Source organism: Pholcus phalangioides, unplaced genomic scaffold, assembly GCF_987345545.1.
Source record: "Pholcus phalangioides strain wild (caught in Gottingen) unplaced genomic scaffold, Ppha-v1.0 ptg000020l_1, whole genome shotgun sequence".
Lineage (NCBI taxonomy): Eukaryota > Metazoa > Arthropoda > Arachnida > Araneae > Pholcidae > Pholcus > Pholcus phalangioides.
The window spans coordinates 3,727,129-3,871,307 of record NW_028301613.1 but is presented as its reverse complement, the minus strand read 5'-3'; the positions used below and the strand labels follow the sequence as shown (position 1 = coordinate 3,871,307).

General features: G+C 40.6%; 3 protein-coding genes and 1 pseudogene across 5 annotated transcripts; 2 read left to right on the top strand and 2 right to left on the bottom strand.

The window, feature by feature from the left end:
- The first annotated feature begins 78,919 nt into the window (after positions 1–78,919).
- On the top strand, positions 78,920–92,113 carry LOC149070772 (uncharacterized). 3 transcript variants are annotated; one of them, XM_089248641.1, is made up of 8 exons: positions 78,920–79,147; positions 88,212–88,371; positions 88,476–88,644; positions 89,587–89,769; positions 89,877–90,118; positions 90,222–90,434; positions 91,356–91,548; positions 91,633–92,113. In XM_089248641.1, the coding sequence occupies exons 1-8, from the start codon at positions 79,109–79,111 to the stop codon at positions 91,838–91,840; spliced, it is 1,407 nt and encodes a 468-aa protein (XP_089104767.1). In that variant the 5' UTR covers positions 78,920–79,108; the 3' UTR covers positions 91,841–92,113. The 3 variants fall into 3 exon arrangements, with proteins under 3 accessions (XP_089104767.1, XP_089104768.1, XP_089104769.1); XM_089248642.1 differs by lacking the exon at positions 78,920–79,147 and adding an exon at positions 85,753–86,052 and having other exon boundaries at positions 91,633–92,080; XM_089248643.1 differs by lacking the exon at positions 78,920–79,147 and adding an exon at positions 85,753–86,066 and having other exon boundaries at positions 91,633–92,062.
- A 3,212-nt stretch (positions 92,114–95,325) lies between these two features.
- LOC149070771 (small nucleolar RNA U3) lies at positions 95,326–95,497 on the bottom strand (annotated as a pseudogene).
- An 8,401-nt stretch (positions 95,498–103,898) lies between these two features.
- Positions 103,899–113,464, bottom strand: LOC149070770 (uncharacterized). Its single transcript, XM_089248520.1, has 2 exons — positions 113,383–113,464; positions 103,899–105,191 (listed from the first exon to the last, which is right to left on the bottom strand). The coding sequence occupies exon 2, from the start codon at positions 105,181–105,183 to the stop codon at positions 103,990–103,992; it is 1,194 nt and encodes a 397-aa protein (XP_089104646.1). The 5' UTR covers positions 105,184–105,191; positions 113,383–113,464; the 3' UTR covers positions 103,899–103,989.
- Positions 113,465–134,224: 20,760 nt separating this feature from the next.
- Positions 134,225–136,299, top strand: LOC149070769 (uncharacterized). The gene has a single exon (XM_089248519.1). The coding sequence runs from the start codon at positions 134,320–134,322 to the stop codon at positions 135,877–135,879; it is 1,560 nt and encodes a 519-aa protein (XP_089104645.1). The 5' UTR covers positions 134,225–134,319; the 3' UTR covers positions 135,880–136,299.
- Positions 136,300–144,179: the final 7,880 nt, after the last annotated feature.

The following is a 144,179-nucleotide window of genomic DNA, read 5'->3' as shown; positions in this document are numbered from 1 at the left end:
AACGGGTGATCAAAACTATGAGTATCATTATAAGGTGATGGTGTGTATAGCCGTCCATCCTAAAAGTATCCAGTAATCGTCAATTATTAATCGAGTGATCGTAGATAATCCCGGTGTAAAAATTTTCGAATCGCAGTGAATCAGCTAATCAGTCATCCACGTTGTCATATCGTCCAGCTTCCACGTATCAGTTCGATTGTCGTCATCGCGTCGCCAGTAGTCATAGGTTACTACTATGACTACTGGTGAAGATGGAAGATTAAATAATTTTCCATCTTCACTTCAAAATATGGAAGACTGGTGGCAGCACCAGCAAGAACAGGAAACAATCACAATCCACAATTCTAACAGCATAAACACGTTAGGGCAACGCATATACACACAACGCGTTCCTGAAAGTACCGATTAGTTAGAAATTCCGTAGAGGAATGTGTATGAGGTGCATGTTATTCAATAACACTCCCCCGACTCACCCCTGGAGGTATCCGAGATAAAACCTGTGGATCTTGGTTGCAAAGCGAGAGTGCTACTTGCACCGTTAGGTAAAAATAAAACAGGCCTGACACAACTTTTGCCAAGAGACAAAAGGGCATTAAGATCAGTAGCACAACTCGTGCCTAAGTGGTCTACCTATTCACTCGCCTATGCAGACTCACTCCCTTGCAGGGAAGACACCTTTAATAAAATGTCATCTTAGATTCACAAGTTCCATCTCTCGGTGACAATCAGCGCATTTGCATTGCAACAATTTACATGTGTACAAGCACGAACAGTCTGCGACTTCACAGTTCACAATGCCGCACGAAAGTCCGTGACTTACGCCACTGACCAATTCCATGACGCGAAAAATTCGTGATTACATTTCATGATGCGCAAAGGCATCCCCGTATTTTGAACGCTTCCCACGTACACCAAAGTGCATTTAATCCACCAGACGAGAAACGCACGAGCCATACAATTTTTAATCAACGTGCAAAGGCACGTTCCTCCTTGTCCACCAAACTCGAATGGGCCAATTTATGCTTTTGGTCGAGCTAAAAGTCATAATCAATATTGCCCTGATTGCACTGCAAAAGGAGCTGTCGTTAGCACATTCGGCGAACTTGAGGCTCTCTCGGCCAAAACTCTTGCAGCACCAATATCGAAAGCACTGGAGAGGCTTATTCATTGAGGTGAATGTTGCGGTCATGTAGTAGTAGTCACAGGCCCTTATATATGGGCATGGCCAGTTGGCACTGCCGTGACGGCCGATCGTTCATAGAAGATCGCCGTCGATTGTTGTAAGCTTTGGTTCAACTTTGCGAAAGTTGCACTCTCCCACATGATTGTTGCACTTCCTAAGAGCACATATGCGCGGTTGATGTCTCCTCACGGTTTGTGTACTCCCCCAGTCTTATCATGCAGCTGATGCACGTTCCTCTAAAGCAGTGATTCCCAACGTGGGCGATGGAATGTTCCGGGGGGGGGGGACTGTAGAAGCTACGGGTATAACATAGGATCTTATGGGTTAGATTGCGTTGGGGGCGATGGGAGAAAAAAATTTCTGAAGAAGGGGGTGATGGGACAAAAAAGGTTGGGAAACTGCTCTAAAGTAACCCTGACAAGACATGGCAGTCGGCGGAAGTTAGTTCATCGGACTTCCTATCTTCCATCCTAAGCCTGAAAAGATAGTGAGGTAGAGAGCAAAGCAACAAGGGGGAGAAGAAATCGCAGTAGCGAAATCACACACACGGATTCCAATGCGCCTGCATATAGTGGCGCGCACCGCAGCAGGGCGGGAACTCTGCGACAAACGATAAGAGCAACGCATTCAAGATATTTTGATTTCGCTGCTCTGCCAGCTTGTGTGTAGTTTCAAGATGGCCGTCGAAGGTCTTGTTGTCGCTGTTAAAAAGCGGTAGGTAGTGAGGTCATAAATATCACCAGAATTCGTTGACGTTAAGTTCTCGACGTACTTCAAAATGGTGTGGACGATCAAATGGAAACAGCAAGTACCGAATCATTTCTATACATTTTCCGTCAAACTTTTTTCGTGAGCACGTGCTTAACCAAACCGAAAATGATTTATATTTTGAGTTTTAAGCTAATTTGTCACACATCGTGTGTGGAAAAATGTATTTCTTGTCAGAATTTTAAAAAAAATCATGTGTTAGTGTGGAAAAATTAGTAATTTTTATTTCTTTATTAATTTTCTCTCCGTGTACCGTCAATATTTCCATACTTCAAGCGTATCGAATGTTTGTTTTGATGGAGTTTTGTGTGTTAATAATTACGGTTCTTGTTGTGTAGAAAAAAAATTAAACCAACAAATATTCATACAAATAAATCTATTCGAACGGTGAGGGAGGGGGGGGGGATTTTCAATTTCTACCTTCCCGCCAATGCTAATAATACAAATTTAAACGGTGGGGGGGAGGGGCTTATAAACTTATTTTTCTCAATTTTTTACTCATAAATTTGGTAGAACATATAATTGATTTCTCGGGAAGTGCCGCGGGAACCAAATTATATATGAGTGGAATATTTCCGTAGTTATACTTTTTTATCGTTGTTTGTCGTTGGTTGGTATAGAGCAGTGATTCCCAACGTGGGCGATGGAAAGTTCCGGGGGGGGGGGGTAGAAACCACGGGTATAACATAGGATCCTATGGGTTAGATTGCTTTGGGGGGCGATGGGAGAAAAAGAATTTCTGAAGAAGGAGCCGATGGGACAAAAAAGGTTGGGGAACTATGGTATGGAGTTACGTATAAGTCAAAGAACCAGTATAGTATACCATGTATGAACAGGAGCATAGTCTATACTCCTGTTCATACATCTCTGCAGACTTCCAATCCCCCCCCCCACACCGGTCGACTTCCATTTTAATATCATCCGCTTTCAAGGACATAAAATATTATTGCATCCGTCGAATGAAAGTTGCCGCAATGCAGGGGTAACATTTTGGCGTCTAAAAGTGAACTTATTTTTTAAATATAGAGGGGGTTGAAGAACTTCAACTTCGATGGGCCTGGATTTCGAAGCACGAGTAGCCTAACATCGATTCGAGATTCGATGGTTTCTCGACATATTACTTTCCTCCTATCGCATAAATTCAACCAGTGTCTAGTCATCGTAAACCGTAAGTAGTCCCCAGTGAGTTTTAGAGGAAGGTACGTACCATAAACTTAAGTTTTAGGACAATCACGTACCTTCAGCAGAGATTCTATCGCTGCGTTTTCGAACTCTCTTGCCTCGCAGCGGGAAATGATTCATTTCGGTCACGTAAAGCCATTCCTCCGCGGTCATTAAGTTGTAATAGAGATTGTTCGTGTCCCTTATGAATAACTCATAATGAGTGGGAACGGAGCAAGCGGCCAATGCCCAATCAGAATCTTGGATACTGTTTGGATATTGACAAGAATTTCCGGAAAACCGCAGAAATGTTTTGGGCGAATAATTTCGCTTCAGAAAAGCCAAAGTGTGATTTCAAGCGCGGTGACGAATTTGTACGATCTCTATTTGGCAAATAGGCGATAAATCTGGTAACCTTACCCTAACCCAGGCATCTTCAACCTGTTTCTCGCCAGCACCGATAGTGCTCGATACTCCGTGTTCGTGTTCGATTTCATGCTCGCGAGCAGTCGATCAACGTCTCGAATGAACACGTTGTACAAATTGCATTCAAAGATGAAAACCATCCTGATTTCATGCGTTTGTACGTAAACTTGTACGTAACAAAAGGGTGCTCTTCTTTTGATGAAGGATACAGGCAGTGCTCTCGACTAGAAAAAGGTTGAAGACCTCTGTCTCAAACTAACCGTCCGTTAGAAAAAAGGCAGGAAAAGGGGAAACAGAAAATTAAAGAAAAGGAAGAAAAATGCAAAAAGATTAATAAATAAATAGAAAAGGAAAACAAGAGAGAAAGTAGATTTCCTTTTTTCACCCTCCCCCTACGTGTCCTCTTTCGCTTCAACATGTATATACATTATAATTATGTGGAAGTGGGGGAATGACTACCAGGAGTATACAGCAGCGTATTCAAAGGGAGACTCGGCGGGGTATATCCCAGGGCGGCAAATTTTAGCAATGAATGGCCATGAAAATTATTGCATAATGGGAAAAGTGCGGCAAAATTTGTGTAACCGTGAGTCCGCTTCTGCTCAGAGAGCGAGAGACTACGTTAGTGAGTGATCTGGAGAGTTTACAAGCAAGTGAGTGACCTACAGAGCGCGCAAACATGTCAATGACCAAAAAGTGTGACGCAAAGCGTTTGCAAGCATGCGAATGACTGAAAGAGTGGCCTAGAACGTGCGCAAGCATGTGAATGACCAAAACAGTGTGTAAGCACGTGGGTAACTGAAACTCGGTGTGCAAGCATGCGAGTTACTAAAACCGTGCAAGAATGTGAATGACAAAAAGGGTGATTTTAGAGAGTGATCATGGGAGTGACCAAAAGAGTATGGAAGCATGTGAGTGGCCAAAAGAGTACGTAAGCACGTGAGTGACCAAAAAGTGTATAAAATAACCTCTTGGAGTATGAAATAAGAAACGGGGAGGAAAAAAAAACAACTTCGGTTCATAGGGTTACAATAAGAATTCGCGATGAAGAAGGAGAGGAAAGAAAACACCGAGAACTGGATTGAATTTATACCACTGGCGTTTGGACGAAATTTTTCGTCCGTGATCGTAAAGGGGTTATACAACGGGGGCCCAACCTCCGCCAAATGCTGTTGGCGCCAAGGGACTCCATCCGCTCGCATTCGCAGCTCGAAGTTGGAAAACTGCATAAGACCAACTTCAGCAGACTACCACTGAGCCGCCAACGGGATTCGAACTTGGATTCTTATCGTGAGGATCATCGCTGGAAAAAATTCACCGCCACGCAACTCACCGACATGACGATTCACCACTAGAAAAATTCACCGGAAATTCACTAGAAAAATTTCACCGACAAAGCGTCGTGAATAGTGAGTGAGCTACGAGCAAATGAGTAATGGATCAAGTGAAACATGGAGTTAGTGAGTGATCAGATGAGCAAATGAACGAATGAGTGAGTAACTCATACACTCACTCACTCACTCGGTAACTCACCCAACCACTTCGCCATGCATACTGTTACTCACCCACTTATACGGTCACTCATCCTCTCACTTGGTCACTGATTTGTTCAACCGCTTACTTACCTACTCACTTGATCACCCATACGGTCTCTCACTCAGTTGGTAACACTCACGGACTCACTCAATCACTTACTCGGTCACTCACCTAATCACTCGGTCATTCATTCAGATACGATCACTCACTCGGTCATTCATACGGTCGCTCAACCACTCATAAAGTTATTCGGTTACTCATACGGTCACTAACTCACTATCTAGTTCGCTAGCTTATTCACCAACTCATTCGGTCTCTCACTCACTGGTATATTCGTTCAATTCATTTACTCGATCACTCACTAACTAAGTGACGAATTACTGTTGGTGAATAGTTTGGCGGTGAATTTTCCGTAAAATCCCCCCTGAAGTGTGCCATATACCTACTGTTTTACCGCTGATCTGGACATGGCCCTCACAAGGGTGGGCCTGACAGGACTTTCAGCCCGGAGGCTCGAGACAATTCTTACCATTTTTTGCTTTTTCACACTATGAATTCACTCTAGAGGGGGGGGGGGTCCCTCTAGTGGCCCTGCTGTATGATGTGGGAACATGCCTGTGGAAGACCCAACTAGCACCCACTTCCGAAATCTATGTTGAAAGCATCAACAATGAAGGAACCTCACGGTGCCGTATTCACAGGGTGGCAGGTTATATTCCAAGCCGGCAAATTTAACGGACGAAGGGTGCCAAAATTTGTATAACCCTCAATAAATCCGCCTCCGCGACTAGGTCGGACCTAGCGGATAAAAAGCGTGACCCATAAAGCAAGAAACCATGTCAGTGAGCAACCAAAAGAGTGTGCCCCAGAGTGTGTGCAGGTATGTGAGTGACCCAAACAGTCTCTAACCCTGGAGCTTGGGAGAATTCTCATCATTTTTGTTTTTGGCTTTTCAAGCTATAAATTAACTATAGAAGGACCCGTGAAAAATCTTACCGGGGTCCGTCCCGCATAAGATCCTAACCTAGGGGCCTTGCTCTAGGATGTGGGGGCTATGTTAGAGGCACGGGTGTACTTGCAGGAGTGGAGGGGAGAAGCCAAGCGAGTGGTGAAATCGAGGAACGAGTCAAGAAAAGGGAGGGAACGTGCGAGGGGAAAAAATGGTTTGCGCATGTTTTCTGCTTCAAAAATTCAAGTCATGCGTTTGGTGTGTATGTTAGTATGCACTCTGTATAGACTAGAATGGCACAGAACGGCGACAAAATTCATACAGCCTACAGGCGGCGAAACCACAAATGCTCCTCTGGCCTTTGACTTGGACGAGTTGAAACATCCAAAATGCGACATTAATCAAAAGTCCTGTGGGTGCACTCGGTAACCGGTAGACGGATTAATATCAATCAACTCGGGCGTGACCACACAAACAAATCTATCACAGAATTCCAATTAGTGACTGCGCCCCTAGCATCAATCGCATTGCGCCGCACCGCACTCGATATTGCCGAAACCTTCAATCGAAACGAGTTTCGGTCGCAGTTCGTCGTGTTTGATCATCTTCAAAAGACATCAAACAAACATCGACGTGTTTCCAAAAGCGGATTAAATCAAACTTCAAATGAATTTCTACTCACCGTAAAATTCAACGCTTCACTTCATTTCCATAAATTCCTGTGCAAATGGAGATGATATACTGGGTTGATCACTGTATATCGACCGCCCAGTAATTACACACACGTGATTCCTTGCGAAAAACTAACATGGAAAGTATCTTTCATTTTTAGGATCGGACGAATATTTAGGGCGGTATGACGTTCTTAAGTTCCGTGACGTGTTTTGTAAGGGTCGGGTTACGTGCCAAACGGCCAATGAAAGTGAATTTGTCCCGCTGCAAGTGAGCTGCAGCTAAGACCCGGTTTTCCTAGGAGCAGGTTTCCTGTGCAGCGCGCAGCGTGATTCGCCCAGTGCGGCACGCCGTCCACTCACCAATAAGAAAAGCAGCATGACTGTTTTCCTACAGAGCGCAATACGCCTCACGACAGCGCTTTACGTCGGGCGTGATTGGCCGACTGCTTCTGGAGGAGTCAAATGCGTCGTGCGCCGCGCGTTTTTCCGATGTTCTCTCCACTTCTTGTGCGTTTTCTTTCCTCCTCCCCTTCAAACCGAAGCATGCAGACGACAGAGTAGCTGATGCCAAGGCCAAATACTGTAATATAGCCACCCTGATCTGATGCGCCACGCTAGGAAAACACAAGCGCGTAGTGTAATTATGTAACGCGTCTATGCCGGCGCGAAATGATCTAATTCGCGGTTCACGCTGCGCAACAAACCTATTCCTAGGAAAAGCAGGCTTAATCGAAAATAACTGAAACATTCAGTCACAGTATATTGTATTTGCTATATTTATCATTTCTCCATTGCGTTTCAACGTATTTGAATTGAACTGCTATATATGTATGCGATGCGCAATTACAAAGGAACTTGGAGCCAATGCAGCGTTTTCACTGTTAGATTCGTGTTCAGCACGTCGGGGAAACGAATTGGCGGAGAAAAATTTTCAAGGTTTGTTGTCTAGAGTTATCAAAACACCTCCTTTAATTGGAAAACACTGGTGGCAGCAAATAGAAATACTTTCGGTAAAGTTTTGAATTTACACGCCCATGCAATTTTCATTTGGAAAATAGTTTCTAACATTCGATTATTCACCCAAAAACGCTTAATTTCAGCTGCATTATTAATGACAGCCGCATCGCTTCGAGTACCTACGTACAGGTGAAACGTGATGCTCTTTCGTTACTCGGGCAGTCCCGGAGGACGAGCGGGCGGTCAATTAATTAGCTGAAGCTCGATGGAGTGGAAAAATGGGCGCTACAGATGCAATTGATGTGTTTACCTGTTTTAGTTTGAGGTCGGTATCATGTCTGTTAGCTCTTGAAATGAAGTCTTTGATGTTCACGAGCACGATCTCTCTACTTCTTTGATGTTTCGCCAATCTGATTTCTTCTGAAGAACCACGAACAGAAGAATTGCATTCCTGAGACAATAAAGTATGCCCGGAGGAGAAAAACATGAGTCGAATGCATTCCCGAGACATAATAACATATGCCTCGAAATTTGAGAAATATTTATACAGTGAGTGTAAAAAAGTGGCCATACTAAGCTTCAATGATTTTTGCTGAGGCCGTGTTGTTGTGAAGTCACACAATTTCCCCGCATGCAACAAACCTGCATGCCGTCGCCAAGAGGCTGGTTTGGCGAAGAAGAAAACCTGTTCCCGAAGGATGAGGACGAGTTTCGGTCTTCTGCTGCTTGCCTTGGTGTAGAGCAGTGATGGTAACTCGTGGGAAATTTCCTATATTCGTGGGAAAAATTGGCCAAAATTTGTCCAAGTGGGAAATTTTGAGAGTTTATCAAACAAAAGAATTTTTTGAAAAAAATAAAGAAATTAATGCAGTGCAATACTTTTCTATTGTAAAGTACTTGATTATACGTATTCTCCCCGCTAGATGGCGGCACATTTTTCGGAATGCGTGGGAAAAATTTGGTCAAAAGGGAAATTTTACTGGAAGTGGTAACCATCACTGGTGTGGAGTGGTCCTCATGTGAGACTCGCTCTGAATGTATAGCAGAGAGCGCGATGCACTAATATCTAAAATTAATACTCCTCCGTGATATACCTTACTCCTGCGCAATAATGTAATACAGATAACAAAAAGGAATCCCAAGACCGACGACTGGATGTTGTCGGATTATACGAGGAGACATCAATCATCCCCACCAACATGGACCGACCACACGTCATCCACACAAGGTTTACTGCGGTCCTCCATGCCGTCTACATGCCTCCCTTCAACTGGATCAACTGACCATCATCTAATCTGCATGCTGACGGGCGCTATATCGGTCTGAGCAGTGTCAGTTTTCCTGAACTACACAGACCTCGTTGCGCCCGTTCTGGTGGACGTATTTTTTGGAACTTCTCTATATGGACCATGACAAAAAAGAAAAAAAAAATCAATAATTATGTGCCATTTTCCCACCTGGTGGTCAAAAATTGAATTATTTTTTTATCGCATAAATTTCTCTCCCCCATGGTCTCATCAAGATATCCTGAAAATTTGGCTGTTTGGAATTGGATTGTTGCAAGAAGACAGGACAACAGATGGACTACAAGTATTCTGAATTGGAACCCTCGTGGTGTTAAACGTCATAGAAGGCGTCCCCAAGGCAAGATGGATTGACGAGATCCGAAAAGTGGCTGGAGTCAACTGGATGGCAAAAGCATCAGGCAGAATAAAATAGAAAAAAATCACTAGAGTAGACCTTCATCCAGCAGTGGATTGCAAATGGTTGATAATGATGATGATGGTATTGGATCCATAAAATGACTACGAATTGCAACTTAACTATTAATATTCACATAATAGTAGTAATAGTTAGTAATTGATCGTATTTTCTGCGTTATTCCACCGTTCAGGAATCGGTGTCACTGTAGAATTTCTTGACCCATGCTCAAAGCCTGATTTGCAATACAACAGTTGTATAAATCAGGCAATTACTAGGTAGTAAACTAGTTCCATTAGAATTTATTTGAAGAAAAACTATTCGGAAGAAACATGTTGCCAGAGTTTCAGCAACAGAATCCATATCAAGTGGCATACGTGATGAATTCCAGTGAACATGGAATTCATTGAATTCCACTGAACAGTGTTAAAATAGGCATTGAATTGAAAAGAGAAGGCAGGCTTTCCCACAGCCGGAGTTTATAGTAAAGTTCATGCCTTTCGGGGTAGGGGAGGCTGTTATGCCGTGTTCCAAGGATTCATTGAAGCAGAATTCTAAAAATTATAGGTATTAAATTGCTTAAAAAATACTTACAAATTCAGAAATGTAGAAAATAGAAATTGAATAGTACTGGAATTTTATCAACAATCAATCGATTGTTGTACAAGACTCGCAAATTGAATACAAGACTCGCAAAAATGTGAAATATCACGAACTTTTGTTTCTCTTCCGAAGTCTTTTCAGCATCAATATCCACGTATGATATGAAAGGGAGTCGAATCCTGAGAGTGTCCAGGAGACATGTATAAAAGCTGAATACATACCTGAATAAATACCTCGCGAGCACACTACACGCAAAACAAAAAACCTCCGAAGAGGAACAAGAAATGATTTATCACGCTATACTCGCTAAGGTGAAGCCGAAGACAAATCGGAAAAGTCTCGGGAGCAAAAAGCTGCTGGACAAGAAAAGCGATATTTCAATCCCATACGTAAGAAATACTCGAAACGTCTCCATAATCGATCACAACTTGTGGAATCAATCCAATTTATTCGAATATATATTCGTATCCGTATAAGCCTTTTCCCGTTATAAAATGGTACCGAAGCTGCAAAAGAAGCTGTAAAAAAGAACCGACGGAACCCGTTTTGTTTTATCAAGGGTTTCTTTCCCTCCTTCATTCGTCACAATAATGATGGTTAAGAAAAGAATCAAAGTGAAATGAGGAAAGATTGGGAGGAAAAATTGATTTTCGTCCGCCATTTTTCATCTCTCTCTCAACCGAGGGCTTCTTTTCTCTACTTTATACGAGAAACATTTTCTTCCACTTATTCTTCCGAAATTTATCTTTGGAAAGTGTTACGTGAATTTTTATGGTAAACGTCTTTTTTCTAACGATTTAACTCAAACTAGTTGCAATACCCGGCGCTGCCCGGGGTTTCCTCAATTTTTGGGAGGATTTTGGGATCATTGTGAATGCATATGCACGTCGGAAACGCGTTGGTAACCAAAGTAAACATTCCGAAAGTGATTGTTGAGGCCCGGGAACCATTGTTGCCCGACAGTTTTTCGCCCATTTCGGGCATTTGCTCAGCTCTAACAAACTTTTAAAGTAGCCTATGCATCGTTCAAGTTGAGCCTCATTTGGTATACAGTCGAGTCCCGTTTTAACGAATACCGTTTTAGCGAAAATCTCGTTTCAACGAACACTTTTCTTATCCCCCAAATAAGTTTACGTAGGAACAATGCTAGGTGACCTGGAATTCCTTTATAACGAAATTTCGTTACAACAAAGTGATTCTTCCGGTCTCTTGGCGTTCGTTATAACGGGATTCGACTGTATATGCAAACTTTGGTGACGATATATCTGAAATTGTAGATTTATGTAAAGTCATTGCACAGTCTACAACGACGTAAAAACGATTCCCGGACGCGCTCGAAGATACCGGGTATGCTTTTGATGTTGGTACATCCGCTGCGCTAAGCGCCCATTGCCATGTGATCGACCGTAAATCCGACGCATATCAGCGTATTCCTCGTTCGTGTAGTCAACCATCACGATACTCATTAAAACGGACAACTAACTGGTAGACGTGCTTGCTACCGCAATAGCGTTAATTTACGTCGTGATCTTACCCTAGCCCACGCGTTTGGTAACGCTGCTTACGCCAGATATGGTAAGCGAACCCCCAAACGCATAAAGTGATCAACTGACATCCGCCTTTCGTCTCCTCTGGAATCGGAGACTGCATGCGTTTTTGCGATTTTCACCCTCTCAATGGGGTTTGCGACACCATGTTCCATCGTAATTTTTGTTCCTCTTGATGCCCACTAACAACCATCAGAGTTTATCTGTCCATTAACAGAACACCCTGTATACTAGCCTGTATCATACCCGGTGCTGCCCGGTTTTCTTCAATTACTGGGAGCATTAGAAAAGTGACAAACTTTTATAAAGGCATATAAACTATTATACATAATGCTGGCAGCATTAAAGAAATGCCAAACCATTGTAAAGGCATATGCGTGTCTGAAACGCATTGCTTGGTAACCAAGGTAACCCAAGCAAATATTCCGAAAGTGATTGTTGAGACCCCAAAACCATTGTTGCTCGGCAGTTTTTTCGCCCATTTCGGGTATTTGCCCAGCTCTGACGAACTTTTAAAGTAGGCCATCGTTCAAGTCGGGTCCCGTTTGGTATATATCCAAAATTTGGCGACGATAGATCCACACTGAAGAGCCAAAAAAACTTTCACCTGCCTAATATCGTGTAGGGCCCCCGCGAGCCCGCAGAAGTGCCACAACACGACGTGGCATGGACTCGACTAATGTCTGAAGTAGTGCTGGAGGTAATTGACACCATGAATCCTGCAGGACTGTCCATAAATCCGATCCGTTGGAGTAAGAGGGGGTGGAGAACTCTTCTGAACAGGACATGAATGGGTGCAGGTGATCAGACAGGATGCTTACGTACCTGTTACCCGTCAGAGTCGTATCTATACGTATCAGGGGTCCCATATCACGCCAACTGCACACGCCCCCATACCATCACAGAGCCTTCACCAGCTTGAACAGTCCCCTGTTGACATGTAGGGTCCATGGATTCATGAGGTTGTCTCCATACCCGTACACGTCCATCAGCTCGAAGCAATTGGAACCGAGACTCGTCAGACCAGGCAACGTGTTTCCAGTCCTCAACAGTCCAATGTCGGTGTTGTCGGGCCCAGGCGAGGCTTAAAGCTTTGTGTCGTGCAGTCATCAAGGGTACACGAGTGGGCCTTCGGCTCCGAAAGCCCATATCGATGATGTTTCGTTGAATGGTTCGCTGACACTTGTTGATGGCCCAACATTGAAATCTGCAGCAAATTCTTTTAAACGGAACCCACGAGTGCCAAAACTGCATGGAAAAAGTATTATTTTCCAGCGATAAAGTGCTTTCACCTGCGTTTCCTCAATAATTAGAATTTCCCATCCGTTACTAAGCCTGCAGGTTGAGTCGTAACTGTCCTACCAATGGTTGTTCATTGCTATCATATTCCGCGATAATTGGATATAACATTTCAAAATCAGCAATGCACTCAAGGGAACCATTCTGTATTTTTTTAGAACAGCCATTGAAGTAATTCTTAGGCTCTCTCCCCCCCCCCCTTTATGCAGAGTCGTCGTGACGAGTTAATGAGCGCGAGAGGTAATTAGTAGCGTTGCTTGAATAGAGAAGGCCAGGTTGCGATTAATCGTGAGATGACTGGGTTTTTGTCCGTACCGCCCTAATTAGCACAGTTTTCCAGAAGATTTAAAGTTTCATTCGTACAAAAGCCCAGAGAAAGTGAGAAGCCAATTAAGATCTGTGTTGAAAGAGACATTTTTTTCCCCCTTTCACGAAGGGAAAACGAAAGGTATTATCCCAGGTTGAAATGTCGGTCAAAAGATTGGATTTATTTGGAAGCATTGAGACGTAGATGTATTCCATCTTCTTGATCGGTGCTAACTTGTTTCGATGTCTGATGATAGCCCAGGATGCAGAGCCGTGTACCAATTGAGCGTCACTGAGCGACCGGGAGTGGGGGGGGGGTAACTCGGGGGTAGCCGAGAGGAAGTTCATTTCCCAACTTCAAGGCGCGAATGCGAGCCGATGTTCCCCTTAGAAAGTCTCGCAACAGGGAGCAACAGGCCTACAACAATGTTCAATCACTTCACTCACCGTTTGAAGTATCGATGGCAGCACAAAAACATTCACACACCACACAACACTAGATACGTAATCAGACTGTTAGCTACCCACACACACAATACACGCTTCCGGCACAACTCAACGTGTAGTTTATTGCCCATGGCGATAGACCGGAGTTGTTCTTGGTTCGAAAGAAAGGAAGGAAAAGGAACAAAGGAAGGAAAGGATGAAAGGAAAAAGCAGGATGGGTGAGAGTGAAAAATGAGGAAGGAAAGGAAGAAAGAAAGAAAGAAAGCCGAGGGGGATGTGTACCTCGTACACATTCCTCTTCACAATTTCTAACGAATCGGCACATGCCGGAATGTGGGTTCTGAGTGTATGCTTGGCCCTAACGTATTTTATGTTGTCGAGTTGCGCTTGTTTCGTGTTCATGCTGCCATCTGGCTTCCATTCTCTGAAGTAAGGATGGAAATGTTTGAATTTTCATGTGAAGTTTCTGCCCTGCAGAGTCGTGGACTATATGTGCTCTGATCATTTCTGGACAGCTGTAAGGAGATATCCGTCACCACTGGAGATGAAATTGGGGGGGGGGGTCTCCCGTAGGGGGGCGGTTCTCAACCGGTACTCCGCGGCCACCCGAGGACAATAAAATAAATCCATGAATTTGATAAACAAAAAAAAAAAAAAAAAAAAGAGGCCTCAAAGTGTACCGCCATATAAATAATATACTGAAAAGGGCCCCGGAGTTAAACAGGGCTCCGCCATAGAAATTATACTCCGAAAAGGGCTCCTCAGAAAAGGTTGAGAACCCTGTAGGGTTTCCCTGGCTAGAGAGCCATTCATTATCATGAGGTCTTCTCGTCGTGCCCTGGTAGGCCAGTGCGTTGAGGACCACCAAGAGCATGATGGATTGCATTTGAATGAAACTATATGTACCGTTTACACTGAGTAATATGTGCAATACCATAGCTCACTTATCCGTAAAGTAACGGTCATTCATATCACCGATGACTCCCCATTCAAAACGAGTCGTTAAAATGCGTATGTGGGGGGTGCGCAGGCGTATTCTCTCCCGCGTGAATGACAAATGCCACCCCCGTGACTTTAACTCCTCTTATGCTGCATAGAAAAAATGACAGTAAACAGTATAGCCGGGATTTTCCGGATAGAAGTTTCTGAGGAAAACAAACTTCCGTGAGTTATGTGCCGTGCATAATGCATGAGATGACGAGCGAAACTATATTTACACACAACAAAAGCCTCCTCACTTACGTCCCGCGGAAGGCTTATATCGCCCATTGTGTGTGTACTTACTCGATTAAGAATAAAAAATGGCGTTTCTTCCCGACTTTTTTCCTTGGAAAATGACATTCAAGGTGGGTTTCTTGATAAACTCAAAAGCATTACATTCGAGTAAAGGATGACTCGTTTATTCAAGGGTTCCCGGTAGACATGTTATCAATAACCAAAGCAATTTGGCGGATCAAACGAAAAAAGAAGAATTGTCGCCAAATACGAGTAAAAGTCAAATAAACTGAAGGAAAACCTCTTGTAGTCCAGACAATTTGTGCGTGAAACTCCAGAAAAATTGCAACAGAAGGTTTTGTAATCAGCAATAAGCAACATATCCAAAATCGAACGATGGGAACATTCCTAAAAACGCATTTCAAAATGGCGGAGTGGTTCAGAGTAAGGCGATTAAAGGAAACTTGATGTACGCTTTGTATGGAAATACACTGGTAGGCAAAAATTACGGACGGGGCGGTCTTTCTAATGTAACGTCGTGTTCCAAATCGACACAAATAATACCATAAGATCCCCAAAGAACATGGGAAAAGTAAAGAAAATTTTCCAAAAAAAGGAAGCCTCGTGTGTTTTCACACCAAGTCGATGGAAACTCTTGCTATTGGTTGAAAGCAATCGCCTGATATCTATCAAGGTTTTTCCATTGGCTCAGAGGCACATGCATAAAAACGTGACTTTACCTATTGTCTGTCTCAGGTGGCGGGAGAGAAAATTGTTATTGTGTTGCGCAACTTGTACGTATCTCAGTACAAAAATGCGTCGTAGAATTCCTGGCGAGGGAAAAAGAAACTCAACGTGTTGCTTTCATGATGTACCCATGTGTGTAAGCGTGTGGTTTGTGATTTTTTGGGGAAGAGTGTGTGAGTGCGATTATGACACTCTCAGTAATTGAAGAATATCCGGGCAGCGCCGGGACTTGTAGCTAGTATATTATAATCTGTTCTCAAGAAAATGCTAATTGTCTCCATCTTCAAGGTGTATTTCACACACATAAATGCATATAGAAATGTCCTCTACACTTGTTAATACTAGATTCATTGAAAGACTGGTTATTTGTGGAGATGAAGATTACAAGGAAGAAAATTCATCATTGCCCCCACGGGGACTCGGTCTATCGCTTGTCGTACGAGTGCTCTACCATCTAAGCTATGGAAGCAGATAGAATATTTCAACCTTGGAGCTTATATATATGTTGAAAGGCACCGTACATGGACGGCGTCAACAATCAACTAATAGCTCGTGAATGACATAGGCCAACCAGATGGCCACATGTATATACAAATGTCCTCTCCACTTGTCAATACAAGATATTGTATCTTCATATATCTTGTATCTTCCACAAATAACCAGTCCTTCGATGAATCTTGTAAGTGTATATGAATTTCAAAAAATGACCGTCATGCATACGGAAGAAACTGTACGTGATGGAGATTTTTGCATTCATATTTCAATTCAGCCACCGCAAAATTATTCAAGGAAAAACTTATTTCACTCTTGTTATTTAAAACAAAAATTAAAAATTGTTGATGATTGCAAATCCCATTGTGCATTCAACGAAAGCATTCCACTTCAGTCGGTGCTTTTAGAGTGTAAACCGCGTCTGAGAATTAAAGAGATTCTTATTAAAATGAAATGGCACTCGTGCGAATCGATTAAAGCCTAATCGGATTCGAGTATCGCGACAAGCTTCTACCAGTTCAATATAAGACACATTACGCGTATAAGGTTTTCCCTCTATCTACACTCCCTCTTTTATAAAGCGGTCGCGGGCTTCGAGACTTCATATAATCGATTGTCGTCTTTTATTCGATCGTTAATGCACTTTCGGTGTTCACTAAGATCAATTCATTACGTTCTGGGAACTCGAGGAAAGCGATGCCTTTGCGTGTATCGATTTGATTGGGTGCGATTTCGGCACCGACCGTGTGTTCCTTCAATCTCCATCAGCGGTGATGATTGTACCTCGCTAATTGGATGGCATTAGAGTTGCTTTTATATAAGGCGTGGTAATAGCTGGATCGCAATTTATTCCAACGCCGTCTTTGATTTCAGTGCGAGTTTGGGTCTTTCGGGAGGGGGGGGGGGAGTCGGCAGCTACACGAATTTTGCCACCCATTTCGCATTTTAGTCTAATATTCTCACATTCCTTGAATTCGACACCCTTTACTTTAACACGCCGGGCTTCGCCTCCTCCTCACTCCTGCAAGTACACGTGCCCCCAATCACTGTCTTTTGGTCATTCACATGCTTGCACACTGTTTTAGCCGTTCAAATGCATGCACAATGTTTTGGTCATTCACGTTCATAGACACCGGAACCTGGGTGCTGATGCGAATGGAGCGAAGGCAAACAACTTCATATTCGAATCAAGTGATTGCAGACATCTTCAGATTCGAATCAAGTGATTGCAGACATCTTCAGATTCGAAGGGAGCGGAGGCAGTTGGTTATTTTCAGCTATGAATGAATCCGAGGCAGATATTTTCAGCTCAGAGTCGAGCGAAGGCAGACATTTTCAGAATCGAATGAAGTAAAGGCAGGCACCTTCAAGTGTGAATGGACCAGAGACAGATATTTTCAGCAGTGAATGGAGCGAAGGCAGCTATCTCTAGCTGAGAATGGAGTGAAGCAGCCATCTTCAGCAGTGAATGGAGCGACGGCAGCCATCTCCAGCTGTGAATGCAGTGAAGGTAGCTTTCTTCAGCCGTGAATAAAGCCAAGCCTGGGAAGATATTTTCAGCTGAGAATTGACAAAAGCAAATATCTTGAGATTCGAGTAAGGAAAGGCAGATATCTTCAGATTCGAATGAAGCGAGGGCACACATCTTCAGCTGCGAATGGAGTGAAATCAAATACATTCAGATTCAGATGCGAATGAAGCCGAGGCAGATGCCTTGAGCCCCTCGAATGGAGTGAAGGCAAACATCTTCAGATTCGAATGAAGTGAGGGCAGGTATCTTTAGCTGTGAATGAAGTCGAGGCAGATATTTTCAGCTGAGAATGAAGTCGAGGCAGCATGAAGCCTTCGCTTCATTAGACATTTTCAGCTTTAAATGAAGTGAAAGCAGGCATCTTCTGTTGCAAATGAAGCCAAGACAGATATCTCGAATGGCGGCCAGCTGGATCCAGGGCGATGTGTTAGAATAGCATCTTATTGTGTAGTAGGTCAGACAAATTTTCCATATTATTCGTCTCTCAGGAAGGACGATCGCCCCCATCGCGCCCCCTTTTATTGCCTTTATTCCTTCGCATCTCAATTTTTTTAGACTGCTCTCTGTAACCTCTAAACAACGTGTCACGACGGCTTCCTTTCCACTTGATTCTCACTCGAGCCAACCCCCGGAATATTTCAGGATCACAAGAAGTCACATGTCTCTAGGTTGAGAAGCACTGACGTAGGCAATAATCCTACTGCAGATTGCTGTACGAAAATGAATAACCTTGTTAAAATAAATTTCAGTTTCACGATAGATGGCACTAACTAATGAAAAAAAAACTTGAGTCGATGATGTTGCCATATCAGTTTATCTAATTACTTCCAGTGAATAGATATTTTATAATTCAATTTTTGAATTGTCCAAGCAGAACGTGGTCAAGGATTGAAGAACGAGGAAATACGCATGTGAGACATGCAAAAAAAGTGTGTGCTGCAAGAAATATTCTCGTTCGAGGCTTTGATCGATTGACATTTTGATGGATGAGGCCACTTTGTTGTTCTCGAGGAGACTCTTCCTTGAGGCGATTGAAGCGTGTTGAATATTTCCATTTCTTTTCCACGCATCAACCACGACATTAATGCATTGGGGTCATGCAAGGATCAGTCTTAGGTTCAAGAAAATAGTTTACAATATCGATGTGTTACGAGCCAAAGCCGGCCAGTTCGAGAACCGGCAAATTTCGTTGTAAATTGGTCCGGCCAATGTCCGAAAAGAGAAGGCATGATTCGGGGGGGGCGTAAACTTGATAAGTTGACTTATTTTTCCGTGGTAATTATGTCTGTTGGTGGACATAGAGTGTGGACGGGAAAAACAGGACACAGAAGAGAAGCGAATCACACGTTTAGTCCGACGAACCAATTGTATATATATATATATAGCGATATCATGTATTTTTTTATTTTTTTGGCGAAAGTTTGGTGATTTTTTTGGTGAATGCAAGAGGTGTGTTCCGTGATTTTTCCCGATAAAAAGTGCTTAGCTTACCTATCCCGAACAATGCGTCATGTATAGATTTTTTTTTTGGTGACAATTGGCGATATCCGTATGGTTCTCGATGAAATGTTTTAACCTTACCTATCACCAACAACGTTCCACGTGGCGAATTTGGCGACTATTGGCAGTGTATTGGTGGTGTATATTGCTGTATGGTTTTCGATTAAATGTAGTTTCTATTAAACAATGTGTCCCGTGGACACGAAAATAAGGACTTTTCTGGTGGCTCGTCGTCCATGAGCTATTGGCTGATCGGTTCACCGTCCATTGCACGGTTCCGTTCGGCACATAATTACGCTCTAGCGAAGGAAAGACTCTATTTCCTCTGTAACCTAGTGGTCAGAGCACTCGTCCGGCAATCGAGGGACCCGGGTTCGACTCCCAGTAGAAGCAGAGATGAGTTTTTCCTTCCTTAAAAAAATTAACATCTCAAATTATAAATATCTTCACAACATCCAGTCTTCCGTATATCTTGGACTTTAGTTTAACCTGGATACGCAAAAAAAAAAAAAAAATCACTGTGCTAATAAATACTAAAATCTAAAATAAAATTCATGCCTACCCCCCACAACGTTCCCCGTGGCGACTTTTGGTGACAATTGGCGGTGTTCTGTATGTTTTTTCGATGAAATGAACTCAACCCAACAACGTGCCACGTGGACGCGGAAATAAGGACTGTAGCTATCTGTGCTACACTAAATAAATACTAAAATGTAAAGTAAAACTCGTGAAATTGTTGGCGACGCCATGTTTTTGAACCGATGCCACGAATTTCCTAATTAAAAAGAAGGAAAAAAAACCGATTTCCTTAATCACTGATTTTGAATTATAAACTACGCGCTCATCATGAATAATTAATAGGTATTGTATATAAAACAAAATACACATCATGAATAGTTGATGTAATTTAAATATTTCATATGAATATTTATGAAAGCGTAATATTTATTGTCCCGTTTCGCGAAACGTCCGCGTTAAATGACTTTGAACAGCCTCTTGTCAATTCAAATTTATACTGAAATTATTCTACCGAAGAATTTCCCCTCAAATATTATAAAATTGATGAAAAGTTTTAATGAACGCGCCGTTTAATAACATTTGGAGTGGTTTTGGTCTCTTGAAATGACTTCCCCCCCCCCTCACTTGTCACTTTAATCTGCGAACGTTTCAGGCGGAAAGGCGTCAATATGCAAATCACAAAGAGCTAAAAATGTATGCAGTAGTAAATTTTAGAAAGTTCTCCAATATTTTGTTGGACACTTGATTAGGTATCCGACGGGAATGAGGGGATTCAGTAGTAGAGTGTGATCTCCGATAGAGTGTTGGGGGTCTCCTGCGATTATTTCCGCATAGGACCCAGGGTCTGGTAAGGGCGACAAGCCTACCGCACGGAGCTTGTGACATCTCTGAAGAAGGCCACCTCACCTATAGTGGATATACTAAAAAAGGGTAGAGATCGCGCATGCGTCTTCCTGCTATATTTTGCTACATTCACTTCGAGACAGTGCGCACCAGTACAAATCTATTGCCCGACCTGCCGGGGGGCATGTGAAAATCCCGTAAAAATTTATATATGCAGTTGATCCCGCTCATAACGTTCCCACTTATAACGTTTTCCCGCTTAGTACGACGTATTTTCGTGGTCTCAACTCTCGTAGTTCTCATTAAGATTTCCTGCTTAAAGCGTTTTCCCGCTTATAACGTTTTTCCATGCCGGTTTTTTTTGCAAAACGTTATAAGCGGGATACACTGTATATATATACTTCCCACATTATTTAAATTCTTCAGAATGTAATTTATCAAGACACGGCACCACATTTGTTTTGAATGTGTGGGGAGAAATGTTATGAAAAGGGAAATTTTGTTTGGCCGCACAACAAAAGTTTTATGAAAGTTCCTTTATAAAACTTCACCAATGCAACCAATGAGCTTATCGGTTGAATTCGCTCGAATGTAACCGATACGCTCATTGGCTGCACATTTGCCAAGCCTAATGTATTACCAGTTTTTAGGCAGTGCACATAGTGAGGCGACAAAGAGGTACGGGAGTGAATAATTGAGAGTAGCGACGAAAAAATAATTGCATTCTTTTTTTCTACACCGCACATACTTGAGATCCCAAACACAGGAGAGAAATAGGTCACTCAACGAGGTGCAAGAGTTGGACAAACATGTTTGTTTCATCACAAATTTTCATTCTCCCCCTCACATGAAAGAAACATCTTATCGGGGAACAAACGCTTTCTCACTTAGCGCCTGTTCCTTTCCTCTGCCTCGGGTTTAATTGGTGTTGCCACAAGAATAGGGCTTCGCTCCGATGCACCCAGTTACTTCGGCGTGCTCCCAGCCTTGTTGATGGTCCTTTTGGGCATCCTTTCCAGTCTTTTTGACTTTGTGAAGGACCCTCTTGACACCGACTGGAACCCAATCGCCAGCAGTCTTAAGCCGGGTTTTCCTAAGAATAGGTGTTTTGCGCCGCGTGAACCGAACTGTATAATTTCGCGTCGGCAGCAACGTATTTATGTTTGAAGAGAAGGGGAAAGAAAACAAGACAAAAATGCAGAGAAAATCAGTAAAACCCATTTGACTCCTCCAGAAGCAGTCAGCAATTCACGCCTGACGTAAAACGCTGTCGTGAGGCGTACTGCGCTCTGTAGGAAAACAGTCATAATAATTTTCTTATTGGTGGGTGGGCGACGTGTCGCGCTGGGCGATTCACGTTGCACGCGGCACAGAAAACCTGCTCCTAGAAAAACCCGGCTTTACCTGCCATGTAGCAGAGTTTTGGCACTGGACGCCAAACACGAGGAACCAACTCTACTTCCGTCACCTCCGAAATCTATCCATCCGATGTTAGATCCTTCGTCGGCCATCTTGAGCCAACCACTTCGGTGATGACGTCCGGAAAGCAGGGGGGGGGGAAGAATACCGGGATAAACTAAACGTCATGTAAACGGGTTGTAGCGAAAATCTCTGTTACCAGTAACACTTCTCGGGATATTTCATTCCCTATCTAAACGGGTCTACGCTCTTTCACTGCTTCTTTTGAAGCCTTATCTGTTGAAATACGACCGCGAAATGCTTCAATGACAAGAAAATGGTCTCCTTATTTTTCAAGCGATTGCTTCCACGCGTGATATAACACATCTTTTAAAAGAGGTGTGTGTGTATGGAATCCGATCGATACACGCGCGTGTGTGTAGCCTCTTGTCTTTGCGACCGAACCGTAAGAACACCAAAGAAAAGAAAAAACACCCCATTGGAAGTGGTTCTCTTCCCGAGACTTAATGAACCGCGTTTATTGGTTATTTGGTAGGAGTGTAATATTTCTCATGGTTATTGCGGGGGGGGGGGTTGTTGCGCTGAGCGTTCGAGGCACGAACGGTGAAAAGTCCTTGTTGCTGGTGTTGCGATAATTATTGTCATTACAAGGTCCATTCATTCTTAAAGAAGGATAATTCTCTCTTCTTTCGGCACATCCGATACATCAGACAGAGCGAAGGGAAAACTGCGCACATTTTTTATTTTACTGTGTACGGATTTATGGCGTAAACGTTTTTCTTAGGGGTTTGTCTGATGAGGCGTCGTTGGAAAAATCGTTCTGCGCTGCTTCTCTTTAAGACCCCGTTTACGTTGTGCAGTATTGCGGTAGCATTGGGAGTTGTGGCACGACTTTCTTCTTTCCCTCGTAGGGAAAAGAGGATTATAAAGAAAGAGGAGAGGAAAATATTTACACCCTCTTCTATGGGGATTTTTGAGGTTCACAAACCTTTCCCATAATCCTTTGCGATTTTTCCCCTCTTGCGGAGTAAAGGAAACCTCATTTCTTATCATCCATGTAAACGGAGCGTTTGCGGCTTGTTCCTACGTATACAGGGTGTCCTGTAGGTGCTGATAGGGGCTTCGTCTAATCAACCATACGTCTTAGAGGTATAATTCGAATTTAAAAATGATCAACAGGCGTTCGGAAATTACCCTGCACCAGTTTTGAGAATGCAAATACAGTGTGTCACAAAATGAAAAATCTAAATTTTTATACGTCGTCCTTGTTCTTTAACTTCCGTTTATGAAGTTGGCGCCCCTATCTCCCAAGGCCAACAGAAAAAATTCCATTTTTCCGAGTGCAACGCTACTACTACTACTACTAAATCAGATATGCACCTCGTCCGTATTCCTCTGCGGAACTTCTAACGAATTGGGACATGTGTCTGTGTAGTGAACCTGAAGCGAAGATTGTTTCTGTGTAATGCTTGTTATATATGTGCAGTGCTGCCATCTGCCACCAATTTTTCTAACTATGCATGAAGTGCAGCGATTGAATAGTATACCGCTGTAGGCCTATTTCTCTCGGCGGCGAGACTTTTTAACGGGGAGGTCGACTCGCATCTTTGCCCTCATTTATGCTGTCCTTTTCCCAACCTTTTCTCCGATTTTTTTTTTTTTGAATTCAAATATCTCAGTGAATATTGCACTTAGAAACATGAATTTAGTTTTTTTTTGGGAATCAGGAGAAACAGGGCAACAACTTTCTAATAGTTTTTTGGGGGCACAGGGTGTCCGTATAAAAAGTTAATATTTTTTCATTTCAACCCCTTTACGATCAAACGCCAGTAGAATAAATTCAAACAAGTTCGCACTGAGTTTTCTTTCCTCCCTCTTCACCATCGCGAAGGTTTACAGTAACCCTATCAACGGAAGTCGAGTTTTTTCTTTCCCTTCCCTTCTTTCTATATACACTCCTTTTAATGATTTTTTTCTACACGTATAATGTATCTTCGCAGTATATACAGTAAAACCCCTCTTAACGGACCCCTCCCACCCAATGAGATGGCCTTTGAAGCCATCTGAATGAGAGCATGCGAAACCTTTGTTCTAATAAGAATCATGCAAAACCCTTGTAAGATGAATGATATAAAAGCCCTGATCCAATGAGATGAACGCTACAAAACCCGTTCCACAAACTTAAAAGGGTTAAAAGACTTAAAATTTCTTAAATAATTCTTCTCATCAGCCTGCCAGGCCTTTCGTAAGCCGTTGAAATAGCCCTAAGGGCAAGCCCGCAATTCTTCTCGTCACTTTATACCTACATGGAAACTCACAAACTAAATTACAAGCATATGTCTATACTTTTATGGTGCGACTGGGGCCCCGTCTGTATGTAACCCAACTACAGCCCTTAGCGATGGGCACTGGGGGAAAACGTTAGATGCTGGTCTGGTCTGGTGTAGCTCTTAAGATTTTCTGATGAATAATTTCGGCTGCAAATACTACAAATCAGGTTAACAGAAACACATTCCTCCCGTTCCCCCCCCCCCCAACCATTAACGAAGTTTCAATCAATCGGGGGGGGAAGTATTGTTCCTTAATCGATGCTCTTGTTACCGTATCGTAAAAACAATCGGCATGGATCGATTAAGCCACGTAACAGTGGCCCGCACGGTGATTATTAGCTCGTGTTCTTACCGATACCTCCACGAGATCACCTGGCGCTAATGTTTCTTTCCGCAACGAGCGAAATAGCATTCCTCCAGAGAGAAAGAGAGACATCATCGTAATGGCAGAACTCCTGGATAAATCCCGGCCAATGACTTTGCTCCCACTTGTGAGCTCGTAAATCCGGGAATTGTTCCGGAAAATCATTATCATTGTTATCTCTTTTACGGCATTTTCCCGCCGGAAAAGGAAATACAACCACAATTCATTTGAGATCTTTTATTAATTGCGTAGAGGGTAATTTCACCTTCTCGACTATCAACGCAGTTGTTCTCAACCTGGGGCCATATTCACCCCCCCCCCTCTCCTTTTGGCCCTCAAGCGTTGTGGCCATACAAGTGAAAATTAGATTCAATAGCCCCACCCCCCCCCCCCCACAGAGAATTACTACTTTTTTTATCGCACACTAACTCCGGTTATACGGCAATTTACAACTAGTGGAGTTGAGTTTCAAATGAAAGCGCCATCTATCGGTGGTCACCACAGGATCGGTAGGTAAAGAACTTTTTTCCTGAAGCTCTTTCCCCGGATTCGAACCCGTGGACCTTGACGGTAACATTCATGGTGGAAGACGAGCATCTTATCACTGGACCACTCGGGTGCCGTTACAAACAACTGTGAATAAAGATAGCTTTTGAGTGCAATACGGTGGGGGTAAATTACTTCCAGAATATAGCAAAGCTGTCCGTAGAACCAGAGGCATCTTTGAGTCCATGTGGGCAGGGCCCAAGACCTCGTAGAGGACTTGCCTACCCGATGAGATCTGGTACTATGATTTTCGAATGTAAGTATGTAAATATGCAAGCTGTTACTTCCAGGTAAGTATGGGGACCCCCAAAATAACAAGTGATATCAATAACCTGTGCAAGCATGTGAGGGACTAAGAGAGTGACCTAGAGAGCGAGGTACTATGTCAGTGAGTGACCAAAAGAGTGACCTAGAACGTGTGTGGGCAATAAGAGTGACCTAGATACCAGGAGAGCGTCGGAAGTGCTTTGAACCTGTGGGTGTTCGCCATCATTCAGCTTTATATGTAGGAAATTTCGATTTATGAATAAATTCCGCTGGGCGCTGTCACAATTTACCGAGGGTGCCCGGGCACTTCCCCGGCTCTCTGACGCCACCGCTAGAGACATAGGTGTGTTTACAGAGGCCGGGGGTCAAGAAGGTTATGGTGCTGGGTTGAATATTTGAGCCCATAAAATTAGACTTGATTGGTAGAAGAGCAGCAAACATTTGTACAGCCCAGAGGTGGCAAAAACCATAAATACGTGACAGTCACGCGATAACGTCAGTGGGGAAAAGAAATATGGTTTCCCACTCTCTCTACCCTTATACCTCTTTTAAGACCCCCCATATAATTCGGCCATGGGCCCCATAACGGTGAGCTGATAGGCCTCCATCCCGGAACGGTTTTTTCTTTTTTTTTCGAACACCGTAAATTTATTGAAGGGCAGGCTCGTGAAAAATCGGACACGGGCCCACCGAAGATCCCTGCCTGGGAACCCTGTTCTTTCCCCTATTGGAACTGAATAACTACCGATAGATGGCGCTTCAATGTGCTATCGTCGTAAGTTCCTCCTTGTCCAAGGCGATAGTATGAGGCCAGAAGTACAAGTTATAAGGGGCGTGCGAATATAGTGCACGCTGATTGGCGATTCTTACGGATTAGTTAAAAAAAATCTGAAATTTAAGTTCCCAGCCAGTCTGAAACTTAATTATTACAGGCCCTCCTTCAGGCTACTATTATTAAAAATAATAGTAGCCTGAGGGAGGGCTGCCACAGGATTGGGCTATTAATTCGCTCTTGAGCGGGTTTGTCATGCCTGGCTCAGGACTGCAGAGATCGATCTTATTTACATAAATTCCGTTCTAGTTAAATTGGATAAGTAGAGAATCTCACTCTTGAATGATGATGATGGGGGGCGGATGAGCCTGGGGCCCACGAGAAGAAGATATGTCCCAAAGGGGGGGCTACAGGCTGATAAAGGTTGAGGAAACATTGAACGTGTGTGTGTGTGTATGTAGTAACATGTTGAAAGTTCTGATTCCGATGAATGTTACGGAAACGTCAAACAGAATTAGGAGGGAACGTAGACATCAATGACACACACGCGTGTGAAATGGACGTGCCTTTTCTGCACCTAATAGAAATCAAGACTCCGATCTGAACTCACGTTGCGTCAATACGGGACGGACGATCCAAGTTGAGCAAACAGACGTTCATTACGACGTGAAAGATTCGCTCTCTCTCTCTCTAATCAGGATATTTTATCATCTCTGATTCCAGACATGCGGTGTTTACACTTCAGTGCTCGAACCTGAGGGATTCACCACCCACAAGTACCGAAAACTCAATAAGAAATGAAAATGGCGTGCACATACGGGGTATTATGGAATTTGAACTACGGAAACTCTCGGAGCATTGTTGAGGGCATTGGGTCCTGTTAAGATAAAAGGTACGCACAGAGGATTCGAGGCAAGGGTGCTCAACCTTTGGGAGAGTGCGCGCCACTTTATTGGTTTGAAAACGTTTCGCGGGCCACTCAAGTGATCTGTAGAGGTGCCACGGGTCAGTTAAGTGATCTGAGATTGTGCCGCGGACAACTAAAATTTAAATGTTCCGTGGGTCAATTACGTGATCTGTTAATCGTCGCAGGATGCTTAAGTAAATTCTATAAATTCGTGTTGCGAACCACTTAATTGATCTGGAACAGCGCCCCAGGTCACTTGAGTGATCTTCAATTATGCCTCGGGTTACCTGTAAATGCGTTGCGGGCCACTTAAGTAATCTCGGAATGTGCCGCAGATCAGCTGAAGTGAGAATGCGCAGCGAGACACTCAAGTGATCGGAGAATGTGTCACTTGGTTAATTTCTCCAAAATTAGGTTTGAGGTCACGGGTCACATCAGATAACTCTGAGGGCCACATTTCACCAGTGGGTCATGGGGTTCACGATTGCACGATCCGTGATTTGAACTGTGACATTGATTGCCTCGAATGTTAGATATAACTGGAAAATTATCGGATTCAGTTCCGTTGGACTAGGCTAGGAAAACTGTACGCACACAAGTATAATTCCTCATCAAAGAGGAGGGTGAACCTATCATAACCTAAGTGATAAGATAGTGAGGATTCAATATACTGTGGTCCCTCGTCTGGGATTCTCGTGAAAGCAGACGAGAACCAGACGATGTCCTCGAAAATCTGCTCGGAATCAACTTCCCTCGCCTCGTATCGATCGAGACCAAGTCCTTCAGAAAATTAATCGGAACTTGCTCCTTCTTCTGATTGATGGATTGGCAAAGATTTTGGCAAAAATGATCGATCGTCAGCGCGTGGAGATACAATCGGGACGAGATTGATGCGATTCCCAGCCATCGGACATTGGCCGTAACCTGCGGAAGAAATAACTTGCAACGGTACTTACTCATCCAGTAACTTTCCTGTTCGAAAAGAACCACAATTCTGACAATGATGGAATATTCAGAAGCAAAGCGTACCGATTGGCGATGAAGGAACCAGCCAAGCCATGGCAGGGAAATCACGGTTTACTGCCGAGATTTGCATTAAGACCCCTTCTGGCCCATTCTTGAGGTCAAAATGACCCATTTAGGCCCATTCTCGGCCCTCCTTCCAAGAGGACAGACACTGTGCGGGTGCACCTGTTGCACCTGACTAGTTACGGCGCTGATAACAGGAGTTATGTAGCATTGATTTTATTCGAACAGGAGCTCAGTGGCATCAATTTTATTGATTTTATTGGATAAAAGTCCCGTTTAATTCATCATATATGGTCAGAGGTTTTATAGCGAGGTCCTGATAAATATGAGTGAATTTTTTTCCTCGTGTTATCATATTGGTTCGTCCCGTACATAACGAAAGTGATAACAATTTCCGAATGATAACATTATCCGTGATTCTTATAAGCGGCGTCGACTGTCGTATTAATTACAGTACTATTCAGTTAATTCCATTGCATAATTTTTGCAGTTTTTTTTTTCCCTTTCTGCAGCAATGGCTGCCATGAGCGAACAAAACCTGCACCGGGATTCATCGAGCCACTGAAATTTCCCAGGAGCCTTTGAAGAGCCTCCAATGATATCCTGAGCGATAAACTAAGGAACATGGGAAAGAAATCCCTGACTCTGCACAGGATTAGAACTAGGGCCATCTGAAAGTGGAGAGGGGGCCCGTTAAGAAGGGGGTTTCACTGAGTAACAGGTAGTAAACAGTAAAATTCGCCGAAAAACGGGACATTTTCATTTTCAAAAGTCGGGACGGTCAAAGATACGGGACTGTCCCGTAAAATATTTTTCTTCATCATTTAAGAGAATTGATCTCGTTTAACTCAAGTTACGAACGTTTATCGACACAATTTACAAGCTTTGATTCTCAATCGAATTCCTGAAAATTAATTACATTCAATCAAATCTATTCCGACTCGAACCTTCGGCGGAATTTGTTTCAAAAGAAATGGCTTTTTAGGATCGTGTATTTGCTATTTATTCCCGAAAATGGGATTCTTTTGTGTAAAGAAAGTGAAGTGGGAGAGGATCAACCCTGATCCTGAAATAGTTGGAAAGATTCCTGTTCTCGAGAAATTGGACTCGTTTATTTAAGGATTTCTCCCGTCTCGGAAACAAACAAAAGGAAAAAGGTGAGAATTTTCAACGGTGGGAAGAAATCGTTCCCAATTTGGAGTCATCCAATCGATTTTTCCCTGATCCTGGTTAACTAATCCTAAACTTTTTACGTATAACTGGAAGTAGAATCCAACTTTTTACATATGAATAAAGTCTGGTTTGCAGTAGGTGACCCGTGCCCACCTCTGGGGCTGAAGAGAATACGTTGCTTCTTTCCGTCAGAGCCTGGGTGTCTCCGCGTTTACTCCAGGAAATGCCGGGTTTTCACCTGGAAATATTGATGAGTAAGCAAAGAATGACTAGCATAGCAGTCGTGGATCCCGGACGATGTGTTAGCAAGGGCGGATAGTGCATGTTGAGATGCTTCACGCGAATAATTGCATCCAATGGTGTACGTATCGATATATTTTGTGACGTATTTCTCGGATCCCCTTCGGGTCTTGGAAAAAATTGTTCATTTGCAATAACTCATTTTTTTTCCTACGGGGGTCGTAACTTATCACGCGAGTCGAATGTTCGCCTTTGTTCTCCGGAATTACTACAGATGGCGCTCGCCGCTTGATGCACTTCCGAGTGGCGTATCTAGATATCATTACTGTATATTCATGCTGTTGAATGAAGCGGACAAATGAGTCCGCTCTCGGTTTCAGACACCTTAACCAATCGCTGTTTCCTATCCTACTCCTTTTTTTTAACGTCACTTGGAGCTGCGAAACCAGCGGAGGATGATTCTGCTCCTGTTTCTGGGCGCCTTACGTCGACCGAAATTATCATCAGGACAATTTTGATTCAGCAAGAAAGAGATGTCATGATTATGGAATTTCTCGTCTCTCAGCTCGTTGAGTTTCTGAGGAATTAGACAACGCAGAAAACAGGAACATTTCCCAGAATGGAGAGAGAGATCTGTTATGATTATACAAAGAGAAAGTTATTGTTATCGGGAGATTCAATAACACACGCCAACATTGATTAGCATGCTGGTGTTGATGAAACTATTATCGTGTATGGATATCGACCTTTGGAAAGATTGCTTTCGGATCATCCACACTTCTCTAACTGCAATATTCACTGCAGCTGTTGGTGACACATTTACAGAGCACTTAAGTGACCCGCGAGATGTATATTTACATATATTTATGTGACCTGCAGCGCAGTTTCAGTGCATTTAAGCGGCAGTTCGGTGCAGTTCCAAATCACTTATAATACCTAAAATTACAGATCACTTATGTTGCACGCGGCTCATTTCCAGTTCATTTGAGCGATCCGCTGCACATTTGAAGATTACGTGAGTGACCTCTGGTGCTGTTCCAGATAACACGAATAGCCCGCGGCTCGTTTTCGAACCAATGAAGTGGTCCGAACTCTCCCAAAAGGTTGAGCACCCTTGGAGTGCGGACCACTTCATTCCTTTGGAAATGACCCGCGGGTCACACAAGTTAATTAACTATGATCTTAATCAGCATCAGGATCGTTGTAACTGACAAATATTTCTTAAAAGTTTTTTTTAAGTTCAAGAAAATTGGGAAATTTGCAATTATACTAATTTTCACAAATTCGAATGATTAAATAGTTATAATTAGTTATTATTATTTTTGCATTATTTTAAGGGAATTGGATCCGGCAAGACACGTGTTAAATATTTCCCCCCCCCAGGGTTTTTTTGTTTACTATTTTTAGTTCAAAACATGGAAGATAGATGGCACCACCAGCGAAAACACGAAACACGCACAATTCTGACAACATAAATCCGTTAGGGCCACACATAAACTCAGAACACACATTCTGGCATGTACCAATTCGTTAGAAATTCCATAGACGGACGAATCGATGAACAAACATATCGGATGAACGTGATCCGGTCATTCAAAATTCAAACCCTCCTCCCCCCGTCATCAAAAGTCAGCAAATCCGAAACCCCCCCGGATACTGACGTAATACTTGAATGGCCCCTTACAGGGAATATGAGATCGTGAGTGGATTTCCAAGTCTTGGTCCAATTTTTGCAAGAAAATCCAAGAATTTCCATCTTTACTTCAGAAAATGAACGACAGATGGCAGCATGAACACTAAACAATCGCAACATAAATACATTACGTGCCACGCATTTCGGCATGTGCCGATTCGTTAGAAATTCCGTAGGGTAATGTGTACGAGGTGCATGTGTAACCTGGGGAAGAAGGAGTAGAAGCCGTATGCAAATCTGCGTCACAATGAATAAAAGGCACCCACTCAATATTACTAAAGTGCGCCATTATCCCGTACGCTACAACTGTTAGAACGGTAACACGCTGGAATAACTTCACAGGGCTGGCATCCGCGAAGACAATAAGTTCCTTTTTGTGACAGTTGGCAACGTTTTGGTGACACAAGTATTTAGCGATGGTTCGTCAAAACTTTCGGCGAACAATTTGCGCTATTGGCGAGAATCAGAAATTTTGTGCCCGTATTTCCGGCAAAACTATAATAGAAAATGGCATGCGTATTTCTTATCACTTATAACTTCCACCGTTAAAGGCGTCCACATCGCGTTTCACCAGAAAGAGTCATCTTCACTACAGGGAATAGCCTTAGATGCTGAAAACCCTGTATAATAAAGTCACGTCAAGTCAAGACAAAAAAGGGCCGGAGCTGTCACACTGCAACTTGTTGCAGTTGCAGTGTCTCAACGTTAAAGTTTATTTATATATATTTATATTATATATATATATATATACATGTATGTATGTATATATATATATATATATATATATAATACACTTTTTTAAAATATAATGAATCACAGATGGCGCTGTGTAAGAAAATATCGGCATAATTATGTCTACTGTAGCTCGTTTCGATAGTTTTACATATATATTTATTAATTAATTATATATATTAATATTATATATAATTTATATAGATATATGTTATACGGTAAAAGGCCGAAAAACGCTTGTAAACAAATACATTTCACCAAGCAATTTGGTAAATGCTGAAATTCAGCAACTTTCATAAATTCGAAAGATTCACATCGATCCTGATGCTAATTACGATCCTAATTAGTTAACTAATTAGTCATTCAAATTCGTGAAAATTAGTAAAATTGCGATTTTTCTAATTTTCAGAAATTTGAGAGATTGTCATTCATCAATCACAACGATCTCGATGCTGATTGAAATCATAATTAATTAATTAACTAATTAATTAGTCCTTCAAATTCGTCAAAATTGGTAAAATTGCGAATTTTCTGATATTTGAACAGAAAATCCGTAACGATTTAACTCTAAAAACAATTTTGTTTTTCTTGCAAACATCATAGCAAACATCATGCTGTACATCAGATGTTTCCATGTAATGCTTCATGCACATAATTTTCACATAATAAATCACCATTGGACACGCATAATTCTATTACCGCACATTGCCATCTTCTTATCTTTGCGCCCAACAAAAACCATTAAATAGCGTCGATGCTTGTAATATTAACACCCCCTCCTTAGCATTTGGCAAACAGTGTACCACTAGTTACCACAGTTTCCCCAATTCCTCGTCACATCAAAATTACCATAGAGTGCGTCGTGTTGAAACTTTCCATTGAAAACACTCGTGACGATCACGACCTCGATCCAAAAACGACACCCGGGACAGTGAAATTTTCTTACCTTCGTGAGGAATTTTTAATTGGAATTTTAATTTCCTCTCGAGCTTTAGTTGGAATTAAACTTTGCGTAAGCTGTTGAAAAATGTGCTAATTAGTGTGGAGAGTGGAAAACAAAATGGTCGCCTAAAGATTAATTGGCACCCAAACGAAGCGATTCGCCGATACTGATTCAAGCAAAAGCTACTAATTGCTGGAGGCCTCTCATTAACTCCGCGTCACTTGTCATTAAGACTCTTTGCGGAAGACGAGTAAAGACTTCATCTACAAAAAACAGCGGTCCACGATGAATAATGAGTCACGTGAAATATATCGGGAAAATTTCAGAAATTACTCATTACAGGATCATCGGGCATTTCTCATGCGAAAATTCCGGAATATTTCGCAGTTGAAATTTCCCGAATTCGAAGGTCGTAACAAATGAAGAAACCGAAACTAACTCAGAAAAGCCTAAGTTGCCTTGTGATGAGATAAAGTTTATAATAAAAAGAAACCTGCCCAAATAACAAACACACACTACCCCCGGCCCGCGGGCCAAATGCTGCCCGCCAAGGGCTCCCAGTCGGTCCACGAAAGGTGCTCTGGTAGGAAATTATCAATACCCACACACGCTACGACGTTACGATATATACCTAGGCTGGCGAGCAGAAACGGATTTAAGTCGATCGAGGCCCCGGGAGGAAAAGAAAATATTGGGCCCCTTAAATTAGACAAAAGTATGAAGTTTGGGTGTTTAAGGGCCCTCTAGAAGTCGGGCACCGAGAGCGACCGCCGTTAAATCCGTCTCTGTTGACGAGATGTTATTCATAATATATATACGGGATATCGCCAATAATCACCAAGACGTTCTTAAATGCACGTAAGGTGACCAATCACGGCCAATAAAATTGCCAAATACAAGTACAGTTGCCGATTACAGCCAAAAAATATATAGAAAAGATTGCTGCGGAAGGGTCACTGAAGTGATGCCCACAGAGTTATTATGCGGAATGCTGTGAATATCATGTTGAGCGGACATAATTGTGTCGAACTCGGAGGGACGTACGATTCGAGTTGCGAATTATTCAAGGAAATTGTCAGTCGTTACTTCGGAAATGTCATTACGCAACTCGAGGTTGTCTTCTTCGGGTGTCAACGTGTCAAAGGAAGTGACACGCGCTCAGAGTGTTTGTAGCGTAATTTGTCTCATTAGTGCGTATGGTTCGCGCGTGCATATTAAACACTTCTGTCCTTCGTTAGAGTTCGGACTCAATTGATGACCGGAAGGAAGATGATGACCATATCAGGCGTCATCGATAATTATTGTAATTATTTTGATGCTATTATTAGATCTATATTTGCTTTAGATTATACATACTCAACCCACGCGGGCTAAACGTGGCACCCGGCGTCATCTGTTGCATCCCACGACCCGAAAACTAATTTTGTAATAACGAACTAAGCGGCACATTTAATGACCACGTAAGTGACTCGCGTCACATTTACGGATCGTTTAGGCTTCCCGCGGCACGTTTCTTCATCACTTGTGCGGTCCGTAGCACAGTTTTAGATCACTCAAGCTGGTCCGCGGTACATTCCTAAATAACTATAGTGACCTGCTGGTGCAGATCTTCGTTAGCAAGTGGCCCGTGGCACGTTTACAGAATACTTATACGGCCCGCGAAACAGATAGCCATGTTTTCAAACCAACGAACCGGCTCGCACTCTCTAAAAGGTGGAGCATGCTTGCTTTAGATCGAGGGTGCCCAACCTTTAGGAGAGTGCGAACCACTTCATCGGTTTAAAAACGTGCCGCATGCCGCTTAAGTGCTCTAGATTGTGCCGCGGGTCACTCAAGCGATCTACAGACATGCGACGGGTCAATTTTGATAGATCTGGAAATAAGCAGCGATTCACTTAATCCATGCGCAACTTTCTGGTCGCAATTGACTTTCCTAGTCACAATTTGCGGTGATACGAACGCAAATTATACGAACTTATCACCCATTTTTTTTTTCCATGACATGCATGTGTACAGTGCTCTTCCCCGCAGTCAATGATGAATGAAAGTATGTTTCAGGGAGAAAAAACATTTCAAAATGGAGTCGAAACTTTTGTCATCGAATGGCCGACGAATGTTCGAGAAATGAAATCCGTGGAAAATGAGCAAAAGCAGATCCAAAACAAAAAGTTATTTATTTACGTAACAGCAAAAAAGGTGCAAATGTCGGCATTTTTGTAGGTGAAGGACCTTCTCAGGGATTTCGCTTCGAAGCCATAAGCCGTGAGTGCATTCAAAGAAACAAAAAGGGAAACAACAACAACAACGCATTCCGTCGTATTTTTAAGCAAAATCAGCAGAAAATATTTCAATATCGAAAATATTTTCCGACGGGTAAAAAGCAATGGTGTCGGTGCAACAATACGATGTTAGACTTAACATGCCGAGAGCACAGCATTAAAGACTCTCCCCCCCCCCACGTGTTTTAATTGCCGTTTTGCCCTTTTTATTGGCGGAAGATGGCAGTTTCTGGAAGTTTCTGGAAAATCTACTGATCGCCAAAAAAAAGAGAGGGAATGAAAGAGGGGCCATTCAAGTATTACCGTCAGCAGATTTTTAGGCATTTTTGACACCCTCCCCCATTTTGCCAGTAAAACTCTTACGCCCCACTACCTTGGCAGCAAAATATCTTCAGCTCTGCCCTCCCCCCATCTTCTAACGCATATTGGTATCAGAGACGTACGTGGGGGGGGGGGGGCACGAGTACATAGAGACTGTGACCACACCGTCTAACGCTGCTGTAGTGAAGTTGACTATGCATGAATGGGGACTATTTTTCACATGATTATATATAGACTGAACTCAGTATTTTTCTAGCTTGTGTTTCACGTTCATTAATTAAGTTAAGCATTAATTAAAGGAGTCGTAGCCTTTGCTAGTTGGTGTACCGAGAATTGAGCTCTCGTCTTCTTCATCATGGTGTCTATAATGGAAGAGATGTTTATTAGTTAACGGCAAGATGGATGCTTGAAAACAACCACTTGAGTAATTGGAAGTAATTCCTTTCTATTTGGCTATCGATGCGAAACAATGGAATTATCGCGGATGTGTCTGTGATGTTGGCATGGGCCCCGTACACCCTAGCGCGGGGCCCCTAGGCTGGAGCCTCTGACGGGACCCCAGATCAAACTTTTCACGGGGCCTGTTATAGTTAATTTACAGCGTGAAAAAAAACAAAAAATGATGACGAGAATATACAATCCTCCAACAGGTAGCCGCATCTGAGGGGCGTCCGTTAAGAAGGGGATTTACTGAACTTGGGAGAAAAATTTATTATTGGTTTAAAACCGGTGTGCAGCATGGAAACGAACAACATATAGGACGATACAAGTATAAATTTACGAACGAGGTTCTACTGTATATAGTACCTCCCCAATAGGGGCCCCACGTTTGGTTATAGTAGTCTTGGCGTTGTTGTTCGTCGGATCGAACCCCGCCCTTCTGTCTCCCCCTCCCGCCAATCACTTTCACGCAATTCACCATCCTTACGGTAAATCTCAAACCTTCATGAGCCCAAACAAGAGAAACTACACACCAGACATTATTATAGTTCCATGTTTAACATGAAATAATGAGTAACTCTCGAGATTCTTTTCCTTGAAATCCGACAACGCGCGAGACAAACTGAATCGAAATCGGTGAGGCTTGAATATTTATCACCCGGAAAAATCGCGCAACATCGGCCGAATGTTTATGGTACCGCAAAGAGATATGTAAATTATTCCTAACACGTGTTAACGCGCGGGTCTCGACGAAATTTCTCCATGGCGGGGGGACGATTCCTATCAGATGATTTGCTGACGCAAAGAATGAGCTCGATGCACCCTTGAGCGAGGGTGAGGAGGGGATTCGGTGGACTAATTTATGTTCTTAAGGAATAACATTTGTTACGTTTCGGATTCGAGCTCCAATGAGGATGGATGATTTATCGACGACGCTCCAAAGAAAATTCGCAGAAACGGGCCCCCGTTCACTGCCGAATACGTGAAATTCTGCAGATTTAAATTATTGAAAGAGGTTTTGGGAAAAGACATAAAACATTTAGATCCTTAAGGATGGCAATTATTTTCACCGCGAAAATCTAATGGGAGGTTAATACACCGTCCGCAACCATTCCCGGCTGCTGAAAACTTCCGTTTATCCCCATTTTAATGCGTCTCTCACTTTTTAACATGGTGTAAGCTTTTCTTATGTACAAATACGATTTAAAATGTTATTTATCCATTTACGTATTTCAAATTTTTATCTAATATATTTGATTGTGTGTACGCTATCCTATGTTAGTACGAAATTTTACATTTCTCCAATACTTGATTATTTACAAATTTTCAAAAAATGGATTAAAAACAGTTTGTGAGCATTACAATTGCATGGAAATCAAAGTGATTGATAAAAAACGATTCAAAATTAAGAAAACTGTGAAGTTCATGAAATAATGAAAAAGATTGATTGGATCTTATTCAAAACTAAATTTTCAATTCTAAAAACTTTATAATAAATTAATCTCAAATCTTTTCCGTGATTTGATGAATTGAACAGTTTCTTTACGATTCAGAGCGGACAAATATGAGTCCGCTCTCGTTTCTAGGCACATTAACCAATCGCTGTTCCCTATCCTACTCTTTTGTTTAACGTCACTTGGTGCTGCGAAACCAGCGGAGGATGATTCTGCTCCTGTTTCTGGGCGCCTTACGTCGACCGAAATTACCATCAGAGCAATTTTGATTCAGCAAGAAAGAGATGTTCATGATTATGTAATTTCTCGTCTCTCAGCTCGTTGAGTTTCTAAGGAATTAGAAAATGCAGAAAGAACAGAAACTTTCCTAGAATGGAGAGAGAGCTGTTACGATTATATACAAAGACAAAGTTATCGTTATATCGGGAGATACATTTACACACGCCGGCATGCTGATGTTGAAGAAACTATTATCATGTACTAGATATCACTATATTAGCCAGCACTCCGTAAAACTATAGATGTAAAATTCTCGGTAATAATGCTTATATATATAGGAGAATATTGTTACGAAAAAATTGCGTAAAAATAGTCATTATTTATCACTGGCCATAATACCCGTTAATATGCCCGGCTTTCCTTCAATTACTGGAAGGTTTGAAAAAATTGACAAACCATTATAAAGAAATTAACTGTTATACATAATTCTGACAGCATTAGAGATGTGACAAACCATTGTAAAGGCATAATGCATGTCTGAAACGCATTGTTTGAGGAACCGCGGTAACCAAAGTAAACATTCCGTCACAAAGTGACTGTTCAGACCCAGGAACCATTTTTGCCCTACGGTTTTTCGCTCATTTCGAGCATTTGCCTAGATCTGACGAACTTTTAAAGTAGCCCACAGTTCAATCCTGGTCTTGTTTGGTATATGTGAAAAATTTGGCGAGGATCGGTCTAAAATTGTAGATTTGTATAAGGAACAAACAGACATACATACTTTCACATTTATATATAAGATGTATTACGTCATTTTTCGCATGTGAATAATTATTAATTTACATTTCTCTGTAAATCTCACCAAATTGGCGACTAAGTCTGGTGACAGCGATAACTTGGCGATGTCATAGCGCCAAGAGAAGTAAGTGTAAACGTGTAAGTTCTTCATCAACGGGAGGTTGATGAGATTTAGACCGTCACTTACAGGGCGCCCTGTGTATACAAATTCCAAAGCCCACACAACAGGTAAACATGAACATGCCCATCGAGGTGGTTGAGAGAAAAATATAAATAAATGAACAAAACCTACAGCAAAAATGTACGAAATTGTTAAATGGATGGTTTATTGGAACGAAGTCTTTCGACAGCAGAGGGGAGAAAAAAATCACGTGATTTATGGCGTCATTAACTAACCAACCGCTGACGTCAGTGGGTGTCTTCCAGATATTTCTCCTGGGAAAATCCCCTTTTTTTTTCGAAAGAGGAGTCAAACAACATGGAGAAAATGACAAGACCACTTGTAATCTTTAGCACTTTTTTCTCCATAAGAAAGATTCTTTCCGATCATTTTTCTCTTGCAGATCGATGTTGCGAATAAGCCAACGACACGCGAGTGTATCCCGATGAAACAAGCGAGGAACTAATCATTTCAAATCACTCGTCTCTTACATATAGAAATCACGCCGAGCCAAAACCGCCAAGGGGCCATTCAAGTATTACGTAAGCAGATTTTCAGCCATTTTTGACACCCTCCCGCCAGCAAAAGTCAGCAAAACACTGACCCCCTCCCCCCCCCCGTCAGCAGCTTAGAATATTTCATATCTTCAAAAAGGGGTGGTTGATGACGTGAGCAACCGTCAAACCCTCCCTCCCCCCTTGTCAGCAAATCCGAACACCCCCCCCCCGATGCTGACGTAATATTTGAATGACCCCCTAAGCTACAAATATGAAATTCGCTCAGTAGTTGAATTAATTTCATGACGTAAAAATTCACTAAAAATATGTATTTTTCAGAATTCAACCCCCAAGGGGATCATGATCAGCCGCTGTGGTGGTCGAGTGGTTATAGTGACGGACTCGCGATGCGAGGATCCGGGTTTGAACCCCACAGTGGTGGTCGGCTGAAGTTGGTTTTCCGTGGTTCCCAACTTCAAGGCGCAAATGCGAGCCGATCTCCCCGTTAAAAAGTCTCGCCACAGAGAGCAACAGTCCTACAACGATAAATCATTCAATCATAACACTTCACTCATAGTTAGAAAAACTGGTGGCAGATGGCAGCACTACACATAACAAGCATTACAGAGAAACAAAAAAAAATTCACGTCAGGTTTCACTACACGTACACGCACATTTCCGCATGTACCGATTCGTTGGGGGTTGTGAGCGGGGGTTGTAGCAGTAGTAGTAGGTAGGGCCTCCAAAAAATGGCTCGGGGATCCATGATGCTCTTAAGTCAGCTACCTCGTTGGGCAATTTGCCTGTTGTGGCGTTATATTTGTATTGTATGATAGTTCTAAGATGTTATATGGGGGAGGGGGGAGAGATCATCGCTGAATAATTTTCAGATTACCAAATACAGGCGAGCGTATCCGCGGGTAACAGCTAGTATTATCGTATTATCCGAAAATTTCATGAATTATCTTCACCCCCCCCCCCTCCTCATAGATCCGCGCCTGGAAGGATTACCGTATGTTTGAATTCACCGCTATGCTTGATATTTCGCGTCTCTTCTCCTAACCCTCTGGTGTCTTGAGTGAAATCCCATAAGGTTCCATTGCTCTTCATATTTATTCCGGAGTGTCCCGAAGACAACATCTCAAACAAAGAACTCGACTTGTAAGAGATGTGTTTGACATCTTTTATTGGGAAACGACGTCTCAATATGACTTTCCGAGCCAATTTCCCTTCCGACCCGACGTTTGTCATTTTTCCCTTCAACGAAGCCATTTTCGAAAATGTCTTTTAGAGCAACAAAAAAAAAAAAATGACGCCATATTGTTCTTCTTCTTCTTGCCGATGCCGTTTCTTGCAATTCAATGTCGAGCATCATTCATTGTATTTCGTGAAATTTATGTTCCACGGGACATCGTTAGCGTTTCCTTTTCCCCGTAGCAGTGGAAACTTATGGAAAGCCTAACTTCGTTTTTTACAATAAGTCCCAAATATATTTATTCTGGGAAATAATTCTTCGCTTTCGATCGATTCCTGTTTAATAATAGCGAGCGAAATGCATCCACTCCTCGACTTACGTATAGGCTCCGTTCCAATCATAGTCTTGTGTATACGAGGGTTCTTAACTAGAAATCTTGCCGATTTGGCGAGAATTCGCCGATATCTGCAAATTCACTTTCCTTTCGAACCGAGCTCAACTCAGGTCTATCACCGTCTATGTGGGCAATTTACTACCTAGTGAATTGTGCCTGAAGTTTAACTATGCGTGTATCTAACAGTCTGAGTGCGTATGTAGTGTTGTGTTTGATTTTTCAGTGCTGCCGTCTATATTTCAAATGTGAAGTGAGTGATTTGTTCTGATTGAATTACATTTGTACTGTTTGTAGGTCTGTTACTCTCTGTGGCGAGACTTTTTAAAGGGGAGATTGGCTCGCATTCGCCCCTTGAAGTTGGGGTGTCCAAATTTTTGGTCAAATTCACTAAAATGTAGGTACAAAGGTTGCAACAAAGCTTTGGGATGATCAGGAAAGAGGAAAGAAAACAGAGCGAACTTGTTTGTATTCATTCCACTGGCGTTTGGACACGATATTACGTCTTCTGATCGTAAAGTGGTAAATTGCCATATTGCAAATACTTCTTATGCCATAGAGGTGGGAGGGAGGAGGGTTACTGAAGAGCACGGTTTAAGGAAGAGGGTTCACAGCCTCCAGCCCCGCGGGTCCGATGCGGGACACCGAGAGGTTCTTTCTATACCGCCGGCGAAAGGTGTTCCGGTAGAAAAGTATCAATATGCAAAACATGATAAAAGCTTAGGCTGACCATATTTCCCTTATGAAAATACGAGAAATCGGGTTAAATACGGAATATCGCCAATTGACGAAAAAAAAATCTACAAAATGCAAGTAAATTTGCCAATAATAGCCAAAAAAAAAAATTTCTAAGCCAAGTAAGCTTACCAGTTAAAGCCAAAAATTTGTCTCATAAAAACGAGTAAAGTTGCTAATTACTGCCAAAGAAAATCTCTCTAGGGCAAGCTATAAGTTGCCAATTACAGCGAAAAACTCTGTCTATAAGGCAATTGAAATTGCGAATTAAAACCGAAAACCCGTCTTATGAGGAGAGCAAGGTTCCCAATTACAGCCAAAAACTGTCCTTCTAAGCCAAATAAAGTTGCTATTTACAGAGAAAAAAAATTCAAAGCTAAGTAAAACTGCCAATTACAGACGGGGATATTGTCAAAAAAATTCATTGCTTAATAAGTCGCGGGATACTCTGAATTCTTGATTTGAAAAATTAAATTAACCCTTGCTTTAAACAGAAAAAAAAACGGGACATTTTCTAGAAAAATTTGGGACGGCTAAAATACCATGGGAATGTCCCGTAAAATACGGGTCATATGGCCACCCAATACAGCATATACAAGTTTCTGCCCCGCGGACTGAAAAAGTTGTGCACCCCTGGCCGAAGTTTTCTCACTTCGTTCCATTGACTCTTAAGACAGACATAGAGAGAGAGAGAGAGAGGGAGACCAGTTCAGTGAGCGACAAAAAGAGTGACCCAGAATGTGAATGGCCAAAAGAGTGACCAAGAGAGCGAGAAACCAGGTCATTCAGTGACCAAAAGAGTGGTGAATAGAGTGTGGAAGCATGTGCGGACACTTACCTACAAAGCGAGGGACCGAATCAGTGAGTGACCAAAACTAATAAAGTGACTATCAAGAGACCGAGGCGTATCTATAGCGCCAAATATTCCCATTCGTAACTCGGATAGCCCATAAGTAGGTCAGCGTCGGTAATATTAAAGGAGAAAATCCGAAATTTAGAAGTGAAAATTGTTCCCCATGCAATAAAAATTTCTACCGAAAGAAAGTGGAGTCTTGGAACCTCTTCTTTTATGGATCATTTGCACTTCTTTCGGATGGGCTTATATCGGATTAAACAGCGAGAGAGTGGATCATATCCGGCCACTCAAAGGATTATGGGATTCTTTTCTCCTGGCAAAAATGAATCCCCGTGATTTGGGATTCTTCTTTCTTTTTTCGTACGGAATCAATGCTGTGTAAAGCATCAAGGGGTTCTATTTTTTGTACACGGATCCATGTTTTTTGTGATGCTAAAAAATCCCGTTAAAAGATTTCTCCGGAATAACTACTTATGGGTTTCGATGGAAAATGGTTGAACCACGACGTTATTGATTGATTCCCGAATATATTTGATTAAAACTCAGTCAAAGTTTCGATTATGGAAAATTCACCGACAGAAACAAAGCCTCTGAAAAAATTCACCGACAGAAACATAGCCTCTGAAAAAATTCACCGACAGGAACATAGCCTCTGAAAAAAATTCACCGTCAGAAACATAGCCTCTGAAAAAAATTCACCGTCAGAAACATAGCCTCTGAGAAAATTCACCGACAGAAACATAGCCTCTGAAAAAATTCACCGACAGAAACATAGCCTCTGAAAAAATTCACCGACAGAAACATAGCCTCTGAAAAAATTCACCGACAGAAACATAGCCTCTGAAAATATTTACAGAAAGCAAAATCACCGCTGGGAAAATTCACCGACAGGATCATCGTCGCTGGGCAAATTCACTGGCACAAATATCACTGTAGGAAAAATTCACCGACAAACAATTCACGTGCAACAAAATCACCCCTGGGAAGGCTCACCGACAGAAAATTTTTCCTGACAAACGATTCACAGGTAAGAAAAATTGCCATACAGAAAAATTACGGCTGGTCAAATTCACCGAAAGAAACATCACCGCTGGGAAAATTCATCAGCAAACAATTCACCTGCAGAAAAATCACCGCTGCGAAAATTAACCGACGGAAAAATCATTGATATGAAAATTCACCTGCAGGAAAAATCACGGCAGGAAGAATTCATGATACTAGCGTGATACTAGAGAGTGAGCGACCAAATGATTATGCTAGTGAGAGAATGTGTGTGAGCAGCGAATGAGTGACCGGATAAGTTAGTGAATGAGCTAGAAAATAAACTGCTGAGTGGTCGTATGGGTAACCGAAAGAGTGGGTCAGTTGCCAAGTGAGTGAGCCTGATCCGATGCTTGTAGTGACGACATAAAACGTAATGAAAACTTAACGATTTAATATACGAAAGAAACATAACGAGAAGGATGACACGTGTATACAAATCGGTGGTATAATTCCAACTGGCATTTTTCTTTTTTTTTACAATCACCAGGAGCGTGAGGAGGGCGCGCCATCTATACAGATAAGAACGCACTACAAGCCTATGACTCACTTATTCTCTCACCTGCTCACTCACTCATTTTCTCACCTACACACTAATTAGCTCATTTGCTCATCTCCCACTCATCCGATCATTTTCTCACATGCTTGCTCATTCACTTGCTCACTCATTCGTTCATTTGCTCACTCACTTGCTCATCTGTTTACTCGCTCGCTCACTCTCACTCATTTTTTCACTCGATAATTTCCTCAATAACTTTCTCACTCACTTGCTCATTCATCTACTCACGTTCTCACTTACTTACTTTTGACCTGCTGACTCACTTTTTCATTTCCCCATTCCCTCGCTCACTTGCTCATCTGTTTATTCACTGACTCTCTGACTCACTTTATATTGGACTCTGTCGCTCACTTACGCACTCAGTTCCTCACTGACTCACTCACCTGCTCATCCACTCACTCATTATGTTACTTTGTTGATGAAATGTTCGTTGGTGAATTTGTTGTCTTTGGCGAATTGCGTGGCGGTAGATCGCTGTCGGTGAATTTTCTGGCGACGAGTTTTTCACACTTTCCACACGCGCGAAGACTAGTTCTCGCGAGCACCACGGTGCTTCCTGAATCACATAGAGTGCTGGTGTCTGATTTCGTGTTCGCGAGCACTTGATCAACGTCTCAAATAATCACCTTGTACAAACTGCACTGAAGGATTGAAATTGTCTCGATTTCACCCTTTGGTACGTCGAACTTGCCGTGAGGGTGCTCTTCTTTTGATGATGGGGAACAGGCTGTGTTCGTGACTAGAGAAAGGTTGAAGACCTCTGGACTAGACCTTGAAGAGAAAAAGACTACGCAGTTTGCTACCAAACATATATTTGTTTTAATTGTCGAAAGTTTAGATATAGAAATGGTAGCCCACCTTCAACAAGGTTATCATAACATTCAGGGCAAAAGGACTCTGCTGATTGGTTCAGGTGGGATGACTCTTTCTTTCTCGTTAAAGGCCAGTCATGCGAAGTTTCTCATCAGAACTTTTCATTGAATCACTTTTGAAATGGATCAAACTGCGGCACAAATTCGCGTCCCGATGAAATCCGATTCATTCCGATGCGATTAGAATCGCAAATGGAATCTCAATCGCCAATCGATAGCCACTACGACTACTAATTAACACCCTCTCAAATCTTCTGATCAATTAATTAGGTGTTTGAAATCGCAGCTGTGATGTCCGTGGGTTCGGGTTTCCGTCCAACAGCTCTTCTTTCAATGACACTGATTCCGTTCGATTAATGAAATTCGGTTTGCGAGTGAACAAAGAGCTGCGCGTACACAAATAATTAATGAACCAGCTGCATGATCATTGGATGACCAGGTCCAAAGTTTCCCAATGAATTAATCAGCTAAAGCTTTTAATCTGAATCCAATACCCTGATGGAATAGTCACGGGAGAACTCTGGGTCGTAGGAATGGCGTTACTCGTTGCAGGGTAAATTAATTAACCTCCCAGTAGTTATCGATGGGATGTCATTGTGAACAGTCCTTTGGCGTCTTCGAGAATAATTCGATGCATTAGAGAGAATTCAACGTTATGAAATGCAAAACTTGGCAAGTACTAGCTGTACGTCGAAGCAATCTACCCCATTTTTTGGGCAATCCGCTATTACTGAATGTTCTACAGTTCATCAACGTGGTAAGTGTGGTTAAAAGATTTGCCGTCAACATCAATAGCAGATTCCTAGCGGTCACCAGAGATTCGCGTGACGTTTTACAACCCTATATTCACACTATGCAGAAGGTTGTTTCCATCAACATAATGGGCTGGTCCAAGCAACAAGGTGCCCAGACGCATCTTCAGCCGACATGTTCCCCGGACGCACATCAACAAACCTTACATTGATACAAGTAGGGAAAGAAGTTTAACTTGCCGTGATTGGTCTCAATGAGTGACGAAAGCGGCATTACGTGACTTTCGCCGGAGTTCCTGGTGAGGTTCAAGATTAAAGCCGAATTTTCGTCTAGGTGTGGAGTATCGCTCGGATCGCCATCAACATCAATAGCAGATTCCTTGTAGACGCCAATGGATGGGACGTTTTACAGCCTGTCACACGAACCTGTCTTTGGGGCTGGTCCTAGCAGCAAATATCAGCAAGCAAAGTGTCCAGAATCATATTTAGCCATAATATTCCCCGGACGCACATCAACCAGACTTACCTTAATACGAGTAAGGAAAGAAATTTAGCTCGACGTGTTTGGTCTCAGTTAGTGACAAAAGAAGGATTTCGTCAGAAGCGGAGTTCTTGATGAAGTTCACGATTAAGGCAGAATTTTTTATCTACGTGGCAGCGTGGCTTTCATTGCGATATGTATAAGCATTGGTTCTCAATCCAGGGTCATATGGGTCCTGTTGCAGCCGTGGTATTCTAGGGGCATGGACGAAAATCAAGTAAAATGGGAGCTGTATGACAAGGGATCAAAGGGCCTACAGACCTCTCTGAAAAATTCATTCAAGGTAAATATGTTTGGAGAAAATGCAACCGCTTTCTCCAAGGAGTTCTTTGTATGAATCTATTAGGCAGAAAGGAAATTTCGGAAGAGGGTGGGTGCCCGGGGTTAGACAAGGGCTCCCTACGAGAAAAAGAAACATCGGATCAAATGGGTTGCTCGGGGAAAAATTACCTCTTCATGAATAAAGCACAAAAAGTCTGAAATATTTGAAAGATCGGCTACCACCGAAATGTTCTCCCAATTTATAACCCGAATTATGTCGGAAGGTGCGTGCGAAACACGAGCTTTTTGATTAATTACGTGCAGTTAATTATTTCACTTAAACAAATGGATGGACGTAATAATTGTTATTTAGTCTCGTGTAGTTAAAACACATACCATTTATTCTCGAGGGTAAAAATGTGGGCGCGACACGTTCCATTGCCGCGGACACGCCCCACCCCCCCCCCCCTCGCGTTATGGAAATGAAGTGTCTGATGATAATGGAAATTCATCAACATGACGTTAATTACACTTCGACGAAACTGATCCCGGTCTTATTTATGACAAGTCAGCGTCAAATGAACTCGGTATTCGTTTGAAGTCATTCCATTGGAAATAATATATTGTTGGCCGTAAACGCGTTGTCGGTCTTTCCTAACGCTAATTAATTAATTAACTAATTAGTCATTCAAATTCGTGAAAATTAGTAAAATTTCATAAATTTGAAAGTTGTAGATTTCCCCCTTTCTAAATATGGCAGATGTGATTCCACTAGCGTTTGGACGCAATATTACGTCCTTGATCGTAAAGTGGTTAAGTCCCGTATTCCAGTTATAAAAATCATTTTGAGACTTCGATGATACATAGCTATTGAAAAAAAAAAATTGCACATTTATTGTGACTGCAACATTTTATCTCACATTACCGTGTTCCTGACATGTTTGCAAAATACGCATGCGCAGTAAATTACAACAAAATTTAAAAACGATGAATTTGTACAAAATAAGAACATATGAAACTCCTTAGAGCAGTCTACCCTAGAGAATTGGCCTCAATATACGATGACTTAGATCCTTCGAACTAAGGCGACTTTCCTCTCCCCGACTTACGAATCCGCTGAATGGACAGAAAGAAATCGTCAAATCCCCGCCCTGAAAAAGTACCAATGTATTAACTCTAGTTTACTTATTCCTAGGCTGACCATATTTCCTGTTAAGAAATACGAGAAATTGGGAATCCAAATATACGTGGAAATACGGGTCATTGCCAATTATCGCCAAAAGAGACGCCAAAAGTAAACAAAGTTGCCAAATATTGGAGAAATTACGTTAAAAGTCGGGGTGGGAAATATAGCATTACTGCAAATTGCAGTGGATTTAAATGAATTCTACGAAATAAAATGTTCATCTAGACAAATTTGAGAGATTTATGTTGTTGTTTATGATTGTAATTATCATAATATAGTTTATGAGTGGGAAAATAATTTCATTCTTTGACTTCAATAAAGAATAAAAATTCAAGTAAGCTTCGTGTGAAAAACTGGAAAAACCGGGACGTATGGTCACCCTACTTATTCCTCCACGATGAAAAAAGAAACTATTCTTCGAAGATATTAAATAACTCTACAATCCATAACAGAACGTACATAAGTCATTTTGAACATTGATTCGAAACGCGACGATGATGACATGAAAAGTCTCCTTTCCACGTATTCATGTAGGGAAAGAAAGAGAAACACATGAAACATGAATGAAAAGAAGACGTTTTCATACTTTAGAAATGCTTTATGTGAATAGAATTCTTAGAAATATTCAAAAACTAAAGCAATGCTTTCAGAAAAAGAAACTTCCAAGTAGGACAAAAGCCATGTCGTGATTCATGTTGAGATGCTCCACATGAAAAATTGCATCCACTTGTATACGTATCGATATATTTTATAGTGATGTATTTCTCGGAATCCAAAAGTTCCGTTCTTAGAAAAATTGTTTATTTGCAATAACTCATTTTCTACGGGGGTCGTAATTTATCACGCGAGACGAATGTTTGCCTTTGTTCTCCGGAATTTCTACAGATGGCGCTCACCGCTTAATGCACTTCCGGATGGCTTATGAAGTATGATGATATTGCGCTGTTGAATGAAGCCATAGCGTTGCTATCTTCAACCCGTTGCTCGCGAACACCATGGTGCTGCCTGAGGTACCCAGAGGGCTCGATGCTCGTGTCCAATTTCGTGCTCGCGAGCACTTGATCAACGTTCCAATTCATCACATTAGAGGAATTGCATTTTTTAAGGAGTGAAATAATTGTCATTTATTGCGTTCGTTTGTTAAACTTGCCTTAAGGGTGCTCTTCTTTTTGATGATGGGTACAGTCAGTGCTCGCGACTTTAAAAAAGATTGAAGACCTCTGCCATAGCGTTTGCGCAGATTTAGTTGAATGCATACTTTTCGCGTTAGTATTCACGTGCAAGTCAATTTCTAGAAGAAGCCGATGCCCGTGTCTGACACGGGTAAGTCATGAAAGTGGTTAAAATATGTACACGAAAAGGTCATTAATCGATGCAGAATCAATAATCGATAAATGAATTTAAAAGAAACGAATCGTGAATGGGCTTTTGTTCGTATGGAATATTTACTGGACGCTCATTTGTTGAACTCTGACTGGGAGTGATCGAGCCTACGCTATGGAGTGATTGGCCAATTCTAAATAGCCACTTTGTTTTGAGAGCGCCATCTATCTTATAAAAGAGGAAATAATGTCCTGCACGTTCTTCTTTAAGAACCGGTTCCCTGATTTAAACAAAAATATATTTTTTCAGGTTTTTGTGTTTACTATTTTTAGTTCAAAACATGGAAGACAGATGGCACCACCAGCGAAAACACGAACACGCACAACTCTGACAACAAAAATCCGTTTAGGGCCACACATTCTTTTTTTTCTTTTTTTCAAACCGAGCACAACTCAGGTCTATCACCATTTATTGGCGATTTACTACCTAGCGAGTTCTGCCGGAGGTGTAACTGTGTGTGTGTGCCTAACAGTCTGAGTGCATTGTAGTGTTACGTTTGATTTTTCAGTGTTGCCATCTATGTTTCAGAAGTGAAGTGAGTGATGTGTTATGATTGAATTTTTATGGCAGAACCTTGTAGGCATCTCTTATTCACTTATCTATCAAATTTACTGATTCATTTTATTTTCCTCGAGCCGCCACGGAGCACCGGTTGAGAACCGCTGCCATAGATGAACGAATCGATGAATAAACATATCGAATGAACGTGTGATTCGATGCTCCGGCCATTCAAAATTCATTGAAATTTAATAACGAAGCATCGCATTCGAATGCTATCCGGGAAGTTGGTAAGTTCGATACGATGAAAGTGAATAATTAATCGATTTTTCCTATTGGACGATCACGAGTGTGTCCACGGGACAATACTCACCGGGCAAATGTTTTATCTGCTTGTAGCGGTAGTAATTATCCCAGGAATTTCTATCCCGGAAAACTTTTCCCAGCTACTTATTATACACCCGAGACTTTCCACAGTTGGGCAATCGATCGTCCCGCAAACAGTGACGACTTCCCGTTATCGTATCGAAATAATCCTCCCGAAATTCGATAATGGACGGACGAAAAGTCCGTTTTTCCCCGTTCCGGTTATTATCAGATCAGCAACTTTTAGGAGAGAGACTCGAAATAACAGATATTTCACTTTCGGTGAAAACGGGTTCGAAATTAAATCCTGGAATCAGTTGCAAACATTATGGTGTTCGATTACTAAAAGTCGCAGTCGTGCCCGCTCCTCCAGCGACCAAGTTTCCAGCTCCTGGGTGCTTGTGGGACGGGCAATTGCCCTCCCAAGAGCATCCCAGGCATATTGTACAGGGGGATTAGGTCTGGAGATTTGACTGGCCGCTCCTTCCGGCGAATAGCTTCACTTTCCAGAAATTCGTCGACCATATGAATGATCGAGGAGGAGACGCGAGTGTCGTCCATTAAAATGAAATCAGCGCCAACTGCGCTCCTGAAAAGGCGAGCATTTTGCTCAGAGATGTCATCCCCATCATCATCATTCTATGGAGTCCCATGTGGAAAGAGCTTAGGCAATTTTTAACCATTGATCTGACATCAAGTAGTATAACATGAATTGTGGATCATGTAATGCGAAGAAGTAGCGTGCTGTGAGTTTACATAGGAACAATGCTAGGTAACCTGGAATTCCTTTGACAAAGTGATTCCTCCGGTCTCCTGATGTTCGTTATAACGGGATTCGACTGTATTATAGTATAACTGCAACCGATAAATAAAGACCATATCTAAGTAAATGAGGAAGCTGCTCTTGTCTGCGATACTCTTTTCAAGAAAATGAGCAGAGGTCTCCTAGGGAGATCATTTTTGTCGCACCGCGGTCATTTTCTGCACACGAGGGCTAATTAGACCGGGACCTACAATTTATTGCCGATTCCGAACGGTTTGCACTCATCGAGAGGTTGGTGTCCCTGCGGTAGCAATTTTTTCTGTGGTCATGTCGCCGTTTCTGTTGTACCACTGCGTCAGGAAAGTTTTCTGACAAGGACGAACCGGGTATCGAACTCGCGACACCTCTAAACGTCCTTTGGTACTTTAGGCGAGTATCTTATGGACCGGGCTACCGCGCCCCTCCTAGGGAGATGTCATCCCTATAGCTGACAGCAGTCGCAGATCCTCTGGTTGAGACAAGGAGTTCCGTGAGCCCTTCCAGCATGATTCCTGTCCAAACAATCATACCTCCGCCGCTATTTGTAGTCTCTGATGTTGGAGGACGGGTAGAGGGTCCCGGTTCAGCCGAATCACTGATTCTTGGCGTACGTACATCGAACCTTTCAACCGCACAATTTCAAACATCATAGAGAGAGACTACGATAGAAAGCGGAGGTTTGATGAGTTGGACATTCCCTCATGTTGGATGGATGCAAAGACCTCTATGTCTTCAGCGGAGGATCTGTGGCTGCTGTGAGGTATCGGTATGTGCATCTTGGAGTTTTATGTTCGCCTTTCCAGTGGTGCAGTTGGCACCGATTTCATTTCAGTGGATAGCAGCACTGCGCGTCTACATAGGGCGGACCACACTACAGTGGTTTGAAAACGTGTCGCGGTGCACTATATGTAAATGTGCCGAGAATCACTTAAGTAATCTGGAAATGTCTCGCGCGCCGCTCAAGTGGTCGTTAAATATGCCACGGGTCCCTCAAATTATCTAGGAATGTGCCGTGCGCCCCTTAGGGAATGTGGAAATGTGCCATGTGTCGGCTTGAGTGATCTTAAACTGTTCCACGCGTCACTTGATTGATCTGTATATGTGGCGCGAGCCACTCAGGCCCGTCATTTAGGCGGGGCAGGGAGCCGTTGCCCCCTACGGCTTTTGAAAATACAAATACAAATGGTATATATATATATATACATACATTGCGTACATGCTCCCCCCCCCCCGGAAAAAGTTGAAATGACGGCCCTGGACCCACTTGAGTGCTCTGCAAATTTGAAACCAAATAGGATTTGTGTCACGATTCACTTAAGTGATCTGGAGATGTGCCACGGGTGATCAGTGAGCGTGATACGAGTGACTTAAGTGATCTGGAGATGTGCCACGGGTGATCAGTGAGCGTGATACGAGTGACTTAAGTGATCTGGAGATGTGCCACGGGTGATCAGTGAGCGTGATACGAGTGACTTAAGTGATCTGTAAATGTACCTGCTTAGTTCATTTTTACAGAACTATGTTTGAGGTCGAGCCGATCACATCAAATGACTCCGAGGGCCACATTTTGCCTGTTGGTCATTAGTTGAGCGTAGTTTCTGTAGAACATAATTGACGCACTTCTGGGAGAGCAATTCCCCCATCCCAGGCGGTGATTGCACAGGGGGGGGATGAGTATGCTGGTGTATGGTGACGGGCGCTTTGTGGGATGTAAGAGGGGAACAGGCTGGAGGATGACGGCGCTCAGTCCGCTGTGGCTGCCGCTTTCGAATCCCGTCCTGGGGATATGGGTCGGGGTGGGCATAGTGCCGGGACGCTCTTGTGGCGACTGGAATTCGGGTGATGCCAAAGTCTCCACTTGAACCCACCCCTTCTGGGGTAACAAGCAGTATTATGCACATCACCCAAGCGATAGGCATGGGTTGTTGCCGGCAGTAATAATAGTAGTAGTAGTGGCAGTATAAGAACCATCCAGGAACTGCAAACAGCGTTTCTGGCTTAGGATGCGAACATAGTGCACGCTGACTTCCGATTCTGCAAATCCGCACCGTTACGGATCGGTTAAAAACTTGAATTTCAGGTTTTCAACGAATCCGTAACTTCGCGGACTTTCAGAATCGGAAATCAGCGTGCACTATGTTCGGACCCTCGCACGCCACTCGTGCCTGTACCCGTGAAACTCGTCAAGCACGCGAGTAGTGACGCTGAGAAACAAGACAAGAACAAGGCACGGATTTCTTTTCCGCAACTTGGTTATTCCAGGCGACACCCTGCATCCACTTATGGAAATCCAATCTTTGAAGAAACATTGAAAGTTCTCCCTATTACAATGTGTTAGCATGAATTTACGATGCGTAAAGCTGTCAAAGTGAGTCCGATTTTATTTGTTTTTGAGTTGGACTAGCTTGGCATACATTTCAGGGCGTTAAAGTCGATATAGATCTTCAAATCGTACATATGTATGGCGTTCCATTGAAAATACCCTCTGCCATATATACAACCCATCTATTACGATTCTCACTGGAATGGATGGTCTTTTATCTCCTGTTCAATGATAAATGTCCCCCCCCCCCATCAATTTCCACGTTTTATTTCTGTTCGGCGGACATATTTGATCGATTGGTTTCTTTCGCCAAGTTTCTGGAAACTTCTACTTCAACACATTTCGTAAGCACGACGTTTATATAAATTTCCTATTTATTTGTAACCTATCCCGAACCAAACCTAGCTGTTTGCCAGATTCTTGGGTCACTTTCGGTACGCGTAGAAAAGCCTCCGTGTTAAAGACAAATGTTTCCTGTACGAAAATGTTCGGAAACAAACTGATGCGTTGAGGATGGGCAAACAGCAACCCTTGAGACGCGTGTCTTGTGTGCGTGATGTGTTGAGTAAGAGCTGCCCATCCCACTTTCTATTACGGACACTGACAAATCGGCTGTGTGGGGCTGATATGTAGGCTCTGAGTGTACCTGAACAGCGTCCGGTTCCCGCTGATAAATGTCTGCGTCTACACGAATACAGTCAGGATCTAGCTGATAAAGCTTTGCGTATAACATGCCTTTCTGTTTAAATGAATAGCGTCCAACTCCAGCTCATGAGGCTTTGCGTTTACATGAATAGCGTCTGGTTCCGGTTTTGTGTCTACCACAACATATTCTACTTCCTGTCGATAAGGCTCTGCATCTACCTTTTAGTGACATCCGGTTTAATGTTATAAGGTTCCGGGTGTACGTGAATGGCGTTAGATTCATTTTTTGCTGATAAGGCTCTGCATCCACCCAAGTAAAGAATTGTTCTCGTTAAAAAAACTCTGCGTTTACATCAATAGCGTCTGGTTCTGTTTGAGAAGGCTCTGCGTCTACCGGGATGGCGTTCAGTTCTAACTGATAAATAATCTTATTTACCTGAATAGCGTGCGGTGCCAGCTGTTGAGGCTCTTTCTGGTCGATAAGACTGTATCTACGGATAGTGTCTGGTTGTAGTCGGTAAGGCTTTGCGTCTACCTAGATGGCGCCCGGTTTGCGCTGATAAGGCTCTACTACTGCTAAACCACATATAATCTCGTCTATACTCCTCTGCGGGCTTCTAACGAATTGGTACATGTTGGGATGTGCGTGTACCAAACCTTCCGTGAAGTTTGCTTCTGGTTATGCTTGTTATGTGTAGTGCTGCCATCAATTTCTCTAACTATGCTTGAAGTGTGATGATGAAATAATTGTATACCTTTGTATTCCTGTTGCTCTCTGTGACGAACCTTTTTAACGGGAAGATAGGCTCGCATTTGCACCTCGAAGCTGCTGATGAGGCTCTGCGTTTACCTAGATGGTGTTCGATTTAAGCTGGTAAAGATATGCGTCTACCTTAACATCTGGTTTTATCCGAAAATTTCTGACTAGAATCTGGTTCTGGTCAATGAGGCGGTGCGGTACCTTGATGGCATCCAGTTCGAGCTGATGAGGTTCTGTGTCCACCTGAATAGGGTATAGTTTTGGCCGGTGAGGCTCCTGTATTCTGCCTGAATACCATCTGGTTCTACTTGATGAAGCTCTTCATCTACCTGAATGGAGTCTGGTTCTGCCGATACAACTTTTCTTCTCTACCCAGATGACGTCATGTTCTAGCCGATAAGACATCACGTCTACCAGAATGGATATGCAGAATTCATCACAAGTAAACAGCAGTCTTGAATAGAACCCAATGGGAATACCATTATGAGATCCTATGAAACATCGCGTTCCTAGTGACACTAAAAGTCATTCTTATCACCAATGGTCACTTATTGGAATACAAGCTAAGCGGGACAACGCTGCTATTGATTAGTTTTTGTTTCGGACAGGATTTTGCAAAACTTACTTCTGCAAAGCATGTCAAACATAGGGATTGAGAAACATCGAGAATAATCGGTCCCTGAAGAACCAATTTCACCCGGGTTATTACCTCCCAACGGATGTGTAAACTTCAGCTAACGGACGAGAGCTTTCAATCCAGTAAAATGGAAGTATATTAATCATGTCTCCGAATTGAAATCATCAATTACACCGCAACTACAACAATCAATTAATACATCAGATGATTAACAACCGATGCTCAAAATCGAAACAACGCCCATTGTAATGATGAATTAATTACAGAGTGGGTTATCGGGGGGATGAAATAGTAATTGTTAATTAATCTATCTTTGAGATGATTGGGATTCGTTTATAATTTGTTGCCTGTTTTGTCCAATGCGCTCTTTGTTCAATAACACTTCGTATATTTGATTTTATTCAGTTTTCACCTATACCTGTGATAAATTACGATAACATCGACACTCTTGTATCACTGCAAAAACTCAATTAGGTGGGATGGTCGAGAAATATAATGAATAGAAGGTGCGGATGTGAATCTCACAACCGGGGCCTAGTTATTTCTGCTCAGTCGTTTGATAACCCTGGCTAATAAGCAATGGTAGCAAAAGATAGTCTACGGGGGGACAGTCTAAAACGAAGGTGCCAACCAGCGCAACAGGTCACTTAAATGAGAGACCCGCCAGACGGCAAGCCTGAAACTGATCTATCAGTCAAGACGCCTAGATTTACGAGTGCGGGGTTCCTAGTCCTAGACGGAGAAGAAGACCATGATGAAGAACTATGTGTTTGTATACTTTGTATATAATCGTTTTCGCTACCCCGCAAGGGGTTTTGTGTTTCAGAACCCTGGGTATTCAGAGGGACGTACTTCCGGCACAACTTAATCGGTAGTAAACTGCCTATGGCGATGGACCGGAGTCGTGCTCGGTATGAATGAATGATAATAACCGGGACAAATATTAGACAGAACACAACGAATTGCGAAAACGTTTTATTCACTTGCGACTTTTTTATCATTTGGCGGTGAAAGCTTGGCGAGAAAGACACGGCCATCGATCGTTACATCGGAAACACACACGGTTCCTTACAGATTACACGCGTTCATATCGATCCGAATAGATATCGGTCCTACTGAAAAGCGTTCTTTGATGTACCCAGAAGCAGTTGGAAGCGATTATTCATCCTCTCCTGAAATATTTCCCAAGCATTCTACTTCAAAGGGAACAAAACATTTTGTATGTACAGTGTATGAATTCATAATGACGGCGAGAAGGTTGTATCGAGTTGTTGTTGTTGTTTTTCTCCTTTTTATACGTTGCAACTAAAATCAGCATCAAAAGGAAACATCGGAAACATGAAACAGAAGTCGACATGTTGTAAGGATTCCTTTTGTAAAATAGGAAATATTCGAATTCTTCAAGCGTCGAGGAAACTTCCAGGCAAAAGAGATGGAGCATTTCTTTTATACAATCAATTACATGAGAATACATATCGCAATTCCTTTTCAATGTGAGCCCATTCCAAAGGTTTCCAACGTAAATTCGTTCCAAGTTTTAAAATCTGCATTTTTTTTTTTTCAAATCCCCGTTGTTTCTGCTTCCTGGTGAATTTTGGAGCTACTGAGCTGCATATTTTTGCATCTGCAACTCGCTTACAGCAATGGCCTCCTTTTTATTCCAAGCAAACAGGATAGGTCCGGGGTCCATGGTCCAGGTTCATGGGCCCGGGTCATTGGATGGGGCATCCAGGTACGGAATGCAAGTTAGACGGACAACAATTACTGAATTTTATAGTGCTCGAACTGAGTAAAATGCCAAACGATCTGAGGGCAGTGTGGTCTAGATTAGTGATGGAAAAACTACCCATACGAGTGAATGTAACCAGTAACCAATAGGCTTACTGATTGTTTTGTTTTGTTTTTTTTTAGTTTTTCAAAAGATCTTTTATCAAACTTTTACAGCGTAATTCCAGCCTTAGGTCGCTTGAGTGATATCTGTAGATGTGCTGTGGTTTACTTAAATGATTTACAAATGTGTCGCATGATCATTTCTGAAAAATTAATTTTAAGTTCATGGGCCACATCAGATGACTCCGAGGACCACATTTGGCCGGCGGGTCATAGGTTGGGCATGTATGGCCAGCAGCAACGATTTGCAAGGTGTTGTCGCATTCAAAGACGAAACTCGATACTGGGTTATCACCGAAAATCACCCCTGAAGGTAAAAAAGTACGTAAAATCGAGCTGATCCTGAAGTTATTGGATGGGGCATCGTGGACTGGACCGCCATCACCATCGTGCCAAGTCGACAAAATTAGTCATCGATTGTAAACTCCAACCTCGATGGGAAGTCTAAAATGCCAGATCGCTCCACGTCAGATATTTTCAATACGGAAACTGGAAATGAGATAATCATGGGTCCGGGAACACTACCCAGGAGCACGCCCGCCACTAACGGCGTCCCATTAAACATTGCCTTGCCTCTCCTCACAATCATAATTTGATTTCTTCAAGTGATTTAACTCTCGCTAATGTGCTATAATAGTGTCGGAATAAGAGTCACAAATACACTTATAATTGCGATTGAAGCTTTTACTCTCCTGCGATGAATCCCGTATGTTAATTTTTCCGGTTAATGATAGTAATGCGATTACAGCATTCAATTAGATTTGCTCCTGAATAATCTCCGGAGGAAAGTGACAATGCGGACTAGGTTGTGGTTATCGGTATTAAGATGTCATTTAGTTTTCTGACCGACGTATCTTCGCGAAACGACTTCCATCGCATTCTGCTATAATTTTCAATAGCCATGTTGCAGATAACAAAATATTTGATCAGTTAAGGTCAAAGAAACTGCACTGCGCTGATCTAATAGATGTGCCCCCAATGTAGTTTCCACAGAGATTATACGTCAAAATTATGCTCCAGCACTAAAACATTTCCAGAACAAATTACCATGTACAATTCATTAACAGCCTTACTACATGTATTGCTAATTGAAGGGCCCACCGCAGTCATGATGGTTGATAGCCAGTGCAAGACGCGTGCACACATACCTAGGAATACGCAAGCTTGCTGAATATTCCATGGGAGGCACATTTCTATGAATACGTAAAGCATGCCTTTCGCATATGTGTAAGGGCACGCAATTCCCCGTGCTCTTTAACGCATTTCTTGGAGTAAAACATGCATGTCTGTCGTATGTAGGGGTAGGCCTATTCAAATGTTGTACCATTCCAGGGTAAACGCATTCGTAGTAATACAGAATGCATGCCACTTCTACAGATTTAGTGGGGGTACGGTGTCCTGCTGCGCATTTCAGGAAAGATGCATTTTTAGGAGCACGCAACGTTCCTAAAGATGCGTTACATAAGCCTCCAACGCTGTTCCGCTCACACTCTTTGCACATTCGTTGGGGTTTGCAATCCGCTTACGCGTTTCTATGCAGCACCTTCCTCTCGTGCATATGTAAATTTACGCTAGGCTGCTAGGCATTTCAAGAAAGATGGATTTATAGGAATACATAACGCATGCCTCTAGCGCATACGTTCGAAGTACGCAAGTCTTCCACGCAATTCAGGTAGGACGGCATTTCTTGGAGTACGCAATGCATACTTTTCGCACATATATATGTAGGGGCACGAAAACCTTTTCAGCAGGAGTACACAAACTCCAGCCCACGGGCCAAATGCACAAATGCATGAACCACGAATGCTATTCCCGATGAACACCGAATTCGTAAAAATGACACGTTGTATGAAGATATCAAGATTCAGAAGGAATTCGATGCGAATCATTCATAGAAGAATGGCTCGCTCATTGACTCGAGTCATTAAAATGCGTTGCGATATCCATGTGTTAAAAAATATGAGCATCCGGGGTCTTCTCCCTTTATCTCTCGGTGAAATGGATCTTTCAAAAATCAAAGAGTTATGTGTGTGGGCTGTGCATAATGCATGAGACTGGGGCTCAGGATTTTTACACACAAAAGCCCCGTACGTCAAGCAGCAAGACCGGTATAGCCATTGTACTTGATCCATTAATGGTATAAAAATGGCGTCTCCTATCCAGAAAAATGACTTTCACAGAAAGATTTCAACTCGGATCCGTTTATTGATGTCGTTTGAGTCGTTTCCATGAGCTTTAACTCACTCGCACGAATCGAATCATCATTTACAACCCAGGATATATCGCAATGATTCAATGAATAATCTCCCCCTTGATACTGTGTTTCATATCCGAGGGGAAAACTTTTATCCACCAGTGTATATGAATGTTCCAGACAATCGACATGCTGATCCTATGGTTCTTTATTACATCGGTTCTACCAGAGATACACTTTTGACGTTAGACGTACGAGGTGGTTTCACTGATTATTGACGAAAACGGCCAAAGAATTCACCAAAGAAGTTTCTGGTCAGTTCCTTAGTTGATGATTGGCGTTGGGTTTCAATTCCCATTTGAGCTGTCTGGTCTCGATACCGCTCGTATATCCAAGTTTCCCTCAGACAGGGTATAGAATCCTTATAAAATAAAGGGCCGCCACAAAAATTGACTCTGTCGCCAATTTTGTTCATTTCGGTGCCCTCCCCCTTTCGTAATTTTGGACGAACAAATAGTAAAATTGGCACCTTTCTCGATCCAGTGCCTGGGGCATCATACCCTACTGCCCTCGCCTCGATGAGGCCCTGATAAAATGCAAAACTTTAGTGCTTTTTGTTGGCTTTTTAGTTGCTTCTGAAGTATTTCTAGATGAGAAATGACCTCGGAGTCATCGTCTTCGACGTTACGAGGGACATAGAAAAAGAGGAAGTTCGCACCATTCTCTAGGACATTGTGAGTCATCTAGGCTCAAAGTGGTGTCAAAATTCACTACAAGAAGACAGAAAGGCAGGAATTCGGTTCTGGAGGTAGACCCGAGCAGCATTCGCGACCCTTACGACAAGATAAGCGGTACATATTGGCTGGCACTCAGGCCCGTCATTTAGGGGGGGGGGCGCAGGGGGCCGTTGCCCCCCCCCCTAAATTAGGTTTTTCATTGAACTCGACAAAAAGAAAACATTTCTTCGTGCTTTGGCGCCGCGGTACTCTACTGGTGATTACAATTGAATTTTCTAACGCCGACAGCGACTGAGGGAGGAAATTCATCAGTGAATAAGCGAAACGTTCATCATTTGGAAGTCGCGCAACATCATAAAAGTCTGAAAGAACAAACAATCCTGTCATTTACAGTGATGTAAATGACAATCCTGGAGTTTTCCAAATCTGTTTCAGGTCATTAGTTCGGCTCTCCCAGCTCAGGAATCCTGAATTGAAATTTAATGCAGAAATATTCGCGAATTTTAGAAGCATCCCGCGTTGGCATCGAGCCAATAACCAATAAAACCATCTAAAGAACTCGATTTGAATACCGAAATGTCATGCGAACTCCAGAGAAAAAAATGTCTCACATTTACGAGAAAATTCAGAATTTCTCCGACGCGTGGTTTCGATCAAATACCGAGCTCTTGCATATTGTTTTAAAATGTAATTAAAAGTCTGTTTTCATTAATTCAATGTATCGTCATGAATAATTAATGTATAATCTAATTGATAACTTTTGCATGCATGAAACTAGTTTGAAGAGCAGCTCCCTTTGCTTAATTTAAGTTAGAATATTCTCTTCGGGAAGTTCGCTGTCTGGAACGTCTCCAAAAGAATCTTTTCCAACAAACTTAGTCGTAATGGATGTCATCAATACTTTGTCACTAGTCTCTTGAAATAATTTCTCCTCCATAACTTGGACCCGTCACATTCACTTACAAGAAATTAACGCGTTGTGACGAATCATGGTGTCGTCCTGCGTGGAACGTCAACTTTCCCCATCAGATGCAATTGGACGTTTCCACGAAGAGGAAGCAATAACCATAAGCATAAATTCTCCAATCTTCTCTGCATACCGGAAAAGCGTGAAATCAAAGCAAGAAGAAAATTAAACCTCCCCCCCCCCACACCGACAAGAAAAAGGGGCCCCTTCAGGAATAAGGGTGCAATACATCCTGTCCCTTCAACCCTTTTACGATCAGGAGCGAAATATCTCGTCCAAACGCTATTAGAAAAAATTCATTCCATTCGTTACGTTAAATCACCACCGCGAAGATGTTCATAGCGGCCTTATTATGTACACTGAAGCGTTTTTCCTTCCCCCGTTCTGAGTATACTCTGTTTAGAGATTTCTCCCTCCCTCTCCCCACATATGACGTCTCTTTCTCAGAGCAAATCTTTCTACTATATATATATATAATTAAGAGAGAAAGAGAACACGTAGGGTAGGGAGAGGGTGAGGGCGAAAGGGAAATCTACGTTTACTGCACTGTTATGTCCTCGCCTTTAGTTATTTTTTCTTTGTTTCTTTTTTTTTCCCTTTCTTTACTACCTTCTTTTCTTTTTCAACATGCGAACAAGATTACCAGATTTATCGCCGATACTTCTAATGAGGCTTTTTGGATCACGTGATATTTCCCCCTTTCTTGAGGGACATACAATGTAACCAATATGGCGACTTAAAAAATAGTAGTACCCGTAGAAACAGTCTACCACTTTATAGATGAAAGAGATTTTGCTACGAGTAATGCAAAGGTTGGTAAATAGGTGAGATCAAAAGAAAACGTACAGGCCAGAACACGCTCTACCAACGGTCTATAACAGAGTTCCCCCAACCTTTTTTGTCCCATCGCGCCCTTCTACGGGAATTTGTTCTCCCATCGCCCCCAACGCAATCTAACCCATAGGAACCTATGTTATACCCGTAGCTTCTACCGCCGCCCCCTTTTTGCTTTTTTTTACTTAAAAAGATCAAAGGAAAGACTTTTTTGTTTAAGGAATCGAATCATCAAGAAAATGAATTTGCAATATCAGCAAACTCATGACCGAATTAATTAGCCGAGACAGGCGTTAATTAGCTTCTCGATGCTGCCTATTCTTTCCTTCCCCCCTTCGGCTTTCAGAACGAATTCTGCTCATTCTTTTCGTTGCGAATAAGCGGATAATTAAAACTGTTTTTTACCAGGCGTTAACGATATTTGATTGTTGCTATTAATCATCGATGAATTAATTAATTCGCTATAACAGCCAATGTGAAAGAAATCCTAAGGAACCAAGAGGCGTTTCTGAAAAAAAGGATGAGGTAAATCTTTAACGACGGTTTCATACGATTACAATTAATCAATTTATTTTACACTTCGCATCTAATGAATAAAGAAATGTGTTTATTGATTCTATGTAAAGTCATTTGAGTGCTCAAAAATGACACGAATACTGACATGGCTCACGAATGACATGGTTGATGTGAAATCTATACAGGAATGGATTGGGTTTCGGATCTATTGGCTCGAGGACCAATTTGGTCAAACTGCGCCAAATCTGTACAGGAACAATAAATATGTGATGCTAGTATAGTCAGTGATAAGCTTATTTCCAACGTGACATCGGTACATATCACATGCGGACGTGTGCAAAATTTTGAAAGTTTAGGGCAGCTGCGTGCGGATTTCGTATATTTACCGGTGCACATGCTCTAGTTTGACATCGGAGAAAGGAAAAAGATGTCCGGAACCGTATTCATTAGATGCATTTTTGAACCGTGACGTCAATTTAGGGAAATTTATTTCAAATGCAGTTCCGATGTTCCTCGGAGTTCGTGAATATCCGCCGGGGTAACGATAATAATGTTCTTCGGGGTTCTCGTTCGTACATTGATCGGATGCCTTTGAGAGCATTTCTCGATGTGCCGCATCTTCTTCCCCCATTCCGCCGAAACGTTATGAAGTGCATTTTAAAAGCTTTCTAAATTATATCAAAGCATCTTTCTCTACAGTTTTAAGTAACGTTTTATTCTCTCTATTCCGATTTTCTTTTATGATACCTGAGATGCGATACCGAAGGGGAAATGAATCGGATCGGAGTAGATTTCGTCGTACGCATACGTACTTCGTCTCATGTTATTATCGAACGGGTTTCCAGGCTCCACTCGTACGAGGAAAACTATGGACCGGTGAAAAGATTATAACTGCATATTGAACGACCGGTCTAGTTGGAAATAAAAACTGTACAATATACATTGTTATCATTCAAGGATGAATGGATTCCCGATTTATTCTGCATCGAACCGCTTTTAAAACATACCGATTGTAGCAGAATTAACTGCTAACGAAGGGAAACTAATTCCATGAAGTATTCGAAACTGTATGAACCCTTACTCCGGCTTAATCGATGATCGGATTTCTAATTTTCAGCGCGTGCAAAGACTTCCCATAAGAAAAAAATGTTTCGTGAAAAAGTCACTTTACAAAATCTTTCCGCATATCACTACCGATATAAGAGACTTTACAAGACGCGAAATATATCGTCAATGCCGGTGAGACAGTTAAAGAAAAACTTCTTATGACTCAACTGCTCATAGTTCTCCGTAACCATTCGCATCTGATGTTCTATTGTTGAAGATAGATGGTTTATTATCAAGTCATGATCCATCTTGTCTATTCCTTTGAGATATCTCAAAAGTTTCGATCACATCCCTCCTACACTTGCGATCTTCCACTTAAGACATGTTCAAATAATGTAGCCTTCTACCACAGTTCTTACACCTTTATAAGTGGTCCTTCCCTGCACACATAAAAATGATCCATATGTCCTGGAAATATGTTTTCTGGACTGCATGATCTAACTACGGGGCAGACTAAGCTGCAGAAACGCTGATGAAACTTAGTACCCTTTTAGCTTTTTGACCACCTTAATTAAAATTTAAGGTGCTCATTGATGCAGCCGGCTGTCTTTATGCGAGAAGAGCAACTCTTTTGCGTGTAGAGAGACATCTGTTATCGTTAACAAACACCTTCATTGTTTGCAACTTGATCATAAATGAAAGAGCGAATAAACTTACGCGAGACACGCAAACACTTCCTTGAGCAGTTTGATGTCCGTCAAGTCCGAGAAGACTCCGCCGGATAAAATAGGGTACGACCCTATCCTAAGGTTACGAATTCAGTCGATTCTGACAAAATGTATCTTATGCATGCTGATCAAAGAATTCAGTTCCACGCTATCGAATGTTTTTTGGAGTCTAAACACATAATGCCAACATTTAAGAGTTTTGCCTCGCATTTTTTGAACATATGAGAATTTTTGAGGTTTAATGATAGATGTCATCAAGACAAAGGCAGTGCAATCCCGGGGTTGTGAGTACTTCCGTAGGTTTCAGTATTTTTCAGTCTTGTGAGCAAAGCATCATAACGATTTTTACTGCATATATCAGGAAGTACAAGAGGCAGGTAAAACATTGATGGCTGTTGTTAAGACGAGTCCAATGATGGAATTGTGATGCGTATGTTTTGGCACTGGACCAAACAGTTCGTTCTACAGTACGCGTAAAGAGGTGTAAAATACGTATTCACGTTTAAATTGCGACATGGCCTCCAACTTCTGTTCTTTTTAATTTATATCACTGTTGAGATATTAAAGTTACATGGAGAAATAGACTTGAATAAAAGAGCCTGGCATTTTACAGCTATAGCTTATCAACTTCAGACTCGCAGCCATGAAAGAACAGACACTTTCAATTCCGTGTGACCGATTTTCGATTTAGAACAAACGTCACAGGAATGTTCATATGACACTAAGATTGGATCTAACGACACCTTCAGTTATGGGACCAGTTTCGATTCGCGTCGGCGAGATATCCCCGATTCGTGGCAGGCAATTTAAAGAATGTCAAACTCTTCACTGGTGTGACGTATCTAAGATGACATTTCGCCACCTTCACATGTAATATTTACGGGATTTACTTTTTGCTCCTTTGTGTATTTTACATAAAGAATGTTCAACTAAGTGTATTTCAAAGCATTGACTTGGAGGACACGCTTTTCTGCAGCAGAAAATAGAAGACTGGACCTATGGTGAAAGCTTCAACTACAAGTTCCGGTCAGCCTAACAATACAAGTCTTTAGTATTACAAAATGGGGAGGGGAGAAAGGGGGGTAATAGGCCACGGATTCTCCCGAATCCTTATTACGAAGCTATTTCCATACGCAGTTGTAATATAGCACCTTTATTTCCGATTTTGGTCGAACAATAGAACAGAGTTCGTGAGGTCCGAACTTAATATTCCGCTTGGAATTCATATTAATTTACATTCGAAAGACGGTGCCGAAAATCAAACAGCAATCGGGTCTGTTTGTCATCAACTCTATTGCCCCTTGATCATGTCGATTATAGTCGTTCCTACTGCTCAGGAAGGGAGGGAGGGGGGGGGGGTTCCAATATCCCAGGATTATTGTTCTATCTCTATCGACTGCAGTTTAAAATGATCGACTGAAATACCAGAAATTATTTCGACCGATCCGAGGGTCTATCGTTGCAGTCAATGTCTCGTGTCGGAAGTCTCATTACATTTATAGGTGACACAAAATGAACTTTCGGTACAAACTCATCGAAACAGATATCGATCGATTTCTTCAGCTGCTCCGTTGAAATTGTGAACTGCTAGTCAATGTCATGGGTAGCTGAAAAATAGTTCGCCATTTACTTTCGAAACGTGCATTTGCATTTCATGTTAGACCATGCATTCTTTGATGACTATTATTTGCATCGGTGTGTACTATCACGTCTTTGTTGATGGGAAAGTTTCTCCCATCTTTTCTGAATCACCCTGTATGTATATATATATATATATATATATATATATATATGAGAAATTCCTTAATGGCTACCACGAAAAGAGAAAGAAGCAACAATGTTTCTTGCATTCTTCGTTGTGTTTGGTTGCAAATTTTCAGATGCTTCACGGCTCTCGTCTCAATTCATTTTAGAAAGAAAAAATTCTACTGTATAAAAAGACATGAATTAAGAGGTTTAAAATTAATTAAAAAGATTTAAAGATTTTGTGAAATAAATCAAGTTAATTTGAAGTTGCAAATGCAAATTTTCAATCGAAACGATCACCTTCAACTGAAACAAGGGCTTTGCAATAAATCCATCTCGTATTCGTTCGAGATTTCGCACGAGTTATTCAGATGAAATAACAGTAGGGGGGAGATTTCACATAAGATAACTCAAACATACAAGCGAATTCAGGATATTCCTGGATTAAGTCTTCCAATACTTTTGTTTGGAGGAAATACTATCTCCTAATCCGGACGGAACTTTTGCCTGGAAGACCGAGAACAACGGAAAAAGAGTTTCGTCCAGAACATGGCCGGCGCGCTCACTGATTCGATAAACCGAGTTTTACGGAACTTAGGTCAGTCGTAATTACGCGACAGCTTCTGTGGAAAATCTCCGATATTGAATATTCGTTGTCTCAAACATAAGCAGGAATGCATAGTTTATTCACGGAAAATCCTCTTTACTTATTCCTGATCTGCACTCGACATTTTCGACGGAAGTTTGCGGGCGAACAGTTTACAATCTCCGACAAATTCAAACATTACGGACATAGGCCAGACTAGCGTAACAATGCACAGTTTTACTGCGTATATCATAAAACTACGACGCGTGTCGCTGTGATGCATTCGGTTTAGTTTTCAGGGCCGTAGCCAGCTAATAAAAATTCGTAAGGCAGCAGCAGCAACACAGCCTCTGCTCTTAGGGAGCGTCTAAGACAGATGCTGCCTCTCTGGTAATACGTAGGGTGACCACACGTCCGTCCCGTATTTCCGGGACAGTCCCGGTCTTTTTTTTTTTCTGGCCGTCCCAACTTTTTTGCAAAATTGTCCCGGTTTTTCCCGTTTTTTACATGACGCCTACTTGGATTTTTATTCTTTATTGATGTCACAAACATTGAAATTATTAAGTTATATTATGATAATTACAACTATAAATAAGAACATTAATTTCCAACATTTGTCTTGTTGAATGTTTTATTTCGTGGAATTCATTTTAATATACTCCAAATATGTCAAGTCACGATAATAATTGCCACAACAACAACTTTTAACGGTTCCATTCGTGTTTCGTACACGCCATGAAACACACATTATATCCAAAAAAGAAACATTTGGCAACGCCGAGTGCCAATAAAACACGGTTCATTTACTTGCTTCATGTAGAGGAAGGAAAATGGCGCGCGTGTGAGAAGCAAACTTTCCGATCATCGTTCGTTAATTCCGAAAAGAGCTTCGTATCCTATTTACGAACCTCGATCCAAAACGATTTGGTGCCGGGAAACAACCCCATATACAAATCTACTGGACATTCCGTTTCAAGGTATCCCAAATAATTTTTCAGGTGGTTCTGCCCAAGCCGGGGCCGGAAGTAGAGGGGGAACAAACGGTGGCAACTATCCCGGGAAGCAAAAGTTGGGTAGCAAAAGTTTGGGGAAGTGCCGTCTCAACGCATGGGCCCACTGGCACGGCCTGAAGTGCCTAATTATATCTCATTAAAAATTTTCAGAATATGTATATGTATTGAGGAAAATATTCTGAGGAAAAATGGACTACTTGCTGACGTCACGAGAAGGGAGGCTTCTATCTCTAGGAGGTGCTCGGCCTTTCTCTCAGAAAACGATTTCAGCTGGGCCACGGGCTTCTTAATGTTGAGAACCACTGCTATAGAGGACTTTTCAATAGGGTGGATGTTGATTCAGGTGTCCACAAACTGGCGAAAGGTTTTTTCTGTCACACCGAATAAGAATATTTCATATTTTCATAAAGGGTGGTGGTTGATGACATAAGCATATTCCAACCCCCCCCCCTTCCGGTCATCAATAGTCAACAACACCGTCTCTTCCCCATCGATGCTTACGTAATACTTGAATGACCCCTAATGAGTTTTCTTTTACGATAAATAACAGCACGTGGTACATATTTGATAGTCGTTCTCGAGTGTTAACGTAAACCCGAGTCGGAAAAAATCATTTCAGAGGGCCGCAAAGCCGTTATGGAGGCCGGGCCGCGAACTTCTAAAGTCCGTCCCTGTTCATGAAAAACGAAATGTTTTTAATGAAATCATAAAAAAAGGAGAGAAATTCATTATTTCCGATATTATATATATCATTGGTGAGAGAAATCTTCAGAAAATCCATCATGTGCAGAATTGGGATTGGGAAAAAGGCATTCATTTGTCAACGGAGAAATCCCATAATTCCTCGAGAGACAGGACATGATCCTCTTTCTATCTCTATTTATTGGTTCCCGATCTAAGCCAATTACGAGAAAGTGGAAATAAGTATCCGGTACGAGACTATTTCAAATTTGTTTCGTTTCTCCGAAAATTTTTGTTCAGTTGGGGTTAATATTTCATTATAAAGGTACTTATTGGTTATATAGGACTGCATTTCGTTGGCGACTTTTTTCCCTCGCCATCGACTCCATTGTTGGCGAGTTTTCGTAAATTTTTTGTTTGGTAGCTCAATCTCTAAACGTGGTTTTTTTTTGATTATTGGGCCGCTTTTTTTCTTTTTTCTTTTGAATCTTCTACTTTTCGCCAACTCCGATATTGGCGAGTTTTGAGAAATTTTCAAACTTTTTTTTTTACAGTATATTCGGTCGGTGACGTTATCTTGTCCAATATGATTGATTTCCATCAGAGACATCTATTGTCCATTTTATCGTTATTTTGAAATTGAGGAAATCTCTCTCACCCATTTTGCTTTGCGGCCTTTGCTTGGAGCATGGCAGGTTTTCTTTGGCCAAAAACCTGGCTTTCTGTTACATTTATTGACATTTCTGAAAGCTTTCATACACTTTACCCTCTTAGAAGGTTTTGGTTTAGCGAAGCGTCGACGTCACTGATGCCGTCCATTTCACCTGTAGCCATGGAATATAGCTGACCGACGTATGCGAAATCTTTGAAATAAACAGTGTTTATACTCAGCCTATTGTGTCGATGAAGAAATGTTGTTGCAAATATTCATCACGGCTTGGTATTGCGACATTCGGTTCAGGTCACACAACATTTTGAGACCCACACCAGCGTGTACATGTTGTTACTTTCTTTGCAATTACGTTCGTTCTGTCTCTCCTCCATACGCCTCATCGACCTGATCGGTACATTTGTGTGCGTCAATCGATTCTATTCAATGAATAGGTAATAAAGATTTCAGAATGACAATGGTGCTCTTTGTTTCGGAAAAAGAATTAAGAGAAATATTTCTGTTTTTTGATGAAAATTGCAGAGTGGAGAAATCGTTTCGGCACCTGTCGAAAATCATCGTCACAGACACGATTGTCATTGGTCTATATATTGCGTTACTGAACATTGATTCTTCAGTAATTCACCGACCGTTTTTCGCTCTTCCATCAATTATAGTTCCCTTTTCTTTAAAGTCCTTACTTTCTAAGAAAGACTTACTTATTTCTCTTAAGAAGCAACATTTTGGCGTATTCCACGGCAGAAATGGCATCAGGACACTTCAAGCTCGGAGTTTCATTGCAAGTTTTGCCGCGCTTTATTTCCACATCGCAAGCAAAAAATGTAAATTTTTGTTTATTATTTTGTTTATTGTTATTTTTCTTTTTTTGTGTCTTATATTTTATCTATTTATTTTTGCTCACTAACTTGTTCATTAACCACTTCTGTGCTCACTTACGCACTTATTTCTTTTATCGCCACTCCTATTCCCCCTTGCTCAATAGCCATTCCTAATCTCTCGTGGGTTCCGTTTCCAAGAGGCGGAGCAAAAAAGTGTTTCTGTACCGGGCGAAAGACTTGGTCTAAAAGATAAAGCCGTCGGACACTCCTATGCCAAAATCATCTGCTGAATACGCCAATATTACCTCGATTAGGGCTCCAAGCGACTCCTGTTATTTCGTTTCGTTGCTTTCGTTTTAGCGAGCTTCGATATTGATTTCCCCTCTATGAAATGCGCTTAAAACAATAGAATTGGCGACCAAAATGAATTCGCGGTAAGAAAGCAATCATACTGTTCACCCGGAAGCAATTTCTTCACCCTTAAAAGTGGAGAAAGAACCTCTTTCTCTACACAAATCTACAATTTTAGATCTATCGTCGCCAAACTTTGCATATATACCAAACGGGACCCGACTTGAACGATAGGTTACTTTAAGAGTTCGTCAGAGAGAACGAAAAGGGCAAAAATTCTGGGGAGGACCGCTACTGCCGTTACCTCAGCTGATCATTATCTCGTGGAGATACCCCGATAGTGGTAGGAAAACACACGCTCACACGCAACTTTGTTTCAAAGGGTTACAATAAACCTTCACGGTGAGGAAAACTGAGGTTGAACAAACAGTCAGTTAGATTGAAATTATTCCACTGGCGCTGTATTACGTCCCTCATAGTAAAGGGGTTGACAGGCGCCTGTTCAGTGCTTTAAAGTTTTACTTTTCCGGATCTTTCCGACGACCTTTAACTACCTTGAATTAGACATAGGGGGAAGAAAAATGACCGATTTCAGACACCATCTAGCACTGCCAGTTGATTTGGCACGGCAGTTGGGAATGGAAAACATGTTCAAGTGATCAGTGTTTGCTTTACAAAATCTTGAAGCTCGTTATTGCCGAAATAAGAGGGTTTTAAAAGGAGGCGAGATATCTCGTCAATGAAAGGGTTAAAAAAGCTGAAACGGCCGATGTCCCGTTCTCGAAATTAGAAACTACCTCCTCATAGTGAACGAATTCCTTTAAATCCTTCATGAAAATGACAATATTGCGCTCTTTTTCTGTAGGCTAACATCCAAACACGTTTTTCACAAAAAATGCAACCCACCGTGTCGCCTCATATTCTGCTGTCCATATTTATATTTCATTTCTTCAGTACATTTTTCCCATTTTAAAAAAAACGTCCTTATTACTCTTTAAAGGACAATACATATTTTTCTTTTAAAAAAAGTATTCAAATTTCATAAAAAATTTCTTGCCTAATCGATCCCCATATTCATACAAGAATCGGGTGTGTCTTGCGATACGTTTCCTTTCCTCAATTTCTTATTTTACATTTCAAAAAGGAACACGATTCCTTGCTATTAAGATATTTCCAAGCAGAAATGTGCATATTTTTATTTTCAACTCGTTAAGAAGCATTCACTTCATGTGCATGTCTTTGAAAGAGCTCTAATTTATAAAAAAATGAAAGAAAGAAAAAATTTGAAAGGGAATATTTATTCGAATCGGAATAAAATTTTCTTTCGAAATTTACATAATAAATTATTTAAAAAAAACAACGAATATTGACTGCAATGAGCCATTTTGAAAGGAACAATAAATTGGAAGCTATGAATGGAAATAAAGAAGGTTTCGCATTTTTTTTTTTTATCGGAGGGAAAAAAAGTGAAATTTCGGGGGAAAAAAACCGATTTTCGTCTGAGAATTGAGAGAAGAAAATACTTCGTTGATGAAATTTTCATTCGAATCAATGAAAACTCGAAATTTAATTAATTAAAACGGCTCTCGGCTGTTCTCGACGTAATATCGAAGGGGTTTTTTTTTTTCAAAAAATTCGTCTCATTCGTTCCGTCGCTTCTTTGGACGGATTAACACGTTCGAGAGCGTTAATTGACTTGACCCTTCACCCTCCTCCTTCAACCCAATATTGAACACATCAATGAATAAATTTATTTAAAATTTGTTTTCATTTTGACCAATATTTAACTCGCTTTGTTACTTTCAACCAATTTCGTTTGCATTTCTTTTCAGAGGATCTATTATTGTATCGTTTTCATTCTGAAATCCTTTGCATGCTCAAATTTTATGCCGCTTTATTTCGACTGCACTCGTTGTAATTTGGGTGTCTATTGTCACTTTTCCTCTGCGTTTTCAGGGATCCCAACCTTTTCCCACATTTTCTGGTGTGTTTTTTTAACACATTCACGCACCTCCAACGCAAGATTCGTAAGAAAGACTCCGATGTATTTCTAGACGAGCAAGCCTGCTATTCCTGCACATATCTAGTGGCTTACACAAGCCTTTTATGCATATCTAGATGATGCACGCCCCTCACCCATATCTAAGATGACGCACGCCACTCATAATACACGTACAGAAAGGCACTGCATACGCCATTCATGCATACCGTTGTTGACGAATTCCAGTCACGCATATACAGGACCAGGTAAGGCATATACAAGATCACGCATGCCCCTAACGCATATCTTGAAAGACGCACGCCACTCATGCTTATCGTTGATATCGCACGCCACTCACGCGTATCCAGGATAACGCACTCCTTTCACGCATATCCAAGATGGCGTCGCCATTCAAATGCTTTTTGAAGGGGGTAACTCAAAATTTCTTAGGAAGAAAATTTTTGTGCCCCACCCCCCAAGTCTTTTGTGTCCCCTCCAGAAAAGTATCGATCCTAGGTATGCCCCTGCTCCTAACGCATATCTGGGATGTCGCATGCCACATCTAGGATGACTAACGCATACCGTGGATGGTGCTCGCCACTCACGCATGTACATGATAGCGCATGCCCCTCACACATGTACATGATAGCGCATGCCACTCACGCATATCTGGGACAACTCACGCCATTCGTGCTTATCTAGGATGACACGTGAAACTCACGTATATCCAGGATAACTCACGCATTGTTGGAGCTAAGAGAAAACCCTCATTTATCTAGGTGACGCCCGCTACCCACGCATTTCTAAAGATCCTTAAGCCTCCCGCGTGTATTTGGTTGCGCATTTCAAAGGTTGCGAATGCAATCCAGGCGTACATCCAAACAGATGTAAGCCTGCATACCTAATGGTTGGCGTACGCCCTCTACGCATTTCTTGGGAGCGAACGCAAGCCTCCTCGAAGCATAGAAAAGTTGTATCCGCTGATTTTTTTGGAACACACGTTTCCACAGATAAGGTAATCCATCATACACAAATCCTTATTTATTTTTCACGCCAAGATGCACTAATAAGCTTCGTTTTCACATCTCTCAAAAACGGATCATTTTTCGCGCTTCCTAATATTCCTAAGGGTTTTATCACACGGATCTCGCTGAATATGCTATTTTCTGCTTCAACGTCAGAGATTCTTGCATTTTTTTTAATTCGGGAAAAACTGGACGGGGAATAAAAGGAAAAATTATTCTCCTCCATAAAAATCCCTGAAGTTAATGTGAATGCGGTGAAAGAGGAAGCGTAAAAAATGGCAGCGGGGGCCTCGCAGCGTTTTCTTATCTTAACTTCTCTGTATTTTATCTTTCGTATTGTAGAAGAACGACGGGTGTGTGATGGATGAGAGAAGCAATTTCAGCGACATTTTATCGACGCAAATTACAACAAAAAAAAATTGTCCCTTTTCGAGCCTTCTAGCAGCTTTATTATTAATTGATGGGGGAGCTTACATCCATTATGTGCACACGCGCACGTCTTCTTCTGTTTTTTAGCAACGTGTTGACGTCGATTAGTCTCGAAATTTTCTCTCCAAATGCCGTTATCCAACGGGAAAACTGGTACAGTCGAATCCCGTTATAACGAACTCCAAGAGACCGGAGAAATCACTAAGTTATAACGAAATTTTGTTATAAAGTAAGTCTAGGTTTATAAGTCTTGTTCCTTTGTTAACTTATCTGGGGGTTGGAAAAGTGTTCGTTTAAACGAGATTTTCGCTATAACGGTATTCGTTAAAACGGGATTCGACTGCATTTACAAATTGGAGGTCCCATGACCACTGATATTTTGTGCCTACATGGAGTCACCCCATGTTCTTGATGGAACTCTCATAAAGCTTAACGTGAAGTATGTGAGAAATACCTTTTAGTCCCGTTTACATGTGTAAAATTGGGGGTCGGTATGGTGATTATTAACTGCATGGCAACGTTTTTTCCTCATGGGGGGAAAAGCAGGGACGAAGATCCGTCATAAGAAACCCATTTTGTTTGCAGAATAATGGTGGGTGACTCCGACTTCCTCTCCCATAATCCTTTGTGGCGAAAACGTCTATAAGCTCCTTCGTCTCAGCCATCTTGAACCAACCACTTCCGTTCAACCCACGTAACCAGTGACGACTTCCGGAAAGAAGAAGGGGAGGGGGGGGGAATACCGGCGTAAATGGCTTGTAGCGAAAATCCCAGTTACGGGTAACTTCCCTGGATATTTTACTGCACATGTAAACGGGGCTTTTGAGTACAGTAAGAAAGCTGAAAATCAACTATTATAACTCGAATACGAAAATAAGAACAAACCAAATAGCTGTTTCGAGGCTAATGTAGCCCCTTATTCTGTGGTGCATGACTTATCAACCACGTGTCGCGAGTACTCTGCGCAGTAGCCCATATGTTATAATCGTTGTTAACTCGTTGTTATAATCGTAACCGAGTTATAATCGTTGGTTTTCATCTTTCCCAACACGCGAGTTCTTCAGACATTGTTGTCATTTATTGGTCGTATATCGATAGTCAGGCACATGATCGTCATATCTAGATGCGTTGCACATACATCCATTTCGAGTTATTCACTTCTCTCTCTCTCCGGTGGTTCTATATTTATATCTAGCCGTATTTCTATCCGGGAATTCAAAAAACGAGATGTTTCGTGCCTCGACCTTCTTCCAAGTATTGTATCTTCTTTATGACTTGAATATTCCAGAATCGACGGCTGAAATTACGGAGATAAAATTTCCATCCCATAAACTAAGGAAACCATCGTATGTCATGAAATAGAGTAAGTAGCTATCCACGAAGAAAAGCCAATTTCGCTCACGTTATATTGAAATGGCATCCATAAATTTCCCCCGTGTTCTTTCATTCCTCCCGTGCATTTCCATTTGGAATATTATTTTTGAATATTACCATCTTTTTTTAACCTCAGATGTCAATTCCATGATGCAAACATTCGTATAACGACTGCGGCATAGTTTACGCACATGCTATTCAACAAATTGAGATGGGAGATACACTTGGTCATGTCTCACAGGTTCTTTAACATCATCTTTCGCGGGCAGGATGGAATGCCCCCTTGGCGGGCTACATTTGACCTAACCCGTGGTCTAGGACGATGATTCACTTGGAAAAAATGCGTGTATGCAAATAATCTAATCGTATGTTGTAAGTTCCACGGTATTATGTAACGTAATATAATATATAAATAACTAGCAAAAATACCCGGTGCTGCACCGGATTATCTCCATGAGCCGGGGAAATTCAAAAAGTGTGACAAACCATTGTAATGGAATATACTTGCTTGAAACGCATTATTTGAGAACCGCGGTAACCAAAGTAAACATTCCGAAATGTTGAGGCCCAGAAACCATTCTTGCCCGACGGTTTCTCGCTCGTTTCGGGCATTTGCCCAGCTCTGACGAACTTTTAAAGTAGCCTATGGTTCAGTCCCGGTCCTGCTTGGTACATGTACAAAATTTGGCGACGATGGGTCTAAAATTGTAGATTTGTATAAGGAACAAACAAATATACTTTCAGATTTTTGTAAGACTAGATTGAAAAAATGGCAAACCATTATAAAGGAATAGACTTTTGTACATTTACTGGCAGCATTAGAGATGTGAAAAACCATTGTAAAGGCATATGCATGTTTCGGACATGTTGTTTGAGAGAACCACAGTATATATATAACCAAAGTAGACATAATAAAAGGATTGTTGAGGCCCAGAAACCATTTTTTTGCGACAGTTTTTTTGCCCATTTAGGGCACTTACCCAGCTCTGACGAACTTTTAAAGTAGCCTGCGGTTCAATCCCGGCCATGTTTGGTATATATGCCAAATTTGACGACGATCGGTCTAAAATTGTAGATTTGTATAAAGAACAGACAGACATACTTTCGCATTTATATGAGATGTAATGGTCGGCTGTGTACACACTTCGTGATGCATATATAGCATGTCATAAAAATCCGAGCCATATTGATAACCTTTGGTACGTACGCCGAAAGCTTGTGGATGGCACGTGCTTTCGAACCGCTGCTTGTGAATAATGCAAATTGTATGTATTCCATATAGTCTGTGTATACCCGTGACACTTACTTCGGTGAACGTGATTGAAAACTCGCCAAAAAATATTTATCCCGTGTTGGGAAAGGAAATAGAATCGAAGAAAAAGCCACAAGAAACTATTCCTTCTTTCTTTTATGACGAGACGATGACACTTGTTGAGGATCGGGGAACGCACCAGGACAGTCGTTGCCACGAGAAAGAATTCGCTCGAGAGATTCTTTCTTGGCGTTTCGGAATTCCCTTCCAGTCTTATCAACGGTCTCCACGCGACGTTTTATATTCGCTTTGAAAAATTCCCGCAAGTAGTTGCACCGTAATTAAATAGCTCCGATTCCGACACGTGCTTTGTGTCCTCTGAAATATTTCGCTGAATTCTATAGTATATATATATATATATATACGCGGGACGACACAAAAGCATTCCCGTAGCTGCGTGTCCAGTTAATAATTTCCTATTCACACCATAAAAATTCAGAACTCTCATTCATTTTATATACTTTATTCCGTACAATCCATATCTAAAATCATGGGGGCCCAAGTGCCACATGTCCTAAGAAAACGATAACAAAAAATCAGTTGAAGTGGAAAAGTGAAAATCGAGTGAATATTTTGCTCTTACAGAAAAGAAAATTACAGGATATAAAACTCTTAGAACACAAAATTAGGAAGTCTACCCCCACCTCCTCGTGGTTTGGGCCGGGTGGCCTTTGGGCTAGCTAACGGGGAGGGGACGGGGTGGCTCGCTAGTTGGAACGTCATTTTTCGCCCACGGAAATTTGAAGATGACAGAAGTTAGCGGGAAGGATGTTAGGAGTATATAGCCTTAGAAGACCAGTTGGTAAAAGCAATTGCGAAAGCTAAAAAGTTGGAGGAGAAGGTCATCCTTACGAGACACCCGTCAAAGGTGAAAAAGGCGATGTGGTTGCAAAACTGAAAGAAGTCTTAGAGGAATTCAAGACGCCAAGCACTGAGATGACTTGGATAAACAAGTGAGAGAATCTGTAAAGGTGAGGTCACATGTGACAAAACAAGTGGAAGAATTTAGAGAGAGGTGAAGTAGAGCCGAAAAGAGCCGGATAGAGAAGAGAAACTTCAAAGAGATTTTGATGAGAGTGGACGCAGAATGAGTCACCAAAGGAGTGGTGGAGAATATGGAGCGGGAGCATCAACAAGAAATAGAGAAGTTGAAAACAGTTTCTAATAAGGAAATTGAAACGTTGAAGAAACAACTGGCCTCGTCTCTGACACAGGCAGTAAACTTTTGGACAAGGAGATTTAAGAGAATGATAAGTTGCGAATATTGATAAAAGAGAAAGATAAGGAGCTCAAAAAAGCAAGACCTCACGTCTGACCGTCGTAGAGCAAAATTTAGATCTCTACTTAGAAGAGATCTGCACTAAGGGAGACAACGGAGACACCGGAAAATTGTTTTGAGAGGTCTGTCAGAGAAGATATGAGTCAGTTGGAAGATGAAGGAGTAGGTGAGAATGAATTGGACTTAATTGGACTCATCTTCAAGGAGTAGCTCAGAGAATGGGAACGGAATTAAGTCTCTTGGATTTAGGTGAAAGAGAACTTGAATCTGTAAGAAAGATCGGAGATGCCAGAAGGGGAAAGTTTTGGCATTCTCACAGGTGGATTTAAGGATCTACTTAAAGTAGTTAAAAGAGAAAGACCCAGAGAAAGCAAGCCCAAACCGCTTGATGAAATCATTATTGGGTCAAATCTGTGGTTACCAACTACGAGGCGCAAATGCCAGCCGATCTCGATGTTTATCCAATTTCCTCTTCCACTTGAAACACGTTCTCAAATGCAGCTAGACGTGTTCGACCAACTTTGCACAACCTTCTTTCAACCTGAGGGAACGCAGACGTTTAACGTAAAAAATTCCACATTTAATTTATCTCTATTTAGCGCACGAATCGCGACAGACTTGGAAACCTTCTGGACATATGGTCCTGCTCCGTAGTGTATCCAATTCACTCCCGAGATAAAAGCTTGACCGTGCACACAGTTAGCAACCCCTAAAGTATTCCCACAACCTAAAGCCCTCCCAGTCTAATTGTAACTAATAAAGCGATAATTCTGATGTGATCGTACCCAAAACATTCGATTATATTCTCGACATCCACTTTCATTCACAATGGGGATTTTATTCTCCTTAGAGATCTCAACTTCCACAACATGTATCTCCTTTTCTTGCCAGTCCGCAAATTATTTCTCCTATTTATGCATTTTCTTGCCAGTCCCCAAATTATTTCTCCTATATTTATGTATTTTCTTGCCAGTCCGCAAATTATTTCTCCTATATTTATGTATTTTCTTGCCAGTCCGCAAATTATTTCTCCTATATTTATATATTTTCTTGCCATTCCCGCAAATTATTTCTCCTATATATGCCTTTTCTTGCCAGTCCGTAAATTATTTCTCGTATTTATGTATTTTCTTGCCAGCCCGCAAATTATTTCTCCTATATATGCCTTTTCTTGCCAGTCCGTAAATTATTTCTCGTATTTATGTATTTTCTTGCCAGTACGCAAATTATTTCTCTATATTTATGTATTTTCTTGCCAGTCCGCAAATTATTTCTCCTATTTATGTATTTTCTTGCCAGTCCGCAAATTATTTCTCCTATTTATGTATTTTCTTGCCAGTCCGCAAATTATTTCTCCTATTTATGTATTTTCTTGCCAGTCCGCAAATTATTTCTCCTATATTTATGTATTTCCTTGCCAGTCCGCAAATTATTTCTCCTATATTTATGTATTTTCTTGCCAGTCTGAAAATTATTTCTTTTATTGATTTCTTTTTTGGTAGCAGTGTCTGCAAACTATTACCCCCATTTTCACCGTCGGGAAGTGAAATTGTCCATTTACTTCCGCCTGTCCGCAACTGTGAAAAGGTTGAAGAAGAACATAGCTCAAAGTTTTTTTTTTTTATTAAGAAATTAAAAATAATATTCATCTAGGCCAGCTTCTACCACTTACTTCATGTGGGAGGGCCCCCCATAATCGATCCGAACAATCATGCACACATTATAGATAAGTGGAAGACAATGTTAATGCGTGGACTTGATGGACCGATCGTCCTTGATCACACTGATCCAGAAATCACCCATGTATTAATGTCGGCACATTAACGACAATGTTATCTGATCCGGAATAGTAAAAAAAAAAAAACGGCGCCGTTTCGATAACAAGTGATAACATTCAAAGTAAATAATAATAACTCTCACCGGCGCAATTTCTTTTACACCTTAATTTCGTATTTACTCCTTTTCATTGTGATGCAATTCATCACTGTCTTTAATCTCGCACAAAACAAACCAAAAAAAACCGCATGTGTTATCATCGTTTTGATGAGCGCGACAAATTTGTCTTGCTCGATGTGTCGAGGAGGTTGACCGCCGACATATTGCACCGCCCTGAGTATTGTCGTGTAACTAAATCGTGTCATGGAGAGGATGATATTGAAAGGAGGACAGATTCCTACGGTAAAATTTATACTCCTCGTATCGCTGTATTTTTTGTCACCAGTGTATATCGATGAATAACCTAGTACCAGCTCGCTTTCGTCTGAAAGAATTTCGGTAATGTTGGGTATTCTCGTCGTTAGAATTTCGGTATTTTTTTTTGAAGATTTTGTGTTATCGTTATTGTTTCGGTAATCTCGGGATTTCGGCTTGTCGGAATTTCTGTATTTTGAGGATTTTTTGCTCATCGGTATTTCGGTATTTTGAGGACTTTTTTGCCCATCGGGATTTCGGTGTTTTTAGGATTTCTACTCGTTACAACTTGGATGGCGTGGAAATTTTGCTGGTGTCGGCAATGCGCCGATATAGCTGAGATGTTGGTTCCTCGATAGTTTGATATTTTCAGGAGTTTGCGCATCGGAATTTTTGTGTTCTCAGAATTTTGTTCATCGGGATTTCGGTTGTTTTCAGTATTTTGCTCATCAGGATTTCGGTACTTATAGAAAATTTCCACTCATCATACTACTTTCGTGGTGTGGAAATTTTGCAGACGTCGAGATTTTTTCGATGTTGGTTCATTGATATTTCGGTATTTTGAGAGGATTTTGCTCATCGGTATTTCCAGGAATTTGGTCTTTCTAGGAATTTGCTCATCAGTATTTTCAGGATTTTTCTCATCGGGATTTCGTTTATTTTCAGGATTTTGCTCAGGATTTCGTTTATTTTCAGGATTTTGCTCATCAGGATTTCGTTTATTCTCAGTATTTTTCTCATCACGATTTAGCGGTTTTGAGGATTTCTACTCGTCACAATTTTGATGGTGTGCAAATTTCGCTGGTGTCGTGATTTTTTTGTTATTGTTGCGATTTTGTTTTATCAATATTGTGGTATTTTCAGGATTTTTCTCATCGGGATTTCGGAATTTTCAGGCTTTTACTCATCAGCATTTCGGTACTTTGTTGGAACTTTGGGTCTTCGGGATTTTGGGAATTTCCAGAATAGTGACTAGTGAAGGAAAATTGGGATAGTGGGTTGTTCGAATTTTTGTAGTGTCGGGATTTATCTGAACGGTCTTCCGGTTTAGAATTTTTTTCGTGCAGATTTCGGAAGTCGTCAGAGTATCTTGGTTTGCCGAGATATCAGTGCTGTCTGGATTTTAGCTTGTCGAGATTTATTATCCCTTATTAGGGATTTTCAGTATAGTGCTTGCAAGGATTTGTACTGAAATTTCGCGAAGATCTCCGTGGAAAGACAAATTTTCCGGCACATAGGTCACCTTTATGTGTGCGGGAATAACGGTAAGAGTTTTGTAAATCGCTTTATGGCGACAGCACTGTGGTTGTACGCAGGGCCGTCTTAAGAGCATCATGGGCCCCCGGGCCAAATGATTTTTCTGAGGATCTACCATGCAAATTTTATAAAATCTCAACTAGATCCCTTTTCTCTTGAGGCCCCCGGGCCGTGCCCGGGTGGGCCCATGCCTTAAGACGGCACTAGTTGTACGCTGTTCGCATACGCTGGAACATACACCAGTGGTTCCCAAACTTTTAAAGTCGTAGAAGCACTTCATCGCCAAGAGCACTAACGTTAACGCCAGAAGCTACGCTCAGCCAGTGTGCAAATAAGATTTAGTTTCAATCTATGTCATATGATCATGCGTCCCGATTTCAACAAAAATGTCCCGTTTTGGCAAATGAAAGTAATTTTTTTCATTTACTCAAGTTGCCTGTCTCCTGAACTGATAAATTTTTTTGCACCAATTTTTATTTGATCGTAGTTATTATACCAAAAGGTAGAATGACAGATGACTCTTTTTCCTAGAGATGCTTCATATCTGACAGTTTCTGCAACTTTTTGCTCGAAGACGTGGACAAGTTGGCAGAGGTTCTGGGTTAATCTGAAAACCAAGGGTAGGGTCATTCACCTAGTGTTGCCCAGGGTTGATCGGAAAACACTGAAATGGTCCAGAGAAGGAAAAAAAATCTGTTTTTCTCTGGTTTAATTTCTGTTTTGCGGAGACGTCTTAACGCATTTGCTCAACTCGGGAAAACGTAACTCCGGAAAATTTTCGCCCACTGGTCGAATAAATGCATGTGTAGTTCAAAAACAAAATCTCCGATAGGTTTTATTATATTAAATTTTGCATCGTTGATTGAAAAAGAAGAGATCGCCCAGGTTTTATTCTCCGATCTCTTCTCGGGACATGAAAAAAAAGTGTCGGAAGTTGCCGGTCGTCCCGTATATACGGGACTTACGACACTAACTATCTGCGAGATATGAAGCTTATCGGTTTCATTTCAAACGGTATCATTTTGAAATGAATGATACCGTTACGTGTGCAATCATTGTGATTACAATTGCTAGAAGCTTTTATTTATATTGCAAAATAATTATCGTCACAAGCTTTCACATTGGACTCTTCACCAATACCTGGTACGACGCCTCGATTTCAAATGATTGAAGAACTTTATCCATGCAGAATTCATCTATTTATTCTCCCGACATTTCATTTTGTTTCGGTCACAGTGACACATTTTTCAACTTCAAAATTTCTTTAGCTATGTAACGTAGACTTACATTGTCATTAAAAGTCATGTTGTTGCGTAGCTAAAGAAATTTTGAAGCTGAAAAATGCCAAAAATACACATATATTTGCGCCTCAGGCGCCTGAACATATTCAGGTGGCTTCGATAAGATTATTTTCGATCTGAAAATAAAAAGTTTCTGCTCATTATTGAAGTGAGAATCAATTTTCCACGGCAGGATGGTTTCGGTTTTCACTCGTTTGCAAATTCAAAAGTAGATGGCGGCACATGCGGTTTACATTCGTTTCTATTTCCAATAAGATATAGTATGTGCTTTGGCTGACCATATTGAATCAAGAAAAATACGAGACATTGCTAATAATTATCGACAAATTCGATGCCAAAAGTGAATGCTCTTAGGAAAACCCGGTTTTAAAAACAAGGAACCTTTGAAGACGCTGATGACAAATTAATTAACAATCAGCGATGGTAACGCCGCCAATCAAAATTTCCCTCGAAAACTTCCCTTTCGACAAAATTTCCCCACACGTTCCGAAAATTGTGCTTCCATCTATCGGTAGAAATATGTAATCGAGTATTTTACACTAGAAAAGTATTGTTTTGCATTTATATATATTCTAATTCTTTTGCTTGATGAACTCCCAAAATTTCCTACAAAAAAAAAAAGGAATTTTCCATGTGAACACATTTTGGCCAATTTTTCCCACGAATATAGGAAATTTCCCCGAGTTACCATCACTGTTAGCAATCGACGGTGATTGATTTGTGCTGCCATCTAGTATAAAAATTGAAAGAAGTTCCATAGTACTTAGTATAGTTTGTTGGGAAGTGAACCCAAACAAGGAAAAATCAGCCCATATTTTACGGGGCAGATTTTTCTTTTATTCTCTCTATTTTCCGATTCTACCACCGCTTTGTTTGCAATATTCATTTCGGCAAGTTTGCTAAGAAATCTCACTCTGAAAATCGGACATTGGTTTTTTTTGACGTCGGGAGATGCCCAAAAAATGAAATGTCCCGTTTTTTTATTTATTTATTGGTCACGTTAGTTTCGAAAAAGCGGGATTTTACATTCCTTTTAGTTCCGTACGAGCGAGCAAAGCCGACAAACTGAACTGGAAGTTCAAAATAAGAGCTCAGTTATTTTCTCGGGGTATTAGGAGACGCTCAAAACAAAGAACTTTTGAAAAAGCAGACGACGAAGGGGAAAAAAACGGAGAAGGGGATATCTGTGGATCGAATAGTGCCGCCATCTAGTTTTGAAATTAAAAACTACTCTAATGGTGGTGATAACAAAAAATTATTTACCGAAATTGAAATAAAAATGCCGATAATTTATCAAATTAATAATTCGCGATAATTACAAAACTGAATATTATTTTATGAAATGAAAAAAAAAACTACTTAGAGATTATTTGATAATTCTCATTCGCGATTATATCAGTCAGTAATTGATACAGTGGTTAGCAGGTGAGTAACCTAGTGAGTGAGCGACCAGGGGATTAAGTGGGAAATAGAATGAGTAAATGGAGAGTGGGCGACCTTGTCAGTTAGTGAGTGATCTAGGAAATAAGTGAGTGACTGACTTACCGAGAGAGTGATCGAGTGACCGAGTAATATAATGAGCGACTTGGTGAATGCGTGATAGAGAGAGTGACCCAGTGAGTGGTAGAATGAGCTACCAAGTGATTGGCTGAGTGACCTAATGAGTGAGCTAGCTTCAGTAACGGGCAGGTTCCACTCATTCATTCACTCACTCATACTTCATCATTCGTTGATTCACTTGTTCACTCAATCATTTATTCCCTCATTCATTCAGTCACTCACTCAATCGCTCATTCCTTCACTCACTTATTCACTCACGTCAATTGAGGTCGAATTGTTTGTCGGTGAATTTTCGCAGCGATTGAATTGCATGGCGGTGAATTTTCCGGACACGCGTTGCAGGCCTCTGTGGCGAGACTTTGCAATGGGGAGATCGGCTACCATTCACGCGTCGAAGTCGGGAGCCACAGAAAACCAACTTCAGCCGACCCCCACTGCGAAGCCGATGAGTACGCGATGTACTACAGCAGTGCTTCTCAACCGCCGTATCGCGGCCCAGTACGCGACACTAACACTAGTCGAAGGTTTTAACAACTGGCTGTTGCGAAGATATATTTTGGAAAGAGAGAAAAAATTCAACTGCCCCTGCGGGGAATCGAACACACGTCCTTTCACTTTCCGGGTGAACACCCTAGACTACAGAGGCACCGAATCTCTCAATCTTTCCTCGGAGCTCGTGTACACTGAAAGGAACCGTACATGGACACTCACTTCCAAAATATATCTTCGCAACAGCCAGTTAAAACCTTCGTATGGTAGTGGAGAGTGACGTCATCCTTGTATAAGTCGCCATCTGGTGGCAGCGTCAGCAGTTGTGAGCTTGGCCTGAGTCTGGTTCGGCCGTCCATGTACGGTCCCTTTCAGTGTACACGAGCTACAAGGAAAGATTGAGAGATTCGGTGCCTCTGTAGTCTAGTGGTCTAGGGCAGTAGTCGGCAAGCTCATTAGTCAACAGAGCCAAATATCAATAGTACAACGATTGAAATTTCTTTTCAGGGCCAAATTTTTCATACTTAAACTAGTAGGTACATTGTTATTAACTTCATTAAGGTACTCCTAATCTGGTGTTTGCTAAAAACGTCCTCGATCTGATTCAGGTACGTTCGCTGAGGTCGACCCCTTCAGACTCTCCAATCCACACTCGTCTTGTATAGTTGTTTCGTCCATCTCCTTTCGTTCATCCTCTCTACATATCCAAACCATCATACCTTTTTCAATCCTCGACACCACACACACACATCCTCTTTCACTCCACAAAACGCTCCCTAAAATTAACTTAATAAACTTTACTTAAAGTGTATTAAGTTATTATTTTACTTGTTGTCTCACGGATATCACGGATATATCACTCTATATATAAGCTCCCTTCTCTGGGAAATGTGCTGAAGACGGGTTCACTGTAAGCTCGTCCGACGAGATGTTAGCCGCGTCCTCCGGCCCAAGGTGAACCGTACTTGTGGGGCAGAGGCCCCAGGAACATCGTCTTCGGATATTCGCCCCCGGTGGATTGCTTCAGCAGCGATGACCGATGTTGGATGCAGATGAAGAGTGGTGCCCACGTGGTGGCAAAAAGTCAGTAGAGACTTTAAAAATGAATAAAAACCGAGGGGGGGGGGACCGGAATAAAAACGGTTTGCATAGTTAGCATACAATCCTACGTCCTCGGAAATTTTTTTAACACAGGGAAAAAACCTCAAAAAACAGCCGATAGGAGGTGATGACGTTTACAAGTCAAAGAAAAGATACGCAAACAACGGACAGAATGCCTCCAAATCGTTTTTATGGCATCAGTATGTGGTCCACATGACCACTATCGGTGACTTGTGTACGTCAGAGCCACCTGTCGGCTGTTTAGAGTCGATAGGTGGCGATAGGATTCGTTTATGACAGCAGTATGTGTTCCACACGATCACCACCACAGGGGGTAACACATAATGTATATAACGTGTGATAATGTTTAATCCGCTGGTAGCGGTCATGTGGAACACACATTCTGCTGGAGGCATTCTGCTCGTTATTTGCGTATATTTTCTTTGACTTGTGTACGTCAGAGCCACCTATCGGCTGTTTTTTAGTTCCCCCCTGTCTTAAGAAAAATTCCCGTGCCCTAGTTTTCCCCGTGCACGTTTTTTATTTCGGTTATTTTCCCGGTTTTTAATCATTTTTAAAGTTTCCACGGACTTTTTGCCCACCCTGTAGTCACAAAATAAACTTGTAAAACGAGCACGTTGAACAATAATTAATGATAATTCTAAATTTTATTGAAGAAATAATTTCAAGACTTAATACAAAAATTCATAGAATTATCGTTTTTTCAAACAAAAAGCAAAGACTTATCAATCCGTTGTTATCTCAGGGCCCCGTGGCCTTTCATAATCGGTTCTCCAAAGTCCCAAATGTCGTGATACACACAAATAGATCGGCCCTATCTCGCCTTTAGAACAATAAATACTCGGTATATTTGTTTATTATTCCATTTTTATTCGGTTACACGTGAGTTCGTTGCCATCAAGTGCTCTAATCTTTTCAGGCCTCGCGTATGAGTTATCACCTATGTGCAGCGTTTGCCTAACCCCAGCTGTTTCTTTCTCCATTGAGCTTAACGTTCCGTGTATTATGCGTCGTTTTGTGTTTGCGAGCTGAACATGATTTGCCGAAGAGTGTTTGTGTAGTAAACAACAGCGATTCGGCAAGCCTATGTGACGTTGTTCAGGTTGGAGTAACCAATCGGTGGGAAAGTAATTTTAAGCTGCGGCCATGTACGGAGCTCTCGAAGTGAGTCCACTCAGGTAAAAGCTGGTCTGTCGATTAGCAATTCATTATTTTCGCATCCATATTATACTGTAAAAAGGTGTATTCGATCCGTCATCGTACACGCACACGAGTCTCAAACATATGGCTGCATCATGTTCGACTGTTTATAGTTTGTCAAGGATATCGTATTGGCACTGCCCCCTGGGCCCGAGCAGAATGGGGCCCCGCAAAAGTTTATATTTGTTTTCCCATAGTAATAACCCTTTCAAGAGGGTCCCCTTCAAGGTAAAATGTCTGCCCCGGGGTCCCGAGACGGCACACTACGGCCCTGCGTATTGGATAATCTGATTTAAAGTTGAAATTATATTTCAACCTTGAGCAAGGCCGCAACTAGATACCTTGTCAACCCGGAATTTTGGCTCCCCCCCCCCTTGCATGTAAAACAAAAAGAAGCAATTAAAGGGTGAGTTCGGTGACTTCTGGTAGATCAACCGGGGCACCTGCTCCCCCTTTTCAGCTGCAACCCTCACCTTGAGGAAAGCCTTACCCAATCTGCCACCAGTAGAGGGATCCAATGTGGGGGGGGGGGGGGGGGTTCCCTTAACATACATAAATACTGTACTTACAAATAAAACCAATATTACCGATCGAATGCATAATTTTTGGCAAATTCAAGTAATCATATTTATCATATTTACCAATACGACCCTGCGACGCGACTACACCCTCCCCCTCATAATCACAGTGGCGTATTTACAAGAGGTCTTAGTGGGCTATAGTCCAGGGTAGCAAATTTTGAGTAATGAGTGTGCAAGAATAGTAATAGAATGGGAGAAGGCGGAAATTTTTTCTTTTTATTTTTGTTTTGCTCACGAGCGGTAAAGCCATAGATAATTCTGCCTCTGCTAGAGAGTGATAGATTAGGTCAGTGAGTGACCAAACGAGTTACCTACAGAACTTTCAAGCACGTAATTGACCAAAAGAGTGACATAAAGAGCCAGGAACCAGGTCAGTGAGTCAACCAGGCAAAAGTGTTACCTACAGAGTCTATGACCAAAATAGTATGCAAGTATGTGAGTGCCCAAAATAGTGACCAGGTGAGCGTAGGATCAGGTAGGTGAGCGATCTAAAGAGTGACCGCACACAGTGGTAAGATTCTCGTCTTCCCCTATGAAGGTTACCATCAAGGTCCATGGTTCTTTACCTACCGAAGCTGGGGCGACCACCGATGAAGGGAACATTCATTTCCCACCCAACTCCACTGGTTGAAAATTGCCATATGGCGATATATGACCGGAGTTGGTGTGTGTTGTAAAGCAGTCCATGTAGCGCTTCTTATCAAGTACTCCTAGCCGGTAATGATCTAATAATGTACTTAGATTTGAACTTATACGAGAACCCCTTACTATTGATAATTCAATAGAAATTATCAAAAAACTGAAGCTGCGATGGCGAATTGGACGGCGGCCATCCGTCAAACTCCGAACCCTTAACGTCATTGCTGTTGACGCGACTCTTTTGCGAAATATCCCAAGTTTATTCATTTCTTTTTTTTAATGGCCATTTTTTTTCTTAATAGCCATCATCACTTTCTGATGACTTGATTAACAGACGTGTCGGTGTCAGTTCCAGAAATAACGACGTGATTCATGAAAACAAAGAGGGAAGAATACATGAAACCTGACACGATGCGTGAATGCACGTCGCAGACACACACACACGATTGTTCCCTAATAATCATAGCAAAAACACGCTGAGTCAGAAAACGCTTTAATATTGCATAATTAAAACCGATGACTAATAAAATAATATAATTAGCTGTCGGTGTCTTAAAATGCCTCGCTCCGTACAGCTTCTAGTTTGTTTTTTTATTATTATTAAACTGAGGAGGAAATGGACGAGGTAAGTAATGCTCGAAATGTTGGTCTGAAATGCACACGCTTGGGCTTCTTCTCGCGTGTGTTCGCGAGTAATGTGAACGGAATAACGAGTCACGAGATGTGCAACTTGCCTGGTAGTGATTGACTTGATAAGTCCCAACTTTGGTGCGTGAAAGAGGTGCTGAACCACTGAGGTTATATGGGCCAATCGAGACGTGTCTCCTGATAGCCACGACTAATGCGTACCCATTATGAGAACTATGACAAACCAGAACTAAATGTTTGTGTTTCTCGCTGCAGGATTCTGGCAAGGATGACAGCATTGGCGAGAAATCGACCAAGTCGTTCGACCTCGGCGAGAAAAAGAAAGGCTTGTCTATGTGGCTGACGTCCGTCTTCGTCGCTGGGGAGATGGCTGGAAGCGGGTTATTGGCGCTACCACACGCTCTGAAGCAATCAGGTATATGTACGATGACGTCCTAATTTCACGGTGAGATCCTGAGTATATAAATATCATATTTAACATTGACTTTATTGATGGTCCCCCCCCCTCTTGATATCCAGGTTGGGGTGGAGTGGCTCTCTTGTTCGTTTGCTGTTTGAATGCTCTGTTCTCTGGTATATGTCTGGGAAAGTGTTGGTTGATCTTGGAAGAGCGATGGGAGGAATATCGATCCAAGTCAAGGAAGCCTTACCCAACGATAGCGAGTCGAGCAGTCGCTCCCTGGATGAGGTAACATTATCGTTATTTTATGTACCATTTAAGCACTTTATACCGTTGGTTGCTCAACCATTTGATGCTCGCGGCCCGATTTCACTTATTTTTGTAAGCGGAAGGCCCCTTTCAAACGCATTACTAACTGCGGAAGTACGTCGAAGAGCACACAGTACCTCTTCGTCAAATTGTTGTATGGCATCCCGAGCCACCCACCCCATATGCGGATTGGCATAGTCGTGAGGTAACATTTCACTCTTGCGATTTACCGGTTCTGGATGCTTCTGCTCCAGTGCTTATTGCACCCGTTCCAACCGCTGCGAGTATACAGTAATGGTTAGGTAGTAGGTTGCAGTGTACTCGCAGCAGTTGAAACGAGCACTGAAGCAGAAAGAGGCGGGATAGGATTGGTAAATTGCTAGAGTGTAAAGCTATTTCATGACCATGCAAGGCCGCACTCATGCTATGGGTGGTCAGGGGTGCAATACAATGGCATAGCTGGTAGGCACTTTGTCATCGGTCCTACTTCTCTTCCTATATTACAGTTATCCCGCATTCACTTCCCTGAATGGACTACTACTACTACTTAACCGAACATGCACCTCGTACACATTCGTCTACGGAATTTCTAACGAATCGGCACATGCCGGAGAATGTGTGTTCTGAGTGTATTCTTGGCCGTAACGTATTTATGTTGTCGAGTTGCGCTTGTTTCGTGTTCATGCTGCCATCTGGCTTCCATTTCCTGAAGAGAAGATGGAAGTGCTTGCATTTTCGTGTTTTGTCAGTACCGTGTTGTAGGTCTGCCTGCTCTCAACTTTCGCAAATGTGGTGTGTGTCAATAGGGTTGCTATTGAGGACTAACGGTATGCGACATTTGCTGTGATTTTTCTAATGACCAAATATGGCAAGAACTCTGTTCTTAGGTTACCTAATATCATATGTTTTCATATTTTCTAGTTACATAGTGTCCTTTTGTGTCGATTTCACGCTTTTCGGAGTGGCAACGGTATTCCTGTTGCTCAGTGCGCAGATCGTCGGCAATTTAGGCAGAAGCGCCGGTCTTTTGTCATGCTACTGGATACTCATACTCGGAGCCGTTCTCTGTCCCCTCATGTGGCTCGGAACACCCGAAGATTTCTGGTAAAAGCTTGTTGTAGAATGCGCGCGATTGCATCGACTAGCTGATATTAGAGGTTCGATATTTGCGAGTCTCATTCTTGAATTCTTTTTTCCTTCTCTCGTTTAAGGCCAGCTGCGATAGTGGCGCTCTTGACGACGGTGTCGGCATCGGTTCTGCTTATCGTGGCCATGACGAAAGACTACGCGGTCATACCAGAGAAGGTGTACGAGGCTCCGGACACAATCAGCTTCGCACTGTCCTTCGCGACCATACTGTTCGCTTTCGGTGGGGCCTCGACGTTCCCGACGTTCCAGAACGACATGAGGAACAAGCAGAAGTTTCCGAAGTCGGCTTCCATCGCGTTCGTCGGTAACTTTCATATCGCCGATGTTTCATCGTCTTGCTAATTGAATGCCGCTCTAAATCTGCTCGTGGATTCATTTCTGTTTTTTTCCTCCTTCTGTTCTGTCAGTGCTGATGATGCTGTATGTTCCGGTGTCGGTGTGTGGATACCTCACCTACGGTAAAGACGTCACCGACAACGTTTTGCAGTCCATACTTCCCGGTAAAGAGGGTCTACTCACGGCCGTGGACATTCTCTTGGCGATCCATCTGTTCTTTGCGTTTCTGCTGGCGATCAACGCTCCTGCTCAAGAGCTGGAAGAAATCCTCCGGGTGCCGAAAAGTAAGAAATTAACTTCGATTCTTGATATATGAGTCAACCCTACTCCAATATTGCAATGAGACAGAACCGAGACATCCGTCGATTCCCGCAAAATAACGCTAAATATCGCCAGTTTTTGAACCAAGCACTGTTATGCCAAAAGTACAGTATAATATACAATAAAACCCCTCGTTTTCGGACACTAATGGGACAAAATAAAATTCGTCCTTAAAAGAGGGGTGACCATTAGTCAGGGGTTTGAAATGCATACTTTTATTATACAAGGGAAAATTATTATTTGGCCGTAAAAGAGGGGTGACCGCATTTGAGGGGGGTGTCGGTTAAGAATGATTTACTTTATTATGTTCTTCTTGGGCAGTTCATTTGAACCTGGATTTTGTCTCAGTCGAACTGGGACTTACTCATTTAAATCGAGTAAGCGAGCAAATGCGAATTTCCTGTCGATTAATTGTTGTCAGTGGATTTTCCTGCTGATGAATTATTGACTGTGGATTTTCTTGTCAGTGAATTGTTGATGAACTGACGGTGGTGGATATCCCTGTCGATGGTCTGTTGCCAGTGAATTTCCCTGTCGATGGTTTGTTGTCGCTGAATTTCCCTGTCGATGAACTGACATCGGCGGATTTTCCTGTCGATGAACTGAAATCGGCGGATTTTCCTGTCGATGAACTGACATCGGTGGATTTTCCTGTCGGTGATAAATTTTTGTCAGTGGATTTTCCTGCTGATGAAAATTGACGGTGAATTTCTGTGTCGATGAATTTTCCTGTCAGTGGAATGTTAACGGTGAATTTACTTGATGAATTATTTTCGGTTAATTTTCCTGTCGATGAATTGTTGGCAGTGATATGCCTACATCACTAACTCTAAGTATCGAGATTCACAATATATAATCCGATCGGTTTTTTTTTTTTTTTGCAGGGTTCGGCCTACAGCGTTGTGTCGTGAGATCGGCCATGATGCTCGTTGTCATATTCATCGCCTTGTCAATACCAAAGTTCGGTAAAGTCCTAAACCTCGTCGGGGCATCGACTGTGACACTCATGACTTTCGTCTTCCCACCGGCTTTCTACATCCTGCTCCACCGTCAGCACAGTCCAAACTGGCCGAGAAGGCAAGTGCCCGTTGCATTTTAAGAAGTGCAAATTAAGAAGGCTACCGACATTGATTCTCATCTTTTCATCTCTCTCTATCCTAGGAGTATACCGACGCACGAAATGGTGTACCTGTGCGTGATCATGGCGATAGGCATCATCGGTGGAGCCATCTCGACTTACGCTTCCATCCACGACATAGTGCGGGATTCGGCTTTCAGTCCTCCATGTTACATCAACATGACATCAGCGGATGAACCTCCGAGAGGCCGGAACGCGTCGCTGCTGCTGTTCTCAGAGATCGTGATATAGACAAAACGTGAAACAATGTACTTATTATAAGTACTTTACTCGCATGTTTGATGAGGGATTGTGTACTCGCAGACATTGGGTATAATGTCATCATCGATATACGTCTGCTCCAAAACGAATTGGCGTGATTCGGAAGAAGATGGAGCCGATGTATTGCAAAAGGGAACCAGATTTCTCTGTAACGAAACTCATTCGAATATATTTATTACTTCTGTTGTGAAGGAAATACTATAGTAATGTATTCTTGTATACTAAACACTGTCATGATCAGTGCGAGTTCATTCACCCTGCATTATTCTCACCCACTCTAGCAGTCTCTCTCAGGGAAGTGACAGCGTTTTGTCCTCCAATTGGGGGGTTGACCACTGCTCAGTTATCATAATCACTTTCAATACTGGTCAATAGACCAAATGATACTATTCCAATAGACACGTTTCTGTACCTTGTAGGCATCTTTATTAGCATTCTTGTCCCATAGAAGTTGTCACTTTTTAGCATATATGTTTGGTGTGGCTGCGTGGCAGCAAGAGTTGTTCGTCCCTTAGGAGATTAAGAGCCTCTTTGGCCAATTTGTGTCCGTAGTTTCATTCCCTGCCATTCTTGCATGGCCTTTGATGCATTTGATACTGATAGACGGATGGTTGTATAAATGCTTGCATATCGCCGAGGCTGAGATCACGAATCGCATTAATACTAGACGTACTGTCAGTACATATCGTCATCTGCTGGCCTTGCTTATATATAACCCATTCCACTGCAGCTAGTATGGCTAGAACCTTCGCCTGTAAATTCAACCTGCAGCAAGCCTTTGAACCAACCACGAACCTTCGTCAGGAGCACAGTAGAGCGGTTGGGCTTAACTGTTATCGCCTTATAATAATAATTTATTCGTTTAGGCCGGAGCCCCAGAATTTATACAAAAATATTACATTACAAATAAATACATAGTTTTAAGGCAGCATCGAAGAGAGAGAAAGAAAACATTACAAAGATATGAATACAAAGAGGAAAAAGAATAATTAAACCAAGTGTGGCAAAGAGCGTGGGGAGAGGGAAAAAGGTATACAGTCAAACCTCGATAATGAGTCACTCTTGGGAGAGCAAAAATATGACTTGATAAGCGGAGTGACTCGTTAAACGGAGTAGGCCATAGCTGTGCCAGTTCCCACCTGAGGATAATTGGGACTTCCAAAGAGTGATCCGGTAAGCGGAGTGAAGTGCTAACCGGGTGACGCACTAACGAGGTTTGACTGTATATATATATTGTACAAAGGAGACTGACTGTAAGCCAATTTAAAAAAGAAAAAATTACGTGCAATAATACGACAAATGTGTATTTTAAAGAAAAAACCATATAAAGCTATAATTCAGTGCATAAGTGTACATTATGCGGCTTACTCCGATACCAGTATAATTGCTAAATGAGGGTTCACAACCATAGCACACCAAGTTCATTCTTCTTTATTACCGATAATAACAAGTGTCTGATAGATAATTAATTCAGTTCAAGTGATGTAAAGCAGGGCTTTTACAAAAACTTTAAGTTGTTATAATCCATAATATAATAATGATAAATGGACTTGGTCCACTATGGTTGGTTGTGAACCCCTCTAACAATACGGCTCTCTACTAGCTTCGCTAGATTCTGAGTAGTCACAACTTTGTCCACCATATTTCACACTTCAAAGTTTTTATTTATTCACAGTGGGGTCATTCAAGTATTGCGTCAGCATCGATGGGGGTTTCCGATTTGCTGACTTTTGATGACAAGGGGGGTTTGGGTAATGCTTACGTCATCAACCACTCTTTATGAATATATGAAATATTCTTAATGGCATCTTACTCAGAGCGCCAGAAACGAGAAAAACCTTTTGACAGTTTGTGGGCCCTTGAAGTAACATTCCCCCCTATTGATAAGTGCCCTTTAGTGATCTCTAAATGTTTCGCGGATCGAAGTGATCTGACAATGTGTCTGGGCCGCTTAAGTGCTATGGAACTGTCACTTAAGTGATGCAGAACCACACTGGGGGCCGCTTAAGTGCTCTAAAACTGTGCCACATGTCGCTCAACGGATCTCTAAATGTGTCACGGATCGATTAAGTATTCTGGAACTGTGTCCGGGTTATTAAGTGATCTGAAAATGCTCCACGGGCCGCTAAAATGCTCTGGAATTGTACCACGGGTCACTTAAGCGATCTGTAGTTGTGCCGCTTATTTCATTCTTACAAAATTATGTTTGAGGGGGGCAGGGGCCTCATCAGATAACCGCAGGGGCCATATTTTGCGCACGGGCCAATGGCCTTTATGCGATTTACCATATATGGCTTAGAAGGTGGGTTGCATTAATTTATTGAAGATAAATTTAAAGTACATAGCCTTCAAATAAAGGTATTTTCTTCCCAAATTTTTTGAAATTAAAAAAATTTTTGCATTAAAAAAATAAATTTTTTATCGTCGGGGCACGAGCCCTCTATGCACACGTCTCTGATCTCAACAATATGAGTTATTATTCAGAGGAGCAGAGCTGATGACAAAATTTTGCTGACAAGGAGGAAGGTGGTCAAAAATGGCTAAAAATTTGCTGACGTAATACCTGAACGGCCCCAGTTTCATCTGATTTTCACCCGCCCCCAAGTTGGAAATGCTGGCTGATCGTACCTAACCTTTAAGATCAAATTGGCTCCGTGAACTACGTACATTTCTTTCTGGCAAACTCACAGACGATTTGATTTCTGCAAATCATTCTACTGAGCGAGTTAGGGCGGTATTCACCCTAACCTTATATGTATATTCTAGAAACCTTGGTTCATGGTTCAAACCTGTAGTTACAATTTTTGGTTAAAACCCTGATCAATCCGTGTCGATCTCTTATCAAAAAATTGTGACTATAGCTTAAACCATGTCGGTGAATACCGCCCTTAAGGGGTGTCCCGACCCCTGGAAGTCGAAGTTTGAAAGATGACTTCAAAAAATACTTCATTCAATCGCAAATAAAATACTAAAAATTTCGTGTCAATCGGTTAATTTGTTCTTTCATAATAAAAGAAAGGAATAATGAATTATAGTGTAAACGTATACAAGAAAAAACACTTTGAACGCGATTTTCTCAGAATGCAGTTTTTGAGCTCATCCGCGCGATTAAAAAAAAAACTACTGCTCCGAAAATTCTGAAATTTCGTAGAAATGTTTATTCGACATGTTTTAGTAAAATGAACCTCGGATTTAGCAATTGACTGGAGGAAAGTATTTTTAAAAAAATGTTGAATTTAGATTTTGGAAATTTATATTTTTTCTCAAACTTTAAAAATTCATGAAATTCTAACGAAAAGTCTGATATTCAAGTTCGAGGTTCATTTTACTAACACATGTCGAATAAACATTTCTACGAAATTTCAGAGCAGTAGTTTTTTTTAACGTCAGCAGTTAGTTGCTACACTCAAAGCAACTTATACCAATCCTAGTCCATTTGTTTATTATAAGATAGGGCCACTCAGAACGAGTTACCTCCCGTCGAATATTCCTTGGAATACCCGGCGCGATCATCAATGGCAAGAACCGATAAAGGTTACAACCCCTCACGTCATCATCGTGGTTTGGAGTTCGAAGACACGAACTCGTAAATCATACTTTAGAAATGATCCTATGAAGTATGATCTTAACATAATTTCTGTTGCAAATTATATATATAAAAAATTAACTTACTGACACATTAACAGTTGTTTAATTATAGTCTTTCCAACTTTCTTGGGAATAGTGTAAGCTGTGCAAATAAAATTTCAACAGGATCATCATTACTATTGTGTGAAAAGAGTAATGTATTTTCTTATTAATGTATATCTAGAACAAAAGTTAGTTATGTCGCATGCATTCATATAGAACAATAGATGGCGCTAATCTACAATGTATCATTTAACAAACCTGTAGGTTTATCATGGAAAACATTTAATCAATGCTTTAAACTGAGTTCATTTTGATCAAAATAATCAATTTAATTTTCAAATATAATTTTATACTTGAACCAAAAGTTTACATTTACGTCAGACTAAAAATTTGAACTGATTCCCAAATAGATTTTCTTTATTTCTTTTTTTCCAAAGTCGCAATCACCAGATGGCGGCACTTACGGACTTTCCACAGCAAATTTAATTGCTGCATGTGTCTGTACTAGAACTCCTTAATACATAAGAAGTCGTCTTACCTGCACGCGCATCCTTGCTGACGTCATTTTCTCCAATTTTCACAATAAAAAAATGGGGACACTTCTCCTCCAAAAAAAAACAGAAAACCAATCCACCATCACAATTACTTTTTCACATTAAAAACAGAATCTCTATGGAATCTCTCTTACGGAAATATGATACATCTGGTTATTACGCATAATCACCAGCTATTATTCATAGTTATTAACCATTTCTCTAATTGTTGTTTAAATAAATTTAATAATAATTTGAATAAACTGAATAAATAAATTTTGTTTTTCACAGTTACCGGTGATATTTTTGTAATCTCCAGCTCCCATTGGTAAATATGATAAGTTTGCACCCTTCAAAAAGCATTCAAATCAGCAGAAATCGGGAAAATACTGTGTAAAAAATATTTTCTGTCGGCATTTTAATTTTATTCATAGAAATATATGGTCGGAATATATGCCCTCTCCCACTCCACACCGTTAACGTGTTGCCACCGAACACGAATAGCAATTTCCAAATGAAAATCTATTCACGACGAATGGGAAAATAGATTCGCTTACCTTTTGACACAAACCGAAATATATTTCTCTCAAGGGCCAGACTCATTACAAGCAAGCACAGGCGTCACGTAAACAAAAGACTACAAGAGCGATCTCGTTGCGCACTTATTCTCTACACTGGTGGAAACTGCCGACTGATGGCCTTTGTTGCCAACAGTCAAAAAAATTTCCAACAAAATCTTCATAAAAAAAAACCAGAATTGATTTTGGTAACTATTCGGATGACCATAAATTTTGCATAATGCTTTTGAGAGTGGCGTCCAAGAAACATTACCCTGAAGAAGAAAAAATCCACATGCCTTTTCATGATTTGTTGCTTATCGAGGAATAGGACTAGAGATCTTTTGGATGCCCGATATCTCTACTATGGCATGTTCAGAATGACAGTGACAAAGTTTTAAAATTTGGTCAGGCACCCGTAAGTAGATGATGACATTAAAGAACATCCTAGCGAAAAGAAATAACCAAGTTAAATTCCACAGAAATTTTGCAATAATAATAATAATGATCAGCACTAACTGACTGAATGAATGAGTGAACGCTAGGGGCTCTGCCACCGGACTTATCCCGTTGTCGAGATCTCTTCCAGCCCAGCTTCGTGGCAGAGTCTGGAACAAAGTGAGTGCACCTGACAGTCTGAGTGTGTAGCTAGTGTTGTGCTTGATATTTCAGGGCCACCTACACTTCAAATTGTGAGTGAAGTGCAATGATTGAATATTTGTAACGTTGTGGGCCTGTTGCTCTCTGTGGCGAGACTTTTTAACGGGGAGATCGGCTCACATTCGCGCCTTGAAGTTGGAAACCACAGAAAGTCAACTTCAGCCGACCATCACTGTGGCGCCGGTGGGGCGTGGTTCCCTAGCAATGCGTTTCAGACTTGTATATGCCTTTTTACAATGGTTTGTCACTTCTCTAACTCTGTTACTATATGTATAATAGTTCATGCCGTTGTAATGGTTTGCCACTTCTTCAATCCTCCCAGTAATGAGAGAGATTAATGAATAGATGCAATAATCATTATCAGCATCACTTTGAGGGTCAGATAAAGGGTGATCCTCTTAGAAATCAGTGTTAAAATTGCCGATTTTACTGTAGAAATGCGGAAATTTAGTGGGGCTTTCCGCTACATCAATAATTTTTAAAAATTAATTTAAACAATTGAAGTTCAAAATCCAGCAGCCAAGCCACCTCTGTAAGAATTCCACATCCTCATAATTGAGGAACATGGAGGACAAGTTCAGTTATTTCATAACGCCACGAAAAGTTGGTTTTAGATCTGAAATTATATATCAAACATTACTTTTTTGAAATGTCACACGTTCATGTCAGTGTACCATGAATTTCAATCGACTTAAATTATAATTTTTTTTACAAAAGAAGAAACAATATTGAATAAGAACTGTATGAATTTAATAATACATAATTCTTTCGTTAGAGCGCCTTTATAAAGGTTTGAGCTTCTATTGTTCCCACCTAATGCTCACTAGATGGCAGCGTACAAATATGACATTTCTGTGTTAAAGCGTTCTCTATGGCGACTGTGACCTTTCTTTCCCATGTTTCCTTTCCTCTTGTAATACTGGGCCACAAATACCCAACGAAGTGTTTGAGATAGGTGGTTTGGTGACCATAGGCCGACGCAGAATTTTCTCAAGGGAGGGGGGGGGGGGCGAAGGGGTTTCAATTTTCTTTTCTTCTCAAGGGGGGGGGGGGGCTTAACATTTTTCCTGCAAAATAACACTATAATGTCGGCTTGAGAGGATTGACTAATGACCGCTCACGCTCAGAGCTGTTGTGCAAGACAACTTCCTCTCTTCACCTCCAAGGAGGCAGGGTCGTGTCAGAGAGCAACTTATATTTATTCAACAAATGAAATAATTATATACATTCCATTCGGCTTGAAGGGAGGGGGGTTAGAACCCCCGCCCTTTGCTTACGCCAATGTTGGTGACAGATCAGCACGTTGCATTTCCGCAAATGGGAGAATTTGTGGACATTTCCGCGCAATCAAAGGACTCATCTTAAGTTTCTTATTCCCCGTATGGCGAACCATGTTTGCCGTTCCGGGGGTTTAGTATCTCTTAAAAAAGTTTCTTCTTTTTTTTTACCTCTACTTTCTTTTATTCCCTTCCTCAAGTGGAAAGGAATTGTATTGGGGCTGTTTCCACATTACATTATATTAAAGTTCAACTATTTTTATCACTAAAATGTTGAATGTTTTTGGAATATTTCATTTTCCAAAACGTAATCAACAACAGGGTCATCTGGTTGTCAACAGAGAGCCCCAAAACAGTAGTATATTTTGAGGGAAAAGCACGGAGAATATGGAAAAACGCTCCCAACCCCTGCTGTATTGTTTGGGTCTCGTGAAGACAGATACTCAAAAATACGAAAAGAAAAAAAATACTAGTATCGAGGGGAGGGAGCACCAGAGACATGTTTCCCTTTCTTTGCATCTAGCAACAAAACGAAGGATTTTTCAGTGCGATAAGGGGAAGAGCGATCCTATAATTGCGGCTGGAAGCCTTTGTTCCGGAACTCTAGAGGAGGGTTTTCATCTTTCCCCTTGTATGATTTTTAGACTGAAAAATTTAAATAATATGTACCATATTAGAGTGAAATTTTCCAATTAGTTAAAGCATCCTGGAAATGCTTTGAAAAATGAAAGGGTAATGAATATATTCTCACGGCCCGGCGGTTGAGAAACACTGATGTCCGTCCTACAGCACAGTTAAGACGGATGTCTAATAATTGGAATAGTAATTGAGAATAAAATATAATAATTGAGAGTTGAAATAATACTTATACGCTCATACCTTTTCCAAGCATCAACCAGCAGTATTTTGTATTGAAATATGGTATTTGATTCAACTTAGCCCTCTGAAATCAACGAAATTACAGTTGGTAGCTTCACTATTAATCATCTTATACCGCTGAGATATAGACCGTTTGGGTAGAGCAAGTGTGTTTGTGTTATAATGAGTAACTTAAGTTGAGATATTACACGTACATGTTACATTTATCAACTAACGGTATTTTGTATTAGAATATGTTGTTTGATTCAATTTAGTTCTCGGTCAAACAGTACTTTTGATAATATATTATTGAAAATGAAGTAAGAGTATCCAGTGTGGCAGGGTCTTGGAACCATGAATACCAACCTCAACACATCATTATGGTTATAGAAATAACCGACAGATGGCAATGTTATTTTTAATTCTACAGATTTTGTCGCCATCTATTGCCATCTGGGAGAAAAAGCCTGCTTGTGTTTCCTATTGAAGCTGCTTAAGATCAATGGTTCTCAACAAAAGATTTGCGTCTGGGAGTTTCCACGTCACATGATTTTCAAGTCATCGACTTGACGTGATTAATATGTTTCGGCCAAGTGCGTAGCCAGGGGGGGGGGGGACTTGGGGGTCTGGTCCCCCCCCCCCGAAATGTGAGAAAATGACCGAAAAAAGGGAAAAAGATGGCCAAATCTATTGTTCTGTCACTTTGGTCCCCCCCCGAACGAAATTTCTGGCTACGCCCCTGGTTTCGGCCTTTAATGTCCACTGACTAAGATAGAAGCACTTTCTCAGGGCGTGTGGGGTCTAAAGACTCCCATAAGCCTCCGTGTTCGATGCTGCTCCATACGAGCTGCCTTATTGTTGAGGGATATAGCCCGCTAAGCCTCCCCCCACCTCCCTGCGAGAACGCCAGTGTATTCAATGCAGCAACATACTCCTGCACTGGGTACAGGTTCTAATACTATATATATGTTGCCTTTAAGAACATAGCTTTCTCAACGCTTGGTCTGGTCGGCTGAAGTTGGTTTTCTGTGGTTCCCAACTTCGAGGCGTGAATGAGAATTCAGTGGTCGCTCAAAGTGAAAAAAAGATGATTAAGTTATACACTTAGAAGAGATATATTGTTCACCATTATACTTCCTCTAAAGGATACGGACCCTCTAAGGCAGTGGTCGGCAAACTCATTAGTCAACAGAGCCAAACATCAACAATACAACGATTGAAATTTCTTTTGAGAGCCTAATTTCTTAAAATTAAACTATATAGGTAGGTCAGGGGAATTGTTTCAACTTTTTCCGGGGGGGGGGGCAAAGAACATGCACCCAATGTATTTATAATTTTATATATATATACATACAATTTTTAGTGTATTTTCAACAGCTGGGGGGGGGGGGGGGTCCTCCATCGTCTTCGGATATTCGCCCCCGGTGGATTGCTTCAGAAGCGATGACCGATGTTTGATGCAGATGGAGAGAGGTGGCCACGGGAGAGTCGCCATGAGAGGTGGTGGCTCAGGAGCGTCGTCTTCAGAGGTGTGGCCCCTGGTCGATGGCTCCTAGCAGTTTTGACCGATGTTTGATGCGGATGGAGAGAGGTGGCCACGGAATAGTTGTCATGAGAGGTGGTACGGTCGTGGTCCAGGATCGTCGTCTTCAGATGTGTGCCCCCTTCCCCCCAGTGGATCGCTTCTAGCAGTGTTGACCGATGTTGGATGGAGAGAGGAGGCCTCTGGAGAGCCGTCATGAGAGGTAGTGGCCCAGGAGCATCGTCTTCTTTGATCTAACCGAGTAGAGGTTGGCGTTCCTTAGTATGACCCCCCCCCCCCCCCATGTTCTGAGAGGAGACTCGTCTTTTGCGTCTATCGACCCTGAATACCTTAGGAAAAAAGCCTCGTTTTTGACAACTTTTTTCTGGACCTCTCAGTTTCGACCCACATGGTTGGTCGCAGAAATGTGACGTGACAGCAGCGTCAGACTCACTCTTTTTTTTCCGGCAAAAACCCGTGAAAAAGGTGACTCACTTGGGAGGGGAGGGGAGGGGAAGGCAGCGAGAACAAAATGGCTAAACTAAATGGTCTAAACAGGATTTTGGAAAAATCTGGAATTTTTGTGCGCCCGCACGTGATATTTTGTGGAAGAGCTACACTCAAGGGGCCAAAGAGCCGCATGTGGCTCGCGAGCCGCGGTTTGCCGACCTCTGCTCTAAGGGAATGCTGCTTAAACTTTTTGAAGCGCGACCCCTTTTGACTGAAAAAAATTTACCAGCAACCCCTACATGAGCTGGCCATATGTCCCGGTTTTTCTGGATATTCCGATTTTTTCCCAGTAAACGTGCTGTTTCGAAAGCCCTTTTCGGAACGCTTGTTTCTATTTTAATTAGGGGATATTGACTTCCAAAGGATATTGCACATTCGTGATTCTAGCACGACGGAGCCGATATATATATCGATTTATTGTATTAGTAGAATTTGATAAATTTACACGGTATGAGTCATACCATGATACTGTATAATGCATGCTCAGCGCAATAAAGGCTTGCCTTAGTTTTGAAATATTTTCAAATAAAAATGAATTTCCTATTAGAAAGTGTTATTTTGGGGAATCTCTCGTGAGTTGTGTCGGAAAAAGTTAGCAAAGATTTAGTGGTGGCTCTCCGTGCTCACAAGTATCGAATCACTCGCGTCGTTCACCCCCATGAAGACGATTAACTCGATGCAACGTACAAGCCGTATGACGAAATTGGATAGCTGAACCCAATGACTAGGGGAAAAAATGCCACGTGTTCCCAGTGGCACATATGGGCCGGGGGACCGCAGCCTGGGATTTCAAAAAAAGTGTGGAAAAGACTTGTGGGGCAAGTAAGAAGAAGAAGTTGGTATGTTGAAGTGGGAGAAATTTGAGAATGGTCTAAATACACAATATATAAACACTTGTTTTTATACAGCGCCTCGACTGTGACGGGAAACGAAGGAACAATGCCTCCGTCCACAGTGTTGGGCAGTTCTGTTTCCCTTTCCGTTTACGGAATGTGCAATATACACGCACGGAAAACACACAGTGGAGCCTCCACTGCGACGGGAATAATCAAACGGAACCTCCGTTTACAGTGCTGGGCGTTCACATTTGAATTACTCACATATATTTACATAATTTAAAAATTTTCTTTTTATATATAATTGGTGATGCACGTAAACATTACTATGTATAATACGTATTGGGAACAACATAAAAATGTTCAAGGTTACAAAACGAGCCGAGCCTCAAGATTTTTTTGACTCTTGCGACAAAGCGTTAATCACGGGATGTACGTATTTAACCATTTTTATAAACGGTTTCATAAATTTCACTGATCCGCATTATAACTGATATAGTGGAAATAACGAAACCGTATGTAAAATGCCACATCTTTCTCAAAAAGCCATTTTTTTTACCTGTTTTGTGAAGATGATAAGAGGTCCTCCCAGAATAAAAGAAACTATTATTTTTCTCTTATTTATACCGTACTCATGTTCTTATACTACCACAAAGGGGAAGAGAGAAAAGTATATTTAAAACACCGTCTCTATCTCCTTCTGTTATCAGAACACGAACAACAGCTGATTTCACGCACTGGCTGTTTATCTGACACCTTGGGGAGCGGTCGGATAGACAACATGTTTGAAAGGGGGAAAAACCAAAACGTAGTGAGACGTCAGTGTCGGAATAAAAGCGTTTCAAGACGAGACGAGATATCTCGTATTGCCGAAACACAAAGCATCAAGTTCTCACAAGAGAGAGAGATATCTCGGCACTAAAAGGGCTAATTATGTATTATCTATACGAGGTCAATTTATGAAATGAAAGAAAAAGGTTAAGCTAATGGTATTGAAGCATTTATTAGATCAAAGAGAATTAGTAAAAACGATTTCACAAGTATTAAATACAAAAAAAAGACCATATCGAATACATCTAAATGAAAGCACATAATCGATACGTGCTTGATCTTACAATAAACATTTCCAAAACTTCTGAGAAGAGCGCGCATCACAATTAACTGCAGATTGAAATGATGCATTTATGCCATTAGTAGAGACTCCACAGCGGAGGGAAGTTCTTGTTTTTTTTACGTAGTCGAAGTCAGCAGAAAAGCATGCAAATCCTTTTGCAATGTGTGTACTGGTGAGTTGTTAACGCATTACGTATCTTTCATGTTCGAAATGATGATTACAGAGATTTATTTTGAATATTTTTTGAACTAACTACTCACTATAAACAAGTGGCTTACACTGACATGGCTTTGCTTTGGACTGACTACTGCTCATAAATGAGTAATAATATTTACATAATGTGAAATGTGAAGGAAAAGAAAAATTCCCCAACACAATCGATAAGATTAATGCTAGGAAAGTACACAGCAATGAACGATTCAATCAAAACTTCTCGGAAAATATTGAATTTTTTCTTCAAAAAAGGCAAATTTGAATGCAAGACTATCAAGAATGGATCTTTTGGTGCCCGCTTAAACTATACTGAAAAACTCTTGCCGCAATCATCACATTCGTATGGTCTCTCTCAAGTATGCGGTATTTTGTGATAGTTTAGGTGGGAGATCCACTTAAATTACTTCCGTCACAAAACACACTCATGTGGCTTCTCTGAAAAGTGGATTCTTTTATGTTTGTTTAAATCAGTGGCACACGAAAATTTTTCACCGCAGAAGACACATGAACGGGATCTCCCTTCAGAGTGAACTCTTCTGTGTTTGTTCAAATTAGAGACATTCGAAAATCTTTTGCAACAGATTTCACATTCATACGGCTTTTCTTCAGTGTGGACTCTCTTGTGTACGTTTAAATTAGACTTACTCGAAAATCTTTTGTGGCAAACAGCACACTTGTATGGCTTTTCTCCAGTGTGGATCCGATTATGAACAGCCAATTCGGAACGCTGGGTGAAATTTTTACCACAAACATTGCATTCGAATGGTTTCTCTCCTGTGTGTATCCTTTTATGGCTATTTAGGTGGGAGATATGAGAAAATTTCTTGTGGCAAAAAACACACTCGTGTGGCTTTTCTCCAGAGTGGATCATTTCATGTTGTTTCAAATTAGAGATCCTTGAAAACTTTCTGCCACAAACGTCACATTCGTGTGGCCTTTCTCCGGTGTGGATCCGATTGTGAATGGCTAGTTCAGAACGCTGAGTGAATTTTTTGCTGCAAATATCACATTCATGTGGTTTTTCTGCAGTGTGGACTCTCTTGTGCCTGTTCAAGTTTGACACACACGAAAACCTTTGGTTGCAAAGTACGCACACATGCGGCTTCTCGCCGGTGTGAACGTGATTGTGTACGTCTAAATACGAACGTCGCGAGAATTTCTTGCTGCACGTATGACATTCGAATGGCTTTTCTCCGGTGTGGACTCTTTTGTGCTTCTTCAAATTGGAAGCGTCCGAAAATCTTTTGCCACAGATGTCACACTCGTGTGGTTTCTCTCTTGTGTGGATTCGGTTATGAGTAACTAATTCGGAATGCTGGGAGAACGTCCTACTGCAAACATCGCATTCGAATGGTTTTTCCCCCGTGTGAATTCGTTCGTGCCTTTTCAAATGGGAGGCATTCGAAAATCCCTTACAACAAAACACGCACTCGTGTGGTTTTTCGCCCGTGTGAATTCGGCAATGCTCGACAAAATGAGAACGCTTTTTGAAACTTTTACCGCAAACATCACATTCAAATGGCCTCCCGCCAATGTTGGACATCTTACATGTTGAAATTGAACATCGACGAAAACCTTTTCTGGTTGGATTCTCTTCAGACATTGCAGTACCTAGAGACAGAACGAATTCCGTAGTTAATGCTCTGTGCAGCAAAATTACTTCATTTGATCTTAATCTTGTTTAATCAACTCACAGAAACACAAGAAGCATAAAAGGTTCGTAACAGTTTTTCAAAGATCTTAGAGACGCATTAATAACTGTACAAAAATTCCGTGTTTCTGCGGTTCTGTATATACAGGGTCCAAACAAAAAGACGCTACAGTTTTTTCTAAATCGACTCATTAATCGCTTCAAACAGTTAAGCCATAGAAATCGACAAACATTCCAGTAAGTTCAATAAGAAAGAAAGAGTCAACTTCAACAGTGCATGTGCCATCTCTCGTAGAGTGAGATCAAATGGAGACATTCCAATCACAACGAAGACGGATTCTTACCCATATTTGTGGATTTGCTAGTGTTAACTGAAGAGTTCTGATGAAATTGCAAACGTAACACGTGGTTGTAATTGTTTCTGGAACACTATTTAAGGCGACTGCCTACCTACGTCTTTCTTTCAGAAGGGTCATTTTGGATAAAACAAACGTGGTTTTAGTTTGAATATGACATAAAACTAGGAAAATTAATGTTATTTCATGAATATTTTGGGAAAAAAATTATTGTAAATTTTGTGTGTACTAAAATTATCATATTTTCAGTACTTCTGCTAGAAATTGTATACAAAACACCACTGCTTTTATCGCCACGTTCTTCTCACAGAATATTGCTATGACATGGTTCTATGTAATGAAACAAAAGTTTTGGGATAGTATGAAAACTTTTTGAGATATGATTGTTTACGTGAAAAAATACAAATTTTTTGTAAAACATGTTTAGTATTCTCAATTCAAAAACATATAAGTCAAAAGTTTCAAACATATCGCTATTTTTAGTTCATTGCACAGCCAGGGGTTCTATTCAAAGCCTCCTAGAAAGTACCAGGGGGTCTATTACGCTCATGTCGTTATGCCCGCGTTTCAAACGTGTTTGGGGTTTGCGGTGCATTGTGGGATAGATTTACGTCACCATCGCTAAAGGTTGATTTTTCTCACATCGTTACTAGCGATATTCGTTATCGACATCGCTACGTAAAACGTTAACTAACGAGAACCGCAGACCACTCGTTATGTTCGCGTTACGGAAATAAACATGGCCGCTCGCGCGTACATTTTTCGATGAAGGTGAGAGCAACGGAGACAAATTAGTTAGAATTGGAAATTATTCATTCATTATTAATTTATCAAGTTGTTCATTATAATGAATAATAATTCTCTGAATTACGTTACTTAATTTAGTAACATGATTTAGAGACAGCATTATCGTTTAAAATGTTATCTGTACACATACTGATTGGAAAAAATTATTCATAGTGGTAAATAGTTATAAATTATACTCGGTGAAAAGATAAATCACTCTACAAAACGTTTTTTTTTTTTTAAATCTTGCATGGAAATGCCTTTATTCTAATCTTAAACTCATCTCAATATAAGAATATTATTTAACTGGTAAATATCTCTATCGCGATGTTTTCAAGACATTTTAAAATTCGCTCAATATTTTTTTTTACATCTCGTTCAAAATCGACGTCAATATATATTTAAACGTCTCCAGATTTTCCCCTTCTTAATTCGTTTAATAACATTGATATTTTGTAATATCAATTAAGTATTGCTACTTATGGTGACGGACTCGCGATGCGAGGATCCGGGTTCGAACCCCACAGTGGTGGTCGGCTGAAGTTGGTTTTCTGTGGTTCCCAACTTCAAGGCGCAAATGCGAGCCGATCTCCCCGTTAAAAAGTCTCGCCACAGAGAGCAACAGTCCTACAACGATAAATCATTCAATCATAACACTTCACTCATAGTTAGAAAAACTTGTGGCAGATGGCAGCACTACACATAACAAGCATTACAGAGAAACAACAGAACTTCACGTCAGGTTTCACTACACGTACACGCACATTACCGCATGTACCGATTCGTTGGGGGGTTCCGCGGGGGGAGGGGTGTGGGCGGGGTGCATGTGTGGTGTAGTAGTAGTAGTAGGTAGGGCCTCCAAAAAATGGCTCAGGGATCCATGATGTTCTAAGTCAGCCACCTCGTTGGGCAATTTGCCTGTTGTGGCGTTGTATTTGTATTTGTATTTCTGTGCAGTACACAGAAGTGTAATGCAGTAAACACCATTACACACACACACACACTCTAAGTACACTATAAAAAAATCAAAGTAAATTTTATTAAATCAACAAATAATTTTTTTCTAATCCTTGAGTGCATTTTCTGATCGGAGTATAAAAAAGATGTCAACAACAGTGTAAATTTGGTGGCACTTCATTTTCCATGTGTGACACAAGGAAACCAATTGTCTAATTGATGATGTAAATAAAAGGTTACTTGTTCTTGATTTTGACTTAATATCAAGACGGTAGATAAATGTGTTAAAAACATGGTAATATATGATGATATTTTTGATAGTCGTTTTGCAAATTCACATAGCGTCATTGAACTTCAATAGAAAATCATTTTTTTAAACGTAATAATTTAGAAAATTTCCCCGCGCGCCAGTATCATGTGCGTGTATAGCCTACCTTTTTCTCAAATATTTGATGAAAGTAAAAAGAATCCGGATGAATTAAAAAAAAATGTTGCTTAGAAAATTAGGGACAACCAACCGCAGGAGTAAATAAAATAATAATAACGCACGTGCTGCAGCACTCGTTGATAGTGATGATGATTATCAGCAGCGGAAAAAATTATCCGATTGGTCCATCCCTTTCGGAGCTAACGCAACTCTCGGACCAGGGAGTTTTTCGTAAAATAGATAACGACATACCGCGGGTTGCTGAGAAAAATCAAGTTTTTGACAATGGTCGCTGAGATTTGCGTTATGAGGCTCGTTGAGAATTTGCGTTAAGGGCGTGACGTCACTAACGACCTCGTTGTATAACGACGTGAGCGTAATAGACCCCCTGGAGGCTTTGGTCTATTACGTTGCAGCAGTTATACAATGAAGTCGCGGGGCTAAGGCTCGGACCTGACTACGGCGCGGTTGGACGCGGTTGAGGTTGGGGGGGAAGGCATCATCTATAGTTTTATTCTGTCAACGCACAGATACAACTGCAACCGCTGAGCGCGGTTTTTTCAACCGAGAAAATCCACATTTTTTGAGACGGTTGGGGTAACCGGAAAGCTGCCATCATGTATTGCAAAGGCTTGCGCTCCCTGATGACGGTTCGGCTGGACCTGCGGTTGCTCTCTTCCATTGTCTATTAAGTGGTTTGACAAGGAGGGTGACGGGATTTCGGATGCACTGGACAAAGGAATTGCTCTCCTCAGGTTGCCATAAGAATGAGGGGAAAAGCAAATTCGAAGAACTGTATGGTGAAGTTCTATTCGACAGAAGCTAATTCTTTGTTTGGCGCTTTTGCACTGATAACAATAAAAAAAACCAATGAAGAAAAAAAAATTTTCTAACTAGTGAATTTTTTTTGCTCTACATGAGCACACATTAAAACTCGGTTATAATGACATTCATAAACTAACGTGATTATGCTAAAACCGAGATGTATATTTTAGAACACTTGAATGAAATGCATTGGACCCGATTATAACGTGTTAGCAAAAGACCAATTAGTTACCTCATCCAAAAGACTACAAATTACCACGGGGCCCAACCATTTATAATAAATTCATAAAAAATTAGAAGTAAAAATAATCAGACATCTGAAGGAATATATTTTTATATTTGCAAATTCTCCATATCAAACTTTTGAAACATTTATTAAAAGCCTAAGTATGAACCGGGGAGGAAATACGTCCCTAAGAGCTGCATTGTGTGTGTGTGTTTTGCTTTCATTATTCTGTCTTTTTGGTATTTATTTTTGTATCGTATATGAATGTGGCTGTCTATCTGTTGTTTTTGCAATGAAAAAAAAACCATCTAGTCCAGCGGTTCTCAACCGGTGCTCCGTGTGAACTCCCAAGGGCTCCGCGGCCCTCGAGGAAATTAAAAAAAGAACCAGTAAATTTGAAAAAAATAATTATTAATATTTTTGAATAAAAATAAATCAGTAACTTTGATGAATAAATAAAAAATAGGCCTACGGGGCTCCGCCATAGAAATTATATACTGGAAAGGGCTCCGTGGGTCAAAAACGATTGAGAACCGCTGATCTAGGCAAAACGTTGTATACGGGTAATATCGAAGAGTGCACTAAGACAATTTTCACACCTACCGTTCTTTTCAAGCAGTTTTTGATTTACAAAGCCGCAACTAAGGAGAGCGGGTCCACTGTATCGAGTGCTGAACTAGAGGGGGCGCCGAATTGCCCCTTTAACACCACTCCTAACCTTTCCTTACACGGGGACGCCAAAAGCTTGCTAGCTCCAGTTAAAAAAGTATCCAGCTGCGGCCCTGTATGTACCTTAAACCTTGCAACATACATACTGATGTACAGGGCCACAACGACATGCGTGGTCAGCCGGGGCAAGCACGCATTTTGGCGCCCCCTTTTAATATTGAAGGAGAGATGAAAGGTTAACATTTGCGCTCCTGTCTGGCTCAGAGTTCGGAGCATCAGTCAGTGCCGTCTTAACGCATGGGTCCATCCGAGCACGGCCCGGGTGCCTCAAGAGAAGAGGGGCCTTCCAAAAATGAGATACGATTGAAATTTTCAAGGATATACCATGTAGGGCCTCCTAAAAACCACTTGGCCCGGGGGGCCCATAATACTCTTAAGACGACCCTGGCACCAGTCCCACCTGCTCCTCTCTAGTTGCGGCCCTGATGTCGTATGTACAGGGTGTAAAGCGGGCCGGGGTAGCAAGTTCAGAGGGGCGGCAAATTTGAGTAATTCGTGGTCAAGAACTTTAAATTATAACGTGAATAGGGGGCAGAGCAATTCGAATAGCCAGCACGTGTCGAAGCCATAAATCTGTGTCTGGAAAGAGATTTAGTGTGAAGCATGTAAATAATTTCGTATAAGGGGGTGGTTGATGATGTAAGTGACCTTCAAACCCCCCTCGCCCCTTTGTCATCAAATGTTCGCAAATCCGAAACCCCGCCCCCGCCCCCGCCCCCCCTCGATGCTGACGTAATACTTGAATCACACCAAATGAACATTTTTGGGAACTAAAAGGTCTAATGAGTATCAGAATGTTTTTTTAAAAAAATTTGGTTTTTTACAGTTTTTAAAACATGAAATTCAGAAATTTCATTCCGATTTCCTATCTGAATTTTTTTTTCCTGACCATCAAAAGAAATATATATTTTTTTAAACAGGAGAAAATCATTTTTTCCTTGACTTTCTTTTGGTCATATGGGGTTTCCCAAAATCACAATTGTTGTGCTTAATTTCCATTAATTAGAAATTTAATTAATTGGAAATTTACTTTAATTACAAAGAAAAACGTGCTAAATTCATGGCCAATAATTTTCTTCAAGCCAAAACTTCAAAAATATGTTACTTAAATAGTTTTTTAATATATATGTTATTTAAATTATGATGATTCCAGTCATCATATATAAAAAAATTTGTGCGATTTGGTCACGAATCGTAAAAGCATCAAAAATGGGTCAACTTGTAGGCTGTCTTTCTTCAACTCTGAATTAATTTCAAATGGCAAATATTGTTACAGAAAATTAAATTTCATTACATGAATATTTTTATTAGTATATACAGTAAAACCCCCTCCTTTTTGTGAACACGGACAGGACAAAAAAATTAAATACATGTAAAATGGGTGACCGTTAAAAAGAGGTTTGAAATTCATACGTTTTTATATTATACATCTGTAAATTATTATTTGTCCGTAAAAGAGGGAGTATCCGTTAAGACGGGGTTTTACTGCAATGCAGCTTATGAGCACGAATTTGCATGCTAACTGGAGCCAACTTCAGCTTGGCGAAAATAATTTAGCCAATCCCGAGATGTCACGTGACATAAAAAAATAAAAAAACCCGGTTGCTAACAGCAGTGTGTGTTTCATGCAAAATTTCACGGTTGCTGATAAGATCAACCGCGCCAGCCGAACCGTAGTGTGCCGGCAGCCTAAAACGAGAAAGAGCAGCGTACAAGAAAATCTTTTTCTCGTTAGCCCCGGCTCACCCAACACCCCCTATAGATAAGACTGTTCTTCAGAACTCACAACTGGTGCCCTTAGTCCCACCCTCCCTTCTAAGAACGCGTTGCCCGCGCTTTCTTTTCCCCTTTTGCTTTAGTTTCTTTCTTTTTTATTTGTACTTATTTTTTTTTTTGCTTCCTTTTGGAGGGAACGGAATGATTTTCCTCATTATTATTATTTTGCGTATTTACCAGCGCAGTCTTATTACGCATGGGCGTACCAGAGCACATCCCATCCCACCCACCACCATCCATTAGAGTTTAAATTGGTAGGCAGGAATTTTTAGCCAGATAGAGCAGGGACGTCTGCTGTGGAGGAGAAGATGGCGTTGGTGTGGGTGAAAAAGAGACATTACTTATGTCAACACCCTCCGCTATCGGCTATTGGAATTCAGAAACCACCCATACCCTACGAACACGGCAAGAAATAGATATAAAAAAAGGGTGGGGGGGGGGGTCTGGAACCGTAACCTACACCCATAAAGAGAGCCTCTCACAACGGTATCGGCACTGTCGTAAGAGAGGGACACTTCCTGTTACCTGTGAGTGAATATCTGAATTCGTTGGAGGTTATTTTCGGGAGAAAAAGAAAACAAATTGAATATTCGTCTGGGTGTGTAGGCCTATAACTGAATGAAAAATTTTATCGGAAAATTCATCAAAATGACAGTACAATATATATATAACTGCAATATTGGCGGAGAAAATTTCTTGGAAATCGCGCCAAAATGTTCTTGAGCTCGCCATGGATTTTTGATAATGGTAACCAATATTTTTTCTAATTTAAAAATTTTAAACGACTATACATTGGTTCAAAACGGTATTTTTTCAGTATCTTTTTCAAAATCATAAAAGAATTTGAAATATTCTATATAAATGATCATCATAAACCTCCGATGCATGGGAACTATATTTTGCGGCGAAGGAGTACACTCCCTACCTTTCTCTTCACTGCAAAGTTAACCCCTGAAACAAACTATAGTTGTGTCGTTAGAAGGGGAGTGAGGATCCCAGGGTGCTCTGGAGACGACCCTGCTATTCACCTCGGATTTGAACATGAATTTTCTCGGGGGAGGGGGGGGGTTAATACAGAGTTCTTTTAGGCTATTATTATGCAATCATTATGCATAATTAGGCTACTATTCAAATAAATTTCACAATTGTAAATATTTAATGGCAAGGAGGGGCAAGAGAATTAATGTAAATAAAAGACGCCATAAACAGACTCAAAGCGCACAAGGATAAAAAAAATAGAGTCAGGATTATATGCATATGCAATTGCATATTTTGGCCTTTTTAGCATTAATTCATATAAATGCATAAAATCAAAGAATTTTCCATGCTCATAGTCCTCATAATATCGCTTCCCCCCGCAGATGGGATTTAATGAATTAATAGAAATGTACGTGTAATACTGCATTTTCAAAATATCACTGCTAGGCCTTTCGTAAGCCGTTGTAATAACCCTAGGGGCGATCTCGGCAAATAGTCTTGCATTCCGCAAATAGTGTCAAATTTCTTTGTCAGTGATATTTCGTTACTGAGCAGCTGAAGTTATTTGCATATGGATGTACAGTAGTATCCCGTTACAACGAGCTCCAACAGACCGGAGAAATCACTTCGTTATAATGGAATTTCGTTATAAAGGAACTCCAGGTTTTATCATTGTTCCTACGCAAACTCATCTGGGATATTAGAAAAGTGTTCGCTAGAACGAGATTTTCGCTATAACGGGATTCGATTGTATATGCATGTGTGGAGCTATTTTCTTGAAATGAATATGAAATCCAACTAAGAAATAGAAAATATGAATTCTGAAAACGTATCTGCTTTTCCTTTGCTGGTGATTTTTCAATGCATATATTTTCTCACTTTTGGTACATGTTTCGGAATTTTCAACTTTTCCGGATTTTTTAATGCATATTTTGACATTAAATACTCGCTTATTTCGGCACTTTTTTAGTGCATATAATCCGCCTTTAATAATAATAATAATAATAAAGGCGCCAAAAATCGTGCCAAAAGTACACACGCTTTAGGAAGGCGTGTGCTGTTATGTTGCCGGGAGAAAGAAAATGGCTTACCCGTAACACGTTCCTGCTTCGGAATGTTCTTTAATTGCTGCTACCAAATAAAACGGAGGATCAATTGAAACCAATGACAACAATTAGAAGTGATTTCAAATCGCCATCACAACGACCAACAACAGGATGAGACAAAAGAAGCTGCAGCTCCGTTTTTCCTCTTTACACTTCTCTCTCTCTCATACCCCTTCTCTCTGCATTCTTCCTTTCTCGTTTTTCTTTTCTTTTTTTTCGCAGGCGCCAGCGCCATCTATAGGCGAGATAAACTACTTCAGCTGCATTTTCTCTCTCTCTCTCTCAGAGACAGGGATTCTCTCCCGCTCTCTCTCAGTGAATTTTATTTATACACGAGCTTACGTGGAACTTTGACTTCCCTGAGACTAATATTAACCCTAATATCTACGTGATCAGAACCGGATTTATGGTTTTACTGCCAATGGGCTTACACAACTTTGCCGCCCTCAAAACATTTCGAAGCGTGCAGTGCCGTATTAAGGCATGGGGCCCCACCCGTGCACGGTTCGGGGCATCAAGAGGAAAGGGGCCTAACAAAAATGAGATCTGGTTGAAATTTTCAAGAATTTGCCCGGTAAGGCCTCAGAAAAATCACTTGGCCCGGGGGCCCCCCACGATGCTCTTAAGACGGTCCTGGAAGCGTGGCGCTGCACTTCTCGAATGATCTGGAAATGCCTGGCAGCCGCCTAAGTAATCTGCAATCCACATATGACCACGTGCAAATTAAGTGAACCTTGCCGCAGGTCACCCAAATGATTTAGATTTGTGGGTCGCTTAAGCTATCTAGCAGACGTGCCACGGGTCGAAAAAGTGATTTGATAATCATTCGTGCTTCACTTGAGTGGTTGGTTATTATTAGAGCTCGGATAATATGCAAATGCATATGCACATATGCATTTGCATATTTTGGCCGTTTTTATCATTAATGCATAAAATCGAAGAATTTTCAGAGAGAGAAAAGAGCATATTTTTGAAAGTTTATTTAAGCGTATTTCGTTATTGAGCGCAGCTAAAACAAACTAGAAATTAAAAATGCCTAAATGGAAAATACGTAGAAGTTTTTTGCATATGCGGGGATATTTTTTGTAAATGAATATGCACTAAGAAATAGAAAATATTCAGAGAAATTGAATTTTTTGGATGTAACGCCGAAACTAATATTTGGAAAGAAAAGTAAATTGTCTCCTCCGATAATCGAACCCGAGTCCCCTTGCACACCGGGCAAGTGCGCTAACCAATACACCAGAGGCATACTTTTCGATTCCTTAGAACACGCGTTAGTAGCGTGAAGCGCTGAGATACCATCTCAATAGAAAATATTCATTTTGAAACCACATCTGCTTTTTTTGCACAGTCATGTTTTACATGCACATTTTCTCACTTTTGGTCATTTTTAATCTTTTCATGATTTTTTACTATATAATTTAGGTTTTAATGCATATTTTGGCATTTTTAGGTGCACATTTCGGCATTTTAGGTGCATATTTCTAGAGCAAATATTTAGTGCATATAATCCGGGCTTAATTATTATTCACAAGACACATGTGGCCTCCGGGCCACGGCATGAGAGCTAAAATAATGGGAAAAAGCTGATTTTTTCCAGTTAGCCCTGGCACCGTTAGAATAAAAGAGTACACTGATTGCGATCATTGGTTTGAATAGAATTGATTCTACGTGTGTATTTTACATATTTTCACATCAAACACATCATAAAACACATCATTCAGATAAATCATTGGATATCTAAATGTTAAAGAAACAATTTGCATTTAAAGCCAATATATTTTGCAAGTTAGAGCATGATTTGGACAAGAGCGACATTTCTCATAATTTTGTTCTCGTAGAAAAGCAATTTCCCATTGACTTAACATTGCATGAATGAACTGGGAAAAACATCTGTCAAAATTCAAATATTCTTTTCAAAAATTTAAAATAAATATCCTGGTAATGGAGGATATTTGAGGCTTCTACTCCAAAAAAATAATGATGTTTCGATAATAATTATTCCAGTAAAGAAATCATCAATAAACAGTAGTTTTGCGTTGCTTTATCATTAGAAGATGCCACGAGATGAATCTGATGACGTCACTCAAACCTTGAAAGCGGAAATTAAAAATCAGGTTTTACGGCCCACCTGACCAATGACGTCATTAATCTCTTAAATGATTCGTTCCCCGTGTCTCGCCCCGCCCACAATTGATGACGTCGCAATTTCTGCGTCTCTCATTCGTTCGATGATGACGTCATGACGTCCTTACAATGAAGCTCAAGATTCAATGCTCTACATGTTTGAATCGGGGCACTTCATTGATTTGAAAACGTGTCGCGGGCCACATAATCAAGTGATCCGTAAAGATTCTGTACATCACTCATGTGATCTGTTAATATGCCGCGAGTGAGTTAAGTGATTCTCCACAAAAAAAAATCAACTTTACATCTTGGCCCAGGGAGCAACCATTAACAACTCGCGAGCAGCAATTTAGTGTCCCTGGGGTTTATAATAATTGCTTCACTTAAGTATTATATTTTACATTGTAATTATCACACTGTAGATACACATTCACATATCACACATGAGTCCGACAATCATTTGATTTTTCAGATTTTTATGACGCACAGAAGAAATGTCGATTCGGATTTTTATGACCCAAAGACGAAATGTCAATTCGGATTTTTATGACGCGCAGCAGAAATGTCGATTCGGATTTTTATGACGCACAGCAGAAATGTCGATTCGGATTTTTATGACGCACAGCAGCAATGTCGATTCGGATTTTTATGACCCAAAGACGAAATGTCAATTCGGATTTTTATGACGCACAGCAGAAATGTCGATTCGGAATTTTTTGACATTAAACGTGAAATGTCGATGCGGATTTTTATGACCCGAAGACGAAACGTCGATTCGGATTTTTATGACCCAAAGACGAAATGTCAATTCGGATTTTTATGACGCACAGCAGAAATGTAGATTCGGATTTTTATGACGCACAGCAGAAATGTAGATTCGGATTTTCATGAAGCACAGCAGAAATGTCGATTCGGATTTTTATGACGCACAGCAGAAATGTCGATTCGGAATTTTTTGACATTAAACGTGAAACGTCGATGCGGATTTTTATGACCCGAAGACGAAACGTCGATTCGGATTTTTGTGACATTAAACGTGAAACGTCGATTCGGAATTTTATGACCCAAAGACGAAACGTCGATTCGGATTTTTATGACATTAAATGTGAAACATCGATTCGGATTTTTATGACGCACAGCAGAAATGTCGATTCGGAATTTTATGACATTAAACATGAAACGTCGATTCGGAATTTTATGACATTAAACATGAAACGTCGATTCGGAATTTTATGACATTAAACGTGAAACGTCGATTCGGATTTTTATGACCCAAAGACGAAACGTCGATTCGGATTTTTATGACCGAAAGACGAAACGTCGATTCGGAATTTTATGACATTAAACGTGAAACGTCGATTCGGAATTTTATGACCCAAAGACGAAATGTCTATTCGGATTTTTATGACGCACAGCAGAAATGTAGATTCGGATTTTTATGACGCACAGCAGAAATGTAGATTCGGATTTTTATGACGCACAGCAGAAATGTCGATTCGGAATTTTTTGACATTAAACGTGAAACGTCGATGCGGATTTTTATGACCCGAAGACGAAACGTCGATTCGGATTTTTATGACCCAAAGACGAAACGTCGATTCGGAATTTTATGACATTAAACGTGAAACGTCGATTCGGAATTTTATGACCCAAAGACGAAACGTCGATTCGGATTTTTATGACGCACAGCAGAAATGTCGATTCGGAATTTTATGACATTAAACGTGAAACGTCGATTCGGATTTTTATGACCCAAAGACGAAACGTCGATTCGGATTTTTATGACCCAAAGACGAAACGTCGATTCGGAATTTTATGACCCAAAGACGAAATGTCTATTCGGATTTTTATGACGCACAGCAGAAATGTAGATTCGGATTTTTATGACGCACAGCAGAAATGTCGATTCGGAATTTTATGACATTAAACGTGAAACGTCGATTCGGATTTTTATGACCCAAAGACGAAACGTCGATTCGGATTTTTATGATCCCCAGATGAATGTTTAAGGCTCGAAGACGAAACGTTGATTCGGACTTTTATGCCCCAAGAGCTCAGCTAACCAATCTTCCCGTGCCAGGGCCACACGACGAGCTTGCCACTCGAACAGCACCAGGTACAGACTTATGTCTTCTTCCACTCCGAACTTTTGCATCATGTTCTGGAAATCCCGGCTGGGGGTTTTGCCGCGCCCAGCTTGATTATTCTCCTCTCTTCTGACTCCTGTCACGATCCTCAGTCTTTCGAGTTCATGTTCCATCTCCTTTTGTCTACGCCGCTCCTCCATCTCCATCTCTTTCTCTCTACGCCTCTCCTCCATCTCTTTCTCTCTACGGCCCTCCTCCATCTCTTCTCTCCCTCTCCTATTGCCTATGATCGCTTTCAGCAGGGGCGTCGGAAGTGTTTCGAACCTGTGGGTGCCCGTCTTGAGATTCATGCAGGAAATTTCGATTTTAGAATCAATTCTGTGGGTGCTCGAACCCGTTCTACAAACTTCCGTGGGTGCTCGAGCACCCACAGCACCCCCGGCTCCGACGCCACTGGCTTTCAGCATCTCTCTGCACGTTGCTTCGTTGTACAGTTCACTTTCCGGTATAGTACTCACTAGTTGCATTAAGTTGAACTCCGGTCGGACTTCCACCCCCAAGTTGGCGGCCATGGTCTCCAGATCCTCCTTGTTTCCTTTTGCCAAATACGCCATATTTATTTATCGTCTCAATACCGCCGTACAACACTTGCTCCTTTTTTCCTGGGCAGGATTGCGCCTCTCAGCACCGGTTGTCGGGTTGACTTCACGAAAAAAAACAGCGTGGGTGCTCGACGCTGCTACTATCCTTCTATACGAACCGGGTGGTTCCACCGTCGCTAGGACACTCTTCTTCGAATTCAGCTCACAATCTTGAGTCGTTGAAGCCACGACATCATCCTGTCGACTGCGCCAGTAAACTTTCCCCCGACTTCTTATCGGTCGTAGGTCCTCGGCTGTACCTCCACTACGATTCCAGGGCGAAATAACTGGATTCTAGACTCCCAAAAATAAGAAAACAACACTTTATTTAATTTATTATCCAACACCTCCACGAAACCGTCCTGTCTCTTTGGTACAAACTTTCGCACTTCTCCCTCTTTTTCGAATGTCTCAAATCGTTCTCGTTTCCCTCTCTCGCGACTCCTGTTTCTGAAGCTCTGAACGCAGGACGAAATATTAAACTATATAGTGAATTCAAACGTTTAAGTGATCTGATTTTTTTTGCTGTGTCCCTGAACTTCTAATCAATTGAGTTGATCCAAATGAACGTAGGTGAGTCAAGAAACCGTAATATCACGTCAAACATGAACAATACAGTTATTGTCATCACACATATTATTAAGGAAAATAACGAATTATATTTAATTTTATACAGCACTTCATATAATTTCTGAGAACAGAAAATGCGCGTAGGAAAAGTGCATTGGCATATGTTCGCGTCATTTCTCTACTAACTCTTTCAAAGTACATCCCCTCAGACAAAGACGAGCGGCAAAAAAGATGATTGTGAGCGAAAAAAGAACATGTTTCTATACTATATTCTAAACCTTGGCTTTTAAACTCTCAAACGAAAAGTTTTAGGGTTGCTTTGTTAGGCGCACACGCGGCGTAACAATAGCCGTGAAGGAATGGTGTTTCCATTTCTTCCATTCACAATCCCGATGTAATATTACGTCAGAAACACTGGGCAGGTTAAGATAGGATCAACAGATTCGAAAACTGATAAAGAAGCTATATACAAAATAGCTACAGCCCGTTCCAGATAACTTGGGTCCGGATGTAAATACACCGCTGTACAAATAGCAATTAATTACCTTTTGGGATAGATAATACAAGGGAACGACAGACGTATGTTGACCCAAAATGACGTCGTTCCGTTTTACAACTTCAGGCGTGGTTCTTTTATGCAATTTTGGGTCAATACACGTCGGTCGTTCCCTTGTATTATCACTGTAGAAAAGTTTGATATCACTCCGCATCCTTTATCTCTATTGGTTGTAATTTTACCCGCCCTTTCATTACGCGTTACGGAAGAACACGTGCGTTTGTTCCCCAAGCATGAGATTATAAATTCGTTATAAAAGAATTTTCCTGAGATGAAAAAATTTTCACTCTTTTCAAAATTTCGTTCAAATGGAATTTTATACATTAAAACCTGCCAACAACGGCCACTGACGGGACCACAATTATAGGCCGTTCTGTAATTCATTACGAATATTTTTAATTGACTAAATACTTTGATAACTTTTAAATTTAACTAAAAAATTTTAATTTTTTTTCTTTTTAAATTTTTAATATTATTTAAAAAATTTAAAACTTTTTAAAATATTTATTTTTTAAATTTTTAATCTTTTGAAACTGAATTTTAGTTAGCAACGTTATCCACGTACGGCGTTCACTCAGCGACTGATTAAGAAGTTTGAAGGCCCTAAGCACTTGAATAGTTTTGGTGCCCCCCCCACCCTCCGATACCCACATATATATTTTACACGATATTGAATCTAAACTAAAGATATATTGTATGGTGCTCTAAATTAAACCACCAAAGAATGGCACTAGGCTGCCTATGAGCACTGAATCAGGGGGTGAAGGAGATAAATAATTGCAAAATTTCGAACTAAAGATGGGGACGTCTTTAGTGCTCGTGTGAAAAGGGCTTCAGATCAACTCTATCGAGAGTCCTGCACTATCCCACGTGAACTTTCAAAAATTCACACGGTTGTTAAACTTCACTTCGCTACAGTGGTGACCCTTATTTAGCAAAGTAGCGCAAGCAACAATTTATTATACATATATAATTATCTTTCGCAACAATCAATCAAAACTAAATTTAGACTTGCATGCATAACGTTTATAATATGCAACTTTTTCATTTTTTTGTTCGGTCTGAAATAACAGTTTAAAAGTGTTAGATTGCTTCTAGTTTTCATAGAGTAGCATTTCTTGTGATCTATAAGCTTTTGAAAGTGAAATCAATAGATGGCAGTTAAGAAAAAGTTACTTTTTTTTGCATGCGCCATCTAGAGAGAATAATTTGAAGTCCATGAGAAATAAATTTTACAGCACTTCTCTTTAGAGCATGGTTTCCCAACCTTTTTTGTCCCATTACCCCTTGTTTAGAAATTTTTTCTCCCATTACCCCCTCGCCCAACGCAATCTAACCCATAGGATCTTATATGTTGTACCCGTTGCTTCTACCGCCCCTCTGGAATAGTCCATCGCCCACGTTGGGAATCACTGCTTCAGAGGGTTTTACACATTAAGATGTTCTCTGGTGAAGGTAATTTATAAAAACCTCTATTACCAAAGCTGCATGAAAAATAAAGCCATGACCGTGGTTCATTTGAAGAGAGAATTCGTTCGCTGTGTCATTGGTGTAGTATTTTACTTCAACATTAAGATGGCATCACTATACTCTCGTGAACGTTGCATACAGAGAAGATCTATTTCGAAAAAAAGGGGGAATGCAGGAATTATTTGGTCCAGTCCTAGCTACAATGCCCATCACCACATCCTACCATCATCTTCAAAAAAATATATATAAAACAACTAGCCATATACCTAGCAATGGCATGGAACCCAATTCTTTCGGTGTTAAACTAAATTAAAACGAACGGCACTTAAAGTAAATAGTACGGGGTTAAGAAACAGATTGCAGAAATAGTCACGGCCCTAACAGTAATATGCAGAGAGAATTGAAAACTTTCACTGCCATATGGTTTAACCCTTTAAATGCACGAGATGATTTTCTTTCTCCAGTTGATAATTAATTTTCATAGTTATTGACACCTATAGAAAACCAGAAAAATGATTTTAAAAAAATCTGTTTCGAATTGTACTACTTATACGTACAGCGTCTCAAATACATTGCATATAAAATAAACGTATTGAAGTAATATTACTTTCCAATTATATACAACTAACTTCTTTGTGAGTGATTGAAACTATAGTAAGTAAAAATGTTTGGAGATTGCATAATTCAACGGAAAAAGAAACGCAAGCTAAACATTTTAACACACAAATTAGAGAAATGACAGCCACGTGCCCCGCAACAATCGGAGAGTAAGTGCCAGACTTGACCTTAGGTATTAAATCTCGGGAATTGCGATCATTATAATTAAATATAATTTCATTTCATTTTTTATGTCTCATTTATTCGAGAAGCTTCATCGATTGATCCTTCATCAGTTCTTTCAAGATACACGCAAGCACATACAAACTATTCTATATACTATACCCGCCTACTATATACTATGGCAACAAAAGCCTCTTAACCAATGTACCGATGCGCGGCCTCGGTAAGGTATGAAGATTTCTAGGATATCGAGCCAAAATGTCGTGGTTGCTATAGATTTTTGATAATGGCAACCACTATTTTTTTCTAATTTAAAAATTTCAAACGAAGAAACATGGGTTCTAAACGATATTTCTTCATTATTTTTTTCAAAATCACTAAAAAAATTGAAATATTCTGTATAAAGGATCATTATAAAAACTCCGATTTAAGGGAACTTTATTTTGCGGCGAAGGAGTACACGCTCTACCTTTCTCTCCACTGCAAAGTTAACCTGAAACGGACTATAGTAGTCGATCGTCTGCTGTCGCTCTGTATGCATCGCTTGATTTGATCGCTTCCAGCATCCGCTCCGTGTGAAAGTGCCCTAACTTACCGGTAAACATAAAATGCCCGATTTCGCCCCGATCGGGCAATTTATGCGGCACTTGTGCGCATCTCTGCACCTTCCGCTTTTTAGCCCCTAATCGTCTCTAGGCTGGGATCTTATGCGGGTCCCTTCGTAGTGAATTTATATCGTGAAAAGGGATTATATTCAAGTGTTACGTCAGCATGGATTGGATAATGCTTACGTTCATCAACCACCCCCTTTACAAAAATATGAAATACTCTTAATGGCAACCTACTCGCTGCGCCAACAACGAGGAAAACCTCTCGATAGTGTTTGTGGGCACCTGAACTAAAATCCTCCCTATCAATAAGTCTCCTGTAGAGTCACTTTAGTGATCTCCAAATGTTACGCTGATCCAAGTGATCTGGAAATGTATACGGGCAGTTTAAGTGCTCTGGAAATGTGCCGCGCATCGCTCAAATCAGTCGTCATTATACCACGGATCACTTAAGTAATCTGGGAATGGGTCGAGGGTAACTTGAGCGATGTAAAACCGCACCGGGTGCCGCTCAAGTGCTCTAAAACTATGCCACATGACACTCAAAGGATCTCCAAATGTGCCACGTATCGTTTAAGTGTTCTGGAACTGTGCCACGGTTCACTCAAGCGATCTGTGAATGCGCCACGGCCCTTCTCGAGCGATGCGGAAAATGTGCCATGGGCTCCTTAAACCACTCTGGCATTGTGCCTTCAGCGATCTGTAAATATGCTGCTCGTTTCTTTAGAAAATTAGGTTTGACGGAGGAGGGGTAGGCCGCGTCAGATAATCCCCTGGGACACATTTGGTCCGCGGGTTCATCATACATGGGTTAAAGGGTGGGGCGCAATGAATTTCTTCAAAATAAATTTTGAGTTCTTCAAATGGCATTGAAATTTACAGAAATTAATTATAACATATAAAGGTATTTTCTTCCAAAATTTTAATTAAAAAATTTTTTCCCATTAATTTGATCTGAGGGGGGGGGCACGATCTCCCTTATGCCCCCGCGTACGTCTCTGATGCTAGCAATATGCGTTAGGAGGAGGCGGGGGGGGGGCGTAATAATCCATACGCTGACCGCGTCATCACAGCTGAAGTAGTTTATCTCGTCCACAGATGGCACTCGCGTCGCGATAACGGGAAATCAAAAACGTAAGGGGAAGGAAGGGAAGAGAAACGCACACAGACAAAAGCACTAATTATGTTCTAGAAAACCTTGGAGGAAAAGCCGATGACGTCACAAATCACGTTGGTAAAGGAAACGGCTGAAGAGAGGCTGCTTTCGTTTCTCTTTCTTGTCCGTCGTTGTATCGGGATTTTGTGATTTTAAACTAATTCTAAAGCAAAACTGCATGCACCTTTGTTTGTGTTATCGAGATCCTCCGTTTGAACTGATTGGTGGCAAGTAAAGAACAAAATCCTAAGCGGGAACGTTACAGGTAAGAGCCATTTTGTTTCTCGGCGCACCTATCCCATTAGGTGGCAGGCCTTTTGTAAGCCGCTGCAATAGCCCCGAGGGCAGGACTCGGCGAAAAAATCCTTGCATTCCGCGCACCTATCGAGCTTAGGAGGGAGGAGCCGCCCGAGACCGAACGTGCATAGGATGTTGTAAGTGGAGGCGATGCACGATCTTGGTTTGTTTTCTTACAAGAAAAATCTCCTGCCTTTAAAAGGAACATTTAAAAATTACTCTTTTTAGGACCCCAATTTTTCTTTTTTCTCGAATTTTGTGGATATTTTAACGAACGCTTTTCTAATTCCCCCAGACATGTTTACATGGGAGCAATGCCAAAAAACTTGGAATTCCTTTACAAACGAAATTTCGTTATAACGAAGCGATTTCTCCGGTTTTTTGGAGTTTGTTATAACGGGATTCGACGGTATTAAAATACCTTAAAAATACTTTAAGTGCAACTCGAGGAAAAACTCGAACGCAGTTGAACGCGGGAATTTTTTTCGTATTTAAAAATTGCAAAAATGTGTACTTTTTGGAAAATACGCATCCCATCAACCCGGGCCCGTCTTAAGAGCACCATGGTGATTCCCCCCCCCCCTCCCCATCACGAACCAAGTGGGTTTTTTCTCAGGCCGTACCAGACAAATTTCAACCAGTGCCGTCTTAAGGCACGACCCGGGGGCCTCAAGAGAAAAGGGGCCTCACAAAACAGAAATCTGGTTGAAATCTTCAAGAATTTGCCGGGCCACTTGGCCCGGGGGTCCGTAAAGCTCTTAAGACGGCCCTGATTTCAACCAGATCTCATATGAAGTGCTTCCTCTTCTCTTATTAAATATGCCTTAACCGTTAGCTGCAAAACAGAGTGCTGCCCTGCGTCGCGTCGCGACCGCTGTACGCGTCTCAATTTGAGCTTTGCCTAAGAAGACATTGCCACCAAATAAACTCCCCCCCCCCCCTCTTTAATGCACAGTTCGTGCCTGGCAATTTCCCAATTTTGAAATGCTCAATCTGTGAAGACTATTTATTAAGTTTCGGATTTGCTGACTTTTGATGACAAGGGGTGGAGGAGGGGGAGGGGGTTGAAGGTTGCTTACGTCATCAACCCCCCCTTTTTGAAGATAGGAAATGTTCTAAACTGCTGACGGGGGGGGGGGGGGGTCAAAAATGGCTGAAAATCTGCTTAAGCAATACTTGAATGACCCCTTACTACTAAACTGAACATGCACTTCGTACTGTCCTCTGCGGAATTTCTAACGAATCTGTACATCCTGGAATGTGTGTGTGGGACGTCCCCTAACGTATTTATGTTGTCGAGTTGCGCTTATTTCTTGTCCATGCTGTCATCTGTCTTCCTTTTTCTGAAGTAAAGATGGAAATACTTGAATTTTCATGTTTTGTCAGTACCGTGTTGTAGGTGCGCATGCTCTATGCGGAGGTAGAATCTCTGCAATTAATTGTCTGCTAAAGATAAAAAAAAAAGATTAAGTTATCTCTTCCATTAATTCTGGATTCATTTCTTTCATTAATTCGGGAATTATTTCTTTCATTATTTCTTTCGTTATTTCTGAAATTATTTCTTTCATTATTTCTAAAATTATTTCTAAAATTATTTCATTCATTATTTCTAAAATTATTTCTAAAATTATTTCTTTCATTATTTCTAACATTATTTCTTTCATTATTTCTTTCATTATTTCTAGCATTATTTCTTTCATTATTTCTAGCATTATTTCTAGCATTATTTCTAAAATTATTTCTTTCATTATTTCTAAAATTATTTCTTTCATTATTTCTAAAATTATTTCTTTCATTATTTCTAAAATTATTTCATTCATTATTTCTAAAATTACTTCTTTCATTATTTCTTCCATTAATTCGGGAATTATTTCTATCATTATTTCTAAAATTATTTCTTTCATTATTTCTAAAATTATTTCTTTCATTATTTATTTCATTATTTCTAAAATTATTTATTTCATCAATTCTAGAACCATCTCGTTAATTGTGAAATTATTTCCTTCATCAATTCGGGAATTATCTCATTAATTCTCCATCTCATTAACCTTCAAATGTCATTGAAATCAACAGAAGTCAGTTATAATAACATATAAAAGTGTTTTCTTCCGATATTAATTTTTTTTAATGTATTTTTTGCATCAAAAATGAATTTTTGATCATCTGGGGGGGGGCACAGGGGGCTCATGCTCCCCTTCTCGCGTACGCCTCTGCTCCCAATATGCGTTAAGAGGTCGGGGACAAAGCTGACAAAATTTTGCTAACTAGGGGCGGGAGGAGGGTGTTGAAAGTGTCTCCAATATCTGGGGGGGGTCAGAGTTTTGCTGATTTTTGCTGACAAGGAGGAGGGGGTCAAAATGGCTAAAAATCTGCTTACGTAATACTTAGTGGCGTAATTACATAACGGCCCCTAAGAAAGGATGAAGTAAACACGTCACGTGATCTCCGGACGAATTATGTTTGCGCCAGAGTTCTTTCTCATCATCGCCAAGCTGGTGACCGCTGATGTCATTCTCTCTCTCTCCAATGATGTAAGCTCGATGGTAATCTGACGCCTAAGCAGCATATGCTTTCCTGAAGTGCGTGTTTTTTGGCTCTTTTCTATTGTAATTATTAGAGACTAGCACAAAACTTTAGGCACTAAAAATTGTAGAAATGGGAGGAAAATCAAAGGCATGGTTAATTGGGTAAAGGAAAGAACAACTAAAAGAGAGTGACGTGAGTGAGAGTGACTCCAACATTGTGAGTTCTGGCGTGGACACGTCACAAAATTTACACGAATCAGAATTCACAACGTCTATGACGTGATTTACGCCGCGTATCAAGTCAGTGTAGTGTATTTCAGCCTCTAGCGGAAAACGATTTCTCTTTCATTTTTCCTCTTTCCCGTCACGTGACCTTCCGGATGGAATTTAGGAACAATTCCTTGGTAGCATTTCTACTCATCATTCATGAAGTCATTGTTATGATAATTACGCTTTCTTTCATTATAACTAATTAACGATTAGTATTATCAATAATTAACCGTCTCCAAAACTCAATTGGATTCAGTATAATCATTAATTATTTTAATTAATTAATTAAGATTTCGCTTTTATAATGTCATTATTTAATAATTAATTAAAATATTTGAAGATTAAACTGAATCCAATGGAGTTTTTGAGACGATTAATTATTGTTAATACTAATGAATTAAAGTAAATTTTGTGACGAGGCCGAGATACGCCTCTTCCACACCCCCCCCTCCCGCCCTCCAAATTCCTCCAATCCTCCTCCGGGTCACTTAATTGATCTGTGAATGTTCCACGGGCCGCTTAAATGCTCTGGAATTGCGCCAGGGGTCATTTAAGTGATCCGTAAGTGTGCCGCTTAGTTCATTTCCACAAAATTAGGTTTGAGGCGGGTAGGCCACATCAGATAACTCCCAGGGCCACATTTGATCCGCGGGTCATGGGTTTACCATATATGGCTTATACAGGGTAGTTCTTAACCTTCAAATAGCATTGAAATTAACGGAAATTGATTATCGTATTATATAAAGGTATTTTCTCTCTTTCGAAATTTTAATTTAAAAAAAAAAAAACATTTTTCGCATTAAAAAAATAAGTTTTTTTATCGTCGTAAGGGGGGGGGGGGTTCATCACGAGAGCCCCCCCCCCCCCCGCACCCCGCGTGTACGCCTCTTATCCCACTAATATGCATTTTCCATGGATAAAAGGATAAGGCATGGATAAAATTTGCATCCTCAAAGCAACGGAAAAATTCCAATTTTTCTTCTTTTCGCCAGATTTACCGAAAGAACGGAAAAACTTCGAAATGTACAAAGTAGATGGCGCTGTACTTGGCCGGCGGTCGGTATAATCTATTTTGTGCAACCCATCGAGCTTATATTACTGGAGGGAGCATCCGACCGCCGCGGTGGCATAGACATCAAATGCAAGGAAATCACGTGACTCGGTGAAAACCAAGTTCGTTTCGCTCATAGAAATGTTTATACAAATACAAATACAACGCCACAACAGGCAAAATGCCCAACGAGGTGGCTGATAAAAAGATGCCCATAAAAATATGGATGTCATATGTTTCAAAAATACAGCAACCCCATTAAAAATGCAATTAACACAAATTATAAACAATATATACACATAATAAAATATTATACAATGCCCATAAAGAATACTTATGGTTGTCTTATTCTAAGAATGGATAGCTTCTCGATTTACCCCAACATGTTTATCGTATTTCTTTTTAAACGTGTCAATTGTGTTACAATTTACTACCTCCGGGGGTAAGCTATTCCATTTATTGACAACCCTATTAGAGAAAAATTCCCTGCGACACCATAACCTTGCATTGTCCCTCACCAATCGATACTGGTGTCCCCTTGTAAAAGCAGTTGATTGGCGGTGTACTAAAAGTTCATGGTCCATCCTATCCATCCCATTGAAAATTTTGAACACTTCGATCATATCTCCTCGACACCTGCGTTCATCCAATGTAAACATATTCAAAAAATGAAGTCTCTCTTCATAACTCAAGCCCTGTGTGCCAATAAGGACACGCGTAGCTCTTCTCTGCACCCCTTCAATCAAGTCTATGTCCCTCTGTAGGTATGGTCTCCAAAACCTTACCGCATACTCCAGTCCAGGACGAACTAAGCCTCGAAAAAGCGGAAGAATGACTTTAGGAGAACGCGAAGAGACCTTTTTGAAAATGAGACCAAGCATTCTATTCGCTTTTTTGACAACCGCTGAACAATGTTCAGAAACCGCTGAACAATGTTCAGAAACCGCTGAACAATGTTCAGAAAATATTGCGTTTTAAAGATTAAGAGAAGAGGATAGAGAACTCACGTAAAGATGAAAAAAACATTAAATTATTTATTTCATTAAAGTACCGGAATAATTTCTTTCATTAATGATGAAAATTTTCTTTCATCAATTCTGGAATTTTCCTTCATTAATACTGGAATTTTCTTTCAATTATTCTGTAATAATTATTATTTCTTTCATTACTTCTGGAATAATTGCTTTCGTCAATTTTGGATTTGTTTCTTTCATTGATACTGAAATTGATTTTTTCATTGATACTGAAATTATTTTTTTCATTGATTCTGAAATTATATCTCATTAAATTCTGGAATTATCTCTTTCACTAATTTTGGAATTATCACTTTCATCAAAGCTGAAATTATTTCTTTCATTAATTCTAGAACTTTCATTAATTTTGGAATTATCTCTTACTTTAATTCTGGAATTACCGCTTTCATGAATTTTAGAATCAACACTTTCCTTTATTCTGGAATTACCTTTCATTAATTTTATTATTATCTCTTTCATTAATTTTATTATTATCTCTTTCATTAATTTTATTATTATCTCTTTCATTAATGATAAAATTATTTCTTTCATTTATTGTTTTAAATTCCTATGGCTACCATAAGACAATAACGGGGGATTGCTTTTGTTTTCACCGAGTCACGTGATTTTCCGACGAAAGATGGGGGGACACCATTCTCAGCACTGCCAACATGGAGACCGCTGACGTCATAATCTCTCCAGTAATATAAGCTCGATGGTGCAGCCACATCATTTCGGCACTGGATGGACAAATTCCAGGTTCCGTGGCGACTAGGAAATCAGTTTTGGCACTTTAAATTTTACATGCATCATTGCTTAAATGAAGTGTAAGCATGGCACCAATTTTTTCGATTTCTAATAATGCGTCTTCCAATATGGAAATGGGTTACAAAGTCCCGGAAAAGTAAAAAAAAAAAACATTACTTAGAACAGCTTTCCTTGAGGGAGAACATGCTTCGCTCCTAGCAAATTTGGCTGGCACACAAATGTTATTTTCGATTTGCTAATGAAGAACCATATTGACAATTGCAGGATGACGCGACACCATAACGCTACTATAACCCTTGCAACTTTTGGCTTTGCGGGCACCGCAAAATGTTACGTGCAGCGGTCGGATTGCAAACTTTGGTGAATTGAAAGCACATCCACATCATATTACCACAACATACTCCGATCTGTTGCTGAACGAGAATTTTTGCAATTCCACCTCCCAGTCAGAGTCAGTGGAACAAAATATTCAACATTTCTTGTTAAGTCGCAGTTTTTTGTTTAAATGACTTCATTTTTGTGGTTTCCGTAAATTATGAAATTGTACGATGCTAATCAATCGACGCAAAGTTATCATTTTGTCCTGACTGGTTATCGTTTACATTCTGTGAGCGAATTTCATATGCGTTGGATGAGTACAGCGCCTTCTATTTTACATTTTAAAGTATTTTTCTCTCCCTTCGCCACACAATATTCCATTGCTTCAGGAATATTCAGGCAAATTTTCAAGTCAATTTGGCCAGTGGTTTTTATTTTACAGTGTTTTGAAATTGGGATTTTAGTTACAATCACCCTACATATCGTAAATCATTGCTAATTAACCTGCATCAATTAAGCTTCATGAAACACATTGTATTTGCCTGGTTTTTATCATAATTATCGCAAAATAGTGTCCTAATTTTCGTATTGAAAGTAACTACGAAAAATAATAAGAATTCTCTCGAACACAAAGTAATTCCTTAAGTTAAGCCATAAAATAATTAAATTGCAAAAGTTGGTTTTTATTAAAATGCAAGATATATTTTTAGATCAATCAAATATAAATCGCGTTAATTTATTACATTATTAAACATTTAATTTTTATTCGTTATCAGAAGTTTGAATAAATTTCCAGAAATTTTATTTATTTTTTAATGTAAATGCCATCAGAACCGGAAAAACTAGTTTAAACCAAAAAAACCCCCGACCTTTTGGGGTTTTTTTTTTCAAAAATACAATTGTTTACCAATCCTGGCTCAAGCCTTATGTGCCAACAAGAGCACACGTAGCTCATCTCTGCAACCCCCAAACAAGTAACTCTATGCTTCTCTGTAGGTAGGGTCTCCAAATCCTTACCGTATTTTGCAGTCCAGAACAAACTAAGCCCCGGAAAAGCGGAAGAAAAGCTTTTGCATAACGCGAAGACACCTTTTTAGGAATGAAAAATTGCATCAAGTACGTTGATTCCTGGATTGGGAGCGCAAGGTTCTTCCGATTCACAGCGCGGCGCTCTACCAACTATGCCAAATCATATATCCGTAGAATGGACATCCCAAACCAGCTCCAATAATTTTCAGTGGGACTCGATCAAGCCCACGGGCAGACCGAAAGCTCCAATAACTTGCGATCATCAGTAATCGAATATCGGTGTGGTCAACGATATTCTTTATGCTCATTCCTGAGACGACCTCAAATTCATGGATATTTTTTAGAAAACTTAACCTGCCAAAAGTACATTCTAAAATGCGGTAAATGTTTCCGAAATCTATACATGGTGTATGGTATTAAAAATACCATTTTAATACTGTACACCTTATGGTTCCAACTTAATAAATGCTCTCTCACACACACACACACAACAGGCGTTTGGAAACTACCCTGTCCAGTTTTGAGAGTGAATATACAGTGTATCACAAAATAAAAAAATCTAAATTTTTATACGTCCCCTGTGTGTGCTCCAACTCCCAATTAAAAAGTTATTGCCCTGCTTCTTCTGATGCCAACAAAAAAAATTCCATGTTTATAAAAAGCAATATTCACAGAGATATTAGATTTCGAAAAATGGAGGAAATTTTGAAAAGGACAGCGTTAAACCCGGGTAAAACGATTTCCCCGCATTTAACGCTGTTCTTTCCAAAATTCCCTCCGTTTTTCGAATATCTCTGTGAATACTGCGCTTTGAAACATGGAATTTTTTTTTTCTGTCGGCACCAGAAGAAACAGGGAAACAACTTTCTAATTGGAAGTTAGAGCACAGAGGGGCAATATAAAAATTTAGATTCTTTTTATTCTGTGACACCCTGTATTTTCACTCTCAAAACTGGTACAGGGTAGTTTTTGAACGCCTGTTAAGCATTTTCTAAGTTGGAATCATACCTCTACAATGGATGGTTGACGAGAAAAAAGCCGTGCTGGAACTTACAGGACACCCTGTATAGATGAAATAACATGTCCCGACTGACTGATTCATCATCGCCGAGCAGAAACCACTGAAGCTATAAATATGTAACTTGGTCAGTATTTTTATATTGTAATATAGAGATTCACTGAGAAGGGATTTTTCAGAATTCAATCCTCTGTTGTGTAGGGGGTGCAAATGTGTTGTATGGAGCAATCATCGCTGAGCCGAAATCGCTTAAGCCATAAATATGAAATTAAGTCAGTATTATACTTCAAAACGTATATATACCCACCGAGATGAAATTTCTGACTATTCATACTCCTAGTGTGTATATGGCGGGGAAAGAGGGGGGGGGGGGTTCAAAATATGAGCGAAATCATGACCGAGTAGTTTTCAGACTAGCAAATAAACGCGAGCGAAGCCGCGGGTAACAGCTAGTGCAGTATATTCAGAGTAATTTAAGCGAATATAAATTAGTATAGTTATTTATATCTATCTATCTATTATCTATCTATCTTCTATATATATAAAATTGATTTTCTGTGTGTGCGTCTGTGTGTGTGTGTGTGTGTGTGTGTGTGTGTGTGTGTGTGTATGTTCTCTATACAAATCTACAATTTTAGATCGATCGTCGCCAAATTTTGCATACATACCAAATGTGACCCGACTTGAGCGATAGGCTACTTTAAAATTTCGTCAGACCAGGGCAAATGCCCCAAATGGGCAAAAAAACTGTCCGGCAACAATGGTTTTTGGGCCTCAACAATCACTTTCCGAACGTTTAATTTGGTTACCGTGGTTCCCTAGCGATGAGTTTCAGACGTGTTTATGTCTTTACAATGGTTTGTCACTTCTTTAATGCTGTCAGTTATGTATAATAGTTTATGCCTTTATAATGGTTTGCCACATTTTCAATATACTCTCAGTAATGAGGCTTTTTGAATAGACGTCATGATCATCACCAGCATCGCTTTGAGGGTCAGGAAAAGGGTGATCCTTTGAGAAATCAGTATTAAAATTGCCGATTTAACTGCATAAATACGGAAATTTAGTGGGGGGGGGGGAGGGTTTCCTGCCACATCAATAATTTTAAAAATTAAATATTGAATTCTCGATTTTTGAAATATTGAATTCACTTGGAGATAGGAAGCCCAGAAAATTAAAAATATGAATAATTAGCCGGATCTACTTTTGAGTTTGATATCTATGTAATAACATTGATTTCAACTTTTTATTTATATCTTCTCAATCATGAAAATTAATGTCTCCGTATTGTCTTTTGATATTTATTTGCATAAATTCATATAGTTTAGGATGTTTTTAAAATTAGTTAAAGTAAAGTGCATCGGAAAAATTCCACAGCTTTAATTAAGCATTTTTGGAAGCTGAAACAGGCAGAAATAGATAACTAGAAGTTCAGGGGGAGGGAATCGAAATACCTAACACCCATAAAAAAAAGGGGGGGGGACTATCCATTTCTACGTTTCTTTAAATTTAGATTTATTTCTTTCATGAGTCGCGCAGGACGTCGCCATATTGGTTAACTTAGACACGGTTTGCATGTCCCTCAAAGAAAGAGGGAGATATCACGTGTTTCTAACAGCCTCATTGAAGAAAACCCGGGCAGCGCCGGGTATTATAGCTAGTGTATATATATATATATATAATGGTAAATTTTTTTTTGCAGGTACTTGAAGATGGCACCAGTAAAAAAGAATTATAGATTTTGGGAAACTGCACAGAGACTCTAGAAAGTTCTTTTACTAATGTCCAATAGGATAGGAATTGTACAATATATTGCGTAATAACTACGCTCTTCTAGATACATCACTTGCAATTCTTATACTTCAGGATTCTTTGGTAGATCAGAAGAAACGGAGACCAATCTATGAGGTCACAATACGGAAATGATGAAGATAACTCGAATTGTGTTCTGATCATATCCATCTTCTGCGTGAAGTATTCCTAATTTATCTCCCGTGATTGCATCGATATTGATGAATATTGATGAGAAGAAGTGGAAGAGAAAAAACGCGCATACACTCACGCAGAAAAAACTGCACGTTGAAAGAAATTTTATACAGGGGCGATTCTTGTTAGCCAAACATTCTGTGAAATGCCTAAGTTACACCAACACAAAAGGGTGCACAATAAAAGGACGCCACATGAGTGCGATCTTTGCAGTAAAACGTTTTCTCGCATTAGTCAATTGACTATTCACAAAAGAGTCCACACGGGAGAGAAGCCGTATGAGTGCGATTACTGTGGTAGAAAGTTTTCTCATACGTCTAGTTTCTACAGGCACAAAAGAACCCACACTGGAGAGAAGCCCCACGAGTGCGATTTCTGTTTAAAAACTTTTTCTGAACGCTATCATTTGAATATTCACAAAAGAGTCCACACTGGAGAGAAGCCATATGAGTGTGATTCCTGTGGCAAGACGTTTTCTCGTATCGGGGATTTGAATATTCACAAGAGAATCCATACTGGAGAGAAGCCGCATGAGTGCGCTTGGTGTGGTAGAAAGTTTTATGCCATCGGTAGTTTGAATATACACAAAAGAATTCACACTGGAGAGAAGCCATATGAGTGTGATCTCTGCGGTAAAACATTTTCTCTAATGGGTAACTTGAACCGACACAAGACAGTCCATAGTGGAGAGAAGCCGCATGAGTGCGCTTGGTGTGGTAGAAAGTTTTCTACCATGGATAGTTTGAATAGACACAGAAAAATTCACACTGGAGAGAAGCCATATGCGTGCAATCTCTGCGGTAAAGCATTTTCTATGATCGGAACCTTGAACGCGCACAAAAAAGTTCACAGTGGACAAAAACCACATGTGTGTGATCTTTGCGGCAAAGCGTTTGCTAAAATCAGTCAATTGAATGTTCACAAAAGAGTACACACTGGAGAGAAGCCATTGGAGAGTTATATATGTGATTTCTGCGGTAAAACGTTTTCTCATATGGGTCACTTGAATATTCATAAAAGAGTTCACACTGGAGAAAAGCCACACGAGTGCGATCTCTGCGGTAAAAAGTTTTCTTGCCTGGGTAATTTGAACGTTCACAGAAAAACCCACACTGGTGAGAAGCCGTATAAATGCGATTACTGTGGTAAAACTTTTCTACGTAACGGTCATTTGAATACTCACAAAAGAATCCACACTGGAGAGAAGCCACACGAGTGCGAAGTCTGCGGTAAAAAGTTTTCTTGCATCAGTGGTTTGAACTTTCACAAAACAACCCACACTGCAGAGAAGCCACATGAGTGCGATCTCTGCGGTAAAAGGTTTTCTCGCATTAGAAGTTTGAATATTCACAAAAGAACCCACACTGGAGAGAAGCCACATAAGTGCGATCTTTGCGGTAAAACGTTCTCTGACGTCAGTGGCGTGAACATTCATAAAAGAATCCACACTGGAAAGAAGCCACATAAGTGTGATCTTTGCGATAAAAAATTTTTTCAGGTCTGTGATTTGAATGTTCACAAGAGAGTTCACACGGGAGAGAAGCCATATAAGTGCGATCTCTGCGTTAAAACGTTTTCTCACCTCAATAGTTTGAACATTCACAAGAGAACCCACACTGGGGAGAAGCCATATAAGTGTGATCTCTGCGTTAGAACGTTTTCACATATCAATAGTTTGAGCATTCATAAAAGAACCCACACTGGAGAGAAGCCACATGAGTGCAATCTCTGTGGTAAAACATTTTCTGAAATGGTCAACTTGAACCGACACAAGAGAGTCCACAGTGGAGAGAAGCCATATAAGTGTGATCTCTGCGTTAAAACGTTTTCTGAAAGCAGTAGTTTGAGAATTCACAAAAGAATCCACAGTGGAGAGAAGCCATATAAGTGTGATCTCTGCTTTAAAACGTTTTCACACCTTAATTGTTTGAGAATTCACAATAGAACCCACACTGGAGAGAAGCCACACGAGTGCGATCTCTGCGGTAAAACATTTTCTGAAATGGTCAACTTGAACCAACACAAGAAAGTTCATAGTGGAGAAAAGCCACATGAGTGCGATCGGTGTGGAAGAAAGTTTTCTTGCATCAAAAGTTTGAACATTCACAAAACAACCCACACTGGGGAGAAGCCACATGAGTGCGATTGCTGTGGTAAAACATTTTCTGTCATCAGTCGTTTGAAAAGACACAAAAGAACCCACACTTGAGAGAAGCCACGTGATTTATGTCGGTGGTCGTGGTGAAACGCTTTCTCAAATCAGTAGTTTGAGCATTCACATAAGAATCTGCACTGGAGGGAAGATATATGGGCAATTATACTATATACCTCATGTGACATAGTATTGTAATCAACGATTTCACATGTAAAACCGTGTTTTCACTGAATCGCGCATTCATAAATTAGACATTTCCGTCTGTCTTTGCAATTAAAAGACAAACAGGTACAATATATGCATTTGTATTCTCTGAATTACCTCTTCGGAAACTCACTTTTTTTTTCTATCGGTACAACTATGGTTGGAAACATGAAAATGTCTATGGAGAATCATCACATTGAAGTTTGTAAACTATATCTGGCTACAGGAGTGATGATTTTTTTGATTTTATTAAAAAAAGATTCATTTATTTGATTGATGTCAGATTTTTTTTTTAGTTTACTGATGTTTCTCAACAAGATATACCGTATAATTAAATACTGTATGCATATTGCTAAATGCAATATGTATAGAGTAATTAAATCTGTAATTTCTTTAAGGAATATAAATAAATTTTAGCTTGCAAAAATAAGGAATTTTCAAAAGGTATTTGTAAACTAAAGATATAGAATCATATATACTTTTGAAATGTGTCAGTACATTTCATTGTGCGTATAGAAATATTACGTATTCATTAGATACTTTACAGCAGGATTGAATACATTTTATCCCCAATAGCTGTTCATATTTTTAATAGAAACACTAGTTTTGACGCTTTTTCCACTCTTAATTTGTTTCGCAACTTGGAATGAACTACACTAAATTTGAAAAATTCCTTTCAACACAGGCAGCCGTTGCTTTGGCTGTTGTTAGGACGTTCACACAAATCGCATATCACTCTCCGTAATTATATCTTTACCCGAAACAGTCTAAAAACTATTCCACCGCTCAAAGTGACACGTATAAAAAATGTTTGTGATAAAAATAAATAAATTTTCGTCTTGGAAACGGTTGAAACTTCCCTAAAAATTTGAATGTAATTTCTATGAAACCAAAGCCACATTATCGTTTGATAAATTCCAGACCTTTATTTATTTCCCTCTTCTTTTGTGACATCAATTCCCATATTAGAAATTAACACTGATGGGCTAAGAATGAATACAGCAAAGTTTGCATCTGTTGATGACAACACCTTTTTATGGTTTGATGTTGATACCTCTTTTATTTTCAATTCCAGCTTTTTTCGATGCTAATACACATTCAGCAAGGGGAGCAGTTGTTCCTTCGTATAAAATTAATGGTTTTGGCTATCGGTTTCGGAATCGCAAAACAATATCCTCAAAAATTCTTTTCACCAATCATTTTAGATTTTCCAGAGATGTCACTATTTATCTGGAGTGTGAGTGAGAGAGAGGGGGGGGGGGAGAGAGATATACCAATGCACTTCGAACCTTTTGCAAGTTACCATGGTTTCGGGCATTTCGAAATTATTATTTTTATATAGTTGTAACATGCTTTCTAACGTTAATTTTTATCAAATCTTTGGTCAGCAGGTTTAAAATGTTGACACTGTATGCACCTATATGTAAGATGAGAAAAGCCTTAACTCCTTATTTTTCTAACTCAGTCTTTCTGGCAGGAGACTGTACTTGCAGTATCTGTAAACAACATTTGATTGTTTGTTACAGGCAATATTGTTACATTTGAAGTTTTCTTCTGATGACTTCACTGAACTAAAAACCTAATCCGCTGAATAATTTCCAGCAGGTGATGGGCCAGATGTGACAACAGTATCATCAAGAATGACTTTACCACACTGTTTGATAACACTCACGTAATTTATTCATTACGGACATTCGTTCATCAACCCATTGCCATGAAAACTACCTGATTTTCTTAGTGATCCGTAATTATATGCCGTGGATCATGAGAATGGGCCGCGTGTAACATGAGTGATGTAGAACCGAACTGGGGGCCACTTAAGTGCTCTAAAACCACGTCACATGCCACTCAAGGGATATCTAAATGTGCCAAGGATAGCTTAAGTGTTCTGGAAGTGTGTCTCGAATCATTTAAGTGATCTGAAAATGTGCCGCGGGACACTTAAATGATGTGTAGACCATCGATTAAGACCAAGCTTCATCGATTGATCCTTCATCAGTTCTTTCAAGATACACACAAGCACATACAAACTATTCTATATACTATACCCGCTTAATCGGATATTACATGCTGGAATCGTGGATATACGACTCGGCGTGCGACCGACTGCATTTCCCATATCACCGTAAAAGAGTAGACATTCTGAGATGAAATGATGAAAGATTGAAACCGGAACAAAAAATAGTTTTTCATGGGGAAAAAAATTGTTTCGTGAAAAAAACCCCAAAAAAAAGTCAATCTTTCTAGTATTAAAAGTAATCCGACTGCATAAAGAAGTAATCGGAAGAGAGGAGTAGAATCAAAGTTAGGCAAGCCTATGGCATGGAGGACATAAAAATGAGAAAATTAAAATCAGAGATTATGTAAGAGCAGCTGCAGACAGTCCTGATATATGTACAGGATTGCATATGAAGATCCTTACAGGGATGGAAAAGAAAAACTCTTTTTTTTTTTTTCTCCTCACAATATTCGTTTGAGCAATTCGCAAGAAAAATGGTTATGTTGTTTAATATCTACTTAATCAGTGATTCACAAATGAGAAATGTAATTAGGAAGGTGATCTTCTGAGGAAACCCCTTGACTATAGTCCGTTTTAGGTTAACTTTGCAGTGAAGAGGAAGCTACGAGGGAACCTCATCACTCGTTGCTATGGCAACAAAAGCCTCTTAACCAATGTATCGATGCGCGGCCTCGGTAAGGTATGAAGATTTCTAGGAATATCGAGCCAAAATGTCGTGGTTGCTATAGATTTTTGATAATGGTAACCACTATTTTTTTCTAATTTAAAAATTTCAAACGAAGAAACATGGGTTCTAAACGATATTTCTTCATTATTTTTTTCAAAATCACTAAAAAAATTGAAATATTCTGTATAAAGGATCATCATAAAAACTCCGATTTAAGGGAACTTTATTTTGCGGCGAAGGAGTACACGCTCTACCTTTCTCTCCACTACAAAGTTAACCTGAAACGGACTATAGTAGTCGATCGTCTGCTGTCGCTCTGTATGCATCGCTTGATTTGATCGCTTCCAGCATCCGCTCCGTATGAAAGTGCCCATTTAAATTTCAGCTCTTTACTTCTCCGTCCTTCGGGAATTTTTCTAACAAATTAGGGAATTCGTTATAAATTGCAGTTTTGTTATTACAATTATTTCTGGTATTACGGATCGCAATATCCCGCTTTTTTCTCGTTGAGATGTGTTTACCCTTAGCACGAAAAAATGTCTAATTTCTCATCTTAAATCATAATTTGAATTTACATGGCAAATACATGCTACAAATCGCAATTAAAAAATAATTTTAATAGATATATTTCAATAGGATATATTTCATCACGTGACTTGTGTGTGGGTGTATATTTTAAAATAAACCCAACATATTTCATTCAGTAAATACAGGGACTTTGGAGCTTAAATATTGTAGAATACGGAATGTTGGCAAATTTCACCAAAAACTTGGTTGAAAGACGGCCAAATCAGCAGTTATTGCTCATAAATTATTAATTAAAGGGTAATGAAGAATTTACTGGAAATCACAATGTAGTCCACGGGGTATAAAAAACTTAGAACACAACAAATATCTCTTTCGATGAATATTCATACTTATACGTAATTATCATAATATAATTTACAAGTGATGAAAATTATCTTCATTCATAATTTCGGTAGAGAATGCCGCTTCAAATATGCTTCGTTAAAAAAAAAAAACAGAAAATTGTACAAAAAAGTGAGAATGACCAAAAACACAGGAATATCACTAAAAATACGGGACATTCCTGTGTAATATGGTCAAATATGAATTGGTTCAGACATGATGCTGGTACGTCAATCACTGGCCTTTCTTCTCAGTGTGAAACCACGGGTTGTTTTATCCAGGGAAGTGGGAGGGGAAACAAGAGATCTCGGATGAAACGGGACTATTTTGACCTAAGGATGAATCGGGAAAGGACGAAACGGGGCATCACCGACAGAACAGCCCTTCCACCCCACACAATAATACCAAATCATTACAACATCACATCGTTCACCCGCAATTTGGGATTTCAAAGACCAATTAACATCTCTTTTGATCTATAAAGTTTCAAATTAAGATCAGTAGGTGACAGCTAACAAAAAAATATTTTCTCTGCATGCCCCATCTAGAGAGAATAATTTGAAGTCCATGAGAAATACATTTTAAAGGACTTCTCTTTAGAGCATAGTTTCCCAACCTCTTTTGTCCCATCACCCCCTTCTTCAGAAATTTTTTCTTCCCGTCGCCCCCCCCCCCCAACGCAATCGAACCCATAGGATCCTGTTATACCCGTAGCTTCTACCACCCCCCCAGGGGGCGTTAACGTCCACGTTGGGAATCACTGCTTTAGAGGGTAATAGCGTTTTACACATCAAGATGATCTCTGGTGAAGGTAATTTATAAAAACCTCCATTACCAAAGCTGCATGAAAAATAAAGCCGTGCCCGTGGTTCATTTGAAGAGAGAATTTTTTTTTGGTAATGAGCTGCATTTTTCCCATTACCACATCCTACCATCATCTTCAAAAAAATACACATCAGCTCAACAACTAGCCATATACCATACCCATTTGTCCTTATTTTCTAGCAATGGCATGGAATCCAATTCTTTCGGTGTTAAACTAAATTAAAACGAACGGCACTTTAAGTAAATAGTACTGGTCGTGGACCACGTATACTCTTCTAGGCTATTGCCAATGCTAGTTGATGCGAAGTACCGAGCACTGAGCTCAAGATTCCCCAAAATAAAAACTTCCAAATAAGAAATTCATTTTCATTTAAAAATATATCAAAACTCTAAAGAATGCCTTTATTGTGCTGAGCTAATTACCATGTATCATACAATGTCATTTTATCAAATTCTATTTGAACAATAATCAATGTATCGGCTCCGTCATGCCAGAATCACGAATGTCCAATGCCCTTGCAAAAAAAAGAACGTCGGAAATGACGTTTGAATGTTTACTCTACCCATGTTACTCTATGGAAGTTATTTTCCTAAAATGTTTTGTAACTTGTGTTTCAGTACCAGACCAGACCAGACCAGAATTGAACTTTAAGCCGATTCCCAGCCCGCGAGGGCCAACTGCCGGCATAAAAACTGGCCAAGAAGGCCTGTGAAGAAGAAAATGTGTACATGTTTGTAGATAGATACGTGTTTGCATGAATGTGTAGTGTATGTAAAAAGAACTGGTCAAATTGGTGAAAAGTCATGATCTGGCTATAAGCAGGCAAATGTCATCACAGAAGCAGGCAAATGTCATCACAGTTCACAGAAGCAGGCAAATGTCATTACAGTTCACAGAAGCAGGCAAATGTCATCACAGTTCACAGAAGCAGGCAAATGTCATCACAGTTCACAGAAGCAGGTCACACAATCTGCAGCTTGCAACATATATTCGAAGTGGAATGGGGGAAAAAACATCACATGGGAGTCGTGACGCAAAAACCCCAGCTGTAACATCAAAAATGCAATACAGGTAATAAAGTTCTGTTTCAACTCAGTGCATCAGAAATTAATGGGGGTTTACTATTGACAAATTTTATGTAGCAAAACAATCCAAAATTCAAAAAGAGTCTTCTCGCTCTTTTTTTTTTTATACCTTTTTCATATGTACATCATATATAGGTCAAAGTTCAATATGCAAGTTCAATTGGGAAATATATATGTATATACAAAATTCAATAATGAGAAGGTACAAATCGAATAGATGCGAATAAATGTCAAAAGTGGATAGATACATAGTATGCAAGTAATGTGAGTATATACAATTGAATGAGAGAATTTATGTATTAAAATAGTATGTATACAATGAGATTTGTAGAAGAAAGCATCTTTACAAATTCTCCCATGTAAGGCGCCCAATTTGTTTGGGCCTCCTATATTTCCTTAAGCAGTCAGCATCATAGTCAACAATTTCCCTCAGATGTTCGAATTGGGAACTAAACATTCGCTCGAATTGATCATTGTTTAATTTCTTAATGTATGTGAATATGTGAGGTATGTCCAAGTCTTGTCTGATGTTTATTCCACGAACAAACCAAGGGGCTCCAACAAATCTTCTGAGTATTTTGTTCTGCATAGTCTGTAGTTTTTTGATATTCGTTTTACAAGCGTGCGCCCAAGCTGGCGAAGCATAGAGTAGAGTAGGTCTTATTATGGATTTAAAAAGAATAATTTTGTTCTTTAATGAAAGTTTTGCCTGTGGAAATGTGATGCGATTGAGCATACCCATAATTCTATTAGATTTGTTTATTACATGATCAATGTGTGAAGAGAAAGATAGATTTTTGTTGAGGATACAGCCCAAGTATTTTATTTGTCTAACAGGGCTTAAAGATTGTGTACCAATTTGAAGTCGTCTGTCCGGTATTTTACGACGTCTAGTGAACCATAAAAATTTGCATTTGTCGCTATTCAGTTGGATGGCAGATTCATCACACCAATATTCTATTTCATCCATGGTTTCTTGTAAATTGTTGAAGGCCTGATTTGCATCCCTGCTACTGCACAAAACTGCACAGTCGTCTGCAAATAAAGATATTATGCCATTTTGGGGACAAGGTATGTCATTAATGTATAGTAGGAACAGTTGTGGCCCCAACACACTGCCCTGAGGCACAGAGGCATGAATTTGTTTTATTGAAGAAAGTGTGTTTTGAATTTTTACTTGAAAAGTTCGACCTAAAAGATAGTGATAGAAGAATATGATCATATACGGAGGCATACTTAAGTCAATGAGTTTGGAAAGCAATGTAGCATAATCACAACGGTCAAATGCTTTTGCTATGTCTAAGAATGATGCAGCCACAAAATCAAAATTGTTAAAAGCTTCATTTATGAACTCTGAGACTCTAACCAGCTGTATTACACAAGAGTGATCAGGCCGAAACCCGTGTTGTTCGGGTCTAATTAAATGATTTTCATTGATGAGTTGTGTAAGTCTATTTGCGACAATCTTTTCAAAGATTTTACTCCAGTTGCTCAGTAAACTTATTGGTCTGAAGTTTTGTGTCATAAGTGGGTCAGTCCCAGCTTTGTGAATTGTTTTTATAACAGAATGTTTCCAAGGTTTTGGAAAATAATTTAATGTTAAAGCACTGTTGAAAATTTCTGTTATGTGAGTAATGATATTTTCTGGCAGGCACTTCAAGGCCTTATTGCTAATTTCATCAGCACCTGGTGCTTTTTTGACATCCAACGAGTTGATGATTGAGCTGATTTCATCATTAGTTGTTAGATCCATGTGACGTGTAGAATTATTTGTGTCAAAGTGAATAAATTGTGCGACTTTTCTACGAAGCCGCAGTTTAGTATTGTTAGGCTGATTCCTATTGGGTGAAAATTGCCCTTCATATGTAGTTGCGAATGCTTCAGCAATTTCCTGATCTGTGTAAACAATTGTGTTGTCTGTCTTTTTAATTTTGTTAATTCGTGTAGTTTTGGGCTTGGTTGTGTGTTTTCGTGTGGTTTGTGTTTCAGTAGGGATTCACATTCGCATTTCAGGCATAACTTAGATTACAAAACAAGTTATAAGAAAGGAGAAAAATTGTACATTCGTGGTTTGCGCAGATGGCTAGATGGCGGACGTGCTTCAAAAGTAGAGAAATATTGAGTTACTGCCATCTGCTGGTGAACTTTATAACCTACTGTTACATAATGATTCATGGGCACTGTTATGGAAGATTTGATCAACATTGCCCAAGAATATTAAGAAGACACTTACGAATAAATCAAATACAGGAAAATAAATTTTTTTGTAATTTCGTATATTTGCTCTACTCATTGGTGTGTTTTTAATAATACTGTTGGTTAATATTTGAAAAAGGTACATGTGTATGAGTAATATTTCCACCATTAAAAATAGCAAAAGTTTTTTATCTGAAGTATCAATCTGCCATATCTGTTCCAGTGGGACGGATATTCTGTTGACATAATGTGCTATTTTTTCATTCGGTTAAGAATAATAGAAAATATTACAGGAAATCCTAACTTTTTCCTTAATTTTATCGGCAACGTGTCGTGGACATATCGCAAACTGGTTCGATGAAAAGAACAGAGATGCTATTTTTTTACATACTTATCAAATTAACCGACTTAAAAATTTACATGCAAACTCATTGAATTTACCGAGGC

Excerpts from the sequence above, each read along its gene's own strand:
- LOC149070772 (XM_089248641.1), top strand. The coding sequence starts at position 79,109 with ATGGAGAGGATGATATTGAAAGGAGGACAGATTCCTACG. Across the intron at positions 88,372-88,475 it reads ACACGCTCTGAAGCAATCAG|GTTGGGGTGGAGTGGCTCTC; the intron begins GTATATGTACGA and ends CTTGATATCCAG. Across the intron at positions 88,645-89,586 it reads GCAGTCGCTCCCTGGATGAG|TTACATAGTGTCCTTTTGTG; the intron begins GTAACATTATCG and ends CATATTTTCTAG.
- LOC149070770 (XM_089248520.1), bottom strand. The coding sequence starts at position 105,183 with ATGTCTGAAGAGAATCCAACCAGAAAAGGTTTTCGTCGATGTTCAATT.
- LOC149070769 (XM_089248519.1), top strand. The coding sequence starts at position 134,320 with ATGGGTAACTTGAACCGACACAAGACAGTCCATAGTGGAGAGAAGCCG.